At 45.2% G+C, this 143,143-nt stretch overlaps 7 protein-coding genes across 10 annotated transcripts in view; 3 read left to right on the top strand and 4 right to left on the bottom strand.

Annotated features, from left to right (window-relative positions):
• Window positions 1-5,761: 5,761 nt before the first annotated feature.
• On the bottom strand, window positions 5,762-70,574 carry si:ch73-22o12.1 (nectin-2). 2 transcript variants are annotated; one of them, XM_038994507.1, is made up of 10 exons: window positions 70,175-70,572; window positions 37,395-37,504; window positions 36,582-36,831; window positions 35,882-36,190; window positions 35,580-35,697; window positions 35,075-35,223; window positions 8,686-8,818; window positions 8,534-8,603; window positions 7,846-7,932; window positions 5,762-7,051 (listed from the first exon to the last, which is right to left on the bottom strand). In XM_038994507.1, the coding sequence occupies exons 1-10, from the start codon at window positions 70,257-70,259 to the stop codon at window positions 6,830-6,832; spliced, it is 1,533 nt and encodes a 510-aa protein (XP_038850435.1). In that variant the 5' UTR covers window positions 70,260-70,572; the 3' UTR covers window positions 5,762-6,829. The 2 variants fall into 2 exon arrangements, with proteins under 2 accessions (XP_038850435.1, XP_038850434.1); XM_038994506.1 differs by lacking the exons at window positions 5,762-7,051; window positions 7,846-7,932; window positions 8,534-8,603; window positions 8,686-8,818 and adding an exon at window positions 24,333-29,143 and having other exon boundaries at window positions 70,175-70,574.
• A 6,419-nt stretch (window positions 70,575-76,993) lies between these two features.
• g6fl (g6f-like) lies at window positions 76,994-88,732 on the top strand. Its single transcript, XM_038994508.1, has 13 exons — window positions 76,994-77,145; window positions 78,141-78,473; window positions 78,705-78,968; window positions 79,220-79,255; window positions 79,668-79,840; window positions 80,083-80,245; window positions 81,020-81,081; window positions 81,381-81,573; window positions 86,649-86,807; window positions 87,112-87,185; window positions 87,541-87,567; window positions 88,169-88,215; window positions 88,507-88,732. The coding sequence occupies exons 1-13, from the start codon at window positions 77,067-77,069 to the stop codon at window positions 88,565-88,567; spliced, it is 1,671 nt and encodes a 556-aa protein (XP_038850436.1). The 5' UTR covers window positions 76,994-77,066; the 3' UTR covers window positions 88,568-88,732.
• A 5,929-nt stretch (window positions 88,733-94,661) lies between these two features.
• On the top strand, window positions 94,662-112,344 carry abhd16a (abhydrolase domain containing 16A, phospholipase). Of its 2 annotated transcripts, XM_038994510.1 has the most exons (19): window positions 94,662-94,801; window positions 95,214-95,276; window positions 95,529-95,595; window positions 95,851-95,937; window positions 96,278-96,363; window positions 96,575-96,648; window positions 96,861-96,971; window positions 100,093-100,207; window positions 101,845-101,946; window positions 102,041-102,104; window positions 102,290-102,339; window positions 102,706-102,829; window positions 103,087-103,191; window positions 103,433-103,496; window positions 109,068-109,124; window positions 109,221-109,283; window positions 109,473-109,648; window positions 110,514-110,560; window positions 111,008-112,344. In XM_038994510.1, exons 1-19 carry the CDS (start codon window positions 94,700-94,702, stop codon window positions 111,089-111,091), a joined length of 1,641 nt encoding a protein of 546 aa, XP_038850438.1. In that variant the 5' UTR covers window positions 94,662-94,699; the 3' UTR covers window positions 111,092-112,344. The 2 variants fall into 2 exon arrangements, with proteins under 2 accessions (XP_038850438.1, XP_038850439.1); XM_038994511.1 differs by lacking the exon at window positions 103,087-103,191.
• Window positions 112,345-112,499: 155 nt separating this feature from the next.
• Window positions 112,500-128,564, bottom strand: vars1 (valyl-tRNA synthetase 1). Its single transcript, XM_038994509.1, has 30 exons — window positions 128,495-128,564; window positions 127,166-127,515; window positions 126,789-126,932; window positions 125,885-126,083; window positions 124,928-125,055; window positions 124,654-124,729; window positions 124,360-124,460; window positions 124,121-124,248; window positions 123,631-123,795; window positions 123,422-123,503; window positions 123,123-123,242; window positions 122,920-123,028; window positions 122,660-122,748; window positions 122,401-122,491; window positions 122,138-122,262; window positions 121,113-121,216; window positions 120,783-120,941; window positions 120,338-120,428; window positions 120,109-120,214; window positions 119,947-120,017; window positions 118,748-118,873; window positions 118,533-118,637; window positions 115,223-115,370; window positions 114,981-115,108; window positions 114,642-114,797; window positions 114,280-114,504; window positions 114,049-114,160; window positions 113,718-113,893; window positions 113,409-113,558; window positions 112,500-113,278 (listed from the first exon to the last, which is right to left on the bottom strand). Exons 2-30 carry the CDS (start codon window positions 127,511-127,513, stop codon window positions 113,210-113,212), a joined length of 3,831 nt encoding a protein of 1,276 aa, XP_038850437.1. The 5' UTR covers window positions 127,514-127,515; window positions 128,495-128,564; the 3' UTR covers window positions 112,500-113,209.
• A 684-nt stretch (window positions 128,565-129,248) lies between these two features.
• LOC120047190 (endonuclease domain-containing 1 protein) lies at window positions 129,249-133,416 on the bottom strand. The gene is made up of 3 exons (XM_038992720.1): window positions 132,899-133,416; window positions 131,519-132,292; window positions 129,249-129,800 (listed from the first exon to the last, which is right to left on the bottom strand). Exons 1-3 carry the CDS (start codon window positions 133,217-133,219, stop codon window positions 129,249-129,251), a joined length of 1,647 nt encoding a protein of 548 aa, XP_038848648.1. The 5' UTR covers window positions 133,220-133,416.
• Window positions 133,417-134,417: 1,001 nt separating this feature from the next.
• ino80e (INO80 complex subunit E) lies at window positions 134,418-137,247 on the bottom strand. 2 transcript variants are annotated; one of them, XM_038993215.1, is made up of 8 exons: window positions 137,161-137,247; window positions 136,815-136,929; window positions 136,626-136,696; window positions 136,386-136,438; window positions 136,149-136,218; window positions 135,924-136,035; window positions 135,477-135,575; window positions 134,418-135,042 (listed from the first exon to the last, which is right to left on the bottom strand). In XM_038993215.1, exons 2-8 carry the CDS (start codon window positions 136,893-136,895, stop codon window positions 134,836-134,838), a joined length of 693 nt encoding a protein of 230 aa, XP_038849143.1. In that variant the 5' UTR covers window positions 136,896-136,929; window positions 137,161-137,247; the 3' UTR covers window positions 134,418-134,835. The 2 variants fall into 2 exon arrangements, with proteins under 2 accessions (XP_038849143.1, XP_038849145.1); XM_038993217.1 differs by having other exon boundaries at window positions 136,815-136,926; window positions 137,161-137,214.
• Window positions 137,248-140,543: 3,296 nt separating this feature from the next.
• LOC120047191 (E3 ubiquitin-protein ligase TRIM38-like) overlaps window positions 140,544-143,143 on the top strand; it is a 3,734-nt gene continuing 1,134 nt past the window's right edge. Inside the window, exons 1-2 of the mRNA XM_038992721.1 lie at window positions 140,544-141,246; window positions 141,614-141,847. Of these exons, the coding sequence (XP_038848649.1) occupies window positions 141,136-141,246; window positions 141,614-141,847 (345 nt within the window). The 5' untranslated portion in view covers window positions 140,544-141,135. The remainder of the gene's footprint in view (window positions 141,247-141,613; window positions 141,848-143,143) is intronic.

The raw sequence follows: 143,143 nt of genomic DNA on the forward strand, positions 1-143,143 counted from the left end.
CTACAGTTCTACGAGCACGGTGGTTGTCTTGTTGGAGGGCCACAACAGCCCTGCGTGCCTCATTGTACATACGCACAAAACAGAGGCAAGTAATTCAGAGTGAAAGAGTTGGGGTGATGATGGGAGGGCCATGGAACAGTGCCTCTTGCACAGGACTAAAGCTCACAGATGCTCTCACAATTCTAGGCTCACATAGCAGCCCTGCAGTGGCTCTATTAAATGCACCATGTGTGTCCCATGTTGAGCTGGCCCAGTGATTATTACCAACAATGGCACTCAGTACCCAGACTAGCGCCAAGGCAAGCCACACATGCCTGGATGTCATTATGCTCAGGTAGTGGATGCTGTAGCAAATAAACACATATCTTTCTATTTCCATGAGGGGCAGAGCCATCTGAACGCTCCAAAGGATGGTACACATAATACTAAATTGTTCCATGCACCACCCCGATAATCACAGTACGTTGGAGCAGAAGAGAGTGCAAGACAAAGAATGCTGCAATGAAGCTATGCAAAAGACCACATATCAGCTGAAAATGTAACAAAGTGTAGAACGGTGTCACCAATCCAATGAGTAGGTTCATCACCAGAGAGAAGACAAAAATAACGACAAATCTGAAAAATATATATTTTCCCTGAAGCGATGTGCTGGAAAAAACAGGCAGACAGATCCATCATGTCTTGCTCCTCTTGAAATGTTGTCCTGTTCAGAAGGGGAGGTTTAGAGGGAGCATTCAGTACTGTTTTGTTACCATCAAAGCCCCATATACTTACTACCCACCACTGCGACCTGTATGCTCTTGTTGACTGATCCTCGCTACATATCCGTCGCCAAACCCACTGGCTCCAGGTCATCTATAAGTCTTTGCTAGGTAAAGCTCTGCCTTATCTCAGCTCACTGGTCACCATAGCAACACCCACCCGTAGCACGCGCTCCAGCAGGTATATTGCACTGGTTACCCCCAAAGCCAACACCTGCTTTGGCCGCCTTTCCTTCCATTTCTCTGCTGCCAATGACTGGAACGAATTGCAAACATCACTGAAGTTGGAGACTTATATCTCCCTCACTAACTTTAAGCGTCTACTGTCAGAGCTGTTTACCGATCTTTGCAGCTGTACACAGCCCATCTGTAAATAGGCCATCCAACCAACCAACTACCTACCTCATCCCCATATTTGTTTTTGTTTTTCTGCTTTTTCTCACACCAGTATTTCTACTTGCACATCCTCATCTGCACATATATCACTCCAGTGTAAATTGCTAAATTGTAATTACTTCGCCACTATTGGCCTATTTATTGCCTTACCTCCTTATTTCATTTGCACACACTGTATACAGATTTTTCTATTGTGTTATTGACTGTAATTTTTTACAAATACTTATTTTCCACCATAATTTGCAAATAAATTCATTAAAAATCCTACAATGTGATTTTCTGGATTTTTCTTTCTCATTTTGTCTGTCATAGTTGAAGTGTACCTATGATGAAAATTACAGGCCTCTCTCATCTTTTTAAGTGGGAGAACTTGCACAATTGGTGGCTGACTAAATACTTTTTTGCCCCACTGTACAACCAAAGCATGTGTGTTTAGTGAGTCCGCCAGATCAGAGGCAGTAGGGATGACCAGGGATGTTCGGTTGATAAGTGCGTGAATTTGACTATTTTCCCGTCCTGCTAAGCATTCAAAATGTAATGAGTACTTTTGGGTGTCAAGGAAAATTTATGGAATAAAAAGTAAGGAATGTAGTGAAGCAAAAGTAGTCAAAAATATATATAGTAAAGTAACTTAAGTAGTACTGTACTTTAATACTTTACACCACTGATAATGGACCCCTGGGGCTATCAGAAAATTGCTTTGAAACCATGTCATGAACAGTATACCTAACAGTATTTTGCCTAATGAACTTGATGGAAGAATAGTCAGGGGGACACTTGAAAATGTTCCAGACAGTAATTGGCCTAATGAATGTGATGGGGTTTGTGACACCTTAACTGTTACAACAAGTGGTCCAAACCTCTTGACAAGGTCACTATAGGTGACTATTGTTGGGTTAAGGTCATTAACCCCTTCCTTTGAGAGAGGCTGTCCCCAGGCTTCTCTATACCAAGTCCCTCATGTGTACACACTTCCAAACACAATACAATTCTAAGATTTTAATCTGTAACCAAATTATTGTAATAAAGTTTAGCATATTAATTAATATTAATGGTTGCTTGCTACCCAAATATTTGAACCTTAGGTATTACACTTTAGTACCTTGAGTAGAAAAGGAACATTTTCTTAAGAAAATGTGTGTGCTTGCTATAGTCTACAATAGTGAATAGGAGCAAACACGAATCTCACACACAGAGTATCCATCCATGAGTGTTCTGGTCTCCCTGCATGGACCTGTAGTAGAGACATCTACTCCAGAGGTACTTGCTTAGGTCACAACATATCGGTCACAGCTGTTTGGGCAATATGGCAGCACTCTCATGTTCTGTGGCTGGATCCCTCAATACAGGCTCTGAAAAACATTGTCACATTGGCTGCCACCCAGAGCCATAGAGACGTACAAAGATGTCATGGGGGAAAGCAAAGATAAACTCTGTGGGAAAAGTGTTGCTTCTGTTCTACTCAGGCTGTTGCCATAGTAACAGCGGAGCTTATCAACAACAGGCGGGTTTTGTTTTAGCAAAGATATTAATGGTAGCTAGCAAGCAGGCTATCAAAAGAATATTAGCTAGCTGATGAGATCAAATGGCTGATAAACGTGGTTTGGAGAAACTGGACTTTGGTGCATTAAGCATCGAGCAACAGCAGCTACTCCGACAATTTAAGGTTAGTTAGCTAGCTAACACTTTACTACTGTAACGTTAGGTAACGTCGTTAGCTTCATGAGTGCTCCTTGGCTTCTCCAACAACATTTAGTTAGCTAGTTCTATCGATATAATTAGGAATTAAAATACACTGCTCAAAAAAATAAAGGGAACACTTAAACAACACAATGTAACTCCAAGTCAATCACACTTCTGTGAAATCAAACTGTCCACTTAGGAAGCAACACTGATTGACAATAAATTTCACATGCTGTTGTGCAAATGGAATAGACAAAAGGTGGAAATTAAAGGCAATTAGCAAGACACCCTCAATAAAGGAGTGATTCTGCAGGTGGTGACCACAGACCACTTCTCTTCCTATGCTTCCTGGCTGATGTTTTGGTCACTTTTGAATGCTGGCGGTGCTCTCACTCTAGTGGTAGCATGAGACGGAGTCTTCAACCCACACAAGTGGCTCAGGTAGTGTAGCTCATCCAGGATGGCACATCAATGCGAGCTGTGGCAAGAAGGTTTGCTGTGTCTGTCAGCGTAGTGTCCAGAGCATGGAGGCGCTACCAGGAGACAGGCCAGTACATCAGGAGACGTGGGGGAGGCCGTAGGAGGGCAACAACCCAGCAGCAGGACCGCTACCTCCGCCTTTGAGCAGGAGGAGCACTGCCAGAGCCCTGCAAAATGACCTCCAGCAGGCCACAAATGTGCATGTGTCAGCATATGGTCTCACAAGGGCTCTGAGGATCTCATCTCGGTACCTAATGGCAGTCAGGCTACCTCTGGCGAGCACATGGAGGGCTGTGCGGCCCCACAAAGAAATGCCACCCCACACCATGACTGACCCACCACCAAACCGGTCATTCTGGAGGATGTTGCAGGCAGCAGAACGTTCTCCACGGCGTCTCCAGACTCTGTCACATGTGCTCATGTGCTGTGTGAACCTGCTTTCATCTGTGAAGAGCACAGGGCGCCAGTGGCGAATTTGCCAATCTTGTTCTCTGGCAAATGCCAAACGTCCTGCACGGTGTTGGGCTGTAAGCACAACCCCCACCTGTGGACGTTGGGCCCTCATACCACCCTCATGGAGTCTGTTTCTGACCGTTTGAGCAGACACATGCACATTTGTGGCCTGCTGGAGGTCATTTTGCAAGGCTCTGGCAGTACTCAAAGGCGGAGGTAGCGGTCTTGCTGCTGGGTTGTTGCCCTCCTACGGCCTCCTCCACGTCTCCTGATGTACTGGCCTGTCTCCTGGTAGCGCCTCCATGCTCTGGACACTACGCTGACAGACACAGCAAACCTTCTTGCCACAGCTCGCATTGATGTGCCATCCTGGATGAGCTGCACTACCTGAGCCACTTGTGTGGGTTGTAGACTCCGTCTCATGCTACCACTAGAGTGAGAGCACCGCCAGCATTCAAAAGTGACCAAAACATCAGCCAGGAAGCATAGGAACTGAGAAGTGGTCTGTGGTCACCACCTGCAGAATCACTCCTTTATTGAGGGTGTCTTGCTAATTGCCTTTAATTTCCACCTTTTGTCTATTCCATTTGCACAACAGCATGTGAAATTTATTGTCAATCAGTGTTGCTTCCTAAGTGGACAGTTTGATTTCACAGAAGTGTGATTGACTTGGAGTTACATTGTGTTGTTTAAGTGTTCCCTTTATTTTTTTGAGCAGTGTACAATAGGATTTATTGTTCTATCACTCACTGCATTATTTTTGCATTCATCCAGGTAATAGTTAGCTAGCAGAAATTCCTTGGGTAAAGATAGGCTCAGCAATGACAAACATCACGTGGGTTAACTTTAAATCTGCTATTGACCACCTGGCTTTTCCCAATACCATGAGGCATGGGAAAGTAGAATGGACAGTAAAGTTATTAAGAGACATTCACCATTATATTTATCCTGGGACAAGAAAAGCCAACAATGTATATTAGAGAGCACATCCAGAGGTGGAGGCCTTAATAAGCGACTTTTTAAGGTTTGATAATTGGCTGGCACTGACTGACGGTATATTTTCAGACATATTATTCTCCATCTCAATTAGGGCTCTCAAGCTCCAGACATCAATAACAAATATAATTATATTTCATATTTAGCTACAGTAATGAGGTCTAACTGGCGATTGCTTGGGTACCCGCTTCTTGTTTTTTTTTTTTACAGAGATGTATTTCTCAAAAGACCCACAGACATTCAAGCGTATGCAGCAGGTGAGTTCAATCAACAACACAAACTGACACGTACACCAATATACAGACTGGGACAGTCCTCTACTTAGAACTACCAAGAATTAACATATTTTCTCTCTTTCAGATTACTTCACCGACCAAAACCTTTGTTTGATCATTGGCTCCAAACTGCAGGGCGATCCTGCCACAGACTGAATCCTTACCGGATTGTTTGGCAGTTCAACTGTCATTGAAGTGTAAAGCTGTAACAAGCCTCTTCCTCTGCGTTCTGTACATCCTCTGTATTGACTAGTTATGTGTGAAAGTAACATGATACAAATATAAAACATTATATAAAGTGGGAATGTACTGGCACCCAGGCAGATGTTCTTACTGAGCATCATTACAACAGGTTAGTTACAGGGCTAAAGAAGGATGTTTTATACCGCTGGTTGAGAGGAAAAGATAGAGGATTTCTAGGCCTATAGGGTGGAGTGGACAGCCTCTTTACAGGAGTTCTCAGGGAAAAGTCTTAAAGGGATCATTGGAACATCCCAACTCTGACGTTAAGCCATTGAAGTTGAAATCTAAAACAGTTAAGGTTAGGGATGTCCTAAGGATTCCGGATAGCACTAACCGTTTTCTCAAGCCTCAGAGTTCCCCCTTCTGGACTCTTATGTACTTCCACTAACTTCCCAACTCTTCAGATGAAACAAAAAACATTAAGCAAGATGAGACAATGTGACCGCAGCAATACTGACCATAACTTTAGAATGATCTGGATACACAGTTTAAATGTTTAATGAATTACAAATCATCAAGTAACCAGCGCATCAGGCTTTGCTTTAAAAACATACATAGCGCAGTAAAAACTGGTAAATGCCATCTGTCACAAAGCATGACAAAATCATTCATAATTCTGTTTGATTCACATTTTATAATCTGACACGCTACAAAAATAGGCACATCTGGTTTAACAATTAAGTGATTGTATAGAGAAGACCCTGAAATTGTATAAAAACCTAGACCCTGACAATATTGGACATTTCAACAGTAGGCCTACGTAGTACATTCTGTAACCAACAGAGCGAACAGGCACAAATCATCAATGTTTAGATGCGTCAATGTTAAAAGGTAACAGAGATTTCCTTTTTATATATACAAGATTTTTGTTCAGGCAATTGATTGTCCCTCTCTTATGGCTTGTATTGTGCTCCAGGAATCCATAATTGTATCTTGGACTCAGATTACATTATGTAAAATCTTAAACATAATCCTTAGGGAGTAAAACACACAACTGACCTTACACCAGTGTCTATAGGCAACATCATCCTACTGCCTAGCTCAGAATAGTGTACTACTACTAGACTCCTGACCCCAGAGCCCATCTACATTCCACAGTATGATGGAGCTATCAATACACACTGATCTGATCCAAGGTCAGTGTTGCGTTATCCCCTAATGGTAATGGTTAGGATTCAAAGAGGGTAAGCTGGCCCTGGATCTGTGCCTATTAAACAATCTCACACACTTACTGTACACATGGAACTTTAACCACAACATGTGAGATTCAACCAACCGCGATAAAAGTTAGTGTTCTTTTATGTTGTGTCTGACTTACACAGCATTTTAACGGTAAAGCGGATCCCCCTTTTAAAAACACGATTCCCGTTATTAGAACCCAATACATACACTCACTTTAGTTCACAATGTAAAATTCTAGATTGGAGATACTGATTGAACGGCAATGACTGCAGCCATCCCACAGACACACACATCCAGTGTCCGATGTTCTTCACGTACAAACAGGTTTAGTCCCACACACACTTCCAATGTCTCCCATCTTCACACAAACATGGCCTGGGACACAAAGCTCTCTCCACGAGTCGCTCCGGCAGCAGGGGGGTGGTCCTCCTCGTTGTCATGGTAATCATTGGGCTTGTACTGGTTGGCGTACAGGGGCGGGACTTCGTTCAGCCTGGGTTCATCCCAGCCAGAAGGGGCGCCAGCGTAGCGCAACTCCTCCGCAACACGATTGTATTCCTCATCACTGCACGCATCCAGGTCCTGGTGGGAAAGATAACATCAAAAAAAGGAGAACCAATGGAGTCATCATAGTATTCTAGTGACCCTTGCATTAGTGAACAAACTGCAACCTTTTGAGAGTCTTGAACCCAGGTCTTCTAGCCCATGGGCAAACTTGCTAACCACTGCTCCAATAGGGTTAAATCACAGGGGGGAAATTGTAACTAGCTTACCAAGGCAATGGTTGCTACAGTATTACAAATACATGTTTCTATCTATAGCATGTTCAGTGTAACAGCTTCTATTCACATAGCAGCCCTCCATACCCTTCAGTTTCCTACACGTTGTCATGTTCTGGTAAATAGGGCAATCATGTTGAGTATATCACCTTCTATCCACATAGCAGCCCTCCATACCCTTCAGTTTCCTACATGTTCTCATGGTTGTGGTAAATAGGGCAATCATGTTGAGTAACTGATGAATTAATTATCAGAAGTAGATGTTAAATGATTGATTTCTTTTTGTTTCATGAATCCTTTACCAGGATGCATTATGAATGATATAGATAATGAAATAAGAGTTGGGTTGAGACACTTTATAAGCCAAAGCTACAGAGCTTAATGTATCCCGATAGTCTACAACGGCTTCCTCTCCTGGTCTCCAGTCACTCCATCTTCACTGATAGGAAAACACAGGTCAGGTAGAAGCAATATCAAGGAGGCCAGCTGGGAATTTGCTTTCACCCGTCCAGGTCTTTTTATGTCTGAAGATTGAGGAAAGGAGTCAGGAGAGAAGGACTATTGAGAGATGCACCCCATGTATGGCTGTGTTCTTACCGTGCTGGGCTCGGCATCCTGCGGAGCGTAGTACAGGTGTTCCACGGACCCGTCCTTTCTCTCCACAGGGTCTCGACTGGTGTTCAGCTGCAGATGCGCACGCACACACACAGGATTATTCTCATGTACTCTGAGTTTGGGTTAAACTAGGTCCAAGAGGCTTCTAAACAGTTCCACCCCCAAGCCATAAGACTCCTGAACATCTAGTCAAATGGCTACCCAGACTATTTGCAGTGCCCCCCCCCTCCCCCTTTACACCACTTCTACTCTCTGTTGTCATCTATGCATAGTCACTTTAATAACTAACTACATGTACATGCTACCTCAACTAATCGGTGCCCCCGCACATTGACTCTGTACCGGCACCCCCCTGTATATAGTCTCGCTATTGTTATTTTACTGCTGCTCTTTAATTACTTGTTACTTTTATCTCTTATTCTTATCCGCATTGTTGGTTAGCGGCTCGTAAGTAAGCATTTCACTGTAAGGTCTACACCTGTTGTATTCGGCGCATGTGACTAATCAAATTTGATTTTGATTTGAAAATCTATTTCAGATGGAGGGTTTTTCCAGCATAATCTTTATCATTTAACAATGTTGATAAAAACATGTTGTGGTGTTGTAAAATACAAATTGAGGGGCCATTACAACAAGTCTAAAACTGTTATGGCTGGCCAGCATCCCTCACCCTATCAGAAGAGCTGCTGGTGGTGGTCTGCTGCTTCTTAGGGGGAGGGGGTTTGTACTTGGGTGGACCACTGAGAAAGAGAGAAAGGAAGGAATCAAAACAAAGAGTAAGGATGATCACTTGAGTAATGAGTAACAGACACAAACACTCACTCTCTATTGTGCTGGTTGCGTTTTTTGCGGACCAAGACCACAACACTGCCGATAATGGCCAGCAGCAGAACCACCCCAATGAGCCCTCCTATAACACCGCTTGTAGCGGGACCCTTCACTGGCAGTCGAGTACCTGTAGAGAGAGAGGGAGAGTAGGAGAGATGAGAGAAAATAAAGTAGATGAGAGAAAGTGAGATAGGAAGGAAGACAAAAAAAATAGGAGGTAAAAGGGGATAAGTACAAAAAGGAGAGAAGAGAGAACATTAACAAGAGTAGTGATAACATTCACATGCTGGAGTAGTCCCACACGCACAGGAATAACCCTACATTACACAACATCGTTTCATTTGTGGTGAAAGGTTCTGAAAGCGGAATTCAAAATGTAATCCCCAAGTAATGAAGTAGGCCTAACTACAGTCAATGGTGTGTGTGCGTGTGTGAGACAGAGGTGCAAAGAAAGTGTGTGTGGATGAGAGGTATAGAGAAAGTGTTGACGTGTGTGTGAGAGCAACCCAAGATGCAGAGAAAGTGTGTCTGCCTTTACAGAAGGTCTACATTAGTGTAGACTACAGTCACGTGGGGAGGCAGACAATCAGACATAATGACTGTAGTACCTTCCTCTAATGAACCATGACAACAAGTACCAATACTAACAATAAGATAGGAATACATACACACACGGTGTGACCCATCCCCATATCCTCCCCATCATTGCCCAGGGGATTATGCTAATAAGGGAGTGTTAAAGGACAATGGGGAGCTCAGCTAATTGGAGGAGAGTTACACAGGGAAAGTCATTTGGTTGGCCCCTGATTGAATATTGTTAGGCTTATAATTATGACTGTGGTACTGATGACCTTATAGCAACGCTCTGTAATGTAAATAATGGAGCATCCAATGACCTTTTCACATGTAAATAGCAGTTGTTTTCAATTAGACCACAACATGTAAATAAAATAAAAACGCTTTGGTTTCCCTGTAAAACTATGAAAACTGTCCATTTTTTGTATTTATTTAACCTTTATTTAACTAGGCAAGTCAGTTAAGAACAATTTCTTGTTGTTGCATTGTCAAGAAGGAACCTGCAAGTAACAATTTAGTTGGACAGTGTATATACACTATGTGTATCCTGTACATACGACTAGTAAAACTTGAAACTTTTCCTCCCTCTCCAAAGTGATTTCCTCCCCTCATCTCCTTTTTACTGATAGGGAATAAACTAGGCTGGTGACAGCTTTATCTGGTAAGCATTCTTTATTTATTAGGGTACTTTCTTTTCAGATCAGTTCAGATAAAGGAGAGGAAGCCACTTTAGAGTATTGAGATGCAGCCGCTGTCTGAGTAACTCCAGCAGTGGTGAATAGAGATCATGCCCTCTCTATCTGTGGTGGATACCAGCCATGTCTCGCTCTAACGAAATCTCCCAGATGACCTGAGCATGCCCGCTGTGTCTCTCAGCTGGTGCCGCACTCCGCTGCCCTCCGACAAGGACAGGTTGGGCTCCGTAAATTTAGCCAAAACGGGCGTGCGTGCACACACACTGAGCAGAGTCCAGCTGGCAGGGCCAGCTTGTATACTATCCAATATCCCTGTCACTCACACCAACATTTATACACACCCACAATTCTCTGTGTTGTGCTGCATGCCCCATACCCTCCCACTCACTCACACCCCCACCCACAGATTGAGACAGAGTTTATCCACTCTTGGTGTATTCTCAAGGATTCTACCTGTATTCTCAAGGATTCTACCTGTATTCTCAATGTGAGGTATGGTCTAAAATACTGCTAGAGTTTTAAAATATAAAAAAAAAACTGCCAATACTGCCAAAGTTCTACAACACTAGAGCACTGCTGCATAAGATAGCTGGTGCATAATTAAGCAGCCTCTAGATGATTGCTGGGGGATTTTCCGGTCTGAGAGACTGGCTGATCAGCAAACAGAGTAACATCTCACTCTGCCTGCCTGCTTACCCCTCTCGGTGATACCAGTCTGCCTCTCCCAACTGGGATTAAGGTTAACATGCTTCCCCAGTCAACCATACAGGCCCATATGACTCATGTGACCTCGGGCTGGCTGACCTGGCCTAGCCGCACTATGCTGCACTTATCCCTGCCTCTCCCTTCTCCCAACCTGCTATCCTCCACTGCTGCCTTCGTTTGGGAAACGCTCGTTTATCTCTCCTTAATTTGGCAGCTCAAATCTGTAGCGTCTCCAGCTCTGCATCTTTAATCTCCTAACGAGCAGAGATAAGCCTGTTTTATTACCCTCCCTGCCCTCACACACACACACACACACGCCTGTGTGCCATCTCTGCTCCCAGAGCTATATATTTATTATACCTCAGCTATAAAAGTAATTGACCCAAACAGATTAAAGGGTCATTCATTGGCCAAACAATCCTATTGCTGCTGATCATAAAATCCACCTGTATTGTTTTTTTGTTGACTTAAGTTTGAGCATCAACGGACACACGAGACAAACACGGTTACATTGAGCCCGGATGAGGTTACAGATTAGGTCTAGACGGATTGATCAGCACTGATAGAGATAAAGATGAGGATGAAGAGAGAGCTGAAGTAATCCCATTGCTCAGTCAGGGAGAGAAGTCTAGCCCTTAGATCCTAAAGGCTTAACAGTGGTACATTACCAACATCCATTCAGCCCAACACAAACACACCTCGCTCCCTAGCGACCCTGTATCCTGGTAACCAGGCGCCGCATACATAATCACACAGATTGGAGGTGTGTGTGGGAGGGAGAGGGAGAGAAGGACAGGGGCATACAGTGATAGAGGAGAGAAGAGCGGATGAATGGGAGAGACGGGGTGATGGAGAGGAATTCAGATCACTTTGGAAACTGCCTCTTCAAGTATGCTAGTCTTATATTACTGCTGCTAATAATAAACACACTATACACAATATAACTACCAACTACAATCAACACTACTACAGTAGTACTATGTGGACTGCTGTTGCCTATAGTCTCCTGTTGTTGCCTGCCTGCCTGAGCCTGGTGCTGTACTGAAGCTGTAGTCTGTCATACAGGCCCAGTATTCATCTAGGGTGATTCCAGAGCTGGCCCCATGCATTTGTAACGGATGTGAAATGGCTAGCTAGTTAGCGGGTACGCGCTAGTAGCGTTTCAATCAGTTACGTCACTTGCTCTGAAACCTAGATATAGTGTTGCCCCTTGCTCTGCAAGGGCCGTGGCCTTTGTGGAGCGATGGGTAACGATGCTTCGTGGGCGACCGTTGTTGATGTGTGCAGAGGGTCCCTGGTTCGCGCCCGTGTCGGGGCGAGGGGACGGGTTAAAGTTATACTGTTACATTGATGCTGTTGACCCGGATCACTGGTTGCTGCGGAAAAGGAGGAGGTTGAAAGGGGGGTGAGTGTAACGGATGTGAAATGGCTAGCCAGTTAGCGGGTACGCGCTACTAGCGTTTCAATCAGTTACGTCACTTGCTCTGAAACCTAGAAGCAGTGTTGCCCCTTGCTCTGCAAGGGCCGCGGCTTTTGTGGAGCGATGGGTAACGACGCTTCGTGGGTGTCAGTTGTTGATGTGTGCAGAGGGTCCCTGGTTCGCGCCCGTGTCGGAGCGAGGGGACGGTTTAAAGTTATACTGTTACACATTTACACTGTCTGGGATTAAACGGATGTCAGGGACACCAAGCCTGTGTGTGTGTGTGTGTGTGTGTGTGAGACAGCAGAAAATACTGTGTGTATGCATACAATTGAGTGTGGGTGTGTGAGTGTTTGACGTTGATCTCCCCCTCTCTCTGCAGGGAAACAGTGTGCTCCCTGCCATGGTGCATTAAGGCACCGACAGGCACCCTGGGAGAAGGCAGGGTATCTCTCTCCCACCCTCATACCCTCTCTGACAAGGTCGAGGCTCCCCTCTCGCTGTCTCTGCGTCAATATGTACAGTGCACTTTACACTGGAACAGAGGTGGCTGGGTCCAGCCAGCATGGAGCAGGCCTGCTGCATTACCCAAATGTAGCTTTCCAGTCCAGCTGAGGTTTAATAGGGGTAGGAATAGGACTAGGCAGGCTGTAGTAGTCCAACGGCAACACACACCAACCCACAACCACACCAAATAGCTGTTCATCCCAGCAACAGAGAGAACATACACAGGTTGCAGCTGGCAGGTCCATAACAAGGCATGCACACACAAGTACATGTGCCACACACACAGTCCAGTCCGGATAACTAGGAGTTGTACTAGAAGAACCCAGGTCACCTCAGCTAGTGTGTCATAATGTGAACTGTCCCTAACCTCCGCCTCCCTCCCTGGGGCCTGGTCTGTCACCCATTGGTCTGTTTACCTGTCCTGTGACCTTCTGCCTGGGAGAACATCCACTTCATTAACTACTGGAGCACTACTCCGCCATGCACAGAGGGATCCCAGCCCAGAGCGCAGCCTCCTACTGAGAGGGGATTGAGGTGAGACAAACTAACATGTCCACTAGGGTTTCCTGTACTAACAATGTGCTGGTCTCAGGTTAGGCTGTGTTAGGTCAAAGCAATATCGAGGAGGATGCCTTGCTAGAATTCAATATCACTTATAGCTATATTTGTTCAACGTCAGTAGAGATGGAGGAAAGAGAGGAGATGACTTCAGGCTACTGAGATGTATCCTCTCGGCCACAGCAGACGGCTAATTGGGGGCCATCTCCAGTAGACTACCTCGAATAAGAGACTGATTAACAGAACGGGGATCCGTAATGGCCCCGCTTTCCAGTTGCATTCTCTCCCCCTTTCATCCGAAGCCCTTCAAGAGATTCTGCAGAGCCAGAACGGCACAGGCCCGGCTCTAGCTCTGCATTTGGATTTAAACTCTCATTAAGACAATTCTCCTCTGCCATGGTGAACTATTGGGCATAAAAACAATGGAATAGAATAAGCAATGAGGGTAAGATTTTGCATGTCGAAAAAAAGGACTTATCGTTATGTGGCGAGCTACCGTGACTAGGTTTAGTTTGTTGTTGATTTTGCAGGGTTACATTGCAAGTAACATACACATTCAATTATGCACACGTTATTTGCATGGACATCTAATGGGCCTGTGGGCATGGGTGTGGAATCACAATGCAAACCAGAACCACAGTTATATATAGTTCCTCTCACGTCTACATCTACTGTGTTCCCTGGGAGGTGTTCGAGGTTGTGGGAGCCTTGTGCTGATCATACATGGAAGTCACAGGAGGTTGGTGGCACCTTCATTGGGGAGGACAGGCTTGTGGTAATGACTGGAGCGGCAACAGTGGAATGGTATCAAACACATGGTCTCCAGTTGTTTGATGTCATTCCAATTGCTCCGTTCCGGCCATTATTATGAGCCTCCTGTGATGGAAGTCATTACCACCTACTATGGTGTTGCTATAGACGTGTGTTCTTCACAGTGTCTGTCCTTAACACCAACATTACACATAGCATACTACAAAAGCATGCACACATTTAGTGTGTTACAAAAACACAATCATACAGGATGACAGACACACACACACAATGCATGCATATGGATGCTAGTCACATTTACACATGCACACCCACCCCCGCATGTCACAGATGAAGAATATCAAACTGCTGTACATGTATCAAAAGGCATTCCCGACAATATCCTCCAGACAGACAACCCCATGAGCACATAATGATCCTTCCTACAGCATCTAACACACTGCATCAAGTCTGTCTCTCTCAGATAATCATTTGTCACAATTCATCAGAATCTCAATATACAGTTAGCTATATCATGCTCCTCCATCTCTCCCACCTCTGTGTGTGTGTGTGTGTGTGTGTGGTGTCAGAGATAGACAGTTCAATAGCAACAGCAAAGTATAAAGTGGGTGAGTGGACATAAATAAATTGCAGTGGGCGAGGAACAGAGTGTGTGAGGTAATCAATAGGTAGCAGTGAAGGACACTTGATGCAGTGTGGAACAGCAGGCCAGCCCTGCGTGAAAGACATGACACAAACACTGGTTGCACGCTATGACGACGCTCAACATGACAGTCAACACAATACAGAAAGACACACATACACAGAGTGTGCAAAACATTAGGAACACCCGCTCTTTCCATGACAGACTGACCAGCTGAATCCAGGTGAAATCTATGGTCACTTATTGATGTCACCTGTTAAATCCACTTCAAATCAGAGTAGATGAAGTGGAGGAGACAGGTTAAAAAGAAGGACTTTAAAGCCTCGAGACATTCAGAGGGTGAATGAGCAAGACAAAATAAAAAAGTGCCTTTGAACAGAGTATGGTAGTGGGTGCCAGGTGCACAGGTTTGAGTGTGTCAAACTGCAACGCTGCTGGTTGTTTTTCACATTATGATCGTTTTACTGTAGACACCAGTCAGTGTGTGTGAGTGCATGCCAGTCAATTTAAGTGTTCACCAGAGCACACTAAGTCATTGTGTGTGTTTGTGTCTACAGTAACACTACACTCCTTATTGTAAGTGCTTATGTATACACACACGTCATTGAGAGCTGTGTTGAGGGGAGTTATATCAGTGTTCCCTAAAGAGACACACTACATACCCTCAGCCTCTTATACTGGTCCACACTACACTAGCCCTTAAACACCCAGCACAGCATAGGGCTCTACATATTTAATACAGAGCTCAGAGGACAGAAGAGAGTGGAAGAAGGGAGAAGAGGATTGATTTCTTGGCAGCGTTACACCAGCCCAATCCTCCTGAAGTAGTGTGTGTGTACGCTTCTGCACAAGTGTGTGTCAGACTGCGTTAGACACGGCGAGAGGAGAGGGAACACACACACGGAGAGACAGGAGTGTGTGTGGAGAAGAAAGGTACCTGTGTAACAACACAGAGTCAGAAGGATGGAACAGAGCTGATGTGAGTGTTTTTGATCTGCTGCTAAGGGAATGGAGACTACTCATTGTGAAGGATGAGGCAGAAATAGCAGCTATTACACACCTAGATGGGCAGTGACTTCCTTTCTACTCCAACTGTCTTCGCCTGTGTCGGTATTCTGTCTGTTCTCAACATCTGACAACGCTCAACTTTATTTTGGTCTGTGTACCAGGGTTGGGGAAACTTCCATTTCAATTCAATCATTGAAAAGTTTCCATTTACTTTCTATGAGAAGTTTGCAGTTCTTGAATTTCAGTTCACTTCCTGGATTGACTGCATTGAAACTGAATTGATCCCAACCCTGCTGTGTACACAATAGCAGTCACCTGAACAGGAGCAGATACTGGCATTGTTCTCTGTGTAATCTATCAATGGCTTGTTGATGTTCAACACTTCCTGCAGGCGACACACACACGGCAATATCAGATAGATGTGTATCAGATAGATGTGTCTACTTTAGGTGACACATACCCATCTTTCTTCTAGACACAGACACACCTGTTAGACCTGTATCAGGTCCCTCTGTCTCTGCTCTACCAGCTCAACTGGAGGTGAACAACACACACCGGTCTCTGAGACACCTGTATCAGGACCATCAGTGTTTCCTGTAGATGACAGAGCTGTCGAGCAGGTGACAGAGCTGTTGAGCAAAGGGGGGCAACTCCAGTCCTCGAGGGCCTGATTGGTGTCACACTTTCTCCATCCCTAGCAAACACAGCTGATTAATCAAATTGCATTCTAAACTGAAGATCATGATTAGGTGATTATTGGAGTCAGGTGTGTTAGCTGGAGCTGGGACAAAACTGGTGCAATCAGGCCCTCAAGGACTGGAATTGCCCACCCCTGGTAGCAGGTGACAGAACTGTCTAGAAGGTGACAGAGTTGACTCTAGCAGGTGACTGAAATGTCTAGATCAACCACTTCCTCTGTGAAACACACCAGTCTGTAGACCATTAAGCAATATTAGGCTGGTTGACTTAGCATACATGCCATAGACAACAGTGTCCACTGTCACAAATGAAATGCCACCAACCCGTTTGACAGAAAGACACTCTCCCTTCACCCTCTGCTATATGACACCAAGGAATGTTCACCTGCACCGAAACCCATCATCGCATTATCTTCACTCACTCCAACTCATTTGTTCTCTTTTCAATACACAACAATAAACCTTCAGCTCTTTTCAAAAACGGCTGTCATCGTACCAGACTTCACACAGGTCCAATGCCTGAAGGAAAAGGGTGTTACTGAAAATAGAGAAAAATTTGACTGAAATATTAATTCCAAAATGTCTGTCTGATTAAAACTATGAATGAAATAAAACCATGGGGGGGTAAAGTCTTTCAGAATGAAAGAAGGTCGGACTACACATCTACAGTCTATCCATTGTATAGTGGAAGAACATCTCTAGTGACCAGTAACTTGTGTATATGCATACTGTGTGTGTGTGACATGTCTTGGCTGTGACATGCTCTCCCCACCGCCTGCAGAAGCGTTTGTATGTGTGTGTGTGTATACACGCTTGTGTGTAACATGCTTATGCTGTATGGATCATGAATATTATTCATAAAGCTGAATGTCAACATGGATGAATCATTTTGCTGTAAAATGTCACCAAACAGCAGTGTGTGTGTGTCTCGCAGCTCCACTGCTGGACGTGGTGGCAGGCTAGCTCTGACCCTGGTTGTCATCACTGTACAAAAACATTACCACAAATAGAGACAGGAGGGATGGAGTGAGGGGGGAGAGAACAGAGGAGGGTGGATAGGGGAGCCAGTGAAGGAGACAGGGGCAATAGGGGACAGGGGACACAGGGTGGACAGGACAGCCAGAGCTATAGGGGACAGGCATGGAGACTTAGCCTCAGACAGGCTATAGGCCTGGTTATTGTACAGCACCTCAGGCTGTAGAGAGCCCAGTGAAACTAGTCTCTGTGGATGTTAGTATGATGTCAGCAGAGAGTTCAACACATTACTATCAACCCACACACACACACAACTCCCTGACAAAGACACACAACTCCCTGACAAAGACACACAACTCCCTGACAAAGACACACAACTCCCTGACAAAGACACACAACTCCCTGACAAAGACACACAACTCCCTGACAAAGACACACAACTCCCTGACAAAGACACACAACTCCCTGACAAAGCTCCAGCAGCAGTTACATAAAGGAGCTTTTCTTGTTGCATTTTAAAAGCCCTCCTCCATCCCATCATGCCTGTGACCTTTAAGGTTGAGAGAGCGTAATGAGGAGTGGGGCTATACACTACAGACAGGCTCAGGGCCCATGGATGAAGGACAAGGAAGGAGGGAAGGAATGAAGCAGGGAGGGAGAGAAGGAATGATGAGGCAGTGTCATCTCTGCTCCCTCTGGCTCTTCCAGCTGTTCTCGTTTCCCCCTCTCGCTTTTTCTCCTCCATTGCTTTTCAACAGCACTCGTCTCTCACCGATCACCCTTAAAACCACTTGTGCCCCTTCTCCTTGCCTCCCTCCCATCGTTCTCTTTTCCGCTCTCTCCTCCACACAAATGACTCCGTGAAACCGGTCAACTGTTACAAAATTCCCCCTGCAGCTCAACCTGCTTAATACAATGCCTGACTCATCAAGTCAAATAGACTACCTACACATACAGAGCAGACACACACTGAATGCAAGCAGACACACACACATTGAATACAGCAGCAGCCGCGCACACACATTATAGAAAATCCTCCAACCACATAAATTGTCACACATATGTACGTGAACCACACATGCTACAAAAGGTACATCACATTACACCAGTAGCCATGCAGTGTCAAAGCCACACACTCAGGTAAACACACACAGCCCAACTTCACACTCCTACAAACACACACTACAGAAGGCAACCCAATGCATTGTTCCACAGACACACTATGAACAGTGATTGACTAGGGAAGAGGAGAACTGAGAGAGACTGATATAAAAGAGATATTACCACACCGGGACAGCAGCAGTGTAGAGGGCCCTAAGCAGGATAAACGACCACAGACAACCTGGCCACAAACGTGATAGGCTACGCACGCAGAGAATACCTCAGACACTAGACTGACCATGTAGCACAGAAACAGATATAGAAATGGAACAGCTCCATACATCACATGGCCTGTGTCCCAAATCACAACCTATTCCCTATGTAGTGCACTACATTTGACCAGAGCCCATTTCTAGTCTAAAGTAGTGCACTACATAGGGAATTTGGGACACTACATAGGGATCCATTTGGCCACATCCTTGGTGTGGGCCTATGGAGGATAAAGGACAGGAGAAAAGCTCATAGACAGACCCTGTAATACAGAGATAAATTGTAGAATAGAGGCATGGGGCTACAGATGATAGAAGACTAGAGACTCCCAGACCAGACACACACTAAAGTACAGCTAAACCAATATAGTGCTGCTACGCCCAAGGAGCCATAGGTGGTAAAAGATGAGCTCTAATATCGCTGTGTGTGTTACTAAGGTCCCAGGCTGCTCATTGCTCTCGTATGTCACACACACTGCTCTCGTGTCAGACACTCCTCTGTGCATGGACATGAATCAGGCCTCTCCATGGAGCCGACCCACAGCACCATATTTGTGCCCGTCACTGTGCACCTGTCACTGTGGCCCTGCAGTGTGTTAAGAGCAGGGCTCAGCAGACAGGTAGATACACCACACAGTTCAATACTTTCAGCTCCCCTCTGTTCTGCCCTCTAGACAACATCTGGCTTGCAACAGAGAAGCTCAATAAGTGGAAAGGGTAAGGAACTCCTTTCTACACAGAATAGATCGTGATCTGATTGGCTGCAGGCAACACTGGGGGGTTGTCAGTCTCCTGTGGTAACCAGATCAGAGAAACAAGGAGACAGATATAAGGGGAGGAAGAGAGACGGTATCTCTGAGCAGTGAGACGAGGAGCGAGGTGGGTTGTCAGATTCTCACCATCCATCTCACTTCGTTATTATGAGAGTGACAGAGGGAGAAAGGTCAAAGAAAGGAGGGACAGAATAGAAGAGGTGAGCGTGAGCAGAGAGAGAGAGATGGAGAAGACGGATGTCTGATAGAGAAAAAAAAAAGGTGTTTAGATGGAGAGACGGATGAATGGAAGAGATAATACAGAGTGTGTGTGTAGAAGTGTCAAGAGAAGTTGCCTCACACACAGACATAGCTGTGTGAAGTTGTCACAGTACTTCCCACAACCTGACTCTATTTGATGTCAGACAAAGAACAGAAATAGACTTCACACCTACAGAGAGACGAGACCACACAGTCACTGAACAAATCACTCTGGACTGCCTCAGAGAGAAGACACACAATCTCTATCCCGTGTGAGAGACGCATGTACACAGTCACAAAGACGCACTCTGAGCAGTTGATTCACTCTACACCTGACAGAGTCCAATAAAAATGTCATACGACTTATCCTGACCAACCTAGAGCCAGAGTATTTCTGTTTCTGCTCTTCTCTTGATTGGTCGGTGTGTGTGTGTGTGTGTGTGTGTGTGTGTGTGGTGAAAGCACGATTGAGAGCCTGTTGAGATGGTGAATTAAGCAGCCAGTGCATCTGATCTGCAGAGCGCCCCGAGCCAAACACACACACATCTATTCTTAAGAGCGGAGCAGGAGTAACCATTCTCATATGGATAAAGATCCGACTCAGACAGACTGTAGGTCAGTGCTGCCAGCTAACCAGGAGCCTGAAAAATTGTCATTTTATTATTCTGTGTGCTTCAGGGAGAGGTTTAGTTCCAGGTACATCACAGCATGGGAGCTTGACGTGCGCGCGCACACACTCACACGTCTCTTTCATCTGCGGCTGCCGTCTGTTTTTGCAGGTGGTGGTTGAGGTCACTGCACCACTGAGTGGGACATACAGAGAGAACACACACACTGATCTCAAAGAATCTAAACTAACACAGCTGCACTAACCCCATGCACCCCCTCTTCTAATCCTACAACCCCCGTTCCTCTCCTCACCCCAAATCAACCCACTCCCAAACCTACACTATACTGAAACCCATCCCTCTACAACCCCCCGCTTCTCCTCCACAGTCCTCCTCACCTCCTACACTATACTGAAACCCATCCCTCTACAACCCCCCGCTTCTCCTCCACAGTCCTCCCAAACACCCTTCATCACTTCCTACACTATACTGAAACCCATCCCTCTACAACCCCCCTGCTTCTCCTCCACAGTCCTCCTCCCAAACACCCTTCATCACCTCCTACACTATACTGAAACCCATCCCTCTACAACCCCCCGCTTCTCCTCCCCAGTCCTCCCAAACACCCTTCATCACTTCCTACACTATACTGAAACCCATCCCTCTACAACCCCCCTGCTTCTCCTCCACAGTCCTCCTCCCAAACACCCTTCATCACCTCCTACACTATACTGAAACCCATCCCTCTACAACCCCCCGCTTCTCCTCCACAGTCCTCCCAAACACCCTTCATCACTTCCTACACTATACTGAAACCCATCCCTCTACAACCCCCCTGCTTCTCCTCCACAGTCCTCCTCCCAAACACCCTTCATCACTTCCTACACTATACTGAAACCCATCCCTCTACAACCCCCCGCTTCTCCTCCCCAGTCCTCCCAAACACCCTTCATCACTTCCTACACTATACTGAAACCCATCCCTCTACAACCCCCCTGCTTCTCCTCCACAGTCCTCCTCCCAAACACCCTTCATCACCTCCTACACTATACTGAAACCCATCCCTCTACAACCCCCCGCTTCTCCTCCACAGTCCTCCCAAACACCCTTCATCACTTCCTACACTATACTGAAACCCATCCCTCTACAACCCCCCTGCTTCTCCTCCACAGTCCTCCTCCCAAACACCCTTCATCACTTCCTACACTATACTGAAACCCATCCCTCTACAACCCCCCTGCTTCTCCTCCACAGTCCTCCTCCCAAACACCCTTCATCACCTCCTACACTATACTGAAACCCATCCCTCTACAACCCCCCGCTTCTCCTCCACAGTCCTCCCAAACACCCTTCATCACTTCCTACACTATACTGAAACCCATCCCTCTACAACCCCCCGCTTCTCCTCCACAGTCCTCCTCACCTCCTACACTATACTGAAACCCATCCCTCTACAACCCCCCGCTTCTCCTCCACAGTCCTCCTCCCAAACACGCTCTGTCATGTGGAAGGTGCATTCAACTGGATTTACATTTATCCATCTACCCACCCTCTACTCCCACCCCAACCCTGTCAGATACCCCCTCTGCTCTGGTGGCAGTGGGCCAACCATGCACCACCCCTGGGAGCCCTGCTACCCACAATCCCCTGCTCCCTGTCTGCCGTCAGCTCAAGCCCAGTCAGCATCAGGAGAGGAAGAGTAATCTCCTTGGGACGCTAGGGGATACAGGGGCATCCCCCCCACACAAGGGGGGGGGGGGGGGGGGGGATGGGGTTGAGTGTGTGTGAGAGAGAGAGAGTGTGCGCGCGCACAAAATGTAGCTTAATAAAACTCGAAGAGTCAACATTATGACTTACTGATAGGTGAACAATACCATTTCCTGTGTCTGTTATGCTAAAGAGTAGTCTCAAGAGTTCCAGTGTGTTCTGCTTTAGTGTACTTGACATTGACACAACAACAGAGTAATAGTGTGGAATGCAGATATAATGCAGACAGTCAGGTACCCAGGCTAGGCCAGGAGAAGCCATCATTATGCAAACAGCAGGGAGTAGAAGATCAATTACAGCACATGGGAAAAGTGCTCTGTAAGATGTCAAATATTGTCATTGGTGTGCAGCACCCGGCTCATATACAGGATTTGATTAAAAAAAAAAAAAACTGCAAAAAATAAATAAACTATGAATACACAATAAATCTGTGGCTCTGGATTGGAGAAAGTCAAACAGAATCTACACAAAGCATGTGATGAGGCCAAAAGGAGTTTCCACTCACATTAAACAAGGTCAGAACCAGGCTGGCTACTCATATAGGTCATTGAAGAGATGCCCTCATGGGTCAGCCCATCAATACATCATACTGTGATTCACTCATCAGGCCAGCTATCACACTCTGGGATTGTTGAGTCAGGCCTGGAGCCTAAGGGTGAGAGGTTAAACGGCTTCTATCCATCCATCAGCAGACTAGAACAGTTTAAAGTGTGTGTTAAGGCTGTGTGTTAATCTATACACTACTGTATGGACTGGACAGTAGCTCAGACAATTAGAAGCCATGGACAGTATATACTTTGAATGCTGCAGGGTAAACAGGCGTACACGCAGATACGCGTCTACCCACTCAGATGTCCACACACGTCTCCTCACTCGAATACCACCACCACACACACGGCACCCCCCTCAGGCCATCATACCAGACACGGAAACAAACTGTCCCACTTTGCTGGTGTCTAAACACAGACATGCTGTTATAGTACACGCTGCCGTGAACAAACACAGAAACACATACGATGATTCCTAACCGAGTCCGACAGACACACAAAAACAATGTCTGCCTCATCCTCCCATCACAGGGAGCCAGAACAGGGCCACCATGACAGTGCCCCGGGCATCACTACAATATAACTACAGCGGATTGGCAATGGACTGGTACAGCACTACGTTAGAACAGGGATTGGACAACATTGAGAGCTTGGCCCCGCACTGTCAGTTTGGCTTCAAATCTAGGTTGTGGTTTTTGGTTGAACAGCCAGGTTTTGGTTTAAGGGGTCACTGCTCTTAAACTAGAGGGACGTTCAAATATTTGTGTCGAGCGCAACACAGTGTGCTTGTATTCCTCTCAGGCGTTTTAATTGATGCCACCATTTCCGTTCTGTGGTGAAAGGAAGCCTTTAGCATTCAGCCAGGAGCCGAGAGAGAGCGAGCGAGCGAGTCGCCTTTTGATTTTGCCAGCCTCAAACTCAAAGCAATTAGTGGAGCCAGATGGCTGTCTGGACTCCGAATAAATAGTTTGAGCATCGACGGAAAAACCCCATAGACGACACACACAGACCTGTGGCAATGCGTCGAGACACAGGGAAGATACGGACCTAAAGAACCAGATTGGTTCTAGCAGAGACTACAGGGCAGAAAAACATTCAAACCTTCACACAATGAATCCATTTCGACTTCATCTCTGCACTGTATTACTGTGGGGAGTGAAGGTCACACGGTTTTACAGTGATAAAATGATGGGCACATGCAAGCACGCGTCTCCTCTCACTTTTTTGACCAAACCAGTCTGGTTGAGTCAGAGGGTTCAAAGAATGCAGCCCTTGAGAGCTGGTCTAATTACTTAGTTTCAGCCAGCATGCACATTCCCCAACTGATAACAAACCCTCCCTCTATGTGGTAATACTAAAGCCTCACCACATTCCTAAGCCATTACACACTGTATCTGTACGTTTCCTTGACTCTCCCACTCTGTCCAAACTACCTGTTACCACGGCAGCGGGTTCACCTTAGTCAACCAGATGACATATGCATATCAAACAAACAGGGGGAGGGGCTTGGGTGTGTGAGTGAACACACTTCACCTCTCTCCCTCGCTACCCTTCTCCTGTTGATTCCCATAGCCTAGATACTGTACGTTATCAGCACTCTTGACAATGAACAGTTTTATCACAACCGAAACGAGACAAACAGCAAGACTCAGCACCCTCCAGGGTATGCTAACATGTTACACTAGCTAACAGAGGACATTGATAATAAATATACCCAGATACCGACATTAAATTACTATTTATATTCCTTCTATGTACATATACAGAGCAACAAGGTCATCTTTTCAAAAATCAAGAAAACTTTAATTGCAACCAAATACAAAAAAACAACAAAATAGAAAGACATGACAAATAGTGACAAATTCTAAAAGGTTTCTTTAAAAAAATAAAACAAACAAGTTCAGAGAGCGGTGAATAAAAAGCACATTTTGTGATAAGATTGTTTCGAGTGTGCACTGTACAAAATGGTGCACGGTAAAAGCACATTAAGCCTGTTTTGGCGTAGTAGTCACAGCAAAGCAGTCGATAAATAAAGCACTCCAAAAACAAATTATAAAGCACTGCAATAAGAGATAAAAAGATAAGGACTTGTAAAATAAGCATTGATACAGAAGATAATAAATCCTTCATGCTTGGCGCTGAGAAATAGAACATGTGACACCATAAATTAGTAATTCTTTATTTTTCTTTCCACTAGATACTGTATTTATATATTTATACTATGTACACGTCAGGGGGGAGCGATTGAGACGACAAGGAAGTTAAGGCTTCGATTAGTCATCAGTGTTTAGAGCCAAAGGAGGAATATGTGGATTATCAACAACAACTAAATAACAACCTAACGCTGTGTTAGCTCCAGGTCAGGAACATTACGTCAACTCTCTAAAAGCAGTTTTATTTTAAAACCTTTGTGCCAGGCAGTACAAGCGGAGGTCAAGAGAAGTAGATTCCCAGAAAGCATTTACTTAAAATAAAAAATAAATGTTGTAAAAGATTGGCCAATTGGGTATTTATTTTATGAAAGCTTTAAAAACACAGCCCTCACAGAGAGAGAGCAACAGTACAGATGATTCTCAGAAAGTGTTCTCAGAACACATGTTCCTTAAATCCCTGACAGTGGGCAAGAGGAGTGTGTGTGTGTGTGGCTCTCTCCCACTCTCTGAAGAACAGAAGGGTCTGTGAATGTTCTGACAGAGTTCGGACCACTAAGTGTTTGTGTGCGTTTGGGGAAGTGTCTCTCCTACTAGTTCCCCCTTTCTGTGTGTGTGTGTGTGTGTGTGTGAGAGAGTGTGTGAGTGAGTGAGAGTGAGATCAGGCTGCAGGGGACAGTGTACAGTAATGTTTCCTCTAACTCCCACTGCTAAGAGACAGAGGGGGCAGGAAATGGCCATTCGGGTTACACACCCTGTGGCACTGACAGATGTCCCAAAGCCTCTGAGCCACACACACAGCGCTGACTCAGAAACCACACAGATCACTGCCTCTGTGGGAGCTAGTCTATCTGATAAATAGTATGTGTGTTTATGGGTGAAGGAGCAGGTATCTTAAGTATGCTGATTGAGTTTAGTGAACCTGCCAATCCAGTTATTTCAGTTATCAACCTGGCTGAAAAACTCTGTTTTGTTTACATGCATTTCAACTATTGTTCTTGAGATGAACTAGACTCACCAGTATTTAATAGCTGAAGATGTGCATCTTATACCTTTTCATTGAAGGGTTGTCTATTCAAGCAGTTACATTCGGAGTACAGTATTATTGGCTCTGATTGAACTTTGACCTTGGCCAAACTAGGAAGTGAGTTCCACATGACACCATTGACTATACAGCAATAATTTACACTGATCAATATCCACATTTTTTCCACAGGAGTTCGACAAGAAAAATAAAGATCCGTACATATATAGTATACAGATACCTCACACCAAAATATACATACAACTTTCTCCCTTCCCTCCCTCTTCACTTCAAACTTAAGGACATTATCAATATTTCTCCAGACACACTTTATCACCTTCATACAAATATAACTCGTGGGCATATCCTGTTTTGGTGTTACACACAAGTGCAAAGATTGGAGATACGTGTTTCTTAGTGGTCATTATAAGTAGTTCACTACAGGCCTCTACGCTGACCTTTTTTAGGAGCACGTGTGTGGCTAAGTTGAAAAATGTAGGCGCACACAAAGAAATTTAGGAGCACAGTGAAAAATATTTGAGGTAATAAAGCTAGAATTCTAAATTTGTCTAGGCGCACCGGTGCTCCAAAATAAAGATTCCATGTCGCAAAGCAAAATACTTAGGCGCATATGAAAGTAAAATGGTTGCACTGTAGAGCCCTGCTCCCTGCATGTGTACTGTATCTATAATGTTTATGTAAGCCAGAGTTTCGGGCTATACTGAGGACAGACTTAGGCTATCGTGTTATCAAGTGCTGATGGTTAGGCGAGTCGCAGTGGGTCAGTATCTATCCCTTCCTCCCAGTCTCCCCCCTCTCCGTCCCTTTCTCTCCCCCACACCAAGGTCAACAGCCACCACAAGAGTTAACGTCATCCTGGAACACTGTGTGTGTAATATGTGCGTTTCTCTGTGACCCCATGACCTTTGGCTGGCCGTGACCCAGAAACAGACCCAGGCTTAATGGGCCAATCAGGCGCCTCGCCTGGTCAGGGCAGCCAAGGAAACCCCACTGATTAACCAGGGAACACGATGAATCACAGGGGAGTCATGAGATAGGAATCGTTCAGGGATTGATTCAGATCTGGGCTATTGAGGGTAGGAAACTAAGGCTCTTCAGGAAGACAGCTGGTCATAGCCTTCCAGTGGTCATCTGTTTGCCTCTAGTGATGTATAATAGTTGTACATGGTGATATTGGCTTGAACAGCCCTGTCTTGTTAGAAAGACAAATTAGTCACTAAACTATCAGGCTCCGGTCTCTCAATCATGAAGGATTATACCCAGACCTCTGCTAGTCAATATAGGTCCTATAATAGGTCATACCTATTCTGTGTATGCACAGAATCAATCAATGCATTTGACTTAATTTATATCTTAATTGGCTACAGATGCAAATATGCCATCATGTATTTGGATTTCTATATAACCTGACTAACCAACCTATGAAAGCTGAGATGTACAGTGAGCAGGGCATGACTCCACCATGGCTTTCTGAGTCAGGTCTGGCAGGAGGAAGGGGGTACAGTAAGTGGGGTGTTTGACACGTAGGGAGGGAGCCATGCAATACTCCCTCTGCTCTCCCTGTATCCCTGACCTCCACACAGCCCTGTGTAAATCACACACACACACAGGGTAGAGAGAGGTGATGGAGAAAGACTGGGGGAGGAGACGGGGAGAGAGAAAATGTCCACGTCATAACATCCAAGCGGTGGTCATTTGGTGTGCGTGGGCTAAGCTGAGCGGTGACTTCATGGCTCATTAGCAATCAAACTCTTAGGTGTCAGGAACACCACAAGAAGAGAGGGATCAAACAGAGGAGAGGGAGAACAGCCCTGCTGTTTGAGCCTTTTCTTTTTCTCCCTCTCTCAATTCATCCTAATCCCTCTCTCCCCGTCTCTCCGGAGATGAGAACAGCTGTACGGTTCCCTCTATCCATTCCCTCCCTCATATCCCTCTATCAATCCCCCTTTCATGCACTCTTCATCTAGATGACTACCCCTCCTTCAGTAAGTTGTTTATCATTTCAGAATGTCCCAAACTAAATTCTGTGCATACTTCCAATTGGTGGCACAATAGCAGAGAGAATGAGGTAGAAAGAGGAGGCCTACTGCAACATACAGACACGAGAGAGAATCTGACATTCTACTTAACCACAACTACATCGACCACTTCCGCTGCCAAAGTTCCCCTTCCCTTCCCCAGTACTGTCACGTACAGCAGAAACAAGGCTAATGTAGCCGGAACAAACGTTGTCCCACAGGAGAGAGACGAGAATAGCAGGGAGCAGATATCATCGTGACACCCCTTACATTGCTACTGTGCGTTTAGTGGAGATAAGAGTGAATATTTTCGTGAGGAGTTTCTCTAGCTAGCGAGGGAACGGCTGCATGGAGATGCCATTTTACCCACAAGTCCCTAACGCAATGTGTCTCTCTGGAGGCTTCAATCTCCAAGGTCCCTAAGCTAAGGAAAGGAGGAACACAACAGACAGAGCAGCAATGTGAGGAAGATAGTTTTAGGATTTCTTTTGTTTTGGTAGATAGATACCAAGTGATCCACTTTTCATATTGGGACCAGAGAAAAAGATTTGTCTTATCAATACACCAGTCCTCCATCTTGTTTCTGTACATTCCCTCCCTCAGCCACGTCATCCAGTTCATCTTGCTCTCTCTATGGGCTGCATTGTTGGTCGTTGTTAATATATTTCAAATGATCCAACAGAGGAGAACCAAACACCACCAACTCCTCTGGAAGGAGGACATTTTCATTCATCCTTTCCTTCTTCCATCCCGCTTTCCCTTCCTCCTCCTCTTCCTCTGCCCGTTCTTTCTACACGTACACGGCAGTCCGTGAGATGACCGACCCGTCGCGCTGAGACTCCATGTCGTCGTCAAGGTAACCGCCCATGATTCTGTCCTGGTCATGTGGTGGGCGGAGCTGCAGGATGGGCCCGCCCCTTCCAAAGTGGTCGTAACTCTCCTCGTCGTCCTCCAGTTGGTCAAACTTTCTCCGCTCCGCCTCGTCCAGCTCGCCGCTCAGCAGGATGTCCTGCGCCGTGGCAACCCCCCCCTCACCATGCCCCCCCAGGTGTAGCGGCACGTGGTGATTGGCCTTGTCAGTCAGGCCATCATGGGCGGAGCCCTCCTTGTAGACGTAGATGGGGCTGTTGTTGCCGTCCGCCCCGTTGCCCCCGGCACCAGCACCCGTCCCGTTCTTGCTCCCCTTCTTGCCGCCACCGAAGATGCGCGACTTTATGTCGTAGGAACTGGGGTTTTGGTTGCCGCGGTAACCATGCTGTTGCCGGCGGCTCCGGGTGACCAGGACGGCAATAAGGGCGGCGACGAGGAGGAGGGCCAGAAGGGAGCCAATCACAGCACCTGCCACCACGCCTGCATTGGAGGGGACCACAGAGGGTTCTGTAGGAAGGGAGGGAGGGAAGGGAGAGGAGAGAGAGAAGAGGATGAGACAGGTGGAGGAAAGCAGATTGAGAAAGAAAGCAGATGGAGGGAAAGAAAGGGGAAATAAAGAGAGGACAAGAGGGAGAGAAGAGGGGTTGGATGATGTCAGCAGTCTGCACTGTATTCCATGTGATGTGTTTTTGCATGTGGGCGTGTGCGTGCTGAGGCTCTAACAGCAGTGTTTAACGTCACTGGCATTTCCTACTCTCCCTCTGAGCTGCTCGTCCCCATTCCCTCACAAACACCCTACTAAACGTCAGAGCAACACTTCAACAAGGTCTCTGCAACATCAAGGCAACGTGCCAATGATGTCTTCTCCTAAAAAGTGTGAGGGCAGTGTGCAGGTTCTCTTTAGTCTCAGCCCCCTCACCCACAAAATAGCAGAACCACTAAGCAAAAACAAAAGACATCCTCTGGAGTCCAGAGGGCAAGAACAGGTGGAGGCCATGCAGGAGGACAGGACAGGAGGATGATAAATGGATGGAGGGATGCAGCCAGGGATGAAGGAGAAGAGGATGCGGGTGGTGGTGACTGACAGAGCAAGACAGTAGAATGACAACTCCTGCTTCAAGCTACTATAATGTACAGCAGGACAGTCAGTCTGCCCTCTCTCCCCTAGCTACTGAACACCCAATTGAGCTCCGTTGTATAAGCCCCGGACGGTGTGTGTGTTTCCCCTCAGTTTGGTCATATTGCAAGGCTCATGACTCCAGACACATCGGCTGGTGAGATTGCTAGTTATTTGCTACCACTCTCTACCTCTCTTCTCAGCCATCTCTCTCATTCTTCCTCCATCTACTACACCTTCCTTTCCTCCCTCCCTCTCATGTCCCACACACCACCTCCCTCAGCCCTCCCTCTCTCCGTTTTTCTTTCCACACACTGCTCACCTGTACACGCAGAGTACGCTTGAGTGCTAGAGCAGAGGACGCTAGAGCAGAGGACGCTAGAGCACAGGACGCTAGAGCACAGGACGGAGGACGCTAGAGCGCTAGCTCAGAGGACGCTAGAGCAGAGGACGCTAGAGCAGAGGACGCTACAGCGCTAGAGCAGAGGACGCTAGAGCAGAGGACGCTAGAGCACAGGACGCTAGAGCAGAGGACGCTACAGCGCTAGAGCAGAGGACGCTAGAGCAGAGGACGCTAGAGCAGAGGATGCTAGCGCGCTAGAGCCCAGGATGCTAGAGCGCTAGAGCCCAGGATGCTAGAGCGCTAGAGCCCAGGATGCTAGAGCGCTAGAGCACAGGAAGCTAGAGGGCTAGCGTAGAGGACGCTAGAGGGCTAGCGCAGAGGACGAGGAGCGCGAGCAGAGTGCGAGGAGCGCGAGCAGAGGACAGCAGAGCGCTAGCAGAGGACAGCAGAGCGCTAGCAGAGGACAGCAGAGCGCTAGCAGAGGACAGCAGAGCGCTAGCAGAGGACAGCAGAGCGCTAGCAGAGGACAGCAGAGCGCTAGCAGAGGACAGCAGTGTTGTGTCCCAAGGTTTCACTAAACGGCTTCCTGTAAAGGAATACTTCCTCTCCCACGGTGTTTGGCCTTTTAAACAGCATGGGACAAGCTCTCACCAGCAGGATCACACACACACCTTATGTTTTACTATCCTTGTGGGGACAAAAAATGGATTTCCATTCAAAGTCCAATTTTCCCTAACCCTTAAGCTTAAAATAGCTTTTGTCCTCGTGAGGATGTGAGAAATCTCCCCACCTGAGAATTTTCCTTACACACACACACACACACACACACACACACACACACACAGGGGAGACGCTTCTCCCAGTCTGGCAGTAAACACACTGAGCACAACACCTTGGGAAGAACGGTACACAATCCTCTCAATGAAAAATGCACTCATATCTCCCTCGCTCTCACCCCCGCAAGGTCGGCTTGCATTTTTGTGTGCAAATGTTCTCACCACGGCCTGTAGGTCCAGGTTACAGACCCGACTGTGTTCTATACTGAGTATTGACAACCCAGACAGTTTTTTCTGCGACATTGTGCATTATATGTCCATTGCGCTGCACACAATTTAAACTTAGTCTTGAATGGTGCATAGCAAGATATACCAGAGATAAGGGACTGTTAATATTGCAACCACACAACTCAAATGTCGGTTCACCAGTATGAACAAAATCACAACACGCTTTTTTTGTTTGAGCCCTCAAGGACTTTTGTCCGCTCAAGATAAATTTGTTTGCATCTGCCAACTTATTGGCTGTCCAGTATCCAGACGACCTGTCCCAGAGCTTCCTATTCAGTTCATCTCTTTCCGTAACCCGTTGAGTCCGGCAATTAAGGAGAATGCGAGAGGCTAAAATAAAGATGCTTTAAATCTAGCAGTTCTGCACCACCACTCCCTTCTGCCCAGTTCCCCTCCTCTTGCTATGGCAATCAAGCTGTTTATAACCATCCCTGTAACTGTCGCGTCTGTGGAGATGGTTTTCTAAACTAAAACTCATAAAGACCTACTTAAGAAGCAATAGGCTCTCGATCCGACATACGTTTTTTTAACTCCTGAGTAAGCTCCACTCACTGCACTGGCGCCGTCGTAGCCTTGACAACGGCATTTGTTCACCGATATCCCCTTATACTTTCAATCAGTTCATTTCTTCTTCAAGGCCTGAGGCACTTTGGTCAGTCACATTCTTGAAGGCCAAGAAACAAATGCTTAGCTTCCTAGTACATTAAAAAGATTCTTAATTACTTTTTAGAGGGTTACTGTCACAATTATTTATGTCAGACAGGCGCATGGGCCCCCCCAGAGCTCGTTGGCCCCCAGGGCTGTCCGGCCAAAAAGAAAGAAACAACCCCAGAAAGTACACTATGCATCGCTCAAGCACAAAAACCACTGGCTGAGGAAAATTATGCTTTTTATAGATTGCATCATGCACGACCATAAGCTCCAAGTAACCGCAAGTAATGAGAGAGATGGGGCGGATATAAAGCCTGCTGCCGCCCGCCTCCTAAATACATGCAGCAGCCCCTCAACGCACACACACACACCACTCAGTGGTGCATGGGCATATATTACATCACGGGAGAAGACTGATTGGTTGGTTTCTTCACAGAGAGAGAGATGGTGAGTTAGCAGCAGTACTGAATGTGACTTATTGAATGGTCTGGATCAGACCATTTATACAGGTCTCTGGTCTTGATCATGTCTTACTGAGGGGTGGAGGGATGGCAGAGGGCAGTCAGGCCTGGAGGCTGGAGAGGAACAGACTACATTAGATCTATCGCTCTTCTCTGTACGCATGGCCAGAGATAGACTGACTGACAGACCGGAGGAAAAAGGAAAGAAGGAGATGCATCCTCTGAAGGGGGGCTGACACCACTACATGGGAATATGTGAAATAGGAAGGATGCAGGTTAACTCATTAAGAGGGGCTGATTTGGACGGGAATGGGGGAATCGGAAAGGAAAAAGGTTTGTCTGAACAGGTGGGAAGGATTTTGATGTGACACCAGTGCATGGGAATATTGGAGAGACCAGCTCTGGAGACAGTGGTGATGGCAGAAACTGGGTTAGCTAACTGCGGCAGAGCAGGATCCAGTGCAGGATCAGTGGAGCTAAGCAGTGATTAAGAGAGCCGGTATTTAAGAGAAGGGGAGACCAGCTCAGCAGGATGAGAGAGAGAGATAGGGTAAGGGGGATGAGAGAGCGGTATGAGAGAGAAAGGAAGGGAGATGGAGAGAGAGAGAGAATGGGATGAGAGGGAGAGGGGTGAGAGTGGAGAGAGGAAGAATGAGACACAGGGTGAGAGGGAGATAGAGGGGAAATGGAGACTGCCTCAGTGCTGTGGGCTGGTATTTGAGAGAGAGACAGAGAGAGGGGGTCACAGAGAGGGCTAACGGCATGTCTCTCCACTGAGCACAGATCAGTACAGCTCTGTAGGAGTCTCATAGGAACACTGACAGAGGACCGGACCAGGGGCAGGGACACAACACAGACAGATCCCAGGTCAGCTCGTAACCCTGTGCAGGGCTCTCTGCATCAGTTGTCACACAGCTGGGGGCAGGACAGGAGCAGCAGCAGGACAGGAGCCTGCTCTAGCCTGGTCCAGACGCTGGCCATTTCACGGCCACGGCCAGCCCTGGTTGGACACAGCTCCACTGCATTAGCACTCCATCTGTATTCACACTACCTCTCTCTCCGTCTCAGTCTTTCTCTGTATGGGCCTGCACTCAGTTCATTCATCCTCCTTTTTACTGTCTTTCTCACTGAGGGGGAATGACAGGAGAAAAGAAGAGAAGAGGGAGATGACAGGACAAGGGAGGGGAGTAGAGCTGACATGGTAAAAATCTGTCGTTCTGCTCCTGAGCAAGACAGTTAACCCACTGTTCCCAGGGGCCGATGACGTGGATGTCGATTAAGGCAGACCCCCGCACCTCTCTGATTCAGAGGGGTTGGGTTAAATGCGGAAGTCACATTTCAGTTGAATGCATTCAGTTGTACAACTGACTAGGCATCCACCTTTCCCTATAGCAGGAGAGAGCAGATGAATGGGGAGGGAGGAAGAAGGAAAGAATTTAGGGGTGATGGACCAGAGGAGAGAGAGGGAGGACAGGAAATCATTCTGGGAGACCGGAAAGGACAGCAGAGTTTATGGGAGACAGGATGGTGAGGGGGAGGAGAGGGAGGACAGAAGAGAGGGAGTTAAGGAGAAGCAGCCAGGAGCTGAAGCAGCAGAGGCCGACTGATCCGCTCAGAGAGGAGAGAGAAAGACTACACACTCACAGCACTGTCAGCCTGCTCGCTCTCACACACACTAATCAGAGAGAAAATGGAGGGGGTGATAGTGGTAGAGAAGAAGCAGTGCCATAGATTCCCATAGGGGTTTTAAATGGCATCAGCATCCTGTTCCCCTCTCACCCCCCTCCTTATTCTAAAAGCAGTCACTTACGCTCTCTACCTTCTACCAACCCTTCCCCTTTCTCACTCTCTCCATCTCCCTCGTTCAATCACCCCTTTTTCTCCCCTCCTCCCACCCCCCAGCCCTGTACCCATACCCAGCCCTGTAAAACCCTGTGGGACTGCATGGGGATGTCCGTTATGTTCCAGAGAGATGCTAGTGGCCCGTCAGAGAGAACACATTAGTACCATGGGAAGGTGAGGGACGGAGCGGGGGAGGTGAGGGACGGAGCGGGGGAGGTAGAGGAGTGGTGGCTTTTAAAACATTCACTAGTGAATTGCCCTTTTTCTCCATTTGTCCTGCATTCCCCCGTGGCAGCACAAAACGACTTCAGGTAAAGTGCATATCAGGGGGGCGGAGAGACAGAGAGAGCAAGGTGGAACTCGTGGAGGGGATAGATGGACGGAGTGTTATTTATTTAAACTGCGCGGTCGACAGAACATCTTTCAAGTGGTGTAGTGGTTGTCTAGTCACAGTACACAACAAGGAGATAGCAAGGTTTAGTATCAGTCCAGTCCAATGCAAACCGTACACTCAAACAAACCCTGCCAGTGTGTGGAGACCTGAAACGGTCTCTGATGATGATGCAATCCATTCTACCAGTAGATGAACAGACGAGTAGAGCTCAAACATCACAGCTAGGATCCATAGGTATGAACAGAATGAGAGGATTGCATGCAAACAAGGAGGGATGGGTGATAAGGTTTCAAAGAGTAGAGGATGGATAGATGGAAAACCCAAACGGAGGAAGAGGCCCAGTAAACTGCCCCCCAACCACTAACCCCAGGGACAGAGCATGCTTCTCTCCCTGACTACAGGCAAGCATCACCACACCCTCTGTGTGTGTGTGTGTGTGTGTGTGTGTGTGACCCAGCATGCCTGCATGTGTAGTAAGTGTGTTTTCAGGTGTGTGTCCAGGTGTGTTTGTAGCATAGCATGCACATGTGTATGATTACAGTCATTTCAGGTGTGTGTGGACTCACCTCGGACCATAACAGTGACCTGGTCCTTGCCGGTGCCCAGGCGGTTCTTGACCTCACAGACGAAGGTTGTGTTGGCCTGCTCGTCCACCTTCAGCACGGTCAGCACATTTTCTTTTACCTGCACTGTGTCTGGCATCTGACCAGTCATACTGGGGGTAGAGGGAGAGGAGGAGGAGAGGGTGGAAAACATAAGTATTGGAACCTGGCCCAGATCTCCCTACTTCCAAATTACCTTTTCATACCTAGAAAAAGGTAATACAAGTAAGTGATTATGGAGGAGCCAGTTAGGACACTGCATGGCTTATTGTTTCTACTGGGGTTAAACTCCACTATGGAAAGTTACACCATTTTTCCATCATCAAGATAAGAGTCCAGTGGCTGTCGAGTTGATCATTATTATCTGTGGTTTATAGTGGCCTGTGGATAGAGTGATAATTAAAGAAGGAGAGAGAGAGAGACCGGGATACAGACTGACAAAGAGACCGGCCGACGGATAGATACTCACGTTTTCCATGTGATGGTGGTAGGGATGGGGTTGGCAGTAGCCTGACAGGTCAGAGCCACGTTGGTCCGACCCATGTACCAGTTATTATCATAGCCCACGATGGTCACCTGTGGGGGGTCTGAGAAAGAGAGGTTAATTAGTGGGACTTCCTACAGAGAGAAAATAATTATATTCGGATGCATATTCATGACAACATTAAAAAGGTCTGAGAATACGCTCTGCATGAGTAAGTGTGTGTGTGTGTGTGTGTGTGTGTGTGTGTGTGTGATACATGTGTGCACCAGTGTGTGCAGTGGCCTTACATTCGATGGCCAGTTTCATCAGGAAGCTCTCAGGCTTCCCCTGGGTTCGATGGGACACCAAACAGCTGATGTCTTTGCCATTGTCTGCTGCTGTGGGAACCAGCATGTACTGGCTGGATACCGTCACAGTGTTGTCAGCGCCCGCCGTAGTGGCGGAGGTAGCGTTGCCGTTGACAGCCGTCACCCATGCAATCTGGGCAGCAGGGCGACCGTCGGCCGACTCACAGCGGGCCACGGCAACTGGCTTGGCTCCCGCAGCGACAGTGGAGGCTATCACTGTTACCCCGGAGGCAGAGTTCCTGGGTTTGGCTGATGAAGGGAAGAGAGAGAATAATTAATGAATACCAATATTGATAAACGACTAGACCGGCGAAAACAAGACAGACCTCTCCCCCCCTCTCCATATGGCTGTTGAATGTGAGTAGAGCAATCAGGACAAGAGCTGACACCAAGCATGACAAGCAGCCGGATCAATAAACGCCCGAGGGGAGAGAGGGGAGCTGCGCCCAGGTTAGAGCAATGATTCTAACGCATTAACAGAAACACAATTGATCTGACAATACCACTTCTAATAGCAATTAAGCTGCATGGACAAGGTAGAGGTCGGAGGTGGCACGAGAGCACTTACACAGATACATAATAGAACATGGATACACACACACACAGTCTAGGGAAACAGAACACACACAGACAGTCGTACCGAGCATGACGAGGGAGGTGACGCCCTGTTCGTTGCCGCTGGGGTAGGTGGCGTATTCACAGATGTATTTCCCCTCGTCAGTCATCTTGACGTCCGAGATCTGGATGGAGGGGTTGCTGAGGGAGGGGGGTTCCGTCGTGAAGCGGACCCGCCCCTTCAGGGGAGATGTGGGGTAGCTTGCCCCAAAGGTAGGGTGGTACACGGCGATGTTGAGCCGCTCGCCCTCCTTCGGCTCATAGATCCAGGACACCTGCGTAGTAGAGTCAAGTTCATTCATTCAAATATTACACAACCTGTCAAATGGGGAAAAGGGGTCAATAAATAACAGCGACTCTTAATCTTTTCTTTGTGAACATGTATTACTATCTTTGATTTGATTTTTTTATCCTTTATTTAACTAGGCAAGTCCGTTAAGAACAAATTCTTATTTATAATAATGGTCTACCAGGGAATAGTGGCTTAACTGCCTTGTTCAGGGGCAGAACAACAGATGTTTTACCTTGTCAGCCCGCGGATTCGATCTAGCAACCTTTCGGTTACTGGCCCAATGCTCTAACCACTAGGCTACCTGCCGCCCCACTACTGTAGATAAAAGCTTTCAAATCAAATAGCATATCAGACAATCCATGTACAGTGCACGTAAACTTGGATGATCAAGGACAAAGTGTCTTAATAATCATGTAGAATTTTCTCTTGTTAATGGTCATGAATGGCCATGAGTTCCTGTATGTGTGTGTGATCATTTAGGACTTTCTTCTCATGTTGTAAAAACATATATATTTGTCTACATACGAGTTCCTGTCTGACACTGACCTGTGTGAGCTGTATCCCTCCAGGGTCTGTGAAGGCACACCTCAGGTTGACCGCCTGGCTGGGGTAGGACATCACTTCCGGTTCCACCTTCACCCGCTGAGACAACGCCCCTGGGAGGAAGAGGAGAGAACGTTAGAGCACCTTCCTGTTTTCCCCTCCCTGTTCTTTGTCAGGGGGCATGAAGGAAAGGTGAGTAGGAGAGGAAGCTTGTTGGCACTATTGGGACCAGGCCCCAGCCCCCAGTCAGCCTGATGAGGAGAGGAAGCTTGTTGGCACTATTGGGACCAGGCCCTAGTCTGTCCGATGACAGATTATAGTTCTGTGGAATCGTCTGGTACACCATTAAGACTACCTACAGTAAGCAAGTAGGTCAACGCTCCAGGAGTCTGCTAGAGGGGTGTGTGTGTGTGTGTGTGTGTGTGTGTGTGTGCGCGAGCACATGTAGTGATGAGAAAAAAGCCCAGTCTGCTCCACACAGGTCATAAATCATTTGGATTGCTTATGCTTTTCTAGAACCAGCTATTTACTCTGGGCATCCACACACACACACTGTGTACAGGGATTGGTGTGTGTTTGTGTACATGTTGTCCTACATTATCAGGACCACAACATCCTGACAAGTCACCAGAAGGTGTCTTTCGTGCATGTCTGCGTGAAAATGTAATTAACTGTATGAATGAGTGTGCATCGGTGTGTGTGTGTGTCTGGTCTACCTGTTCTACGTAAAGACAAATTATCTGCTGCGACACACCTGTCAATGTTTACCAACATTTCTCACTCTCTGCGTGTGTGTGTGTGTTCCCATATTGTGCAGCCACAGGCTTCTTAACATGATGCACACACCCACGTGATTGATACCGAAATCAATTTTAGCATCATAACTGGTTCTACTGGTTTGTCCATCCTCTCTGAGTGGAGAAACAGAAACTAGAGAAGAAGGTGGGGTGGAAAACACACCATCCCTATAGAGACACGAGTCAAAGGCCAGGACTGACGGTCTTCTCTGGTGGTGGTTATGAGCAATCCACACAGCCTACCTCTGCTACCATGGTCTTTAAACAGGAAGAGAGAGAGAGAGAAAAACGATAGCGAAAGATAACAAGCAAGGCATTTCCTAGAATTACCCACCGTCACTCCCAGCACCAACCCAATGTCAGACTCCAACCACAAAATAACCCTTCTGCAACCACATAACCTCTTTACAACCACCTGGAGACTCTGCTGCCAGGATGGAAGAGCCAGAAGCACTGGTATTCCCCTCATGAGGGGGGAAGGGTTCAGAATCTGAGTGTTCTAGCTGGATCCTGGTGCCTCTCCAGACCTTGAAGACCAGTGTGTATTGTGTCCTAGTGTAGGGGCCTACTGCTGTGTGATCTAGGTGTTTGGGAGGGATCAGGCAGCAGCCTGACTTCAATCCACCTGCAGCAGATAGACCAACTACAGATTAGCTCTGGGACCTGCTCGGCTCTAGTGAGGGAAGGAGGGAGGGCTATTGAAACCCAGGATTGCTCGTCTCCACTGGGGAGTATTAATTGAGTCAACCTTGCACGCCACAGGTCATTACACAGACCTGTATTGATGTGTGCGCGCGCACACACACACACACACTTTGTAATCCCAGGAAGGCAGGCAGGCAGGCGGGAAGTAAGGCAGGCAGAAAGCCCAGAGGGACAGGGCTGAGGAAAGCCTGCCTGCTGTCAGTCACAGACAGAGCAATAAGAGGAAAACCAACCCAGTTTAACTCTCTCCAAGATGAGAGGGGGATGAGAGGAGAGGAATGGTTTGAGACATCCAACCCCCCCAGGGATATAAAATATAACCCACTCCCTGAAATGACTAACCCCCCAGGATTGTAGACTATCATTAGAACGACAAGGGTTGACTTGATTATTTATGGTGTGTGTGCTGTGTTGCTAAGGTAAGGATGCCTTAAACAGAAAACTAATATTAAAGAGGACAAATTCAAATGAAATATATATAAAAGAGATCGAGAGAGAGGGTCGAAGTCTGGAACCAACAAGACCCTGTACATCTTCTACCCCCAAGCCATAAGACTATTTTAGAAGTTTGTTTAAATCAGCTTCTTGATATCACACCAGTCAGGTGGCTGGATTATCTTGGCAAAGGACAAATGCTCACTAACAGGGATGTAAACAAATTTGGCCACAATTTTTCAGAAATAAGCTTTGTGTGTGTAAGTAAAAATTCTGGGATCTTTTATTTTAGCTCATGAAACATGGGACCAACACTTTACATGTTGCATTTATATTTTTGTTTGTAGTTAACCAATAGCTACCCGGAGTTACTGCATTGACCTTTTGTGTGCGAACTCTTGACTCATCACTTACGCTGCTGTTACTGTTTAGTCCATCCTGTTACCTAGTCCCTTTTCTCCTTCTCTGCATTGTTGGGAAGGGCCTGTTAGTAAGAACTTCACAGTTAGTCTACACCTGTTGTTAACCAAGCATGTCACAAATAACATTTGATTTGGGTTGAAGGGTAGAGGAGAGAGGACACGGTTGAAGGGTATAGAAGAGAGGACACGGTTGAAGGGTATAGAAGAGAGGACACGGTTGAAGGGTATAGAAGAGAGGAGACGGTTGAAGGGTAGTGGAAACGGTTGAAGGGTAGTGGAAACGGTAGTGGAAACGGTTGAAGGGTAGTGGAAACGGTTGAAGGGTAGTGGAAACGGTTGAAGGGTAGAGGAAACGGTTGAAGGGTAGAGGAAACGGTTGAAGGGTAGAGGAAACAGAAGAGAAGAGACAGTTGAAGGGTAGAGGAAACAGAAGAGAAGAGACAGTTGAAGGGTAGAGGAAACAGAAGAGAAGAGACGGTTGAAGGGTAGAGGAAACAGAAGAGAGGAGACGGTTGAAGGGTAGAGGAAACAGAAGAGAGGAGACAGTTGGAGGGTAGAGGAAACAGGTGAGGAGAGACAGTTGAAGGGTAGAGGAAACAGGTGAGGAGAGACAGTTGAAGGGTAGAGGAAACAAAAGAGAAGAGACAGTTGAAGGGTAGAGGAAACAGAAGAGAAGAGACAGTTGAAGGGTAGAGGAAACAGGAGAGAAGAGACAGTTGGAGGGTAGAGGAAACAGGAGAGAAGAGACAGTTGAAGGGTAGAGGAAACAGGAGAGAAGAGACAGTTGAAGGGTAGAGGAAACAGAAGAGAAGAGACAGTTGAAGGGTAGAGGAAACAGAAGAGAAGAGACAGTTGGAGGGTAGAGGAAACAAAAGAGAAGAGACAGTTGAAGGGTAGAGGAAACAGAAGAGACAGTTGGAGGGTAGAGGAAACAGGAGAGAAGAGACAGTTGGAGGGTAGAGGAAACAGAAGAGACAGTTGGAGGGTAGAGGAAACAGGAGAGAAGAGACAGTTGAAGGGTAGAGGAAACAGAAGAGAAGAGACGGTTGAAGGGTAGAGGAAACAGAAGAGAGGAGACCGTTGGAGGGTAGAGGAAACAGAAGAGAGGAGACCGTTGGAGGGTAGAGGAAACAGAAGAGAGGAGACCGTTGAAGGGTAGAGGAAACAAAAGAGAGGAGACCGTTGAAGGGTAGAGGAAACAAAAGAGAGGAGACCGTTGAAGGGTAGAGGAAACAAAAGAGAAGAGACAGTTGAAGGGTAGAGGAAACAGGAGAGAAGAGACAGTTGAAGGGTAGAGGAAACAGGAGAGAAGAGACAGTTGAAGGGTAGAGGAAACAGGAGAGAAGAGACAGTTGAAGGGTAGAGGAAACAGGAGAGAAGAGACAGTTGAAGGGTAGAGGAAACAGGAGAGAAGAGACAGTTGAAGGGTAGAGGAAACAGGAGAGAAGAGACAGTTGAAGGGTAGAGGAAACAGGAGAGAAGAGACAGTTGAAGGGTAGAGGAAACAGGAGAGAAGAGACAGTTGAAGGGTAGAGGAAACAGAAGAGAAGAGACAGTTGAAGGGTAGAGGAAACAGGAGAGAAGAGACAGTTGAAGGGTAAAGGAAACAGGAGAGAAGAGACAGTTGAAGGGTAGAGGAAACAGGAGAGAAGAGACAGTTGAAGGGTAGAGGAAACAGGAGAGAAGAGACAGTTGAAGGGTAGAGGAAACAGAAGAGAAGAGACAGTTGGAGGGTAGAGGAAACAAAAGAGAAGAGACAGTTGGAGGGTAGAGGAAACAGGAGAGAAGAGACAGTTGAAGGGTAGAGGAAACAGAAGAGAAGAGACAGTTGAAGGGTAGAGGAAACAGGAGAGAAGAGACAGTTGAAGGGTAGAGGAAACAGAAGAGAAGAGACAGTTGGAGGGTAGAGGAAACAAAAGAGAAGAGACAGTTGGAGGGTAGAGGAAACAAAAGAGAAGAGACAGTTGGAGGGTAGAGGAAACAAAAGAGAAGAGACAGTTGGAGGGTAGAGGAAACAGAAGAGAAGAGACAGTTGAAGGGTAGAGGAAACAGAAGAGACAGTTGGAGGGTAGAGGAAACAGGAGAGAAGAGACAGTTGAAGGGTAGAGGAAACAGGAGAGAAGAGACAGTTGGAGGGTAGAGGAAACAGAAGAGGAGAGACAGTTGAAGGGTAGAGGAAACAGAAGAGAAGAGACAGTTGAAGGGTAGAGGAAACAGAGAAAGAGAAGGTTGGAGGGGTGGAGAGAGAGAGAGAACAGAAGCTGCGTGTCAGTCAGTGCTGCTCTACTTTACTTCAGTTTACCGCCTAAAGGACGGGTGACAACACACACACCAATACAAATACCAACACGTACACAGATTTAGCATCTAAAAGTAGCACATCAATGTTCAAGTCGGCATCCTAAGTACTGTCACCAATCATTATGTCTCTCCCTCTCTCACACCCTATGAACAGTGACACCCCTGCTATATTAACCCCTTCCTCTCGGCGCTCTGCCTGACATTTACATATTTCCCACCATGCCTTTGCTGGAGGGAAAACGGATCCGAAAAGGAGGAGAGGTGTGCCGGGAGGATGGAAGGATGAGAGGAGGAGAGACAGCTAGGAGATGTCAAAGTGAAGCAGGATGAGTGGACAGCAAGAGAGAGCGGGGATGAAAGGTTGAAAGAGAGAGAGGGTGAGAGGAATAGAGAGAGAGGGTGAGAGAGACTGACAAAGGGAGAGAGCAGGGTGAGAGTGATGAGTGAAGGAAGGGACATGAGGGAGGAATGGATAGAACAGGGTACAAGGAATGGAGGGGGAGGGAAAGAGGGAGAAGCAATAAACAAGGTTGATGAGCGACAGAGAGAAAGAGAAGAGCGGGAGACAGGAGATAGACAGGGAAAGGGAGAGAAATAAAGTAGGAGAGATGTTGAGAATGAGAGCAAGAACAGGAGAGGGAATCAGTGCATGGAGAGATGAATGACAGAAAGAAAGAGGAAAAGGGAGAGGGGGAGGTATGGAGCAGTAAAGGAGAGCAAAGGTAGACGACATACACTTGACCTTGAGAGAAAATGAGGACTGTCTCAGAATAGAGAGAGGGCAGAGAAACAGTGGGAGTATGACACACACACAGCATTTGAACAGCCATGGCTTTAAAGGGAACATACGCCTATTACCCTTCCCCTGCTTGTCTGCCTCCCTGCCTGCTTGTCTGCCTCCCCCCACGCCTGCCTAGCCCCCTCCCCGCCTGCCTAGCCCCCTCCCCGCCCGCTTACCTCCCAGTCGGTCTGTCTGCCCGCTTACCTCCCAGTCGGTCTGTCTGCCCGCTTACCTCCCAGTCGGTCTGTCTGCCCGCTTACCTCCCAGTCGGTCTGTCTGCCCGCTTACCTCCCAGTCGGTCTGTCTGCCCGCTTACCTCCCAGTCGGTCTGTCTGCCCGCTTACCTCCCAGTCGGTCTGTCTGCCCGCTTACCTCCCAGTCGGTCTGTCTGCCCGCTTACCTCCCAGTCGGTCTGTCTGCCCGCTTACCTCCCAGTCGGTCTGTCTGCCCGCTTACCTCCCAGTCGGTCTGTCTGCCCGCTTACCTCCCAGTCGGTCTGTCTGCCCGCTTACCTCCCAGTCGGTCTGTCTGCCCGCTTACCTCCCAGTCGGTCTGTCTGCCCGCTTACCTCCCTGTCGGTCTGTCTGCCCGCTTACCTCCCAGTCGGTCTGTCTGCCCGCTTACCTCCCAGTCGGTCTGTCTGCCCGCTTACCTCCCAGTCGGTCTGTCTGCCCGCTTACCTCCCAGTCGGTCTGTCTGCCCGCTTACCTCCCAGTCGGTCTGTCTGCCCGCTTACCTCCCAGTCGGTCTGTCTGCCCGCTTACCTCCCAGTCGGTCTGTCTGCCCGCTTACCTCCCAGTCGGTCTGTCTGCCCGCTTACCTCCCTGTCGGTCTGTCTGCCCGCTTACCTCCCTCCCCATCTACTTACCTCCGTGTCGGTCTCCCCGTCCGCTTACCTCCCTGCCCGCCCGCTTACCTCCCTGCCCGCCCGCTTACCTCCCTGCCCGCCCGCTTACCTCCCTGCCCGCCCGCTTACCTCCCTGCCCGCCCGCTTACCTCCATGTTGGTTTGACTGTTTACCTGCCTGCCTGCTGCTTACCTGAATCAGTGTGTGACTGAGTGAGGGAGTGAGGCTGATGGCTAATGGTTCTCTTGTCCTCTGTCTGATGGTCATTGTGATGCAGCACAGTTCATCTCCAGCCCCAAAGAGGCCAGTTATTTACAGAGTAACACCACATCCCCAGTACTCACTAGACCATTTACTGGCCAAAACAAGCATTCAGCCAACTGTCTAATGCCATACAGGCTTAATCCTCAAACAGTATTCCCTGCTGTGTGTGCTCTAGTCTCAAGTCCTGTTCAGTTGGGAGGAAACTGAAAACATTTGGAAATTGAGTGAAGCAGGGAGGTTCAACCTGCATGTGTCCAATAAGAACAAAGAGTTGTGTTTTCCACTGCTAAACATTGTGCTGTGATGTATCCTACTGAGAATGGCCTTGTACATTAGCCCCTGTGCTACCCTGTTCTCTCCAGAGCTCTGTGGTGGTCCATTTGTTCAATCCTCCTGGACCTTGATTTATTTCATTAGCTACATTATCTGCTGCACTCCCTCTGGTATTCAACCAAACACATTTAGTCTTTTATCTCCTCAGTGTGATCCTGTGGGCTGGCCAGTGGTTGGTCTCTGGGCTTGGAGCCAAATAACCTGCATCTCTGCAAGTACTCTGACTGCCATTGTGTCACTGACATCCATCCCAGATGGCACCTATTCCCGATATAGTGTGCATTTAGAGCCCTGTGGGCCATGGTCAAAAATAGCGCACTACATTGGGAATAGGGTACTATTTGGGACAAAGCCTGTGACTGGGCTAATAAAGTAGTCTAATAAGTAGTTGCTGCTGTAGGCTGTGTGGTGGCGAGGGAGAACATACATTAGCCTTTGTGCCTTCTGGTCTAGGAGAATAACAGCCTTGATACAGGCTACAGTGGTAGAATCTACAGTAACTGTGTATAATGGCGGGCATTTGCCCTCTAAACTACACACTCTTATCTCAAAGTAACAGCAGAATTGGGCTGCTGTGTAGTCGGTACAGTATCTCTACTTGAAGTGAAGCCTCAAACAAAGTGAAGGTCTGAATACATTCCGAATGCACTGTAGTGCACTACTGACCAGCGCCCCTTTACCCATATAGGGAACTACATGTGGAATAGGGTGTCATTTGAGGCACAGCCTATTTTTGTAGTGTATCTAAATGTATCCTTCCTGTGTATTGATTATCTGGTGATGTAGTGGGCTGAGAGAAGGTCAATGAGAGGATGGGCCATGTTTCACTCTCCACTTCCTCTCCTGTTGTAAGCTTGTCAAACGCCTGCCCTGCCCGTTGCTGTCCTAGCTAACGTGCTGACCAGACCGCACGCGCATGTTGATTCTGCCCACCCACACCAGACACGATCAGGACGAACTCTGAACCAACTATATTCATTTGGGGACAGGTCGAAAGCATTAACACCTGTACTGTACTGTAGACATAACTTTAGTCAACTGTTTCTTCAGCAAATTAAACATCCACAGAGACATTCATATTTCAAAAAGAGTTTGACAGTGCATGTCACAGCAAAAACCAAGCCATGAGGTCGATGGAATTGTCCATAGAGCGCCGAGACAGGACTGTGTCGAGACAGATCTGGGGAAGGGTACCAAAAAAAAATTTATAATAATTTCTGCAGCATTGAAGATCCAAGAACACAGCGGCCTCCATCATTCTCAAATGGAAGAAGTTTGGAACCAAGACTCTTCCTAGAGCTGGCTGCCTGGACCAAACGGGGGAGAAGGGTCTTGGTCAGAGAGGTGATCAAGAATCCAACGGTCACAGTGACAGAGCTCCAGAGTTCCTCCGTGGAGATGAGAGAACCTTCCACAAGGACAACCATCTCTGTAGCACTCCACCAATCAGGCCTTTCTGGTACAGTGGCCAGACGGAAGCCACTCCTCAGTAAAAAAAGGCACATGACAGCCTGCTTGGAGTTTGACAAAAGGCACCTAAATTACTCAGACCATGGGAAACAAGATTCTCTGGTATGATGAAACCAAGATTGAACTCTTTGGCCTGAATGCCAAGCATCACGTCTGGAGGAAACCTGGCACCATCCCTACGGTGAAGCATGGGTGGCAGCATCATGCGGTGGGGATGTTTTTCAGCAGCAGGGACTGGGAGACTAGTCAGGATCAAGGGAAAGATCCTTGATGAAAACCTGCTCCAGATTGCTCAGGACCTCAGTCTCGGGGGGAAGGTTCACCTTCCAACAGGACAACGACCCTAAGCACACAGCCAAGACAAAGCAGGAGAGGCTTTGGGACAAGTCTCTGAATGTCCTTGAGTGGCCCAGCCAGAGCCCCGACTTGAACCCAAACGAACATCTTCGGAAAGACCTGAAAATATCTGTGCAGCAACGCTATCCATTCAACCTGACAAAGCTTGAGAGGATCTGCAGAGAAGAATGGGAGAAACTCCCCAAATACAGATATGCCAAGCTTGTAGCATCATACCCAAGAAGACTCGAGGCTGTAATTGCTGCCAAAGGTGCTTCAACAAAGCACTGAGTAAAGAGTCTGAATACATAAATGTGATTCGTTTAAAAAAAAATATTTGCTAAAATAAAATAAAATTCTTCATCATTATGGGGTATTGTGTGTAGATTGATGAGGGGAAGAAACAATAATACATTTTAGAATAAGGCTGTAACGTAACACGTGGAAAAAGTGAAAGGGTCTGAATACTTTCTGAATGCACTGTACACACTTTTTTTTTTTTTTTTTTTTTTTTTTTTTTTAAAAGGTTGTCATCTGAGATGGATCAGATGTCGTCACCCAATGGATAAATATTTAGTCATATATAGACTATTCAGAGACCAATCCAGTAGTGAGGTTGCATGGGTTCTAAGTCAGGTGAAAGTCTCTCTCAGGGTAAAGTGACTAGGCAACAGGATAGATAATACACAGTAGCAGCAGCGTATGTGGTGTCTGTGTGGGGCATCATGTTGTGTATGTGGGCATGTGTGCTCCCCCTGTCTGTTTGCATACCAAAGCTTGTTTACATGCTTTGTATTAGAGTTTGTTCTGTAGGAAATATGTTAACATTTCCACACAAAAAGTCAAGTTTGTTACTTAATTACACAAAAACTAAAAAACATTTCAATAGTTAGTATGCCTCCAACTGAAATGCCTTCCAGCAGGATCTGACAGGGGCCTCCAGTCCCTTTACTACAGGGACCCCAGCAGGATCTGACAGGGGCCTCTAGTTCCTTTAACTGCAGAAACCCCAGAAGGAAATTACAGACTAAATGTATTACATGCTGTATCTCTGTGGATTTCCACCCTTCCCTCTCTCCTTGTCCATCTATCTCTCCCTCTATCCCCTCCTTCTCACCAGTTGTGCACATACCAGAGAGCAGAAGGTCAATTCTGGTCCAGTGAGTTTGTTTGGATGGAGTGATCGTTATAGAGGCAGACTTTGAATAAGCTCCACCCCAAATGGCACCCTATTCCCTAAATACAGTAGGGCACTACTTTTGACCAGGGCCCATAGGGCATGCATCATATGACTGAGTGCAGCCATACAGTAGCTGAATTTAATTTCAACAGTAGTGCACTAAATGTCCAGAGTAGCGTAGTCTCCTAACAAGGGGTATACCTACTAACATACAGTACTGAACATTGACATGGTTTTGTACCATTCTGTACAGTACATACTACATCATTTAAGGAGGTGCAGGCAAAGAAAAAGCCCAGTACTCAACTAAACAAAAAAAAGATTTGCATAGAAACATGCATACCCATTCAACTCAAGCGGGTGCACACACACGGCGAGGCCCAGGCAGGCTCTCGTCTCTACAGGCTGAATTATTAATTTCCTTGTGAAAAAGAGCACAGCGGTCTCCTCTTCTCATACCTCCATTAATGATAGAGAGAAACATTTACACTGGGGAGGGGGGGGGCGAAGAAAGAGCGATCGAACAATATAAAGAAAGAGAACGGATTTGTAACTCCAGAGAGACTACAGGAGGATGAAAATGTGGTTGTGTTGTGGGCTTTTGTCTGGTTGTTGGCCTGTTCAGGCCCCATAAAGACAACACATGGTTGTTTACAGAGAACACAGAGTACACTGCTCTCCTCAGCCAAATATACTGCTGCTACTGCATGACTCAGTCTCTCTGCTGTTATACTGCTACAGTCTCGATGGATGTGTGGGCCCGGGTCAAACGTAGTGCACTATAAAGGGAATAGGGTGGCATTTGGGACACATCCGACTGCTACAGTACAGTCCACCTCTCCTCTGGGACTGTCTGGCCATGACAGCTTTGTTCTATACCCACTTTATTTCAGTCCAGGTCCTCCCTCTCTCGCACACGTTATCCTTCTAGCTTTGGTCTATCCTTGTTCATCTGGTTCTGGCCTAGTCTTCTCACTCCACCTCATTCCAACCAAAACCTCCTCAAGGAGATCCTAACTAACACAAACCAGACCTCAGATCAGTGTCAGGGGAAACTTCCTGTAGTAACCCCTAAACACAGATTCGGGATCAGTTTCTCAAACTTCCCTGATCTCTTTTTAATTCTAGCCTTGTCCTACACCTCTTTAGCGAGTCTAGCAGGCTGCCAGCTTCAGCAAAAAAAACAGGCCGACATCCCTCTCAGCCCGTGTCTGTCGTCTGCCACTATCTCACCTCCTCAGCCCCAGAATAGAGTTACCATCAATTATACAGGTCTAGGATCACAGGGAGTGGCAGGTGATCAGGTAGACACACGCTACACCAGACAGGAACTTCTCCAAAAGGTTTTTAAGTTATGGACATAAATATACACAATTGCAACTTTATCAAGTGCTGGCCTTTTGTACTACTCAAAACTGTCTGCATTCTATGTGTGTGTGTGTCTCAGGAGAGACTCCATCACTCCTGAGCAGTGTAACAATGTGCCTATAACAAGGGGATATGTTTGGTTACAGTAGGTGTGAGCTTCTGATTCATCTGCTGTATAAAATCACTACTGGGGTTTAGTGAGAGATTCCATGACAACACCTCAGTTTACACCTCGTCGACAACACAAACAGCGGTGTTGCCGCACTCCCTTGTTGCCATCGGTTACGTTCAACTTTAATTCACCTTGGGACGTTTCCCAGCTGCTCTTCCTACTTTTGTTAGAGCTGTCACTCAAACCTAATTACACACGCCCATTGGTCGCCGTCGTGGCTTGAAAGGGTCCGTCCCCCAATCAAAGACACGGGAGACCAATCCAATTGCTGATACTTTTAGAGGATTCAAAGAGTGTACATCAGGAGGTAGACAACCCTGGTCCTGGAAGACAACCCTGGTCCTGGAAGACAACCCTGGTCCTGGAAGACAACCCTGGTCCTGGAAGACAACCCTGGTCCTGGAAGACATAGGCACTTCATGTTTTTGATTTAACCGACCTGGAAGACCAGGTGTCTTGAATTTAGGCAATCACTGAACAGATCAATTAGCTAAGTTGGTCAGGGCTGTGTTCAGTATAGAAAAACATAATAGAACGTTCTATTGAAGTGAAACAGTGCAGGACTGAACAACCAGTTAAACAGGGAGGAGTTGGGAGTTCAAAATGCACCGCTGCCCTTTAAATACGTCAGTCATTACTTCAAGACCCGACACACCTACCGGACGGAGAAAACCTATCTCAGAGTCCATTCAAGAACATTTTGGGAAAACGTGTCGTTCAGTAGAAACCGTTCCACAACATAGCACATATTCAAGCTAACTACACGCACCCCTGGTGTAGTGCCTAGTTGGAACAAAATCCTGGAGTACCTGCGGAACACAAGGAACAGGGTTACCTACCCCTGGTGTATGTGATATGTATAGTGCATTAAACCACAATCTGTCTGATTGGATCAGGACTCATGCATCAAACCAATGCCTGACCATATGGCTGGCTAACAGAACGCTGACTGAGGGACAGGGTAGTGAACACTTGGTCAGATATTATCAGCTGATCGACTACATCAGAACAGCTGAGGACGACTCTGGCCTAAATTAGAAAGCTAGCCTGTTGGAATGAATCACTGCTGACAAGCAAGGGAGGCGGAAGAAGAGAAGGAGAGAGAGAGAGAGAGAGAGAGACAGAGACAGACGAGAGACACAGACAATGTGAGACACACCAAGAGGCCGAGAGAGAGAGAGACGCACAAAGGGGTAGAAAGATTCTTTGTGAAGGAAGTAACAGAACAGTTCCATTGTCCTGCTGTTTCTCTCAGGTATGTTAGGACCAGCAGACAGATGGGTTCCCTCCTGCCATTGTTCCATTCTGAATAGGTGGCAGGTCACATGAAACCCAGCTAAAGTGAGAAGAGAGGGATGGAGTAAGAGAGAACACAGCCTCCCTTCCTGTATGATCATAAACTGGGTTTAAATAGGAGCTTTAGTTTACATTGTAAGAGAGAATGGTGTGAACCAACCAACAGTCATGTCCTATAGCGCTTTCAAATCAAACACCTCTACAGCACAAATAGGGAGTTGGTATATTACCTACGTCACCATGGTGACTGGCGCTGTGAACACGGTGTCCATCGTGAGCTAGCGAGTTTAAACAGTGTTGTTACTAAAGTGCTCCAAACGTTACTACATCACTGAGGGTTTATTAAAGCAACAATCATTGAGTGGACATTTACCTGCCTCTCTTTGGGCTTTGCACACTGATCTAAGGCAATGGTAGCTCTCTGAAGATCACACAGGAACAATAGTGCACACGATTACACACAGTCACACACCATCAGGCAGGAACAGTCACCCATCTACCAGTCATTACAGTTGGGAGGGGCTGCCTTTGTTGACTTGTCTATTCTGTTAAGATTAGAGTGATGGATAGAGAGATGGGAGAGGAGAGATAGGATGGGGAAATAGGACACGGTCCCTAAATAGACCCTCTCTCATGGCCCTCCCAGTCCCAGTCATGCTCTGATGCCCTACTACCACAGGACCCATAGTCATCAGACTGTAATCAGTAACACACAGACAGAGGGACAGACAATTGAGGCTCTATTGTGTTGTAGCCTAATCCACCTTTCACTGTGTCATTTCTGTTCAAAAAATGCAAAGATGCTCACCCCCCCCCCCCCAAACCAAGACCTGAAACTATTCATTCCGTTATCACAACGTGTTCTAATTTTGTTCACTAAAGGATGGGAACTCTTTTAAATTCTGACATTAGTATCAACGTTCAGTTCTGATTTGGGCCAGAGGACATCTTTATGAAAAAAAAATGCGAGGGGATTTTTTTTAATTTTTTTATCATCACACACACACACACATTGTCATCTCAAGCTATAACATACAGAGTCCAGTAGAATGGGTGGGTTAGTTCCCATCCAGTGGACTACATTCCTTACTAAGCAACACACTGGTCTTTTAGGACAATTTCCTGTTTCAGTGTTAAGTTCAAATTTTAACAGACAAAGTGCAACTGCAGAAACTTAACCCTGCCCCCAAACCGTCACCATCAAACCAAAACTGTCAGTTGTGAAAGTGAAAGTTTGTGTCTTAGTCAACAACGATCTCCTTATTTGTGTGGGTAAAAATTAACCACTGGTCTTTTAGGGGAAGTCCTGTTTCAGTGTTAAGTTCAAATTTTAACAGACAAAGTGCAACTGCAGAAACTTAACCCTGCCCCCAAACCGTCACCATCAAACCAAAACTGTCGGTCGTGAAAGTTTGTCTTACTCAGTCAACATTGTACTCTATTTGTGTGGGTAAAAATTAACCACAGTAACAGTCAACATGGAAACTAACGATGTCTTCTAGTGTGAGAACTCTTATGACTGACAGGTTAATAGATCTTCCTCCCGTCTTCCTCCCCTCTTCAGGTGTGGGATGTTGGGAATGAAAGGACACCTGGGCTGCTACCTACCTGAGGACAGAGGGCAGTGCTGCTGTGCGCTGACACACACCAAGTGCCACTTCAAACGCTAGCTGGCTAATCACACACACTAGCTAATGAGTCAGATCCTCAACGGAGAGCCAGGAATTGACTGATCCTTCCTTTGAATCTCCATCAGCCCAGGCAGGAATATTCAGATGAACAGCAGCTCTACAGAGAGAGGGAGAGGTTGAAGGTCATAGGAAACCTGGAACCAGCTTGTCTGGTGAAATTTTATCTAATAGTACGAAGGCAAAGTGGCGTTCCATATATCTGTGCTCCACATCAGCAAAGTAGCATACACACACTCACAGACCCGCACACATGCAGGCGCACACACACACACACTCACAGGCCCGCACACATGCAGGCGCACACACACACACAGGAAGGGTATAAGCTTTATCTCTGTATCCTTTAAAATTAGACTGCTTGTTTCATTTCCCATTAAGGGATTTGAGCGATGGTTAAATTCCAGCTCCTGTGATATTCCGGAGCAGTCATTCCCACCTGGCGTTCCTGGGAGCAGCGTTGATTAGGAGCGGATCTGCCACACTGATCCCAGATTTCCACCCCAGATCAGAGCCCCATCCATCAGCATAGAGGGAGGAGGTCAGAGGAACTAATTACACACGTTGCAGCTAGTCTCTCTCACACACACACACAAGCCCGGGCAATGCCCCCAGTGCTCCAGACATCAGAATGACGCGACCCCCCTCCTTTTCAGAGAGCAAGAGAAATACACATAACCTTCAATGAGTTTCTCAGGTACTGTAAGGAACCCAATACACATAACCTTCAATGAGTTTCTCAGGTACTGTAAGGAACCCAATACACATAACCTTCAATGAGTTTCTCAGGTACTGTAAGGAACCCAATACACATAACCTTCAATGAGTTTCTCAGGTACTGTAAGGAACCCAATACACATAACCTTCAGTGAGTTTCTCAGGTACTGTAAGGAACCCAATACACACTCCACACACTTCCAGCTGACTTCACTTGCAACAGCAGTCAATACTACAGTATAGTCAACAGCAGTCATTCCTCCAACACCCTGCTCCATTCAGTCAGACTGGACATAGACTGGCCCCTTGTTCAGATCACAACCCAGTTTTGCTTTCAACCTAGCCAACAGAATTAGAGGGGAATGAGAGACAGTGAGAGAAATAGATGGAGACAGAGAGAGATGCTCCAGAGTTGAGCAACAGCTGCTGAGCATCACATCTGTTCAGAGCAGAGTCATCAGCAAACAGACTGGAACAGACCCCACAGAGCACTGCCATAGGGGGAGAGAGAGAGAGAGAGAGAGGGATGATGAGAGAGCGAGAGGAGGGAAATAGCATAGATGGAGATAAAGCCACAGCAACAACCAGCTACTCTGAAATAGAACAGGAATCTAGAAGCACATGTTCTCTTCCTGCCTCTGCCTTCCTCAGCCCTTCACATCCCCCTCTCCCTTCCTTCCTCCATCGCTCGCTTCGTCATGTGAGACTGACAGAACAACAGAGGCCTGTGAGTGTGGAGATGAAAGGCTGGGGGTGGGGCGTGTGTGTGTTCTCATGAATGAATGACCCCTCTTGTCGTTCCCCCCTCACACACTGCCCTATCCTCGACACAATGGCTAAAAACATATACACCATGGGGCAGGAGGTCACACTGTGTTAGACAAGGGGGGAAATCTACAGAGTTATATATCAGGATATTATTTTTGACGTTATATCGTATTGACGGCAGTTGGCTGCACCAAGACTCCAGTATTTGTATAGCTTGTTCGCCATCTTGTTAAATAGGACGCCAAATTGTTTTCAGCATTTTTCATTTCCATGACTGATCCAAACTAATTTTCTCATGGCTCTCTCCAGCAGACATATGGTGAGAAATATGTTTGGAACATTGAATCAGCACCAAAGTATCGTGATCATATCTTATCGTGAGGTCCCTGCCAATTCCCAGCCCTACTGTGTGTGTCCTTACTGTCCCCCATCTCATGGGTGGTATTACCAAGTGAACCCCACGTGTCTTATCTCATCTTAGTGCAGGTGAAACTCATGGCCTCATCCCAGCTCCAGCAACAATACTGGGTGTACTGAGCTAGTGGCCATTACACCGTGAGGAACAGAACACAGAACTAGGAGAGGAACTCACTGTCCAGTCTTGACCGCATGCCAAATGGCACCCTATTCCTTTTATAGTGCACTACTTTTGACCAGGGCCCCCCGTGTCTATGGCCACAGACTGACAGAGGGCAGCTCTGTAGCAGGGTGCTCTACATCACTTCATTTGGCAGCAAATGAAGGGAGAGAACAGAGTAGTTTATATTGATATCTCTCCATGGCCCCTGAGCAGAGCAGAGTAGTTTATGTTGATATCTCTTCATGGTCCCTGAGCAGAGCAGACTTTACGTTCTATAGTGGGGTAAACAATTGCACTCCTTTGCGCTCTTCAGCTCTCCTCCTCCCCTCTTCTCTCTCTCCCTCGTCTCCTCCCCCTCCTCGTTTCTCATCCGCCGCCACAAATAACAATCTACCCCACACAGCAGGCCCTTCCAAAATATTTACTCAGTTCTGTTCTGAATACAAAGGCCATTCTCCCACTGCCTCTGATGTCCCTCACACACACTCTTGCATTTGCTCTCCACTAGTGATGATGGGGGGGAATCGATGCGGTTACCTATCGAGATATAATTTGACGATATATCGTACTTTGTCGTATTGACAATATTACAATATTATTTGTGCACTAGTTGTCTGTACCTGCACCAAATCTCCAGTATTTTTCCTCCATAGCTTGTTCTCCATCTTCTTTTTAAATTGGAAGCCAATTTGTTTTCAGCACCTTTATTTCCATGACTGATCAAAACTTGATTTCTCATGGCTCTCTCTTGTCCCTCTGCAGCAGACATATGGTGAGCAATATATTTGGAACATCGAATTGCAATAGATAAAGAATCTTGAGAATCGCAATACACATTGTATCGGCACCTAAGTATCGTGATAATATTTTACCTTGAGGTCTCTGGCAATTCCCAGCCCAACGCTCCACACACACGTGTTAGAATTCCTGCGTCTCTAGGCTCTCTCCTGCTGATCCCCTCCGACTGTTCTACCACTCTGTTACTGCTCTCTAACGAGGACTGCAGGTACAGTACAGTAGGCCCCCTTGGCTTGTCGTGTGTGTTGCTCACACTCGCTATCCCACACGGACACTTCAAATTTCTCAGTGTTCACACCTCCTTTGTCCTCCATCTCTTCCTGTGCAGCTTGTGCCCTCCCTTTGTCTGTCTCTCATCATCCATCTTCACCTCTCTCCTCAGCCTCTCCCTTCCTCTCCATCTTTCTTTGCCCCTCTTCACTCACCTCCCTTCTCTTTTCCCTTCCTCTCTCACTCCCTCCCTCTCTTCCCTTCCTCCCCCTCTGACAGTCTCGGTGGTTTCACAGGCAGCACCTGTGTCTCATTACCACCGCTGATGGTGTTGAAACGAGCTTCCCTTTCTCCTCTCTTCCCTATCCCTCTCTCCTCTCGTCTCCCCCTTTAGCTACTGCTAAGGCACATTTATCTCTGTGTGCTGAACAATTATCTACTTCTCGCTTTCCCATCCCTCTCTTTCTCTCCATCTCCTGTCCGTTCAGCCATGGTAGACTGAGTTCAGATGGTTTCCTAGGTGCTCTGGTGGTTGCGTTTGCGAGGTGCTCTGGTGGTTGGGTTAGCTAGGTGCTCTGGTGGTTGGGTTAGCTAGGTGGTCTGATGGTTGGGTTAGCTAGGTGGTTGGGTTAGCTAGGTGGTTGGGTTAGCTAGGTGGTTGGGTTAGCTAGGTGGTTGGGTTAGCTAGGTGGTTGGGTTAGCTAGGTGGTTGGGTTAGCTAGGTGGTCTGATGGTTGGGTTAGCTAGGTGCTCTGGTGGTTGGGTTAGCTAGGTGCTCTGATGGTTGGGTTAGCTGGTTGGGTTAGCTAGGTGGTCTGATGGTTGGGTTAGCTAGGTGGGTTAGCTAGGTGCTCTGATGGTTGGGTTAGCTAGGTGGTCTGATGGTTGGGTTAGCTAGGTGCTCTGATGGTTGGGTTAGCTAGGTGCTCTGATGGTTGGGTTAGCTAGGTGCTCTGATGGTTGGGTTAGCTAGGTGCTCTGATGGTTGGGTTAGCTAGGTGCTCTGATGGTTGGGTTAGCTAGGTGCTCTGATGGTTGGGTTAGCTAGGTGCTCTGATGGTTGGGTTAGCTAGGTGCTCTGATGGTTGGGTTAGCTAGGTGCTCTGATGGTTGGGTTAGCTAGGTGCTCTGATGGTTGGGTTAGCTAGGTGCTCTGATGGTTGGGTTAGCTAGGTGCTCTGATGGTTGGGTTAGCTAGGTGCTCTGATGGTTGGGTTAGCTAGGTGCTCTGATGGTTGGGTTAGCTAGGTGCTCTGATGGTTGGGTTAGCTAGGTGCTCTGATGGTTGGGTTAGCTAGGTGCTCTGATGGTTGGGTTAGCTAGGTGCTCTGATGGTTGGGTTAGCTAGGTGCTCTGATGGTTGGGTTAGCTAGGTGCTCTGATGGTTGGGTTAGCTAGGTGCTCTGATGGTTGGGTTAGCTAGGTGCTCTGATGGTTGGGTTAGCTAGGTGCTCTGATGGTTGGGTTAGCTAGGTGCTCTGATGGTTGGGTTAGCTAGGTGCTCTGATGGTTGGGTTAGCTAGGTGCTCTGATGGTTGGGTTAGCTAGGTGCTCTGATGGTTGGGTTAGCTAGGTGCTCTGATGGTTGGGTTAGCTAGGTGCTCTGATGGTTGGGTTAGCTAGGTGCTCTGATGGTTGGGTTAGCTAGGTGCTCTGATGGTTGGGTGCCTGAAGGAGGATGGAGCTCAAGCATCTCCATCTTTCAACACATCTCCTGGTCTGGTGGTGCATTCAGCTTCAATTATACAACAGGCCTTGTTGCTCCTCTCCCACAGACTGATTCAGATGGGATGGTACGGACAACAGAGAATGTGCAGTACATACTGAAATCTAGAGAATGGTAGATGTATCATTGTATGGGGTTTTTGTTAACTCCAGCTACATCTGCATGGTAGGACAATGCCACCCCCTTCCTCTAAACCACAACTCACACCATATACACTGAGTATACATAACATTAAGAACACCTGCTTTCTCCATGACAGACTGACCAGGTGAAAGCTATGATGTCACTTGTTAAATCCACTTCAAATCAGTGTAGATGAAGGGGAGGAGACAGGTTAAAGAAGGATTTTAACCCTTGAGACAACTGAGACATGGATTGTGTATGTGTGCCATTCAGAGGGAGAGATGAGGACAAAATATTGAAGTGCCTTTGAACGGAGTATGCTAGTAGGTTGCAGGCGCACCGGTTTGAGTGTAAAGAACTGCAACGTTGCTGGATTTTTCACTCAACAGTGTGTATCAAAAATGGCCCACCACCCAAATGACATCTAGCCAACTTGGCACAACTGTGGGAAGCATTGGAGTCAACATGGGCCAGCATCCCTGTGGAACGCTTTCGACACCTTGTAGAGTCCATGCCCCGACGAATTGAGGCTGTGGGGGGTGCAACTCAATATGAATGTTTTGTAGTGTTAGTTCACCTTCCCACGCTGTGAATATTAATTTGTTCTCATTATGTCGCTAAGCTGCGGTTGTCACATTGGACACCGCATAATTATGTCATCAACAAGGGGACGAGACATGTACAGAAAGAGGGGAGAGGAGAGGTGGATGGGAATGCACGTTCTACAATAGAAGTGTGAATCTAAGTCTCATTATTATGCTTCAGTCTCTAGAATGAGCTCCAACTCTAGATCTCTGCCTTATAAAGGCCAGTTCATACTCTAGTTACATTTGGCACTAGTATGAAATCAGATTTAGTCCTAAGAGAGGACTTGAGAAAGTGTCAATCTTAGAATACTGAAATGGAACTGAACTAACTAACTGATGACATTGACAGAACACTAAAATGACTCAACGAACGCAGGAAGCCATTTGCCAAGTCATTAGCCATGTTTAGCTTGACAGAACTGTTCAGCGTCTGTTCACATCCTGCCAGCCACCAAACCCACTCCATCCATGCATCCCTCCATATAAACCTTCTTCCATCCATCACTCCCTGTGCATGTAAATAAATATAGGCAGAGTAGGGAACAGAGCGAGAGCTAGAAAGTAGGCCAGAAATGGAGAGAAATAAGAGAACAAGAGAGGAAGACAGATAGCGAGAGGAAAGAAGAGTTGAGCTGGGAACAGGAAGGAAGATGACAGTGGTTGAGGGGAGAGATGGAGTCAGCTGGAAGGAATGAGGGGGGAGAGATAGAGAGGAAGAGAGGGAGCGAGGGAGCGAGCGAGGGAGGGAGCGTGGAAGGGACCTGACTGGTGCAGGGAAGAAAGCCAAAGGATTGAGGAAAAGGGAGGATGGCAGAGAGGAGGGTTATAGCTAGGGAGGACATCAATAATCTATGGCGGATAAAGCTATTCCGTGTTGAACGGAGGAGAGAAAGAACGAGAAAACGAGAGCGAGAATGAGAGAGATGCAAAAGTTGGTAGGTGGGGCCTTGGGTACATCTATTTAAAAGAGAAATTAAAAGACGCTTGTGTTCGTTTAGAGAGCAGGGCACCCCCCCCCCCCAACACTCCCTAGGCAATGTCTATTTAAATGTGGGTTTAAAAATCAGAGAGTGTTACAGCTCTAATCACGGCTGGCTGGCGTCACAGCACATTCCCTCTCTCGCTCTACCGTTCTCCCACGCCCAAAGCCCTCACCCGTCGCAAACATGAACACACACACCAAGCCTCCCCCTAGAGGGGCTGTTGCACGACAGAGCTGAATTCATGAAATCACTGATGGACGGAATCAACTGCGAGCGAGTGAACGTAGGGAGGAGAGGAGGAGTAGTGAGAAAGGAGAGGGAGGATTGTTTCCTATAAAAAGACACTGAAAGTTAAGGAGAAATCAGGAAATTGCCCCTAGCTGCCTACAAGGCCAGAACACCCAGGAGGGTTCCCAGTGACATGCCTGGCTCTGTACCCCCCCGTGTGTACTGAAGAGCCCATAAGTAGCTAAGAAAGCCAGTCGACTAGCATGAAGGAGATACACAACACCAACAGGAACTAAACATACACCACACACACAAACCAAAGTAGTTCTACCACCAACTAGCCACTTTCTACACATGTTCCTCCAACTTCCATCTTCCGCTCTCATCCAGAAGGCGAGGTCAGTACAGGTTCATCAAAGCTAGGACTGAGAGACTGAAAAACAGCTTCTATCTCAAGGCCACCACTGTTAAATAGTCTTCCCTAACACAGAGAGGCTGTTGCCTACCTACACAGACTGAAATCATTGGCTACTTTAATAATGCCACTAATGTTTACATATTTTACATTACTCATCTCATATGTATATACTGTATCTTAGTCTATGCCACTGACATTACGCATCAATATATTTATATATTCTTAATTCTACTCCTTTACTTAGATTTATGTGTATTAGGTATTTGTTGTGAAATTGTTAGATATTACTTGTTAGATATTGCTGCACTGTCAGAACTAGAAGCACAAGCATTTCACTACACCCGCAATAACATCTGCTAAACACGTTTATGTGGCCAATAAAATTTGATTTGAGAGAGAGGTTGACTATTGTTTGGAGCTCTGCCTTTGGAGCTGGGTAGTCAGACAGATCTGTCCATTCACACAGACACACAGGTGAGCTGGAAGGAAGGAAGAGGAGGGGAGGAGCTGGCCCGGTAGAGGAGGAGGGGAGGAGCTGGCCCGGTAGAGGAGGAGGGGAGGAGCTGGCCCGGTAGAGGAGGAGGGGAGGAGCTGGCCCGGTAGAGGAGGAGGGGAGGAGCTGGCCCGGTAGAGGAGGAGGGGAGGAGCTGGCCCGGTAGAGGAGGAGGGGAGGAGCTGGCCCGGTAGAGGAGGAGGGGAGGAGCTGGCCCGGTAGAGGAGGAGGGGAGGAGCTGGCCCGGTAGAGGAGGAGGGGAGGAGCTGGCCCGGTAGAGGAGGAGGGGAGGAGCTTGCCCGGCAAGGGGGGGGGGGGGGGGGGGGGGGGGGGGGGGCTGGCAAGGTAGCGGAGGAGGGGAGGGAGGAGGTTCTAAGGTACAGGCTGCTCTGTGACGCTCTAGTGGCCCTGGGGGAGAGGGAGAAGGGGAAACCAGGGAAGTTAAGGAAAGGAGGAACTGGGAACTTCACTAGGAACACAATGGCAGGCCTGTTTCAATAACAACAGTGTATAATTTACCCACCAATGGCTGGCTGGCCCACAGTACAACAGTAACTTGATATGAATAGAAGTAACTCACATCAAGGCAAGGCATGATGCTGTTCTTCAATTCCCCAAATCCAACCTGCTGTAGAACCCAAGCATGGTACATTTAGGGGAAATGACCTGGCTATACTTCACATCTGTGTATTGTGCTCTATAGTCCTTGTAACAGCAAAGCAGTGTCCTGAGAGTGTAATAGGAGTTCTCAGAGGATTGAGTGTGGCCACAGCATCTCTGTGGGACAGGTTAGTCCTGATAAAACCATACATCTGTTTCCCTTTCCTCTCCCTCACACAACCTCCCTCCTTCTCTAGTCAGTCTGTGATTCAGCCCACCATTGAGCTTGAGGTTCTGTGAATACTTTTTTTTTTAAGTGTGTGTGTGTTGGAGGGACAGCTGAGTGCCATTCTGCAGCCAGGGTGAGGGAGGGAGGAGGGAGAGGGCTTGAGAAGATTGTTGGGAAACGTTGCACTGTCGCAGCAACTTAACCTTCAAAAACTGCCTTCTGGGACAGGAGCCGGGGAGGGAGGGAGGGAGAAAAGGGAACATTGTTAGGAGGCAGAGAGAGACTGCAATAGAGGCAGCAATACACCATGTTGATAGGAAAGGCACCATTACAAAACAGTGAGGGAAAAGAAGCAGCAAGGAGAATAGTTTGTACTGGCAGACTTAAAGAGAAACTTCAAGGTTGATGTAGGTGAAAGAGAGGGAATAGGACAGAGGGGGGAGAGAGAGAGACGGAGAGAGAAAGAGAGGGAATAGGACAGAGGGGGGAGAGAGAGAGACGGAGAGAGAGAGAGAGCAGAGAAAGAAGGGAGCCAAAGACATTCAAATTACAACAGGAGAAACGAGGCAGTGACGACTCAAGAAAGAGAAGGAGAAAAGAGGGATGAGGGGAAGGAGGGACGGAAGGAGAGGGGGACACGGACTGTAAGACAGGAGCTTACTGAACAGACGGATCAATTACGAGGACCAAATTACAGAGAGGAGGAAGTTAAGAAGCTACTCAGAGGAAATCAACAGACAGAGATGGAGGGAGGGGGAGAGATGGGGGAGACAGAGAGAAAGAGAGAGAAGGGAAGATAGTGAGACATGGAGTAGGAGGAAGGAAGATAAGTAGGAGGCATGGAGGGAGAGGGAGACATGGAGTAGGAGGAAGGAAGATAAGGAGGCACGGAGGGAGAGTGAGACATGAAGTAGGAGGAAGGAAGATAAGTAGGAGGCATGGAGGGAGAGGGAGACATGGAGTAGGAGGAATGAAGATAAGTAGGAGGCATGGAGGGAGAGTGAGACATGAAGAAGGAGGAAGGAAGATAAGTAGGAGGCATGGAGGGAGAGTGAGACATGAAGAAAAGCAGAAAGAAAGAGGGAGGGATAGAGCTACAGGAGGTAGATTGGATTCATTAGTTAGAGGGCTGGCAGAGGGCAGAAGGATAGAGGAATAGGACTGAGTCAGAGACCCCACTGTGGCTGTGTAAGAAAGATGGGATCAGCTATAGTGTGTGTGTGTGTGTGGTGGGGGGGCTCATTCAACACAAAATTCTATTTAGATGAAGTGCCAAGACTATCTGTAGTAAACAAACACTTTGGCATACCCTGTTGACAAAACCCAGTGAGAGGAAAAGGCCAACCTGTCACTCCAGTCTCCTTTCTACCAGTCCTGGTGGCTACAATGAATCTCAAATGGGGATCATTCAGATAGGCTAGTCTTCTGTAGAAATTCAGGTTGAAAAAGGTCATCATGAGGTTTGCTTTGAGTGGCAGTTGCATAACTACACTATAATTGACCGAGGTTATATCTCAAATGGCACCTTATTCCCTATATTGTGCACACTTGACTAGGACCCATAAGGCTCTGGGTAAAATGAGTGCACTATATATGGAGGCATTTGGGATGCACCCAGAACAAGCCAAACAGAGCTGGTAAGGTTAATAGCTGTGGGCATCAGTGTGTTGTGACTAATCAGAAATGCAGTCTGCCAACAGCCATCTTCACTTTAATGTTTCTGAGATTCAAAAGAACATCAGGAAATAGAAGACTGAGCACACTAATATTTCTGTTTTATCTTGAACAATTTAAACATAACTGAATGTTCTGTTCCAGCTCCACTCTTATCTCTGATAAAATGTCCCACGCTAAATAAACTCCCACTTCACTGCCTAAATGTCTTCCCTGGCTGTAGCCCAGTAATACGGTACGTCCTCTCTCCTGCTCTAAATAACTACTTCCCACAAATCTAAAAGCGTTGGATTGGTGGAGGCATGGACTAATGGGAGTTTACACCATATTTCTTATACCAGTCATTTCCAATCAGGGAAGGGAACAAGTGCACACTTTGGGAAGAAGGAGCGATAACAGGGACATTAAATTCTTCACCATCAACAGCCCAGAGTAGAATGTGATAATGTGGTTGGGTCTTGGGAGTGTCACTGTAAACAAGGTACTGTCACAACTAAGTAAATATCCTCCCTCAGCCCTGTCTCTGTCTGTCCAGACAGGCTGGTAAGTGTGATTTTGACATGACCTTCAAAGTGAGCTGAACTGAGATGCAGAGAATAAGGCAACTGGGTGTGTAGAAGTGGAAGAGACAGGTTGTGACATCACGGATAACATACAACACACTATGAAAAAACAAAGATGTGAAAAAAAGTGAGAGAGAATGGGAGACCAAAAGTGGTGGTAACTGTCAAACTGACTTGGACACACACACACAGACCGAGAGAGAGCGAGAAAGCGAGAGAGGGGTTTGACGGAGCCGTCAGCGCGAGACCTAAATGTTTTCAATAAAACATATGGATACTGCATCATTCCCTGATCGATACAGGATCAATAACACAAACCACACTCTCCATCTGGACACATTAAGGTGACTGCTAATGACAACGGAAATGCGTGTCCGTCAAAGTGTGTAGCTAGGACAATGTCAAGACCTCTGTGTTTAGTGCCATACAGATCTGCTGAGTGCACCACAGAGGATTTTACAAATCGAGAGGGAGGAAGGTGAGAGAGGGAAAGACGAGAAAAGTGTGAGATTTGTTAAAAAGAGAGAAAGGTTAGAGATAATTGGCCCAACTCCATCAGTGATAGCTGGATGTCACTGTTAAATTGTCAGAGAGGATGATGCTAAATTACAAATGAGCAGATCCTGCCTCCCTATCCCTCTCCTCCAAATCCCCTTATATCCCTGTGCCAAGTTGCCACTGTGAGGAATTTAAAAGTATGATGTCATCCCCCACTAAAGCTGACCCCTTCATTCCAACTGTACCCACCCCTCTCAGCCCCCTTAACCAGCAGCCTAGTCCTAGCGCCTTGGTTGGTGGTTTGGGTCCAGTGGTGTAAAGTACTTAAGTAGTACTTTAAAGTAGTTTTTTGGGATATCTGTACTTTATATTTTTGACTACTTTTACTTCCCTACATTCCTTATGAAAATATTGTGCTTTTTACTCCATACTTTTGGGTGTCAGGGAAAATGTATGTTACATTTTGAATGCTTAGCAGAACAGGAAAATGGTCTAATTCACACACTTATCAAGACAACATCCCTGGTGATCCCTACTGTCTCTGATCTGGCATAAATAAGGAATTTGAAATTATTTTAACTTTAGATAATTAAAACCAAATACTTTTAGACTTACTCAAGTAGGATTTTACTGGGTGACTTTCACTTTTGTCATTTTCTATTAAGGTATCTTTACTTTTACTCAAATATGACAGTTGGGTACTTTTCCACCACTGTTTGGGTCACAGTTTCATTGGCCACAGCAGGAGTCTTGGTAACTGGTACTGTGAAACCGTTGCTGCAGTGTCATGCCATGTCTTATTCAAGGGGCTGTTACCAGACTCAGTCTCTCTCGATGGGGGTTTGACCAGTGTAGCTGGGTAATCATCTGGGACTGTGTCAAAGAGAATCTCCTACACCAAACATGGACAGCTAAACACTGCTTCTCTAAGATACTGTGTTGAGTGTACAGAGGCAGGAAGGGCGACAGAAACTGGTGTGTGTGCAAATGTGTTGCTGTGACTAAGACATTTTTGATAGAGGGATGGATGATAAGGAGCACTATCAGCATTTCAGCTGATTGATACCACATCCAGCCTTGATAACATCTACAGACGGGGGTGTGTGTGTGTGTGTGTGTGTGTGTGTGTGTGTGTGTGTTGCTCTAGTTGCAATCCAACCTGATCCCCAATGACCTCTGCAGAGCTATGTTTTTGTAAACCCTTCCACTCCCATTCATCGTAACGGCATTTGGCATTCCTTAAAAAGGGTGGGATTTCTAATTCTTCTCCCTTTGATTGGATGGGATGCCCTCCAATCTGGCAACCCTGCCAGGCAAACACAAACACTCCCAGTGGGGATCTCTGTAAGACCTCATCGTGGGCCACCATGTTTGCTCCTAGCATGCATTGGGAGCAGAGCAAAGGGGGGGGGCTGTGGATCCCACAGCACTTAAATGTGTAGTTTTTTGGGGGGGCCGAGACATTCCAGGAAAGACACCCATGATCCATACATCGTTAGTTATTTAACAACCTCTGAAACATGATGCTTTGAAAGGACGTATCAGTTTAATGAATATGTAGAGATAAAGGAGGACGTTGTCAGATGACTGTCGTAGACAATATGTAGAGATAAAGGAGGAACACCACCCCATCCTGAAGAAACCCAGCAAACCATCCCAACAGTGAAGCATGGTGGTGGCAGCATCATGCTGTGGGGATGTTTTTCAGTGGCAGGGACTGGGAGACTAGTCAGGATCGAGGGAAAGATGCAAAGTAAAGTACAGAGACACCCTTGATGAAAACCTACTCCAGAGCGCTCATGACTTCAGACTGGGGCGAAGGTTTACCTTTCAACAGGACAACAAGCCTAAGCACACAGCCAAGACAAAGCAGGTGTGGCTTCGGGACAAGTTTCTGAATGTCCTTGAGTGGCCCAGCCAGAGCCCGGACTTGATCCTGATCTAACATCTCTGGAGAGATCTGAAAATAGCTATGCAGCTACTCTCCCCATCCAACCTGATAGAGCTTGAGAGGATCTGCAGAGAGTAATGGGAAAAACTCCCCAAATATAGGTGTGCCAAGCTTGTAGTGTCATACCCAAGAAGACTCAAGGCTGTAATCACTGCCAAAGGTGCTTCAACAAAGTACTGAGTAAAGAGTCTGAATACTTATGTAAATGTGATATTTCAGTTTATTTTTTATACATTTGCAAAAATTTATAAAACCTGCTTTTGCTTTGTCATTATTGGGTATTGTGTGTAAACGATTTAATACATTTTAGAATAAGGCTATAACGTAACAAAATGTGGAAAAAGTCAATGGGTCTGAATACTTTCTGAATGCACTGTATATGTAGGCTACTGAGCTGATGCTTTAAGCACTACAATTAAAAATTAAGACACATTACTGCCTACTGCTCTTCGCAGATTCTACCATTAGGCTCCTAAAGTTCCCGGTAATAGGCGACACCAGTGGTCGGCATCCTTTTCCATTTGTAGTGCCAAGTTATCGTACCATTTCTACTGATCTGCGTGCCAGTTATGAATTCCATATAAACATTTTCATGGAACAGTTTCATGTCATTTATAATAAAGTCTACATATCTCAAAATCAATGTCAGGTAGAAAATATCCAGAAAAACTAATACCTTAAAAATTACTTTGAGAAGCTACACAGTGATGGTGAGTTAAGACAAACAGAAAAACGAACGTCTGCGACACCAAGGGCTAAAATAGATGTCGTTCCTATTTCTGACGCAGATCGCGCTGCAAGTCCTGCCTCTCCCATCTCCTCATTGGTTTATAGAAGCAGGTATCCACGTGCCATCTCCTCATTGGTTTATAGAAGCAGGTACCCACGTGCCATCTCCTCATTGGTTATACCCACGTGGGTGACAGAAAGACGAAAACTGTTTTGCCGGTAGTCGTGGTAATACAATGAAAGTTTAGATGCGATCACCATATAATTTAAACGATGAAAAAGCCTGGAAGGAGGAGAGATGACTAGAAACGATTCGGTTGGCCGTTTTATATGTGGATTAATTGTCGGAGTAGAGATCCTTGTCCATTTCAGGTAAAATAACAACTCAATGTTTATATCCCAGGACAAATTAGCTAGCAACAGCAAGCTAGCTAAACAGGACAAATGAACGTTAGCTAGCAAGTGCAAGCTAACTAGCTAAAATACCATACATGTTTAATGCTTTTTGACCTGTCCCCAAATTAATGTCATTGGTTCAGAGTTTGTTTTGATATTTTAACCTGCGTGTCGTGATCGCGTTTGGTGTGGGGGGGCAAAATACATTTATGCACGATAGCGCACGCGCGCAGCCGGTTTGGGCAAGGTGTTAGTATTACTTTCACGACTCCATTTGGCTGTAAATTAAAAACACACATTTATGTCTGAATCAACTGAGGTTTACTGGTGATGAGAGCAACTATTAATCTACGCTAAACAGGCCCTGCAGTGAGTGAGAGTGAGAGAGAGACAGGGCCAGTGATGAATCCATACTAAAAGCAGACAAAGCAAGGCTAACGAACACACACCTGACCTTTTCCCAATCCCCATGGCATTTGCAGCTCTATAGCGGAGGGGCAAGGACACCTCATTAACATAACACCTGGAGCATACAGACATTCATTGACAAGTTCACACACTCAAAAAAAGGTTGCTTTTCCAATTTGAAATAAGACTAGTCTATTTCTGCAGCGTTGTTTTGCTGTGTTTGTCTGGGAAGAAACATTGATTTAGATTATAATTGAAACATTCCTTTCTCCCATCTCTCTAAAAAAACATTCCACATTATTTTATCCGTGGAATATCACATCTTTCTCTCTTCCTCCCCCAGCATGGCCTTGAGGACAGAGCGAGGGGGAGAGGACAGAGCGAGGGGGAGAGGAGGGAGTGTGTTTGAATAAACCAATAACTAACGTCGCTCAAACAAAAACGCTGGACAGGAACATGAACGACAAGAGAACAAGGCCCCCTGTATGTACTGGGTCTGGCAGGCGGGGGAGGGAGCTCAAGTGATGGTGGGGATGGGGGGACAATCAGTTGTTCATTCAGTCCTATAAACCAACTGACCTACCAACCAATGGACTGACTCCGAAACACAATCCTCAGCCTGCACTGTCTCTGCATCATTCTAAAGAAGCCACCTGTTCCCAAATGGCTGAAGAGACCCATCAGGAGGATCTCAAGTGTCTTCACTGCTGGTCACTGCACAAAGTCAATTTGGCCTAATGTCACATTTCTCTCTTCTTCCAACAGCGTGTGACTGTAGGCTGCTCTCTCCCCTGACCCTGCCAGCCCACCAGTCGCTCTCACACGCACACCAACGCGGTTTACTCAGCCGTAAAGACGACGTAACCGCTCACAGCTGACCCCATAGCCCTATTTCAATATAAAACATCACCATGGCAATGGGGTTCAAGCCCTCCTGACCCACATAGGACCTGCACCTCGTTAGGGGGTATTACAGTGTGGTTTTTGGGCTCAAAGTGGAATCCCATTCATTCTCTCTTCATTTTCTACTACATGTCTTTTATTGATTGTTTTCATACTATAGAAACCTACCTTAATTCAAAACTAATTTAACTCACTGTTATTACACTGTAAGCTGGGTTATGAGACTATATTAAATTGAAATTGATGAGAACTGAACTAAGCCTACCTTCCTCTACTAAGCTACTGAAACTCTGTATGGTCATATCCTTAAAAACAAGATTTTCTTGGCTTAGCAGAGAACAGAAAACATTTTCCAACAACCATTCTCCCGCAAAAAAAACACACAAACAAGGCCCGAACATTGTCGTGTAAGAGGCTCTTTCAGTAAAATCAGTAAAGTGAAGAGGGAGCTGTTTACACTTGAACTGGTTAAACAAGCATTTTCCCTGATAAATATGCAGAAACCTTTTGTTTTGTTTGCAACAATTTTCCTTCCTTCCCCTTAATTGCACTAGATCTTCTGTAAAATGGATTTGGGCTGATAAAGGTCCACACCATAAATAAATCAGAAAATAAAATTTCTGGGCCGGATGATATTATTATTATTATTGTGTTATGAACAACAATGCTCCCGAGTGACGCAGCGGTCTAAGGCACCGCATCACTACAGACCCTGGGTTGATCCCGGGCTGTATCACAACCAGCCGTGATTGGGAGTCCCATAGTGCGGCGCACAAATGGACCAGCGTCGTACGGGTTAGGGTTTGGCCGGGGTAGGCCGCCATTGTAAAATAAGAATTTGTTCTTAACTGACTTGCATAGTTATATAAAGGTTATATAAAAAATATAAAGAATGAAACCAACTACAGCAGGCCTCGGCTAGGTCACTACCCTCTCTTTCTGTGGCACTAAAGTTTGCATAGACAGTGTTGACTTTTTTGTCCATGGGAAAGGAAAAAATATAGAGGTCTGAGTTAAATTGCCACTACAAATAAATTAATATAGAGATTTACATTTGTTTGGGCTAACTTGCCTGATCACTCTGCAAGTATAGGGAGAGAATCTACACATCTGAGCTCGAAGCCTACCACACCTGAATAAATTAACCTTCTGAATACAGCAAATACATTACCAACATCTTTTGATCTTCATATGCAAGTGTGACGCCAAAAGATGGCACAGTTGAAAAGTTAAATATAGCCTAATATAGCCTATTTCTTATCACCTGGGAACATGAACAGCAGTGTGCGGTGTCTTCCTTCTTATTAGCCATGTTAGCTCCCCACTGACATTACATGGGGCATATTGTTTTTAAAGACTATTAAACTGAATGTCTAGAATGAGTATTATGATGCATTTACATGACACTACAAACATTCTATGGCAGCCATGTTAGCTCAAAATCCGCTCAAACTCTAATTTAGCTTTTTTTTCTTCCATTAGTCCACTGCTGATGCAGTACCAAAATGTTTTGCAAGTCAGAGGTAAAGTAGTCAAAATATTGGACTTTCAAGAAGCACAGTGTCACCGGCCACATCATCATGCCGATGTAAATTACATCATATGATGCAAAACGCATCATCATGGTTTTGTGGCTGGTGACACTATGTCCAATATCTTAAACTTGACTGCTGACATGAAAAACACTTAGGAAAAAAATACCAAAAGATAGTTTGAGTGGATTTTCCCTTTAACATTATTTGGTGAATATTTAAACAATACTATGCAACTGAATGTCTAGAATTAGAACAATATTCTCAGTTGGTCCAACTAATTATAAACTGGGTGGTTCGAGCCCTGAATGCTGATTGGCTGAACGCCGTGGGATATCATGCTGTATACCAAGGGTATGACAAACATGTATTTTTACTGCTCTAATTATGTTGGTAACCAGTATATAATAGCAATAAACCACCTTAGGGGTTTGTGATGTATGGCCAATATACCACGGCTGCGTGCGATTGCGGTCTAGTTAGCTTATAAGGGCTGTATCCAGGCACTCCGCGTTGCGTCGTGTTAATAACAGCCCTTAGCCGTGGTATATTGGCCATACACCACATCCCTCGGGTCTTATATGGATCTGGGCACAGGTGTTTATTTAAAATACACAGGCCACAAGGACGCTATCAAGTGCGATTCTGCAGCCTCAATCACTTTATGGCGTTGGTGGCAACTAGGCTACACCCTGTTGCTGCACTGTTTACATTAAAAGCTATTTCTAACCCAATGTATGTGTTGTGAACTGGAACTAATCGAGGATGATGTGTCGGACAGAGGAAAGAAAAGGCGCAGGGGGACGTAAGGAATTGAAGGAGAAGCGTGGTCCTGGGGAAAGAGGATCAAGGACACGCAACAGCGCTAGGGTTGTATTTGGAAAAGAACAAGTGCACCTGCTGGCACCAGGAAGAAAAATATACTTCAATTGCCAACTGAACCACACCTTAGCAAAAACAACGCGTAGTCTACTTTACGCCGAAACTCATGTTACCGAGTGAGAGTGTCACTGTCAGAAAATAGTCTAGTCAAATTAGTTTAGGGACAAGTAGACTTTGTTTATTAATAATTTATTTCACAACCGTAAGAAGGAAAATGTTATCGTGAAAAAACATTTGAAGACCTAGTGTACACCTGAACGTTGATTGGATCGTAACTGAAACCTCTCCGGCAGGTAACGCAACCAAACGAACCGTGGTAAAAGTAGAAGATAACATTTAGCTTAGGCTGCTGGTGAATTTCCATGGTGGTTTTTGAAATATGTTCTTCTTACCTTGAAAAGTCAGCAACGTGACCACGCTGAACAGTCCGATGATGTTTGTGAAGTCATGCCTATTCCGAGCGTCCTCTCTCGACATGCTGTCTGTGCTGATTAAAATTAATCTTATATCGTTGGTAAAACAAAATCTCTATCCGTGTCTTTTCCCGGTTTGAACTTAATCCTGAACTAATCAGAAGTCAATAATTCAAACCGTCAGTTTTCAAACGTCCTTCACTGACTGCGCTTTTGTCGGAGCCTGTTAAAATTAATAAAAATCCTATCCAATTGGTCCAAGCGATGCGGACAAGAAACTCACAAATGTATATTGCTCTGGTAGCTAAAAAGGTGGATTGGACTACGTGCGCTCTACCAACTATTTCCACACTGCGGAGAGATCGCTATTGTGTGACTGATTGTGATGTCATAGACTATCCCTAGGCAACGTCACAGTTCCTTGAAATCAAACGATATGTGACGAAGTTTGGAAACTCCCTAAAGTATGACAATCTTTAGGAATTATACTTTTTAAAAGATTGTGTTATCCAAAACGGAAACCTTGTTGATTTCCAGCACTGACTGGACAACACAGTAAATAGGGCGCACACCTACATTTGTTGAGCCTCAAGGCGAGCACATTACTCGAGCTGTCTTGCCTGTATTTTACAAAAAATTAACTAGACAAATTCGTCAATGTACCCTCTTCAGTTTTCTACTGTATTTTTATTGGAAATGAAAAAAAATCAGATGGAGGATGCTACAAACTTCAAGTTTTGATTTAGAACAAAAATAATCTACCCGTAATGTGTTGGATAATTTATGGGAAAGTACACCCTCTCCAATATTTTACATTGATTAGGTCAATTGTAATACATGTACCATTCAATTACCTAATTCTAGGCACATTAGCCCAGCAGTGGTGGATATGAGGCAAAGGGATGATTATTGCGCCCTCTGCTGTTTGGCTCTAACGTCCCACAATCATAACACAGCCTACTAAAGTGTCACAATAAAATAAACATTGGAACAAACGTTACAATCCAATAACCACTAACATTGGTGTCACAATCAACATATTTGACGCAGATGTCACAGTCAAATAACCACTAACGAAGACCAGAGATCACAATGAGATCACAATCAAATGACCACCCTCAGGTGTGATTCTAAAGACCTTGATTAGCTCAATCAGGTGTGTTAAAACAGGGCTGGAACTAAAGCTTGCAGACCCAGATCAGATCTCGGGGTTAGTCACCCCTGCACCCACTAATCAAAAACAACATTTTCTTATTGTCCACCAAAGTAACATAGGAAAGCCATATTATCCTGCAGCTTTAAGGCTAATCTGTACGTCCATGTGTTTTACAGGCGTGCAGAGGACATTGATTCATTGTTATTACCTCCTTCTCATCCCATATTTCACTCTTTGCCCCAAACCTCTCATTGCTCATTTCCTCTCCTCTCCTCTGTCAGTCCACAATTGTCACCTCTAAATTCTCCCAATCTCTTTTCACGTTCAATACTCTGAGCCCTTCTCCTAGCCATGTAGGGAACTCATTTTTCCCCTCCCCTCATCCCTCACTCCTCTGGCCAATGTTACATCTGGATTTGGTCACTCTTCCCTCTCCTCGTATTGTCCCTCACTTTCTTTGTCCCGGCCTTGTCTTTCACTCCTCTCTCTTCTTTTTCCTCTCCGCTCCCGTCACCCAGTCCTGGGGTTGCCTGTGGGTCTGTGACTAGGATAGTGGAGTTCATAGTTGTCTGGTATTAGCTCATTGACAGCACTCATTAAACTGAGCCAGAGCTTAGAGTGATTATTTATCCATGAGGGAGGAGATCAGTACTACCATGCTCTCTCTCTCTCTCTCTCATCTCTCTCTCAATTCAATTCAAGGGCTTTATTGGCATGGGAAACATATGTTAACATTGCCAAAGCAAGTGAAGTAGATAATAAAAAATAAAAATGAACAGTAACATTACACTCACAGAAGTTCCAAAATAATAAAGACATTTCAAATGTCTGTCTCTCTCTCTCTCAGTTACTCTCTCTCCCCATCTATCTATCTATCTATCTATCTATCTATCTATCTATCTATCTATCTATCTATCTATCTATCTATCTATCTATCTATCTATCTATTCAATTCAATTCAAGGGGCTTTATTGGCATGGGAAACATGTGTTAACATTGCCAAAGCAAGTGAGGTAGATAATATACAAAAGTGAAATAAACAATAAAAATTAACAGTAAACATTAAACTCACAGAAGTCTCAAAACAATAAAGACATTACAAATGTCATGTTATGTATATATACAGTGTTGTAACAATGTACAAATGGTTAAAGTACACAAGGGAAAATAAATAAGCATAAATATGGGTTGTATTTACAATGGTGTTTGTTCTTCACTGGTTGCCCTTTTCTTGTGGCAACAGGTCACAAATCTTGCTGCTGTGATGGCACGCTGTGGAATTTCACCCAGTAGATTTTATCAAAATTGGGGTTGTTTTTGAATTCTTTGTGGATCTGTGTAATCTGAGGGAAATATGTGTCTCTAATATGGTCATACATTGGGCAGGAGGTTAGGAAGTGCAGCTCAGTTTCCACCTCATTTTGTGGGCAGTGTGCACATAGCCTGTCTTCTCTTGAGAGCCATGTCTGCCTACGGCGGCCTTTCTCAATAGCAAGGCTATGCTCACTGAGTCTGTACATAGTCAAAGCTTTCCTTAAGTTTGTGTCAGTCACAGTGGTTAGGTATTCTCCCACTGTTTACTCTCTGTTTAGGGCCAAATAGCATTCTAGTTCGCTCTGTTTTTTTGTTAATTCTTTCCAATGTGTCAAGTAATTATCTTTTTGTTTTCTCATGATTTGCTTGGGTCTAATTGTGCTGCTGTCCTGGGGCTCTTTGGGGTGTGTTTGTGTTTGTGAACAGAGCCCCAGGACCAGCTTGCTTAGGGGACTCTTCTCCAGGTTCATCTCTCTGTAGGTGATGGCTTTGTTATGGAAGGTTTGGGAATCGCTTCCTTTTAGGTGGTTGTAGAATTTAACGGCTCTTTTCTGGATTTTGATAATTAGTGGGTATCGGCCTAATTCTGCTCTGCGTGCATTATTTGGTGTTCTACGTTGTACACAGAGGATATTTTTGCAGAATTCTGCATGCAGAGTCTCAATTTGGTATTTGTCCCATTTTCTGAAATCTTGGTTGGAGAGCGGACCCCAGACCTCACAACCATAAAGGGCAATGGGTTCTATGACTGATTCAAGTATTTTTAGCCAGACCCTAATTGGTATGTTGAATTTTATGTTCCTTTTGATGGCATAGAATGCCCTTCTTGCCTTGTCTCTCAGATCGTTCACAGCTTTGTGGAAGTTACCTGTGGCGCTGATGTTTAAGCCAAGGTATGTATCGTTTTTTGTGTGCTCTAGGGCAATGGTGTCTAGATGGAATTTGTATTTGTGGTCCTGGCGACTGGACCTTTTTTGGAACACCATTACTTACTGAGTGTAACGATTCTCGTCTGGTGAAGGAGAAGAGGACCAAAGATCAGCGTGGTAAGTGTTCGTCATAATTTAATTGAAAACTGAACACTACACAAAATAACAACGAGGAGAAAACGAAACAGTTCTGCAAGGTGAACAGACACTACACAGAAAATAAACACCCACAACCAAAATGGGGAAAACAGGCTACCTAAGTATGATTCTCAATCAGAGACAACGATCGACAGCTGCCTCTGATTGAGAACCATACCAGGCCAAACACAGAAATATAACAACATAGAAAAAAGAACATAGACTACCCACCCCCACTCACGCCCTGACCAACCTAACACAAAGACATAAAAAAGGAACTAGGGTCAGAACGTGACACTGAGATTTACTGTCAGGGCCCAGGTCTGACAGAATCTGTGCAGAATATCTAGGTGCTGCTGTAGGCCCACGGTTGGTGACAGAAGCACCAGACCATCAGCAAACAGTAGACATTTGACTGTTGTTCATTTTCTTTGGTTTTCTATTTGAGATTTTTAGATTTGATAGGGAAGCTGAGAGGTCAAATATCCTGTTAAGATTTTCTACTGCCAAGTTTACACCTTCACTATTACAGTGGAACATTTTACCCAGGAAATTGTCTAAAAGGGATTGAATTTGTTGTTGCCTAATTGTTTTTTGGTAGGTTTCCAAACTGCATTCCTTCCATCTATAGTATTTCTTAATGTTATTCAGTTCCTTTGGGTTTGATGCCTCATGATTGAGTATTGCTCTGTTCAAGTAGACTGTGATTTTGCTGTGGTCTGATAGGGGTGTCAGTGGGCTGACTGTGAACGCTCTGAGAGACTCTGGGTTGAGGTCAGTGATAAAGTAGTCTACAGTACTACTGCCAAGAGATGAGCTATAGGTGTACCTACCATAGGAGTCCCCTCGAAGCCTACCATTGACTATGTACATACCCAGCGTGCGACAGAGCTGCAGGAGTTGTGACCCGTTTTTGTTGGTTATGTTGTCATAGTTGTGCCTAGGGGAGGGAATGCGGGGAGGGAATGCTGTCACCTGCAGGCAGGTGTTTGTCCCCCTGTGTGCTGAGGGTGTCAGGTTCTTGTCCGGTTCTGGCATTTAGGTCGCCACAGACTAGTACATGTCCCTGGGCCTGGAAATTATTGATTTCCCCCTCCAGGATGGAGAAGCTGTCTTCATTAAAGTATGGGGATTCTAGTGGGGGGATATAGGTAGCACACAGGAGGACATTTTTCTCTGTTAAGAAAATGTCCTTTTGAATTTCTAGCCAAATGTAAAATGTTCCTGTTTTGATTAATTTAATGGAGTGAGTTAGGTCTGCTCTATACCAAATTAGCATACCTCCTGAGTCCCTTCCCTGTTTCACACCTGGTAGTTTGGTGGATGGGACTACCAGCTCTCTGTAACCTAGAGGGCAACCAGTGGGTCCGTCTCCTCTATACCAGGTTTCTTGCAGGATGACAATGTCTGTATTACTGATTTCTTTGGTGAAGTCCGGGTTCCTGCTCTTTAGGCCAAAGGCAGATGACCTCAGGCCTTGGATATTCCAGGGTGATATAGTGAAGGCTTTGTGTTCCATAAAGTGTCCAATGTTGTTGGTCGTGTTGTTTGGCCTCAGGCCAGTAAGTGTGAGCAGAGCCTGCTGAGCATCTGGTACATGCCATTGGCTTGGGCTATTGTAAGAGTGTATCTATCTATCTATCTATCTATCTATCTATCTATCTATCTATCTATCTATCTATCTATCTATCTATCTATCTATCTATCTATCTATCTATTCAATTCAATTCAAGGGGCTTTATTGGCATGGGAAACATGTGTTAACATTGCCAAAGCAAGTGAGGTAGATAATATACAAAAGTGAAATAAACAATAAAAATTAACAGTAAACATTACACATACAGAAGTTTCAAAACAATAAAGACATTACAAATGTCATATTATATAGATACAGTGTTGTAACAATGTACAAATGGTTAAAGTACACAAGGGAAAATAAATAAGCATAAATATGGGTTGTATTTACAATGGTGTTTGTTCTTCACTGGTTGCCCTTTTCTTGTGGCAACAGGTCACAAATCTTGCTGCTGTGATGGCACAGCAGATATCTATCTATCTATCTATCTATCTATCTATCTATCTATCTATCTATCTATCTATCTATCAGTATCTCTGGTTTCTATCACTCACCCAGTCACTACTTCTCTTTCTGTTGCTACTTTCTCTTTTTTCCTGTATTTTCCAATTTCTCACACTGCCATACATCTCTCTCTTTTCCTCATTTATCTCCCCCCTCTTTCTCTCCATTGTCCCGTCTTTCTCTTTCTCCCACACCCTTCCCCTCTTCCCTCTCTCCCATGTCTCTCTCTTTCTCTCTCTCTCTCTCTCCCCTCTCTCTCTCCTTCTCTCCCCTCTCTCCCCGTCAGCTCAGTGGTAATTAAGAGTGTATCTGGTAATGGAGTAATGGAGCTCAGAGGAGCTGATAGCACCGTTAGCTTAATTAAACACATTTATGGGATGTAAAGACATTTAGCCCAGGGGTTCCACTGCTCCCACTATAACCCAAACTCTTTATCTCTCTAACTTCCTCGTTACCTCTCTCTGTCTTTCTCACTCACTTTCATTCTGTCCATCTCTTCCTCTCGGTCTCTCCCCCTTTATTGGTATTTTTCCCTTTCTCACTGTGACATATACTGTACGTGTTTGTTCCTTTTGTCATTCGCCAACCCCAGGTTTGAGGTCATCATATGGATTTTATCCCAAGTGAAGTTCTTCCCTCTCTGTTCAAGAACATACACAGTACAGTGACTGAGCTGCAGCATGAGTTTACATCATCATGTAGCCTGGTGTGTGTATGTATGTGTGTGTGTGTGTGTGTGTGTGTGTGTGTGTGTGTGTGTGTGTGTGTGTGTGTGTGTGTGTGCGTGTGCGTGTGCGTGTGTGTGAGCGTGTTGCCTGTTTGTGTTTGTGTTTGTGTTTCTGTGCTCGCCTTTTTCCCCTGTGCCAGTCCTATAAGTGTTTATCAGTCACCAACAGACTACCAGTCAGTGGACACAGTGACACTCTCTTCCTGAACACTATCAAGGTTTTGGACGGGTCGTATCCTGTTCAAACCAAAGGCACAAGGTTGGCCCCAAATTGCACCATATCCCCTATATAGTGCACTACTTTTGACCAGTCCTATTGGCCCTGGTCAAAAGTAGTGCATTAAATAGGGTATAGGATGCCAACCACATTCCCTGTTAATGACAATTATAGAATACAGAAATGTTGCTAGTAAACTGGAGATGAGAAGGGTGCTGTTGTTTGTAGTGGTGGTGGGTGCTAGTGGAGAGTGTGTTTGGGTCTGTGTGTGAGTTGACTTTACACCTGCTCGGCTGCCTCCTCTTGGACCATGGAGTTTAGATGTCTCCTCTTTGTTCTTATTTCTTCTTCGGTGGTGCTCATCACTCAATCTGACACGACCACTAAAGGTATGGTGAAATTTGAACCATTGATAGATGACATCGCACAAATTGCCTTCACTTGCAAGTATTCTCCCATACAACTGTTGTGACTGGGTTACTCACTCGTTTTGAAGCTGAAAACGAATGTGAGATTCTTCTGTCGGTGTTCAGTGGATCTTTTATAAGAAAGTATATGGAAAACATAACATTCAAAATAATCAAAGTAGTATTTTATAGCCTTTTTTTATAGCCTCATAGCCTGGTTCCTCTCTAGGTTTCTTCCTAAGTTCTGGCCTTTCTAGGGAGTTTTTCCTATCCACTGTGCGTCTACACCTGCATTGCTTGCTGTTTGGGCTTTTAGGCTGGGTTTCTGTACAGCACTTTGAGATATCAGCTGATGTAAGAAGGGCTCTATAAATACATTTGATATTTTATGAATAAGGTAGTATTTCAGTAGAGGTTTACAAATATTCCTGTCGTTTGAAGGTCAAACCAGGGATACACATCTCTAATCTGTCCAGTCTGGATGGCTCTCAACTCTCCTTGGCGTTTAATTGGTCCATTAATGCCATTGATTGAGCTTAAAGAGTCCACAACACACTGGCTCTTCCTGATCTAAATCAGTTACTGATTAAAAAGGAAGGATAAAAACCTGGGTTGCGTTCCAACTGGCTCTCTATTACCTATATAGTGCACTACTTTGGACCAGGGCTCTAAGAAATAGGGTGCCATTTGAGAGTCCTCTAGAAGCAGAGCTGAGCGTCTCTGGGTTAAGTCTGAGTGTTGATTGTGGCTCCAGCACTAGTCACCTCTTATCTCCTCAGGTCGATTCTATCAGTAGTGAGGCCAGAGCCTGATCCAACTGCAACCCCTTCTACTAGCACCTTTTAGTTTTTACAGAGCACATAGAGCTGGATAGGTGTGAGCAGCCATGGCAGAAGTTCCCCTGTAAGCCCATTGGAAGGTTAGACCTATCACTATTTCACTCACTTGTTTTTTTGTGTGTTTTTTGTCATCATCAGACCCTGACTGGAGTGATGTCGTTGTGACAATGGTTGGCAGGGAAGTTACCTTACCCTGTGTTGATTGGCCTCTCACGGGTTCTGTGAGCATTAATTGGAAGATGAAGTCTGAAAACCACTGGAAACTGGTCCTCTCGGCCAATGAGAGGCAGCAGTTCTCGGGCGCAGCCTCAAAGGCTTCCATGCGATTGGTTGACTCAAACTTTCAGGAAACTGGGGACTTTTCTCTGCTGTTCGTCCCCAAAATGGAGGACATGGGTCGCTACTCCTGTCTGATTATACAGCAACAGAAGAAACTGAGAGAGAAGATCATACTATTAGCCGTCCTCACAGGTATAGAACTGTGGTCCTACACACAAAACTACCGTTACAGGCTACCGTTACCGTATGTCCATATACATGTAATATACAGTTGTGATGGTATTGATACAAATATTATGTATAAATAATTCCCCATGCCCACTTTATTTGACACAATCAGGTCAGACTGTAGTAGCAATATCCCACATGTTTTTTATCTCTTCTATCGTTTCTCCTATTTCCTACCCCCTACATCGGTCCCAGTCTCTATCTTTCCTTCAGCCACTCTCCCTCAGTACAGCACACTGCGTCTGATGGCAGAAGTGTCCCCCGCCTCCGCCGTTTCTGAGGTAACCTGGCTGTCCCCTGGCGGGACGCCCCTACGATTGGCAAGGAGGTCAGGGGGGGGGGTTGCCAAGCTGCCCCAGATACGCCCCACTGACCGGGGGGTATACATCTGCCAGGTGTACCCAAGGGGTAACAGCAGCACCCCTATGTTCCCCTTCACTGTGGACCTCCGCGTGGATGGTGAGATATGACGGGGGGGTGGAGAGAGGGAGGAAAGGGTGTAGTGCCATAATTGGATCGGCATTGTATTGGCATTGTTATATAATTGACTAGTGTTTATATGTGCTCCCACTATATTCACTGCTCCCACACTAACCCAAATGTTTTATTTCTGTCCCTTTATCTCTCTCACTCCCTTGTTCCCTCTCTGTCGTTCTTCCTCTCTCTCCCTCTCCCTCTCCCTCTCACCCTCTCTCTCTCTCTCTTTCTAGGTATGAATGTGGCCTCGTTCACCAATATAAGCCATAGTGAGTGACGTCACTGTGTACAGTAGACTCTAGTCTAGCTAAAACACAGAGTCAGCAACCTTTGGATCAAGCAGCACAATACAAACTGACCTTACTGAGGGACCAGCTATCTCTCAGAAACATAACGACATAATCCCTGTTGCTGCTGTGCACCTCTCTCTATCTCTCTTTCTTTTCCTCTGTCTGTTCTGTTCCTCTCTCCACTGCCACTTCTGTCACTCATCCTCCTCTCTATATCTCTCAACCCCACCATCTTCCCTACATATTTCTCTCACTGTTCCCCCACCACTCTCTCGCTCTCTTCTTATCTCTCATGTTCTCTCTCTCACTTACATACCTCTCATTCTCTTCCTCTCCCCCATTCCCCCCGTTCTCTCTCTCCCTCCCCTCCCTCTCCTCTCCCCCTCCCTAGGTACTCAGATCTTTATGGCCAGTCTCACCCAGACCCCTCTCACCCTCGCCTGCCCTCCGAAGCGGGGTGACTATGTCCTGCTCTATTGGAAGCCACCAGACAGCAGAAACATCAACACCACAACCCTGGTCTACGGGTACGACCGCTGGAGGGACCGCACAGAGCAAAGCAAGGTACACCCAGAAGAGGATGTGTGTGTATGTGTTCATGCTTGCGTGCGTATGAACTGAGTTCCTCTACAGGTTTCTTCCTTCAATGGGGTTTTCCTAGCTACTGTGCTTCTGTTTCTGCCTGCTCCACAGGGTCCAGGCCGGGTTACTGTAAAAGTACCTTTATGACAACTGCTGATGTAAAAAGAGCCTTTATAAATGAATGTGATTGATTGAATGTGATTGAATGAATTTGATTGATCTAGACTCATGCCCAGCTGAGCCTGGATGGGCCATTGTCTACCCCAAAAGAGGGTTTCTTCTCCTTCCTGCTGAGCCCGGGGCTGAATGACGGAGGCCTCTACATGTGTGAGGTCTTCCTCAATGACAACGTGTTCAGCCAGAGGACCCTGCTTAGCATCCTCCAAGGTACAGAGGGGAAGAGGGAGGAGAGAGGGAGGAGTGAAGAGAGAAGAGTTATGTATTTATGTCTGATATAGAGATATCGGTATGAATAAAAACAAAGACTAAAAATACTGTCCAACTCCCACACACGCAGAAACACACACACATACTCACACACCCGTCTGTCCATTTTTGCGGTCTTGGAAGGCTTTAATAATCACTGTCCCTCTGGCACCCATTACAGCTGCTCAGACATGACCAAGCGATCTGTCACTATCACCATGCTCCACACATCTGTCACACACAATTACACACACACACATACAGCCCCACGGACCCATATATTTTTAACCTGCCTCATTATGGGTGTAATTGTGTATGATTATACCAGCCGCTCTCCCACCAGGGCTGTGGGAGGCACACATTAAACACTGTAATCACGGACAGAGACGCGTGTGTGTCTGTAGGGCTTGATTAAACCCAGATTGATCCTCATTGGGGTTCGATGAGACATGGGGCATCAGTCACCATCAGGCGACACATTAGAAGCAATTCTGTGTAATGAATATATATTATTTTGGCCCATCTCTGATTCGCATTCGCTCATCCCCCCCCCCCCCCCCCAACACCTTCTATCTCTCCTTGCCCCCCTTCTCTTTTTGTCCCCTGACTACCCCTTATTGGTACTTCCTTCACTCTCTCCTTATCCCTACCTCACATTGTCTTTCTCTTTCTTACTCCCTTGCCTTCCACTCTCTCCCCTCTCCTTCCCCCTTTCTCACTATCCCTCCATCCCAGTGAAAGCCAGACATTCTCCATCAGCCCTGGTCCTGACATGTCAGTATACAGAGCGCTCCCAGGTAGGTAACCATCCCCTGACTGGCAACATTCATCCCTCATCTCTTCACTGTCATAGTTAGCTGATGTGTGGTGAGCTTTCAGGCACAAAATGGCTCCTTGAGCACCTGGGCTGAGTTCATTAGGCACAAAACGGAAAACTGACTGAAACAGGGAAGGACAACCTGGACTTTTCCAATTAGAAACACACATTTAATTTTTTCTGTTGTAAGTTTTCTATTGCGTAGTCCCCTAATGAACACGGCCCTGGTGGATAAAGAACACGCTGTATAAACCCAATCCATCATCCTCCATCCACCAGGTGAAGCGGGTGGTGTGGAGCCACCAGAACCAGAGTCGCACGCTGAAGTGGAGCTCCTCTGGCCCGGGTCACCTCAGCACCGTGGTCCCCCTGTCCCCCACCCAGGACACGGCTGGGAACTACACCTGCACCATGCTACTGCGGAACGGACAGGCGGTCAAGGCTGTTTACACCGTCAAACTGCCCCCGAAAGGTGGAGAGAACCAAACGGTCCAACTTGGGTCTTTAGATATAGATCTAAGATCAGCTTACCCTCTCCTAATGCTAACCATAATCAGTAATGCTAAAAATGCTCAACTTTTCTCAGGTCAGTGTCAACTAACTGTACCTAGCAGGACCAACAGTAGATATATAGGCCTACATGTTTGTCCAAATAGGTCCCTTTACAATGCTTCCTTTCCTTCTTGCTATCATCTTATCCTTTCTTCCTCACACCTACCCAGTCAGTTCCAGGGGCGGTCCGGGCCGATGTGTTAGAAATGTCAGGACCGATTTCTGGTCCCAGTCCGCCCCTGGTCAGTTCCCATCAGTGATTCTCATCAGTTATTAACAGAAGGGGGAAGTATATTTAAACCACTCAGATGGAACCATTCAAACAGAGAAGTTGTAAAACCAGGAAGTTATGTAACTCATCTGTTTGTGTGTTGCCATTTGAGAGCTTTAAATATACTCTGCTCTTTAACACCATTATAGCCAACACCACTGTAATCATTATGACCAAATAGGCACTCATCCAAGTTCATGTTTACTGAACATGAACCTCCTCTATCAGTGGCCCCCAACACACGGACAAACATACCTGATTCAACTCTTTGAGGGCCTTATGATTAGTTGCCAGGTTGAATCAGGTGTGCTTGTCTGGGGCTACAAATAAAAATGTGTACTGTTGGGGGTACTAGAGGACCGGAGGTGGGAAACACTGCTCTAGATCAGTGGTTCCCAACCTTTTTCGGTTACTGTACCACCAACTGAATTCTGCTCTGCCCGGAGTACCCCTGAAGTACCCCCTCATGTGCATTTTACCAGTAAGCCTATGGTCTTAAAAGTCTTCTCAAGTACCCCCTGTTGATAGACCAAGTACCCCCAGGGGTCCTAGTACCCCTGGTTGGGAACCACTGCTCTAAATCCTAAACACACAAGACATCCCTTCCCAATAGAGAGAAGTGAACAGCAGGCTAGCTCAGCTGCTAATCCGTTAGCTATGTAAACACACCTGCCTGTGTTTATCCCTCTCTCCCTTCGCTCAAGTCCTTCAGTGCTGGATATGTGCCCACTCCATCCTCATCTCGTTATCTCCAGAGCCCTGTTGTGAGCTAACCAATCAGCCCAGAAATTGAATAGGCAGGATGAATTCTAAATTCCAATTCTAAATTCCACATAAACTTTAAATGTTCCACGATATGGTAGTGAGAATATCAAGAATTGTACACATATAGAAGACAAAGAAAGACACTGAATTCTGCGTGAGGATGTGCCAAGTATTGACTGAAGAAAACGTCCACATGACACCCAATATGGTCCCATGTCTGATCCAGCCACACACCACAGAGCATTGCTTTGAATGGGAGTCTAATTGTCTGCTTCACCTATTCTATTCTACTCCATTCTATCCTATTCTACATCCTTAACCCATTGTTAGGTTGCTTATCACAGCCAGACAGGTTGACCTGAAGTTGCTCTACAACCACTATAAAATGCTTCACAGAGCACTGACCTTGCCTGCCTGCCTGCCTGCTCGTGTGCCTGCCTGGCTGAGTGACAGACTGTTTCTGCATTCAGCAGTGCTACACTGTTGCCTTGGCAAGATGAGGAGAAGTTAGCTAGAGCAGAAATAGACTAGAACCATGGCCACTAACCATGTATTTCTGTCTGCTACACTATACGTCTGTGTCCTAAATGGCACACTACTGTTCCTAGTCTAAATTTGTGCACTATATAGGGAATAAGGCCTCTGTCTGACTTAGAGTGTTTTGGTTTACAACAGATCTCAAAGAGAGAATACAACCCCCAACACACTGATCGGTATTTTTCAAACCATTTCTCTCTCTCTCTCTCTCTCTCTCTCTCTCTCTCTCTCTCTCTCTCTCTCTCTCTCTCTCTCTCTCTCTCTCTCTCTCTCTCTCTCTCTCTCTCTCTCTCTCTCTCTCTCTCTCTCTCTCTCTCTCTCTCTCCGTCTCTCTCTCTCTCTCTCTCTCTCCGTCTCTCTCTCTCTCTCTCTCTCTCTCTCTCTCTCTCTCTCTCTCTCTCTCTCTCTCTCTGGTGCTCCACCACATACAACTTTGACAAGGATAAGAAATATGGCTTCTGTCCCAACGGAGGTAATGGGTCACTGTCATCACCACCAGACCCGCCTGGGTTCAAATAGTATTTGTCTGTCTGTCTGTGTCTTTCTCTCTCTACCTCGCTTCACACCCCCACACTTCTTCAGATGATAAGTGTAAATGGTGAGGGAGGACACCAGGACAGCTCTCTGGAATGTATTCACATTCATTGTATCTGAGGAAGCACACACAGCCACAGAATGATCTGATAGTTGAATGAATCTCCTTATGGAGATGAGCTCACGATCAATACCCCCATACATCACTGATACAGAGGAGCCATGATGATGACACACAACAAAGCAATGCTTTAACAAGAGTAATGGATATGCAAAGGGAACTGTTGCATATCCATTTAGAATGAGCTCTTGTTTGTGAGGGCTGATTGAACGTTGTATTGTGGTTTGTTGTCCCATTTACTCTCTTATTGGGATGTGGGAGAGAAGAGAGGAGGAGGGAGGTAGGGAAGGGAGAGAGCGAGATGGGAAGAAAGAATAGAGGAACAGAGGGGAGCAAAGAGGGAAAGATGGATGATAGACCCACATTAAAAAATTATATAGTATACTATGGTATAAATACTGTTGTATTACTATATTTATATACTGTAGTATTCACTGTAGTGTTTTTGCAGCCTTTATTGTAGTATTCACTGTAGGGTTTTTTAAGACATGACTGTAGTATTTACAGTTTACTATAGTATAAATACTGTAGTATTACTATATTTCAAAAACTATAGTATATACTAAAGTAATTACTGTAGTATTTTTGCAGACATTACTGTAGTATTTACTAAGTGTTTTTGTTTATTATCTTTGATTGTAATATGAATGGATAATTCAACGCTTCTGCTCTTTTCTATAACCTTTAGGGAACACAATATATAGTCTATACTTGGCATGTAGGTTTCGAATACTGTAGTATTACCATAGTAAAAAAAACGGTAGTGTTTTTGTGGATAAAATTGTAGGATTCTACACGGTATTATATAGTAAGTACTACACATGATCGAGTGATACTACAGTGTGTAGTATATTATTTGACAGTATACTACAGTTTACTTCAGAATGTTATACTAAGCACTACATGATTGAGTGGATACTACAGTGTGTCGTATAATATTCTATAGTATACCACAAAATTCTATAGTAAGCACTACAGCGTGTAGTATAGTATTCTACAGTATACTACAATATTGTCACGTTCCTGACCTATTGTTCCTTTTTCTTTTATTTATTTAGTTGGTCAGGGCGTGAGTTGGGGTGGGTTGTCTTTGTGTGTTTTGTCTAGTTTAGGGTGTGTGTTTGTTTAAGTTTTTTTTTGTATGTATGGGGTAGTGTTCAGTGTAGGTGTTTAGGAAAGTCTATGGTTGCCTGATTTTGTTCTCAATCAGAGACAGCTGTTTATGGTTGTCTCTGATTGGGAGCCATATTTAGGGCAGCCATAGGCTTTAGGTATTTGTGGGTAATTGTCTATGTTGAACGTTTGTTGCGTGTCTATGCACTTACGTTATTTAGCTTCACGGTCGTTTGTTAGTTTGTGTATAGTGTTCGTTTTCGTGTTTTTCTCTCTTCCACAATAAAGAGATGTATTTTGCACACGCTGCGCCTTGGTCCAATCTCTCTCAAGAAGACGATCGTGACAAATATTATAATGTAAGAAGTACATGATCGAGGGATACTACAGTGTGGAGTATAGTATTCTTCAGTGTATTACATTTTACTACAGCATTCTATAGTAAGGACAATAGTATTTTATAGTAAACTGTAGTAGTCTGTCATGTGGGGAAGTGTGTAGGGAAAGGAAATTAGAGGAGAGCAGAGAGGAAGGAAGGGAGGCAAGGTGCACCCAGGCCATTGAGGAGTGATGGAATTTACGCCTCACCTCGCTGCACCCAATTACCATAATTCATGCAGTGTTAAAGAAGCTGGCATTGAGAACAGAGCAGGTCAACCTGGCCTGGGGGTCAACTCCCTGCCACCACACTATTCCATTAGGGACCCCAACACACACAAACACACACACCAACACCACCCCCACCAATCAATTACACCTCACACAGCAATTCATGATTGATTCATTTGGAGCACCATGTATAAGTCATGACAGCAAGGCAAGGTGAAGGCCTGTAGAGGAAACTTCTACGAAACAAACTTATGGACGTTTTTTGGAATTTGTAACTTGATGATGTAGTACAAATGAAACATGCGTGCTATCGAATTTAGTTTTTTTATCCAGAAAGACTTGCAACCTCACAATAGAATCATCATAAATTTGCAATATATAAGTAACAGTAACATGTTAGTAATGGTCACATCGCTGGTATACAAATTAAGAGATATATATATATAAATGAAGATATACACTGGTGACATCAAAGTCTCTCTTATATTCTGGATGCTTGTGAGCAGGTAGTTGTCACTGTGGTAACTGACACCTCCCAAACAGCTCCCATGTCTCCCTGTGGCTGTTTGCATGAATGATGTCACCTCACCTCACCATGCAAACACACCAGACTACTGTAATCATATCGCGTGTGGCGCTTTGTCAGTCTACAAATGGCTAATTTGAATACCATGAGCTAATCACATGGTTATGTCATGTAATAATTCCGTGTCTCCCCTCCCAACCGTCTCTTTCATCGTTCTGTTTCATCCAGAGTACTGTATGCAGTGTGACACAGGATTTAAACTGAGTGTCTTGCCATGATAAGGAGTTAGACATATAGCAATTAGCTTCAGTGATCTTGGAGGAATTTTAACATACTCACATTGACTCATCCTCCCATCTTGTCTCTCGCTATTTCGATAGGACCTCTCTGGAGCTAAACCAGGGATCAGGCCTGCCCCCTGCTGGGAATGAGACCATACTGTTCACTAATCATTAATGTACAAGTGTTCAATTCATACAACCCTCATTAACTTATTCTCTTTCTCTCCTCTTCTCTCAGACAACACAGAGAGCACTACTTCGATCTCTCCTCCTCACCCAGAGAGCAACAGTGCCTCGATCCTTCCCTCCCTCCTCTCTGCTTTATTACTCCTGGTGCCCCTGGTTGCCGCAGTTGCTGGTGTGTTGCTATGGAGACAGAAAGACATTTCTCGCCGCGGTGAGTCTTCCGGCGTTTTCTTTTTCGACATCCCTACCTTCTTGTGTTCTCTCCATCTCTGGACTTATCAACTCCAGTGAGTGATCTGGGGCATGACATATTATGAGGTCGATGCAATGAATCTGGAAGTCTGCCTCTCACTGTGTGTGTGTGTGTGTGTGTGTGTGTGTGTGTGTGTGTGTGTGTGTGTGTGTGTGTGTGTGTGTGTGTGTGTGTGTGTGTGTGTGTGTGTGTGTGTGTGTGTGTGTGTGTGTGTGTGTGTGTGTGTGTGTGTGTGTGTGCGTGCGTGTCTGTTTCTCCACAGGTATTGAACAGTCTCTCTCCCACTACTCCGGGGAAGTGGAAAATATCTATGAGAGTCCTGAGGATGTCAGACAGGTGATGGATTCATGCCTTCTCTGTATCTCAATACTCTGATGAATCTCTGTTCTCTTCTCCCTCTCTCTCTCTCCTCCTTCTGTCTCCCCACCATTTAATTTCCTGTCTCTGGCCCTCTGTTTCTGTCTCTCTTCTTCTATCTTCGTTTTCCTTTGTTTTCACGCTTCTTCTTCTTTACCCCTCATCTAACTCCCTGCCTCTGCCTTTCTCTATGTTTCTCTACCCCTCTCTCTATTCCTTTCTCTCTCTCTCTCTCTCTCTCTCTGTCTCTCTCTGTCTCTCTCTGTCTCTCTCTCTCTCTGTCTGTCTGTCTGTGCGGTTATTGAACACTGTTTTCTCTCCTCTCTCCCTATAGACTTCTCCCCAGGGTTCAGTGTACATGGTGAGTTATTGTGTTCTGTTCTCAGCATCACAGACACAGAAGCGTTCCCCTGAGTCTGTGTGTGTGTGGGGAGGTTAGCTTGTAGTGGCCTCCCTTGCTAGTCTGTCCTCAGTGTGTGTGTGTGTGTGTGTGTGTGTGTGTGTGTGTGTGTGTGTGTGTGTGTGTGTGTGTGTGTGTGTGTGTGTGTGTGTGTGTGTGTGTGTGTGTGTTTCTCCCTCTTCTGTCAGCAGATATGACCCCCCCCTCCCATCAGTCCTGTGGTTTAGAAAAACCTGTCAGTTCTTAACTGTCAGCCTTACATAAGTGATATTAACAAATCAATCGCATCACACCCAGGAGGATGCCTTTAAATGTGCTCTCCTCTCCCTCCCTCTTGTCTCTCTCTACCTTCCAACCCTTCACCCCCTCTCTCTCCTCTCTCATTCTACAATGCCTCTGTCTTTCTCTTCTTCTCCTCCCCTTCTATCTCTTGCTGTACTATGCCCTCCCTCCCTCCCTCCCTCCCTCCCTCCCTCCCTCCCTCCCTCCCTCCCTCCCTCCCTCCCTCCCTCCCTCCACTTCTCTCTCTCTCTCTCTCCTCTTCTTCTCCTCTTCTTCTCAGGACCTGAAGCCCAGAGTGGAGGATGATGTCTATGAGGAATTGGATCGGTAAGAATTAAATAGCCCTGGGTCATGCGTGGTGTGTGTGTGTGTGCGTTTCTGTCACAATTTCCCATCTGCCCTTCACAGGTCCTTTCACCCCCATCAACTCTGAACATCACTATGACACTGTCAACCTGTCGCTGCACGTCGGTAACATAATGTCACATTATGCACTGACAGTGAAGTGTGTGTGTGTGGTTTTGGGTGCGACATGTAGCACGTCATGCATGGGTGTATACGTTTGTGTGTGTGTACCTGTATGTGTCTGTGTGGTTTAAGAGTGTGTTCTCCTTTCAGATACAAATCATGCAGCCTTCTGGAGACCTCCACATCTCAGGAGTTATCAGCAAAAGCTTGAAGCAATATTATCTCACCTCTGTTCAGTATATGGACATTTACAGTGCCTTGACTTTTTTCACATTTTGTTGTTTTACAGCCTAAATGGATTATGTTGAGATTTTATGTCACTAGCCAACACACAATACCCGATAATGTCAAAGTGGAATTATGTTTTTTGACATTTTTACAAATTAATAAAAAATGTAAAGCTGAAATGTCTTAAGTCAATAAGTATTCAACCTCTTTCTTATGGCAAGCCTAAATAAGTTCAGGAGTAAAAATTTGCTTAACAAGTCACATCATAAATTGCATGGACTCACTCTGTGTGCAATAATCGTGTTTAACATGATTTTTGAATTACTAACTCATCTCTGTACCCCACACATACAACTACTATATCTGTAAGGTCCCTCAGTCGAGCAATGAATTTCAAACACAGATTCAACCACAAAGACCAGGGATGTTTTCCTATGCCTCGCAAAGAAGAGCGCCTTTGCCTCGCAAAAAAGAGCAGGCATTGCATATCCATTTGAGGATGGTGAAGTTATTAATTACACTTTGGATGGTGTATCAATACACCCAGTCAGCTCAAAGATACAGGCGTCCTTCCTAACTCAGTTGCCGGAGAGGAAGGAAACCGCTCAGGGATTTCACTATGAGTCTAATGGTGACTTCAAAACAGTTAAATAGTTTAATGGCCGTGATAGGAGAAAACTGAGGACGGATCAACACCATTGAAGTTACTCCACAATACTAACCTAAATGACAGAGTGAAAAGAAGGAAGCCTGTACAGAATAAAAATATTCCAAAACATGCATCCTGTTTGCAATAAGGCACTAAAATAAAACTGGAAAAAATGTGGCAATAGAAATGAGCTTTAAGTCCTGAATACAAAGCGCTATGTTTGGGGGAAACACAACACATCACTGTGTACCACTCTTCATGGTGAGTATGCTTGTCATCGGCAAGGACTAGGGAGTTAAAAAAAAAAAAAAAAAAGATCTAATAGCCTCCCGAGTGGCGCAGCGGTCTAAGGCACTACATCGCAGTGCTAGAGGTGTCACTACAGATCCGGGTTGGGTCCCAGGCTGTATCGCAGCCGGCTGTGACCGCGCGACCCATGAGGCGGCGCACAATTAGCCCAGCGTCGTCCGGGTTATGGGAGGGTTTGGCCGGCCGGGATGTCCTTGTCCCATCGTGCCCTAGCGACTCCTGTGGCGTGCCGGGTGCATGCACTGTCTCCAGTTGGACGGTGTTTCCTCCAACACATTGGTGCGGCTGGCTTTCGGGTTAAGTGAACAGTATGTCAAGTAGGAGTACGGCTTGGCAGGGTCGTGTTTCTGATGACGCATGGCTCTCGACCTTCGCCTCTCCCAAGTCTGTACGGGAGTTGCAGCAATGGGACAAGACTGTAACTACCAATTGGATATCACAAAATTGTGGAGAAAATGGGTAAAAAGTACAAAAAAGTATAATATATATAAGTCGGAAGTTTACATACATTTCAACCACTCCACAAATTTCTTAACAAACTGAAGGTGTACCTGTGGATGTATTTCAAGGCCTACCTTCAAACTCAGTGCCTCTTTGCTTGACATCATGGGAAAATCAAAAGAAATCAGCCAAGACCTCAGAAAAAAATTGTAGACCTCCACAAGTCTGGTTCATCCTTGGGAGCCATTTTTAAATGCCTGAAGGTACAACGTTCATCTGTACAAACAATAGCGCGCAAGTATAAACACCATGGGACCACGCAGCCGTCATACCGCTCAGGAAGGAGACGCGTTCTGTCTCCTGGAGATTAACGTACTTTTGTGCGAAAAGTGCAAATCAATCACAGAACAACAGCAAAGGACCTTGTGAAGATGCTGGAGGAAACCGGTATAAAAGTATCTATATCCACAGTAAAACAAGTCCTATATTGACATAACCTGAAAGGCCGCTCAGCAAGGAAGAAGCCACTGCTCCAAAACCGCCATAAAAAAGCCAGACTACGGTTTGCAACTGCACATGGGGACAAAGATCGTACTTTTTTGAAGAAATGTCCTCTGGTCTGATGAAACAAAAATAAAACTGTTTGGCCATAATGACCATCATTATGTTTGAAGGAAAAAGGGGGAGGATTGCAAGCTGAAGAACACCATCCCAACCGTGAAGCACGGGGGTGGCAGCATCATGTTGTGGGGGTGCTTTGCTGCAGGAGGGACTGGTGCACTTCACAAAATAGATGGCATCATGAGGTAGAAAAATTCTGTGTATATATTGAAGCAACATCTCAAGACATCAGTCAGGAAGTTAAAGCTTGGTCGCAAAGGGGTCTTCCAAATGGACAATGACCCCAAGCATACTTCCAAAGTTGTGGCAAAATGGCTCAAGGACAACAAAGTCAAGGTATTGGAGTTGTCACGACTTCAAGTCCCCAATTACATGTTCATTATTTAACCCTCTGTTTTCCCCATTGGTTTTGTGCGTGTTTGTTTATTGTATTTCGGTCCTTTTGTGTGGGCTTGGTATAATACATGTATTTTGGTATTTTGAGTAAAGTTACTTTTATTCCCGGGGTGCTGGGCTTACCCTGGTTGGCCTGTCATGATCCCGCTATGATCCTGCTATTTTGTGGCAACAGAGGGCTCGAAAGTGCTCGGGGAGGTGTTTAGGGGTTTCCGTCAGTGCTACTACGGTGGAAAGTCCAGACCAGGTCTCCACCGTGCGCATCCCCTCTGAATATGCTGATTTGGCTCTCGCTTTCTGTAAGAAGCGAGAGCCAAGAAAAGAAGCGACTCAATTACCACCTCATCGACGGGGGGATTGTGCGATAGATCTCCTGGTAGACGCAGCACTTCCCAGGAGTCACGTGTATCCCCTGTCACAGGAGGAGACGGCGGCTATGGAAACATATGTCTCCGAATCCCTGGAGCAGGGGTACATTCGGCCCTCCACTTCACCTGCCTCCTCGACTATCTTTTTTGTGAAGAAGAAGGATGGAGGTCTGCGCCCGTGCATTGCCCATCGAGGTATCAACCAAATCCCTGTGAGGTACAACTACCCGCTGCCTCTCATAGCCAGTACAATAGAGTCAATGGCGCGCTTCTTCACAAAATTGGATCTCAGAAGCGCTTACAACCTGGTGCGTATCCGGGAGGGGGACGAGTGGAAGATGGCATTTAGTACCACCTCAGGGCACTATGAGTACCTCGTCATGCCGTACGGGTTGATGAATGCTCCGTCAGTCTTCCAGGCATTTGTAGACAAGATTTTCCAGGACCTGCACGGGCAGGGTGTAGTGGTGTATATCGACGACATTCTGATATACTCCGCTACACGCGCCGAGCATGTGTCCCTGGTGCGCAGGGTGCTTGGTCGACTGTTGGAGCATGACCTGTACGTCAAGGCTGAGAAATGTCTGTTCTTCCAATAGTCCGTCTCTTTCCTGGGGTACCGCATTTCCACTTCAGGGGTAGAGATGGAGAGTGACCGCATTTCAGCCGTGCGTAATTGGCCGACTCCCACCACAGTAAAGGAAGTGCAGCGGTTTCTAGGGTTTGCCAACTACTACCGGAGGTTTATCCAGGGCTTTGGTCAGGTAGCGGCTCCCATTACCTCACTGCTGAAGGGGGGACCGGTGCGACTGCAGTGGTCGGCTGAGGCGGACAGGGCTTTTGGTCACCTGAAGGCTCTGTTTACCTCGGCTCTCGTGCTGGCTCATCCGGATCCCCCTTTGGCGTTCATAGTGGAGGTGGACGTGTCCGAGGCTGGGATAGGAGCCGTGCACTGTCAGCACTCGGGTACGCCACCAAAGCTCCGCCCCTGTGCTTTCTTTTCGAAGAAGCTCAGCCTGGCGGAGCGAAACTATGATGTGGGGGACCGGGAGCTGTTGGCTGTTGTCAAGGCCCTGTCAAGGCCCTGAAGGCATGGAGACGTTGGCTTGAGGGAGCTAAACACCATTTTCTCATCTGGACTGTATGGCTCGAACAGCATACGCCGGGGCGTCCTCGATGTCCAGAGGGGGCGGAGGAACCTCCCGCACCTCAGACTCCTGGAGTGGACCAGCCACCACCGGCCATCGCCGATCCACTTTTCATTTTCCATTTGTTTTGTCTTTGTTTTACACACCTGGTTTCAAGTCCCCAATTACATGTTCATTATTTAACCCTCTGTTTTCCAAGAGTGTGCAAAGCTGTCATCAAAGCAACGGGTGGCTACTTTTGAAGAATCTCATATACAAAATATATTTTGATTTGTTTAATACTTTTTTGGTTTCTACATGATTCCATATGTGTTATCTCATAGTTTTGATGTATTCGCTATTATTCTACAATGTCGAAAATAGTACAAATAAATAAAAACTCTGAAATGAGTAGGTGTGTCCAAACTTTTGACTGGTACTGTATATATAAAATGGAATAGAGCTAAGCACAGGCAAAATCCTAGAGGAAAACATGTTTTCACTTCTTTCATTATGGGTTGTGTTAGATGGGTGAGAAAATTTTGGAATTCAGACTGTAACGGAAAAATGTAGAATAAGTCAAGAGGTATGAAGTTTATGGTGATATTGATCACTGGCCATAAGGATAGATCTGGGCTGGGGGAAATGTAAACCTTTACCATGGACTTTTGGTCTGTCTGTTTCAATAAACATCACCAAATAAACGGGTCAAAGGAATCTTTATTGTCTGTTATCAAACCCAATGTCATTGTCACAATTGTGTTATTGCAGCATTTATTACGACAGTAAAATTAATAATTATTTATCCTAAAACTCATGCATGGAAAGTGACAAGTTCTTCCGAGAAAGGGTTGAGATGGCGGAATTGGAAGTGTTGTTTGAAGATGAAAGCGCGTCGAGTACAGCTAGTGAGAAAGATGAGTGGACAACAGTGAAGCCCACGAATAGTACATAAACGGCTAAAATTATTGTGGAAAATTAGTCGTTGCTTGTTGGAGTACGTTTTTTAGATAAGTATGTTCACTTGGGAAACCCTTTTGAAGTCACGAGGATTGCGTTGGGAAAAGTGGATGCAGTCAAAGTAACCAGGAGTGGTATGGTGTTAAGCACGTTGTGACATCTGCTGATGTAAAAAATACTTTATAAATACATTTTATTTGATATCGTGTGTATCTAAAGAGCAAAAGGAGCGTGCATTGTTGCTTGCGAAATTATCGATGCATGAAGTGGACAGCTTTGATTTTTGGAGCAGGGCACCGGTAAAAGGTGTTATCTCTTGCGTCCCATTGGACAGTGATAATCAATATCTTCGGCAAAAAAAATCCAGGAGTAGTTAATGCATGTCGCTTGACACGTATGGAGAATTGGGAAAAAGGAGCAAATCTGTATTATTGATGTTTGATGAAGAGTTTCTACCTCCCTATGTAAAACTGGAATATATAAGATACCCCATAAGAGCGTTCGTGCAAAACCCGATGCAATGCAAGACATTTAGAAAGTTGTAGTTTGGCCACGTGTCAAGTGTTAGCAGACGGAAGGAATATGCTATAGAAGGGTCTGTGAATGTAAAATGTTGCAACTGTGGTGGAGGTCATATTTAAGAATTCCCAAAGTGCCCTGTGAGGGTGAAAAATGTTGAGGTGTCAAGGATCAGTGATGTACAGCAAATATCTTATATGGAGGCGGTGAAGAGAGTTGAAGGGGCAACAGCCCACAGTTCTGAAGAAGATATGGCGGTGGATGCACCGCAAATGTTAAACATCAAAGTGATCTGGATACACTTACTGTGAAGAAGGTGGATTGTGTAGCATTTATAGCCACATTATTAATTGTACTGCACAAGTGTCCAAGAAGCTGGAAATCATTAGATCTGTACAGCTGAGAAGACTTCATGGCAGAAGCCCTGCAAGGACTACTCTCGCCAGAAAATATGCCACCCTCACAGGATCTTTCTGAGCCTGTGTACGTAACTGATTAGAACAGAAAAGCAGGCTGATTTAGTTTAATTCAAAATGTGTTTTTGAAAGTTTGTATGGATTTATTTGTACCCCGCATTATTTCCTTTTTGGGATATTTATTATCCACCTGTACAGTAGGTGGCGGAATGCACATATAATGGTTGCGAAGGCTATTATACCAAAGAAGAAAACGCTTGGACTTTGTATGTTTGGAATTTACGTCCTGTGTCGGCTACCGGAGGAAGAATGGCCGGCTGGATGTGGTTTCGCTGCTTTTTGGGGCCTCATCTCCAGAGAGTGCACCGTTCACAGGAGGAGTCCCGACCCGAAGGAAGAGCAGGCAGGAGGGTAGGCTCACAGCAGATACCGTGCTTTTGACCGACCAGGAAGAGCTAGGAATGTAACTTTGTTCGACGCTAGCACTAGCTCTCGCTCCGGCCAGGACGTGTCAGTACGTGTTATTGAAACTGCTGTCCATCACTGACAGGGGTGACAATGTGAAAAATTAGGCATAGTTAACACATTTGGGAATGTTAAGCTAGATTCCAAGGAGAATCAAGTATAATGGCTATCTTTGCGTTGTTGCAGGTGATTATGCTAGCAAGCACGTAACCTAAGCCGCTGTTAGCTATGCTAGGTAGCTAACGTTAGCTGTACTAGTTAGGCAGGTAATCATTGCAGTTATCCAGTTAGCTGGCTTGGCTAGTCACCACTCATTTAGCAACTAGCTATTAGCTAACTACTTCCCCTTCTCTTACAGCCCCATGGATGGACTTATCAACCCAAGAGCCTGGAGAAACACACTGACAGCATCCTCGGATGGGTCAGTATATAACTAGCAAGTTACCACACGTATCTAATTGTTGATCATTAATCTGTTTTGATTAGCTACAGAACAAACTCTATTTTACTATTACATGCAGTGGCCTGCACTGTAATACACGAGCTTTGTTTTTCCATAAATTGAAGCCACAGGTAAAGACAAGTAGCACACTTGCATAGCTATACAGGTAGTCTATACATTCTCATACTTTGTGTTGAGATGTAACTGTTGTCTTGTGTGTTCTCCCTCCAGGCGTCAGCTTTGTGGTCTCTGTCATACTACAGCTCCCCTCTCCTCCTCTGCTACCTTTACAGAAAAGGTAATGTGTGTGTGTTCGTTAATGTGATATGAAAGGTAATAAAAATGACTCATGCAGTGATGCTCTTATTGGGTTTAACTATTAATACCTCCCAGCTGAAGTGTAGTAGGTAAGTATTGGTACTGGCTAGTGGTGTTATAGTTTGACGTAGGACATGTGTGCATGCTTTAGTGCAAGAAAGAGGAAGCAAATGGCTATTACTAGCCTAATTGTTTGTGTAGTGTTCGTAGCCCTAACCGTTGCTGTGTGTTTCAGGGTACATCTGCAGTAGTAAGCTGGTCCCAGTCAGTCAGTATGTGGGAACAGTAATGGTTTGTCTGCTGGGAGTCGCCTGTCTGAGAGGTGAGAACTTTACCACTCTTTTTACTGAACTTGTATTGCTCTTCCTGGATTGGTCTGGTTTGAGAAATCCTCTGTGTTCAATGCTCCCCCACCCACCCCAATAAAATATTATAGCATCTCAAACCTAATTGTAGAGAATGTATTGTCTGGTGTTCTTCATCTACTAAACAGACATTGGATTGTGTGTGACTGGGCTACAGGTAACTACGATTGCATTCCTGTGGGGGTTTACGATTTCACACACTGACTCCCTCACAAGGTGTGGGTCTATCAGGTACACTTAGTACACCCCTGAGACTCGCTGGCACTCACTGCTTCTCTCCCTTTCCCTCCCTCTCAGGTTGGGGACGGTGGAGGAACTCTGAGTATCAACAGTTCATCTCCATTCTGGAGGAAACCAGGAAGAACCACACGCCTAGCAACAAGGTAACACTGCTATGGCAACAGCTTGTCAATAGTTGGGCTGCATCTCAAATGACACCTTACTCCTCATATGGTGTGTTATGTCTAACCAGTACCCTATATGTCATTTGATATTATTCTCAGGCCTGTTTTGCTAGTGGTTGTCAATCTTGAATTCAAGAAACAAGCCACAGCTATTCTTTCTGAGCACTAATTTTGAATGTACTGTCTGTAGAAAAGGCTGGCCTGCTATGATTTTGACTTCTCTCACTGGCCGGCAGACTTCAGCTGGGAAGAAGTTAGCAATCCGTGAGTTGTGTGTGTAATTTGCGTACTGATGTGAACCTTTTACACGTGTTATTTTTACACTGTGATTGTAGTTTTTTTTGTATGAAATACACCAGGTGATACAGTAAATGTTAACAGGAGGACTGTGTCTGGGTTATGATTTGAGCGTAAGGCTCTATTTTCACTATATAACTTGATTTGTTAAATATCCCTTCTAACATCCTGTGTGGCAGGAAGCTGCTGTCCAAGGCAGGAGTGTCTCTACTGAAGCCAGAGCCCAAACTGAGAGGGGCAGCAGACAGCGTGCTCAACTCTTTACGCACTCTACCATGCCACATCATCAGGTATAGACAGACTACAATATCCACAATACACTGTACTCTACCAGGGCTTGACATTACCATTTTTAGCCACTTGTCCTTTGGACAAGTAGGACAGGGTTATTTATTAAAATGTTTAACTTGTGTGAGAACTTTTTGGAGGGAAGGGGTGGGGGGGTGACAAGTATGTAACACCATGGGCCAAAAAGGTGACTGAAAATTGTTGTATGATGTAAAATATCCTTCATTACTATACATTATCTTCTGCCATTGTGGCCTTGAGCAAGACACTTAACCCCCCACAAAGTAAAAAACTGCACTGATAGACTACTGTTTAAAACGCATGTGGTCCGTCAACCCTCCATCTGGAGAGCTACCGGGTGTGCAGGCTTTGGATCCAACCCTGCACAAATACACCAGTCAGCTTATCAAGGTCCTGTTGAGCAGCTGATTATTTTGAGCAGGGCTGGAGCGGAAGCCTGCACACCCAGTAGCTCTCCTGGAGGATGGTTTGTCCAGTCTTTATACAATGATTCCCTCGTTAAATGAACCAGGGATCAAATGGCTAAGATTGGTGAGGTAGCTAACTAAGATGTTTTATCTATTTGTAAGGTTAAAATATTCAGTGTTCAGGGAAGATCTTGACAACATTGTTACTTGTCAATTGGGCTATTCTAAGAATATATATTTGTATCTTTGTCAGAATTACATGGCCAGAATTGAATAGATGAGAATCCTAGCTAATTTTGAGGGCTTGAGACTGTTTTACAATGTGAGTATGCCGCATTTGGTTTCATCAACTGCACCTGTATCAACTGTCTCCCATTTGCGGTTATACACAAGTGCCAGTGGAAAGTTATTTTAGGACATCGGACATGACAATGACATTAATACATGCTAAGTAGTTAACAAGATAACTAGCCAAACTACACTGTTTTGAATTGGCTATCTAGTTAGTCTGTTGTATATCATTATTTTACCTGCTGCGCAAGTCTCTCCTCTGGCAACGACCCGCTGGCACACACAGGTGACGCACACTCCATGACTTTTCCAGGATTTTCATTGCTGACCAAAAATAAGCTATAAGTGGGCAAATAACTCACTAACAAGCAATGAATATCAACAAATGTGCACATGCGGCTCACTTTGATCTCAAACGCATCTCTCGACTACCTAATTGAAAGACAATTCGTGCTTGTCAATACAGGCTTTCAATAATTCTACGCCGATGCGCTCTGCATAGATTGGGAGAACAGTGTGTAATGCTACATCTGGAGGACACAGATCCAGTTCTGAATGGACTACCCTAATTTATATTGTGATTTATTTTATTTGTCAATTCGGAGAACTTAAATCTATTCTTCTTGTTCGCCAATTTCAATTATTTTATTTTTTTACTTGTCCCGATCAAGTGTGAATGTCGACCCCTGTCTGCCATGCCACTTTGTCAGGTATAAACAGACTACAAAACCCACAACACACTGTACTCTACCGTGCCACATCGTCAGGTACTAAACTAAACTAAACTACACTGAACAAAAATATAAATGCAATATTCAACGATTTCAAAGATTTTACTGAGTTAATTTATATTAGGAAATCAGTCAATTTAAATAAATTCATTAGGCCTTATCGATTTCACATGACTGGGAATACAGATATGCATCTGTTGGTTATAACTTTTTTTAAATACAAAAATAGGGGTGTGTATCAGAAAACCAGTTAGTTTTTGGTATAGCAACCATTTGCCTCATGCAGAGCGACATATCTCATTCACATGGAGTTGATCAGGCTGTTGATTGTGGCCTCTGGGATGTTGTCCCGCTCCTCTTCAATGGCTGTGCGAAGTTGCTTTATATTAGTGGGAACGGTTGTACGCGTCGATCCAGAGCATCCCAAACATGCTCAATGGGTGAGATTTCTGGTGCGTATGCGGGCCATGAAAGAACTGGGACATTTTCAGCTTCCAGGAATTGTGTACAGATCCTTGCAACATGAGGCCGTGCATTATCATGCTGAAACATGAGGTGATAGCGGTGGATGAATGGCACGATAATGGGCCTTATCTTATGCCTGGCCATACCATAACCCAGCGTTTCCCAAACTCGGTCCTCGTGACCCCAATGGGTACATGTTTTTTTTTTTCTTCCCTAACACTACACAGCTGATTCAAATAATCAAAGCTTGATGATTATTTGAATCAGCTGTGTAGTGCTAAGGCAAAAACCAAAACGTGCACCCCTTTGGGTCCCAAAGACCGATTTTGGGAAACTCTGCCATAACCCCAGCAACACCATGGGGCACTCTGTTGACATCAGCTTACACGCTTACCCACACAACGCCGTACACATGGTCTGTGGTTGTGAGGCCGGTTGGACGTACTGACAAATTCTCTCAAACAATGTTTGTGGTGGCTTTTGGTACATAAATTAACATTTTCTGGCAACCACTCTGGTGGAAGTCCCTGTAGTTGGCATGCCAATTGCACGTTCCCTCAACTTGACATCTGTGGCATTGTGTTGTGTCCTTTTTATTGTCCCCAGCTAAAGGTGCACCTGTGTAATGATCATGCTGTTTAATCAGCTTCTTGATATGCCATACCTGTTAGGTGGATGGATTATCTTGGCAAAGGAGAAATGCTCACGAACAGGGATGTAAACAAATTTGTGCACAAAATTAGAGAGATATAAGCTTTTTGTGAGTGTGGACATTTCTGGGATCTTTTATTTCAGCTCATGAAACATGGGACCAACACCTTACATGTTGCGTTTTATATTTTACATGTTACGTTTATATTTTTGTTCAGTGTAAATACATTATATTCTACCACATCGTCAGGTACTAAACTAAATGCACTATATTCTACCACACCACATCGTCAGGTACTAAACTAAATGCACTATATTCTACCACACCACATCGTCAGGTACTAAACCCTCAATAGACTACAATATACCACACTACCATGCAACATAATCAGATATCGTACTACACAGGTCATAATGTAACCAAATACTGTTTCTGTCCGTTTCTCTGCGTCACACTTACAGCAGGCAGGCTTGGTATATTTGATTGATATTACATTACTGCCTGCTAGCCCACTGATGCTACCTTTTCTCTCCCCTCCCTCTTTCTCCCTCTCTAGTTTTCTGATTGCCCACTCATTTGGTAGGAGGATTCTGTACCCTGGATCTGTATACCTACTGCAAAGAGCTATGAGACCCATGCTACAACAGGGCCAGGCTAGACTTATAGAAGAGGTGAGTCATCTCACACACACACACACACACCACAGTAGGTTCAAGTTACATTCATTTACAATAGTTAAACATGTATTCATATACAGTGCATTCAGAAAGTATTCAGACCCCCTGACTTTTTCCACATTTTGTTATGTTACAGCCTTATTAAATATGTTTTTCCTCATCAATCTACACACAATACCCCATAATGACAAAGCGAAAACAGGTTTTTAGAAATAGCTTATTTACATAAGTATTCAGACCCTTTGCTATGAGACTCGAAATTGAGCTCAGGTGCATCCTGTTTCCATTGATCATCCTTGATGTTTCTACAACTTGATTGGAGTCCATCTGTGGTAAATTCAATTAATTGAACATGATTTGGAAAGGCTATATAAGGTCCCACAGTTGACAGTGCATGTCAGAGCAAAAACCAAGCAATGAGATCGAAGGAATTGTCCGTAGAGCTCCGAGACAGGATTGTGTCGGCACAGATCTGGGAAAGGGTACCAAAACATTTCTGCAGCATTGAAGGTTCTCAAGAACACACTGGCCTCTATCGTTCTTAAATGGAAGAAGTTTAGAACCCCAGGAGAAGGGCCTTGGTCAGGGAGGTGACCAAGAAACCGATGGTCACTCTGACAGGGCTCCAGAGTTACTTTGTGGAGATGGGAGAACCTTCCAGAAGGACAACAATCTATGCAGCACTCCACCAATCAGGCATTTGTGGTAGAGTGGCCAGACGGAAGCCACTCCTCAGTAAAAGGCACATGACAGCCCACTTGGAGTTTGCCAAAAGTCACCTAAAGGACTCAGACCATGAGAAACCAGATTGAACTCTCTGGTCTGAATGCCAAGCGTCATGTCTGGAGGAGACCTGGTACCATCCCAACGGTGAAGCATGGTGGTGGCATTATCATGCTGTGGGGATGCTTTTCAGTGGCAGGGACTGGGAGACTAATCAGGATCGAGGGAAAGATGAAAGGAGAAAAGTACAGAGAGATCCTTGATGAAAACCTGCCCCAGAGCACTCAGGACCTCAGACTGGGATGATGGTTCACCTTCCAACAGGACAATGACCTTAAGCACACAGCCAAGACAACGCAGGTAGTGGCTTCGGGAAGTCTCTGAATGGCCTTGAGTGGCCCTGCCAGAGCCCAATTTGAACCTGATCGAACATCTCTGGAGAGACCTGAAAATAGCTATGTAGCACCGCTCCCCATCCAGCCTGATAGAGCTTGAGAGGATCTGCAGGGAAGAATGGGTGAAACTCTCCAAATACAGGTGTGCCAAGCTTGTAGTTTCATACCCAAGAAGACTCAAGGCTGTAATTGCTGCCAAAGGTGCTACAACAAAGTACTGAGTAAAGAGTCTGAATACTTATGTAAATGTGATATTTCAGTTTGATAACTTTTTATACATTTGCATACATTTCTAAAAACCTGTTTTTGCTTTGTCGTTATGGGGTATTATATGTAGATGGAGAGGGAAAAAACAATTGAATCCATTTTAGAATAAGGCTGTAACGTAACAAAATGTGGAAAAAGTCAATGGGTCTGAATACTTTACGAATGCACTGTACGCAACCTTTAGCTTATAGAACTGCGTAACTTGAAGTTTCTGTTTCTGTACCTCCCTCCCTCTTCTGTGTGCAGTGTGAGGGCCAGAGGAACAAACTGGTGGCGTGTGATGGGAATGAGATTGATACCATGTTTGTGGACCGCAGGAGAGAAGAAGGACTGCACGGACAGACTCTGGTAAGGACCTGCACTAGGCTCTATGAACCATCTGAACTACATTACCCATGGTTCCCTGTGAGGTCTATAGTGTTTTCTGTATGTCCTGTTGTAGGTGATCTGCTGTGAGGGGAACGCAGGCTTCTATGAGGTGGGCTGTATGAACACTCCATTGGAAGGTAAGGAACCTCTGTCTGACACTTGCACATCAAATACTTCTTTCCTACTTCCTTCCTTCCATCCTACTTACCATCCTTCCTTCCTTCGTTGTAAAGATCACTGTTCATACATGGTTGTTAACATATTCCATAACCTGTTAAATTCAAACTAGAGCAGTATAAAACTGTTTCTGTCTGTGTTGCAGGTGGATACTCAGTGCTTGGCTGGAACCACCCTGGCTTTGCAGGAAGCACGGTAAGCCTTAGTGTCCCTCGCTCTTCCCCATCACGCTTTTGTGTGAACTTACCAGCATGTTTCAATGACATTATTAGGCAAGTTTGTCTTGTGTGAAAAGTATGTTTTGTCTACATCTGTCATTCATAGAGAAGGTTGGAAGACACACAGGGTTCTGGGTTCAATTCCCACAGGGGACCAGCAAGTAAAAGTATGAAAATGTATCAGCTCACTCTGGATAAGAGCGTCCGCTAAATTACTAAAATCTTAAATGTCTGTTAGCAGCAGATTTGTTTCTGTCTCAAAATGTGCATTGACATGAAAGTAAATGTAAAAACAATGACTATTTCATTCCCCTATCCACTCCTTTATTTCTCTCTCTCGCAGGGTGTACCGTTCCCCCAGAACGAGGCCAATGCCATGGATGTAGTGATCCAGTTTGCAGTGCACAAGCTGGGCTTCCAGCTCAGTGACATAGTGGTGTATGCCTGGTCCATAGGGGGATTCACAGGTAGGGACCCTACTGGTATATGCAGTTTGTGTCTGGCTCAAGTCTGTTGTGGGAATGAGTTGACCAATTTCACCAACATATTGCAAGCACCACTTCTTTATTTCTCCCCCCTTCTCTTCATTTTCTCTCCATCTCACTCTTCTCGCTCACCCTCTCTCCGCACTCCTCCCTTCTCTCTCCTCTCATACTTCCTTCTCTCTCCCATCTCATACTTCCTTCTCTCTTTCTCTGTCTATATATTTCTCTCTGTCTCTCAGCCAGTTGGGCTGTGATGTCCTATCCAGAGATCCAAGCGCTGGTATTGGACGCCTCCTTTGATGACCTGCTGCCGCTGGCCCTCAAGGTCATGCCCGACAGCTGGAGTGAGTCTCTCGCAGGGGTCATAGGTCAAGGCGTGGAAAAGACCAGTGATGTCATATAAGCAGAAATGTATTATGTCTTTGGATAACACTTTTCCTATTATGAGATATATTCTATAAGAATATATATTAAGAAGTGAATACAGTCACTCTGGATGAGAGCATCTCCTAAAGGCCTGAGGTGTGTGTATTTGTAAGGGCTGTGTTTGGTTCAGGATCTGACAATGAAAATGGTGTGTTTCAGGGCCTCTGGTGACACACACAGTCAGGCAGTACATGAACCTCAACAGCGCAGAACAGCTCTGCAAGTAAGTGCAACACTCTTCACTCAAACGAACACTTTACACGTGTGTGTGTGACTGACACGAACATATCATACATGGAAAATATTGGGTACATTTATTTGAATTTAATCATTTTTTGACCGCATCCCATTTGATTTGAACAAAACGTTCCTTTTATGTTTACCCATGGAAGAAGTGGTCAGAAAGTGACTTTTTGGACCTGAATGCCAAAACATTCAGGAGAATGAAAGTGCTCAAAGTTGACCTATTTTGCATATCCCACCCATCAGATATCCATGTCTTCATCACTGGAAAATATAAACATTTGAGTTTGATATAAATGAAAAGCTTAAAAACAGGGTTGTCAAACTATTGTATGAATTGTAGATGTTACATTTTTTTTCAACCTTTTTTAAAGGGTAGGCAGGATGAATTTTAACTCCCCAATATAACAAGTGTGGTCAGACTTAGTAGCTTAGTTGTAGTAATGATCTGGTTACCTATAAGTACAAACGTATAGTTATGTTTTTGGGGTATTATGTTTAGACGTTATCCGGAAATAAGTTAATAAACTACCCACAATGCACTATTTCTCAACGTCATATGGAGGATCTACTCTGCTACGGAGTTCATATTCTAGTTCGGTAGCTATCTCAAGCTGGCTAACGTTAGCCACAACTCATGCTATTCAGACATTGTGAACCGTTACCACGGCTGGCTCTGGTGCTTTCTTGCCGTGGGCTAAAAACAAAAGAAAATCATACCTGCTTCCTCTAATTGTGTAGTATCTTGTCTGTTATACTTTTTATTTAAACTTTTCAGCATGTTATGTGAAGTAGGCTACAGGCGTTTTGTAACTTTTTCCACCTTGGCTTAGTGCTAGCGCACTAGCTGACTGACATGGCATCTATCTATTTTGGGTTTCGCCCTGGTGAAGCGCCCGCCTCCCCCTAGCTTTTGTAGCTAACTCAGCCTGCACTCTATTACCATCGGATGGGCCTCAATCATCAATCTGTAAGTCTCTGATTTTAATCTGTGATTGTTTTAGTTTTGCTCTAGCTGGTCTCCAGTAGTTGGGCTCTAGCTTGCCGACCATAACCATGGTGGTTGGCTAGGCTAATAGCTAGTTGGCTAAATAGCTAACGTTAGCTGTCTGGCTAGCTTGCCGGCTAACATAACTGAATATAGATCACGTTCTTTTATAACTGGTTTGATGGTGTTATGTAGTTCCAAAATGTTGGTAGCAACTGGTTTACTCGCAGTGCTAACAATGTTAGCAGGCAGATAGGGCTAACGTTAGCAGGCTAGTAGGGCTAAGAGTAATGGGGGGGTCGATAGTTTATTTACAATGTATTGTTTGGAGAATGTCGCAATTTTTTTTTGTTGTGCTAGTTGGCTGTACCTGCACAAAAACTCCAGTATTTTTCCTTCATCGCTTGTTTTCCACATTTATTTTTCAACAAGGAGACAATTACTTCTCAGCACTTTTTATTTCCATGATTGATCAAATCTCATTTTCTTATGGCTCTCTTGTTCCTCTGCAGCAGACATATGGTGAGGAATATGTTTGCGATAAAATCACACTATCGAATTGCAATACATATCATAACGGGCACCTAAGTATCATTATATAGTAGGGAATAGGCTGGCTTGCCGGGTCCTCCAAATTACTTCACACTCCGGAAAAACATTTTCCGTCATGACTTCGCAATACTGATCGGTTTTATGTAATAACTCCAAAAATAGAAAAGTGACAAGTTGAATTAAGACTTTTGATGCGCATTCTAATGCAAATCCATGTAACGTTTCCACTACCTCTACTCTTTAACGTCAATTATCAACAACCACAACAAAAAATTGGTGTAGCTTAGACCCTGTTTTTGTATTGTGTCCGCCATCGGTTCAAACACAACATGCTCTTGAATACAGGGTGGGTGTCATTTAATCATAGGAATATAATTCATAGAATGGACCTATCCCTTCAGACCACTGCAATTTAGCTGGTACACCAATCACATTTTAACTTCTAAATTACTACCACAGATGGCCCCCGGTCCACCCACTGTTGAATGTTAACTTAAATGGTCATACCTATTCTATTATCTATATTTCTATGATTTCAATAGGTTTTCTATGGAGGATTGACAGTATAATTTAAAACAGATATTCCCATTCAAATCAATGTTCTGTATGGACCTCCAAACATTTTTGTGGTACCATTTAAAAGTTGACATTTCCATTGTATTCCCATTGTAGTGCATTTATCAGCCAAAACATATATACACCCTATATTCTAGTGTTGCATGGTATACTTAAGCAATAAGGCACGAGGGGGTGTAGTATATGGCCAATATACCACGGCTAAGGGTTGTTCTTAGGCACAACGCATCGCGGAGTGCCTGGACACAGCCCTTAGCCGTGGTATATTGACCATTTGTCACAAACCCCCCCGAGGTGCCTTATTGCTATTATAAACTGGTTATCAATGTAATTAGAGCAGTAAAAATAAATGTTTTGTCATACCCGGTATCTGGTGTGATATGCCATGCCAATCAGCATTTAGGGCTCAAACCACCCAGTTCTATAATGCAACTTCGGTACTTTTTCATTTATAGAACTTGAAAAACAGTTTGGTACTAGAATTTGTTACTTTCAGTACTTCAGTCAAATCTGACTCACGGATCAAGTCTGTCTCAGCGCAGCCCATGTCGAGGCACGTCTCTCCCAAAGATGATCTATTGCCTCAGCGAACTGAATGGTGTGCTAATAGGGCTCCAATGGTACCCCCCCCCCCCCCCCCCACCCTTGCCTCGTGAATGACATCATTACTGGTTAAAGACACAGCGTGCAGTTATATCAAATAAGCTACTTCTGTGTCATCTGTAGCCCCACGAAATCAGCCAAAACAAGCTCAACTCAATGAATGCACACACTCCTATTGAATATGCATACACCTGTATTGTGTACAAAACATTAGGAACACATATTCTTTCCATGACAGACTGACCAAATGAAAATGTGATTCGCATTTAAAAAAAAAAAAAAAAAAGTTACATTTTCTTTTCCTTCAGATTTTCAAACAGTCCATTTATATTTTCCAACAGGGCTATACATTTTTTTTCTCTTTTTTTTTTTTCTCGCTTGAGTAGCCTCGTTTCACTGCCAAAAATCAAATTAAACCATCTGGTGTTCAGCGAAATAACAACACAATGTCAAATACAGGTAGCCTAGTCAAATAATTAACATCCAATCACATTACCTGTTACTCTCTCGCGGGAATTCCACTAACGGTCCGTATGTAACCAAACGTAGCTGCTGCTCATGTTGGTATCTGTACTGATGGCGCAAAAGCCATGACCGGGAGACATAGGTGTGCAAGCAGTTGCTCACGACACCACTTGGGTACACCGCAGCATCCGAAAAGGGAATGCCTGACAGCTTGAAAGACGTTTTGGACACTACAGTGAAAATGGTTACGTTTGTTAAAGCAAGGCCCCTGAACTCACGTGTTTTGTGCATTATGCAATGATATGGGCAGCGACCATGTAACGATTTTGCAACATATGCTGGTTATCAAGGGTTTTTTTTAATTGAGAGATGAGCTTAAAGTTTTCTTTACTGACCATTTTCCCTTGTTTGACCGCTTGCATGATGAGTTTCTCACACAACTGGCCTATCTGGGTGATGTTTTTTCTCGCCTGAATGATCTGAATCTAGGATTACAGGGACTCTCATACAACTAACGTGCGGGACAAAATTAAGGCTATGATTAAGAAGTTGGAGCTCTTCTCTGTCTGCATTAACAAGGACAACACACAGGTCTTTCCATCATTGTATGATTTTTTTGTTTGCAAATGAACTCAAGCTTACGGACAATGTCAAATGTGATATAGCGAAGCACCGGAGCGAACTGGGTGCGCAATTATGCAGGTACTTTCCCAAAACGGACGACACAAACAACTGGATTCGTTATCCCTTTCATGCCCTGCCTTCAGTCCACTTATCGATATCTGAACAAGAGAGCCCCATCAAAATTGCAACAAGCGGTTCTGTGAAAATGTTATCAGAAGTCACTGCCAGATTTCTGGATAGGGCTGTGCTCAGAGTATCTTGCCTTGGTAAGTCTCGCTATTAAGACACTGATGCCCTTTGCAACCCCGTACCTCTGTGAGAGTGGTTTCTCGGCCCTCACTAGCGTGAAAATGAAATACAGGCACAGACTGTGTGTGGAAAATGATTTAAGACTGAGACTCTCTCCAATACAACCAAACATTGCAGAGTTATGTGCATCCTTTCAAGCACACCCTTCTCATTAACCTGTGGTGAGTTATTCACATTTTTTGATGAACACATTTTTATGTTTATAGGTTTTATATGTAAGATGTCTAAATAAAGAGCAAAATTATTGATTATTTGTGCCCTGGTCCTTTAAGAGCTCTTTGTCACAACCCGGCTCGTGGGAATTGACGACACTCATTCTTATGTTTAGTAAATGTATTGTATAGTGTGTGTGGGGCAGGCTTACAATGATGGCAAAAAACAACATTTTGAGTGCGCTGACCCTGGTGCTAGAGGGGGTATGCAGCTGGAGGTTGAATGTTCGAAGGGGTTTGGGAACCACTGGTGTAGATGAAGGGGAGGAGACAGGTTAAAGAAGGATTTTTAAGCCTTGAGACATGGAGTGTGTATGTGTGCCATTCAGAGGGTGGATAGGAAAGACAAAAGATTATACTGCCTTTTCCACACTCAAGTTTCCCGTGTGTTTCAAGAATGGTCCACCACCCAAAGGACATCCAGCCAACTTGAATCAAGACGGGCCACATCCCTGTGGAACGATTGACACCTTAGAGTCCATGCCCTGGCGAATTGAGGCTGTTCTGAGGGGGGGGGGCCTCAATATTAGGAAGGTGTTCTCAATGTTTTGTACACTGTGTATAGACCTAGGCTACAACTTGATTTACCCGGTGCATCAATCATTCAAATAAATTACCGTTATGTGAATAGATTAGTAAAATGTATTCTATAATTGATTAATTCATCCATACATAGCCGTCTCTGAAAAATGTTACCGTAAAAACTTTCAAATCTAATGATGTTGAGCATCTTTTAAATTCAATGATTGAACAGAGCAGTCAGTAGCTGAGTTTGTGCCATTCTGTGACTGGCTAATATTCATTTTTTGGTGTTGAGAAACGTGACGGTATTTGTATTGAAGTCAATTCTGGTATCGTGACCTACTTTATTCAAGACCATGTCTCAACCGAGGGCGGGCACAACACAAAAACATCAGATGTAGGGTATAAGCTACAACGTATACAAATATGAAGAACAAAAGAGTAAGTATAAAATAGTTGGGATCTTTTCTTTTTTTTGGCTTTTAAATATCATACACTGTCATTAGTATGGTGGGATATGCAAAATAGGTCAAATGAGCACCTTTATTCTCCTGAATGTTTTGGGTTTCAGGTCCAAAAGGATACTTTCTGAGCACTTTTACAATGGGCAAATATGTATGGGAGGTCAAAAGGGGTGATGTTTACCCTATGGGAGGTTTTGTGTATTTTGTGACCCCAACACTCATGAGTTCTTCCTTAGGTACCAGGGACCAGTGCTTCTGATCAGAAGAACCAAAGATGAGATCATTACCACCATGTGAGTCACTATGAAGGCATGAATAACGAAAAGGGCCCGTTCAGATTACCTCGATTTACCAGTGCATAGCTATAGTGACTGGTTCTTGTGTTTCAGGGGTCCAGAAGACATCATGTCCAACAGAGGAAACAACCTCCTGCTCAAACTTCTGCAGTTCAGGTCGGTTCTCTGTCTCCAAGACCTCACATAGGCTGTCTATGTCTACGTACACATTGTACACTACAGACCTGATTTATCCACAACCTCACACAGACATCTAAGGTGTTGCTTTGTACCATATATACATACACTAGGAACAGAGTGTGCGCTGTGTTTCTGTTTAAACCCTTTCTGATGTCATATCTTCAGGTACCCCAAGGTGATGACGGACGATGGAGTCAGGGCCATCAGAGCATGGCTGGCAGCCTCCAACCACGTAGAAGAGGCAGCGGTGTATAGTAGCTATGAGGTGGATGATGACTGGTGTGTGTCTGTACTGCAGTCGTATAAGACAGAGAGAGACGTTTTCTTCCCCTGGAGCGTTGGTAAGACTGCTCCTCAAATGACAACACCATTACAGCTGTTTGACTTAGATTAGAATCTCCCTAGATGAACTACCTGATGATGGAATTTATTTTGGTCTTCGTCCTTTTGTCCACGGCCCCTTCCACTCCTTTCTGCCAGAGTTGGAAAAAGTACTCATACTTGAGTAAAAATAAAGATACCTTAATATAAAATGACCCAGTAAAAGTCTAAAAGTATCGGATTTTAAATAGTACTAAATTGTCATACTTGATTAAAAGTACAAAATAAATGCTATACATCAAATTCCTTATATTCATCAAACCAGACGGCACAATTTACTTTTTTTGACAGCCAGGGGCAGCTCCAACACTCAGACATCATTTACATTTAGTGAGTCCGCCAGATTGGAGGCAGTAGGGATGACCAGGGACGTTCTCTTGATAAGTGTGTGAATTGGACCTTTTTCCTGTACTGCTAAGCATTCAAATTGTAACTAGTACTTTTGTGTCTCCGGGAAAATGTATGGATTAAAAAGTACATAATTTTCTTTAGGAATGTAGTGAAGTACAGAGACTCCAAAAAACTACTTAAGTAGTACTTTACACCACTGCTCTCAGATTGTGTATCCAAATATATTTTTTAACTACGCAAGTCAGTTAAGAACAAATTCTTATTTACAATGACGGCCTCCTGTGGGGACGGGGGCTGAGATGCTATGCTTTATCTTGGCCAGTTCGCAGTTGCAAATGAGAACTTGTTGTCAACTAGCCTACCTGGTTAAATAAAAAAATTAGAACACAGACGAGACAACACTGCATAAAGAGATCTAAAACAACCTATATAAACACACGTGTGGTTTTAAGCCTTTCCTGTTTGTTTTGTCAGGTGAGGACATGACACTGGAGGGAAGACGGCAGCTGGCTCTCTTCCTGGTGAGAAACAACTTCTTTCATCTTCCATTGTTCCCCCTCTCTACAACATGACTTGCGTTCTACCCCCCTCCATCAGTGCCTTTCTTGTCTCCTTTACTTACCTGTCCTCCCTCTTTCCCTAATTGTAGTTAAGGGTAATTACCATGCTGAAGAACACTTGTGGTTTCCATAGTAACTAGGTCACCTGTGCTCTCCTTGTGACTGGTGTAATGTTTCTATTGGCTCTGTGGTTATTGAAGTAATTTACTACAGCATGATAGAAGCGTAATCAATTACTGCTAATGCTGCTACAGCGGGCTAATGCCTGTTAAGTACATCTGATTCCCTTTATATGGTGGTGAGTGGGCTTTCGTTGACATAAGACAAAACTAAATCTACAGATTTCCATTTATTGGGAATGTTCCCCCCCCATCTCCGTTTCATCACTTGTTCCCTCCCTCTTCTCAGGCACGGAAGTACATGCGGAACTTCGACTCAACTCACTGCACTCCTCTCCCCTACTCGGAATTCGCTGCCCCTTGGGGACTGTAAGAGTGATGATGGATGGAAACGAGAAGCAAAGATGCAGGCGAGACCAACCAATCAGAAGAGGTATACAGAGCATGGATTGAATCTATGGGAGGTGTTCAAAGCAGCTACACCAAGACGGTTTTAGAACGTTGCGACCCTGCACACCTGTGGGGAAAACAACCTGTGGTTACCCCATTGGCTCACAGCAAAAACTTGGCATTTTGTCTACTTGTTTTAATCAATTACAAAACTATATTTAAGAAAAGTAGATGTCTAAAGATTACTACTTAGAAAAACAATTTTGCCTCATGCCCCTTATGACAATGCTAGCGGCCGACCGACCGGAACATCAAGCTTGTCAAGACCAACGCTAAACAAACTGTACTAAACAATGCTTTCCACACGCACAGCCTACTTAGATTCTGCGTCCCCACTCCAAATAGCCTGAAGCCACAGGGCTCTATTTCCCTACGTTGGGAGCATTGCGAACAGTCGGTCGTGATTTTTGACCTGGCTACATGTACATTGAACAACACAGCAGCTTTTTGTTGTTTCTGTAGAAAATTTTAAAAAGTAGGTTATTTTCCAATGGTAGTTTTTCCAATTTGTGGGTGTGGTCTAGGGGAATTCCTTATTGCGTTAATATCAGATGACTTTTTGTTACTGTCAGCACTAACTAATTTATAAACTGGGTGGTTCCAGACTGTATACCACGGGTATGACATTTCTTTTTACTGCTCTAATTACATTAGTAACCAGTTTCTAATAGCAAAAAGGAACCTCGGGGGGGTTGTGGTATATGGCCAACGGCTGTGTCCAGGAACTCCGCGTTGAGCTTAAGAACAGCCCTTAGCCGTGGTATATTGGCCATATACCACACCCCCTCGGGCCTTATTGCTTAAATATACACTGCCGTCCTCGAACTAGATATTTAAATGCTCCCTTCCATAAAGTAAGCACTGATCTGTAGGTAATTGGATAAAAGGCTCCATTCTATTGCCCGACTACATTACTAAAATGAATAAGGAGCTCGTCTCTCCCTCCTTTCCTCCCTCTGGCTGCATTAAAAATAAATAAAAAGCATACACTTATTCTAACTACTATAAACAAATTGGCTTTGATAGCCTTAGATTAAGCCCAGACAAAGATCTACTTTTTACAGATACAGCCAGGCCATCCTCACGTTCTAAAGGTTGACTTTTTTTTGTACTATTATTTTCTTGTGGGCACTGTCATTTTGAACAAAGCTGTTAAATAAAGTGTTGGCAAAATAAGTTTTGTATTTCTTATGAAACTGCAATCTTGCATGTATAATGTTTCTGACCATAACTATCAGTTCCAGGCCCTAATTATAGACAACTAGGGCCTTGAGGTTTTCCAGTTCAGGATAAACTCCTGGACCTAATAAGCAGAATGCACAGAGATCCCAGCCTGTCTAATATAAGGTCTTTATTCACTCACTTTCCTGCAGAGAATCCTTTATGGAAAGTGGCATAGTACTGACATGAGAAATACAGTGAGCTCAATGTATTGGGACAGTGAAATTGTTTTGGCTCTGTACTCCAGCACTTTAACCCAAAGGGCAGACTGTCAGCTTTAACTTCAGGGTATTTCCATTTAGATCGGGTGAAATGTTTACAAATGACTAAGTAGTCTTTCCAGGATTTGCTGGTTTCAGAAAATGTTGTGCCCAATTAGAAATGAACAGCCTCACAGTATATATTATAATTCAGAAATGTTCACTGTTTTGACAAGAAACAGACTGACACACATTTTCTGTTTTGACTTATTGTAAATAAGAATAGAATGTTTCTAAACATTTCCCTATTACCATGATTGTGGATAATCGTGATAGTTACAGGCACAACTCCCCCATGTCTTGGGTGTATGAATGATATTTGTGCGTCTAAATTTCTCATTCAGGATTATTCGTAATTGCATCCACATTCATGTAGAAATGTTCACCCGATATGCATGAAAATACCCTAAAATGAAATCTAAGTCTGCACTTTAACCTCAGTCATTGTATCATTTCAAATCCAATGTGCTGGAGTACAGAGCCAAAACAAGTCACGGTGACAACACTTTGAGCTCACTATGATAAGAACCATATTGTAAAAGGGGACGGAGAGAGGAGCGTTACACCATTCTCTTGAAGTTGTCTATGGCTTCCATTGCTTTCTCCAGCTCCGTCTGGCTCTGACGCAGCTGGAAGAGGGTTAGAGAGCAGGATCACAGGTCACTTCACAAGCAGAGCGTCTTTACTGTGGGAATGCCCCACGTTCCAAAACTAAAACCTGAGTAATAACATTCCACCACATCCCGCCCCATTCCTTACCTTCTCAGTGTCCAGCTCCTGTACTTTAACAGGCACCTTCTCTTTGTAGTCACTCTTATCCATCTTTTCTCTCAGTTTATCCATCTGTTTCTCCAGCTCTCCCTTCTTCACAGTCAGCTTGGCCACCTCCTTCTCCAAGTCTATCAGACCCTGGGAGAGAGATTAACGAGGAGAAAAGGAAACGTAGTTGTAAAAACAGAAAAGTGTAACAATTTCACTAGGGAATAAACAGATGACTGTAGTATACACTGTTAGCCAATCACAACACAGAATAATGTGCGGTTGAAGCCCGTAAAATTGACCTCTTACTTTGAGCATGAGGTGGACGGTGCACCTGTCTGAGGCAATGGCCACAGCACAGCCCTCTGGGACGGCCCCGGTGGCTGGGACGGGCTGGATGGTCTGGGAAAGAGACAGGGTCTGGATCTGCAGACTGTACTGCTCCACCAGAGACATTGTCTCACTGTCTATACACTGGAGGTAGCCTGGGGAGGGAGGGGGTTAGGGCTATAGTAAAACAACGCTATGACAAGTGTTCTAGTCAACAAAGTAGATCATGCCAATTTTGACTAAATCATACACCCTTGCTATAACTAATTAGTAAATATAGTACAGTGCTTGTGGTCATGTATGAACTCACAATCGGCACGTGTCTTGGTCAGGTTGTAGTCGGCCCTGAGTGAACGGATGGTCCGGACCACGGTCATCACAAACTCCATCTTACGGTCCACATCCTCACTGTGCCAGCAGAACTAGAGACCACAGAGACGACGGTCAGACAACCACCTCAAACCACAGTCAACAAAAACACATGCCCTGTGGTTTATTATACAGTGTACTCAGTGTATCAATATAAAGTTCTCTCCCTCACCTCTTCAGTCTCAGGGTAGGGCATGACATGGATACTAGGGTGGCCATCCTGGGGTCGTCGCCGTGGCAACCTCTGGTAGAGCTCCTCGCCCACGAAGGGCATGATGGGAGCTAGGAGGCGCAGGCCGGTCTCCAGGCAGGTGAATAGAGTCTGTCTGCAGACTACAGCCTGGCTCTGAGACCCACTGTCTTCTTCCGCCCTGGAGAACACTGGCTTCACACTCTCCTAGAGGGGTGGGGGAGGGAGGTAGAGAAGGGACGAGGATGGAGGTTGGGAGCAGGAAGTTAAGGAGTGGTAATATATTAATCCCACACACACACACCACTCACAGGCAGACAGAGACAAGGCAAACAGACTCTCACCAGATAGACGTCACAGAGCTCGTAGAGCCAGAAATTGTAGATGGCTGTGGTGATAGCTGGGAAGTCGTAGGCCTGGAACCCTGCATTACACAGACCCACAGCAGTACACAAACGGGACAGAATCCACCGGTCTGACACACTCTCCTCCCCACACAGCTAACAGGAGGAGAATTGGACATTTTACAGAGATATAAACCTAAATACCATATCATACAAAGACCTGTTTTCACTCTAACAAATTAAGAGCATTTTCTCAAAGCAACTTTATTTTCCTTAATTTACATGGGCATGACACTGCAGTACACACACACAATGAATAGGCCTAGGTAGAGATGTCACCTGGGCTTTCTCTGAAGGAACAAAGTTGTCTCCCAGCGTCCTCATGGCAAACTTCACAGCATTCCACAGCTTGTTACAGAAGTGACGGTAACCAAGGATACGATTCACATCCATGTTAATGTCCCTGCCTGAGAGAGTTAGGGGGAGAGAGGAAAAAGAAAGGGTTGTGTTGGTGTGTACATGGCATGCCAGCCATAACATGACACAGCCACATCACCAGATGGCAGTAGTGAGCGATGTACCTTGGCTGGTGTAGGCACACAGGGCGAAGCGGAGGGCATCTGTGCCACACTCTGGGATACCAGTGGGGTAGTCCGACTTCTGTCCCTGCTTGGCCTTCTCAACCTCTACTGGGTCCAGATTACTGTCCTGCAGCTGGGCATACAGACCCTGCACACACACACACACACACAGAGTCAGCAGAGACATCTCTCTGTGTCCTGGTGCTTCGTTCTAGGCCCTTAACCACACTTGCAGTGCTGCATGACAACAAATGCATGACACTTGATTCAAAGCAGCAAGAGACACTGTTGGTTCCTCAATCCACTTGATATAGTAAGAGTATGTACTGCCAGAGCCCTGTATAGCAGTGGTCACCAACCGGTCGAGCACCAAACATTTCTGTAGAAAAGATAAAGGCTTGCGCTCCTTTAAAAAGAATGGTGTTGCGCTGTTGGCGGTAGGTGCACTTGATTCAGAAGCACTGCGCACCGGGTAGGCAAAGTATTCCCATTTTGAACCATTTCATTTGTCTGAAAAGACACACTCCGCCTACCCGGCAGACCGGGAGCGTGCCTACTGCACTGTCCATTCGGAGAAGTAGATCCGACTGGGGAAAATCGTTTCTAGATCACTGACATCATGATTTGACCTCTTCTTTTCTCTTCTTCGGTTGTCTTGAAAGCACCATGACCATCAGATTGATGCAGGTACCAGTCCAGTAAAAATAAAAAGTGAATTATTTGCAAATTCTCAATTTATGCTCAGTTGTGCCTCGCAAGTACTGCACAAACTGATCTATTTTGTTATCAAAGCGTGAGTTTTTGTATAATATGGTCTGAGAAGAACTGGCAAGCCAGGCATATAGCCAATATGCTGTGATAATGTTTTAGGCCTACTGCACAAACCTCATTCCTACAGAATTGTTTTTAGGTAAAATGTTTTTTTAAATGTTGAAAGAAATTTAAAAATAGCGGTAGATATTGGCTTGCTTTTTGACTCCGAAAGTGACCTTGACTCAGAAAATTTTGGTGGCCACTGCTCTAGAGGGCTGACTCAGCTCTAGACTTGAGCGATATACCGTTTATACTGTATACCGGGGTATTTCAGCTGGGGGGGGTGTGTGCTTCGTCACTGCTTTTAACCTTTTCTCAATAGGGGGGCGCCATTTCGACTTTGTAAAAAATCGTTCCCAAATTAAACTGCCTCGTACTCAATTCTTGCTCGTACAATATGCATATTATTATTACTATTGGATAGAAAACACTCTCTAGTTTCTAAAACCGTTTGAATTATATCTGTGAGTAAAACAGAACTCATTTTGCAGCAAACTTCCTGTCAGGAAGTGAGAAATCTGAAATCGGGGGCTCTGTTCCAGGGTCAGTTTATTAATTTGCATGTAATCTATGGGTCTACATGCACTGCATACGCCTTCCCCTAGATGTCAGTAAGCAGTGAGAATTGGAATGGGGTGTCTAGGTAGATCTGAGGCCGAACAAGAGCTCTTGGAACCGGGGGTGCAGTCTTTTCAACGTTCGTCATGGCGCGAGACAGACCTCAGGATTGCATTCTGAAAAGCTGTCGTTATAGGCGTTAGATATATCCGGCTCTGATTTTATTCGATATATGTGTTAAAAACATCATAAACTAGTTATATTAAACCGACTTATATCAGTTTATATCAGTTTATTGCGATTTTCGGCATTTTCTTTGTTATGCGTTATGGTGAGTTGGACACTTCTGTGCCGCATGGCCAGCTTTGTTAGCTAAATCGACAGATGAAGACGACATTCTACAACCGAACAACGATTATTCTGGAAAAAGGACACCTTGTACAAGATTCTGATGGAAGCTCATCAAATAGTAAGAACTATTTATGATGTTAATTCGTAATTCTGTCGAAAATGTTAAACTATTATTCCGCCATTAATTTCGGCGCGGTCTCGCTTTAACGCACGCTGTATGTCGTAGTAACGTTAATTTTAAAAATCTAACAGCGGTTGCATTAAGAACTAATGTATCTTTAATTTGCTGTCCAACCTGTATTTTTTAGTCAAGTTTATGATTAGTTATTGATTAGATTAGGTGCCTCTCCCAAGATTTCTCCCGACATTTTGTTTGCAGTTTGGCTACTATTCACATTGTATAACCACGATTTGTGCCGCTAAATATGCACATTTTCAAACAAACCATATATGTATTGTGTAATATGATGTTATAGGACTGTCATCTGAAGAAGTTTGAGAAGGTTAGTGAAAAAATTAATATCTTTTGCTGGTTTATTCGCTATCGCTAACGTTATGTTGAATGAATGGGGCTGTGTGGTAGGCTATTGTAGTAAGCTAATATAATGCTATATTGTGTTTTCGCTGTAAAACACTTAAAAAATCTGAAATATTGGCTGGATTTACAAGATGTTTGTCTTTAATTTGCTGTACACCGTGTATTTTTCATAAATGTTTTATGATGAGTATTTAGGTATTTCATGTTGGTTTCTGTAGTTATTCTAGCTGCTTTGGTGAGAGTTGTGATGGTGGCTGCAATGTAAAACTATGATTTATACCTGAAATATGCACATTTTTCTAACAAAACATATGCTATACAATAAATCTGTTATAGGACTGTCATCTGATGAAGTTGTTTCTTGGTTAGTGACTATTTATATCTTTATTTGGTCGAATTTGTGATAGCTACCTATGCAGTAAAAAAATGGTGAAAAAAAAAAAGTTGGGTCTTTTGCTATCGTGGTTAGCTAATAGAAATACATAGTGTTTTCCCTGTAAAACATTTTAAAAATCAGAAATGATGGCTGGATTCACAAGATGTGTATCTTTCATCTGGTGTCTTGGACTTGTGATTTCATGATATTTAGATGCTAGTATTTACTTGTGGCGCTATGCTAGGCTATGCTAGTCAGCTTTTTTACTGATGAGGGTGCTCCCGGATCCGGGATGAGTACCAAGTAGAATTAACTAGAAGTTGAGTATATAAGAAACCTAAGATGTGTCAAATAAATTATATCCAGCTCAGGGCTCCAGCTATGCATTTGGTTTGCTAACTTGCTAGCTAAGTGGCTAGATCAAGCTTCTTGGTTACATTCAATCCGTTCCTGGATCAAGATCCATGTTGCCTAAATTGTTTTGTGCCCCTTGTGTGCATTTCCGGTAATACTGTATACCCTTGTATGGTACAGAAACGGTATGACGGTAAGAAAATGTGGATACATCCAAACCCTACCCTACTAGCAACAAATAAATGGCCTCAATAAAGCCTGGAATAGCTGCTTAATAAAGCAGACAGTACACCACCCCCCATGGGAACATGGTGTGTTACCTCCAGAGAGATGCCTGTGATGACATCCAGAGGGTCGATGACGTTACCCAGAGATTTGCTCATCTTCCTCCCGTGGGCGTCTCTCACCACCGCATGGAGGTACACCTAGTATCAAACACAGCCATTACCATTACTATACAGGCTGTCCCCACTATAATTAATGACATGCTAAACCGGTCAGAGGCAGCAGGTGATTACTTCCAAATGAGCCCCACCTCTTTGAAGGGCAGCTTGCCAGTGAGTTTGAGGCCCATCATCACCATGCGGGCCACCCAGAAGAACAGGATGTCATGACCTGTCTCCAGCAGGCTGCCTGGATAGAACACACTCAGGTCCTGGGTCTGAACAGAGAGAGGAAAACCTGTATTACACACCCAGGTCCTGGGTCTGAACAGAGAGAGGAAAACCTGTATTACACACCCAGGTCCTGGGTCTGAACAGAGAGAGGAAAACCTGTATTACACACTCAGGTCCTGGGTCTGAACAGAGAGAGGAAAACCTGTATTACACACTCAGGTCCTGGGTCTGAACAGAGAGAGGAAAACCTGTATTACACACTCAGGTCCTGGGTCTGAACAGAGAGAGGAAAACCTGTATTACACACCCAGGTCCTGGGTCTGAACAGAGAGGAAAACCTGTATTACACACCCAGGTCCTGGGTCTGAACAGAGAGGAAAACCTGTATTACACACCCAGGTCCTGGGTCTGAACAGAGAGGAAAACCTGTATTACACACTCAGGTCCTGGGTCTGAACAGAGAGAGGAAAACCTGTATTACACACTCAGGTCCTGGGTCTGAACAGAGAAAGGAAAACCTGTATTACACACTCAGGTCCTGGGTCTGAACAGAGAGAGGAAAACCTGTATTACACACCCAGGTCCTGGGTCTGAACAGAGAGAGGAAAACCTGTATTACACACTCAGGTCCTGGGTCTGAACAGAGAGAGGAAAACCTGTATTACACACTCAGGTCCTGGGTCTGAACAGAGAGAGGAAAACCTGTATTACACACTCAGGTCCTGGGTCTGAACAGAGAGAGGAAAACCTGTATTACACACTCAGGTCCTGGGTCTGAACAGAGAGAGGAAAACCTGTATTACACACTCAGGTCCTGGGTCTGAACAGAGAGAGGAAAACCTGTATTACACACTCAGGTCCTGGGTCTGAACAGAGAGGAAAACCTGTATTACACACCCAGGTCCTGGGTCTGAACAGAGAGGAAAACATGTATTACACACAGAGGGTATCACACACTCAGCTCTAGACACACCTTACCCACACATTCAATATCATCAATACAGGAACTATGGAAAGCATATTTTAACAACTTTAATACACTCACACTTACCACAGACCACACACACACACGCAGCCTCAGACAGACAGACACGCACACACACCCCCACAGCCTCACCTCATTGGGCCAGCCGAAGATGGAGAAGGGGAAAATACCAGAGGAGAACCATGTATCCAGTACATCCTCATCTGTAACACAGGAAGTGAACAAAAATTACTGGGCAATGGGCAGAATACTCCATTACACTGTAAATGATCATCATTTGAGAGAAGATCTTACCCTGTCTGAGGGTGATCTTGTCAGTGGAGACATTGAAGCGCTTGGCAGCTTTATCTCTGGCCTCCTCCTCTGTTCTCCCACTCACCCAGTAATGACCATCCATGTCCTGGAGGACGGGAGGGAGGAAGAAGGGAGAAGGGAGCCAGAGAGATGGGACATGGGTTGTTTGGACAGGTGTGACTTAAATGACACAGAGAAAATCAGAGAGAAAGGAAGAAACGGATATCACCTCTCCTGGTGTGACTGAAGGGTCGGTCACGGTGACAAAGTAGGCTGGGATCCTGTGACCCCACCACAGCTGACGAGAGATACACCAGTCCCTGGGAGGAAGGGAGAATGAGAGGGATGAGTTCAAGTGAATATGTGAGGAAAGAGAGAGTGAGGAAACCTGAGCACAACTGGTGACAGATGAAACACTAAAGAAGAAAAGGGGTTTGGTGCTGGAGTAGAGGTGCTCACTGTTTTTAACTAGAGATCTAACCAGGATCTGTAATACACTTGATTTCTATAATGGAGAGTGTGGCGTGTCACCTTCTAATACGTAGAGAGATGGAGCACATTAAAGAGTAGAACGGGAAGGACAGCGAGGAATGAGAATGACTGACAGAATGACTGATGACAAAAGAGAGGTATAGAGGGAAGAGGAAAACAGAACGGAGATGGAGGTGACCTACCTGATGTTGTCCAACCAGTTGAACCAGGTCTTATGGTGGTGGTCTGGGATGATTTTGAGTCTTCCCTCCCGGACCGAGTCAGCTGCCTGCTTCCCCATGTCAGCACAGTCCACATACCACTGAGGCTTCAGCAGGGGCTCCACTATGTCCTTAGAACGACTGGGGAGGAGAAACACACTCACATTCAATACTAACACACTCACACATCCAATCCAGAATGTTCTCACTAACATGTTCACACAGACGTGACCACATTTCGCACACTGATGCACGCGAAACTGAAAAAAATATGTCCTTCTGTGCTCGTAATGTGGACTGATCGTAACGCACCTGCAGACAGGCACCACCATGGGGTTGTCTTTGGTCTCCTTGAAATGGCCTCTGTCCTTCAGAGCCTGCAGCACAGCCTTCCTCGCTTCGAAACGTTTCATACCCTGAGAAAGAGAGACGAGAGAGAGGAGGTAGGCAGAGAAAAACAGAGGAAGTTCCCAAACAGTTACCACACAGAACAACAAGGAGGAAAAGGAAGAAGAAGAGTGACAACACACCACAACTACTAGACAGCATGATGACAAGATCCAGGCGAAGAAGTCGTGCGAGCGTATCCTCACCAGGCGAAGAAGTCGTGCGAGCGTACCGTACCAGGCGAAGAAGTCGTGCGAGCGTACCGTACCAGGCGAAGAAGTCGTGCGAGCGTACCGTACCAGGCGAAGAAGTCGTGCGAGCGTACCGTACCAGGCGAAGAAGTCGTGCGAGCGTACCGTACCAGGCGAAGAAGTCGTGCGAGCGTACCGTACCAGGCGAAGAAGTCGTGCGAGCGTACCGTACCAGGCGAAGAAGTCGTGCGAGCGTACCGTACCAGGCGAAGAAGTCGTGCGAGCGTACCGTACCAGGCGAAGAAGTCGTGCGAGCGTACCGTACCAGGCGAAGAAGTCGTGCGAGCGTACCGTACCAGGCGAAGAAGTCGTGCGAGCGTACCGTACCAGGCGAAGAAGTCGTGCGAGCGTACCGTACCAGGCGAAGAAGTCGTGCGAGCGTACCGTACCAGGCGAAGAAGTCGTGCGAGCGTACCGTACCAGGCGAAGAAGTCGTGCGAGCGTACCGTACCAGGCGAAGAAGTAGTGCGAGTGTACTGTACCAGGTAAAGAAGTAGTACGAGTGTACTGTACCAGGTAAAGAAGTAGTGCGAGTGTACTGTACCAGGTAAAGAAGTAGTGCGTGTGTACTGTACCAGGTAAAGAAGTAGTGCGAGTGTACCGTACCAGGTAAAGAAGTAGTGCGAGTGTACTGTACCAGGTGAAGAAGTAGTGCGAGTGTACCGTACCAGGTAAAGAAGTAGTGCGTGTGTACTGTACCAGGAATGGAGCCGGCACGTTGATGAGCAGGCCGTTCTCATCCAGGATGTTGATGAAGGCCAGGTTGTGTCTGTTTCCAACCTCATAATCATTATGGTCATGGGCTGGGGTGATCTTCACAGCACCTGGTGGAGAGAGACAGAAGGGGGAGAGAGAGACAAGGTTCCGTACAGCTCAACAATACAAACTAACAGTATCCCACTATTCCTTAGACCACCAGATTACTACAGGACAGCCACATGGCCACACAGCATGGTTAGTACCCGTTCCAAAGTTGACGTCCACAAACTCATCAAACACGATGGGCATCTTCCTGTCACAGAAGGGATGAAGCACCCTCTTCCCTTTAAGGTGCTGAGAGACACAGATAAACCAAAGCCTGTTAGTTCTCAATTAGAATGCCACAAACATTCATCAAAACAACATTTAAATGTCAAGAAAGTATAACCTTTCATGGATTTTCCCAAAGAATGTCTGTATTGGAAGGTTGGCAGGGTGTGTGTGTGTGTGGGTTGTAGAGACCTGGTATCTGGGGTCGGCAGGATGAACGGCCACAGCAGAATCTCCCAGCATGGTCTCTATACGAGTGGTCGCCACAATCACCTCCTCATCTAACAGTGAGAGAGGGAGACATTTAATAAGAGAAGACAGAAATAGAGGGAGGGAGAAAAAAATGGAAGGGAGAGATCAATTAACATAATTGACAGAAACACTCAAGATAAAGCCGTGTCCCTGTACCTCCCCAGCCCAAAACGACTCTCCCCTTTCTCTCCATGTCTTACCTGATCCCTCTATCTTGTAGGAGAAGGAGACCAGTACTCCAAACTCCACCTTGTCCTTGTATCCAGGCACGGGCAGCAGAGTCCTGCCAGTCAGCTCCTTCTTATCCACCTGGACAACACAGCATCATGGGAGTGTTCATTATAGTATGCAACAGAATGGACATTTCAAAAACGGTTTAAAACATTTCACAACAGAATAATACCTCAATATCCGAGATGGCAGAGTTGAGGGTGCAGGACCAGTTGACCAGCCTCTTGCTCCTGTAGATCACGCCGTCCTCATGCAGACGAATGAACGCCTCCTGGACTGCATAGGACAGTTTCTAGAGAGGGAGTCACAATAGTTTAGTGTTGGGAACATTACAACGTTAGTAAAGGCTCAGTCTAGACATAGTACTTTATGTATTAGACTAATAAAGCTCTCATGAGTTGTCCATGAATACACAGTAAAAGGTGACAGGTAATGTAAAGTGTAATGTAATGCAAATGATAGTAAACTCACAGGGTCCATGGTGAAGCAGGCTCTGTCCCAGTCCAGAGAGGAACCCAGCTTCTTCAGCTGGTGGTAAATACGGTCTCCCTTCCTACAACACAGCGCAGGGAGGAAGAAAGAGGGTGAGGGAGGAAGAAAGAGGAACTCTAGCTCTTACTTTCTCTTCTATTGTTGTTCTTTCTTTTGAAACCCTCTCTCCTTCCTCTCCCTCTACTCACTCGTTCTTCCACTTCCAGACCTCCTGGATGAACTGGTCTCTCCCCAAGTCGTGACGGCTCATGCCCCTCTCCCTCATCAGTTTTTTCTCCACCACCACCTGGGTGGCGATACCCGCGTGGTCACAGCCTGGGTTCCACAGGGTCGTCTCGCCACGCATACGGTGCCTGGGGAGAGGGAGGAAACAGGAAATGCACCATCATACTGCGATAAGGACAAAACTAGATTACAGAACTACAGAATGTTGAGAATGGGACAAGACATGAATGTTGAGACAGGTGAAGAGAAAAGTGGGACACGTAGAGTCATAACAGCAACAGAGAAAGCAAGACAGCGAGACAGAGATGGCTAGAGAGAGAATGAGAGAGAAAGTGTGAGAGGTTGGTAGAAAGAAGAAAGATAATAGAGAGTGAGATTGGTGAAAGGATGTGAAAATAAACCGCTAGAAAGGGAGAGAGCAGGTTGGTGTAATCAGATAGAGAATCCCATTACCATCTGGTCAGACAGTCCTGGATGGCGTTGGTTAGGGCATGGCCTAAGTGAAGAGATCCCGTCACATTGGGCGGAGGGATACACATCATGAACACTCCACGGGGATTCGGCTCACTGATACTCTTCCTCTGAAGAATATAAGAACATCATAATAGCTTGATTATGACCTCAGCCATGGGCTGGTTAAATGTCACATTTCATAAACAAGCATAAACTATGAAATACATAAAGAGTCTCACCCCGTACTCAGGCTTGAAGTATCCCTGCTTCTCCCACCAGGAGTACCAGGCTGCCTCCACGTACTGAGGACTGTACGAATCTGGCAGGGGGCTCAGGACGTCTGACACAGGGAGAGATAGGAGTTTAATACGCACCACACACACACACACACACACACACACACACACACACACACACACACACACACACACACACACACACGAGTATAATAGAGAGAGTGGTGGATTATACATGGTTAATAACAGAGATCCTATTCAATTATTCAAATTCCTAATTCTATGGTTAATAAGCACCTTTTTTCTCTCCAGGAGGGGTGGGGACGTCGTATGAGATCACTCCCAGGTCCTTCTTCTCTGGTTTGGCCTTTTTCTGGAGAGAGACCAGAATGAGACTGATGAGACCTATTGGCAAGACACCTACTGAATGACCTTATCTAGGCTGTAAAAACTGTAAAGGGAGTATACTTTAAGGATCATCATCTTGTTGGGTTCCAGTTGATCCACACAGCAATGGTCTTTGCAACAGGGAAAATGAGAAATGAAACCAGCCACCTGTCCATCTTCATACCTCTGTCGGGGGTGCCAGTTTCTTTTCTTGCTTTTTCTTCTCCTCCATCTCCTTCTTCTTTTGGAACTTCTCCAGCTTCTCTCTGTTTTTAGCCTCCTTCTTCAGCTGAGCTTCTGTCTTTGGTTTGCCTGAGAGAGAGAACACACTTCTGAGAATAACATACACACTCAAACAAATTCAAGCTGACACAAACACACAAAGGAGTCAACTCATGATGCTATGTATCCAGAAAATATTCCTCCGATGTAACTAACTGATAAGATGTCAAATGTAGTGAAAACAAACGGATTTGCCATTCAGCTTGACAAGAAGACACCGTTGGTCTTCAGGATAATAAAGTTATTCTTCAATCTAAAGCTGATCTCACACAAAGAAACTTGAGCAGAATTTCTGTTGTATTTGCAGGTTGCAAATGTCATCATCTCAAGCAACTTTGCAGATATACGAGTCAACTCACAATTATTATAATTGTTTTATTGTATGCAATATACAATCAAATTGAAGGTACTTGTCATTTTATTGATTCCATATTGTTTGCAAATTCTTAAAAGCTGCAACGTAACTTTTTGGGCGACCCAACCAAATTTACATAGAAACGTGTGTTATAGATCTGCCATTCTCATTGAAAGCATGTCTAAGAAGCAGCAGATCTGGTCTACTTTCAATATTTCTATGCTTCCCGTTATCAAGTTTAGTTTTCGCGTCTTTTATACACCAGATTCAAACAGCTGAAAATACAATATTTTTGGTCATGGAAAATATATATTTCACAGTGGTTTAGATGGTACAGTGATTCTCTACACTATATTTGCTTGTTATGTTGTATAAACTGAAATTAGGCGCACTATTAGAATTTTAGCAACCAGGAAATGGGGGAGCAATTTCTGCATAGTGCATCTTTAACACATACTACCAGACGAGTTACTCACAGTCAAAGACATGGCCTAAGCCTCTTACCATTGGCAGCGTTGGCATCAGCAGTTGGATTAGCGTTAGCAGCAGGAACAGGAGCAGCGCTGGGTTTGGGTGTGACGGGCACCATCTTCTCACACAGAGAGATTTGTCCCAGGACCTTGACAAACTGAGGCTGGTTGACACAGGTCAGAAACCACCTGGTCACGTTCGTCAGGGCTTTCCTGTTGGATGGCTCCAAGGCCTAGTATGACATAATAATAAGAATGGTATTGGAGTTCAAACAATGTGAAACAGGAAGATCTTACATTGGATGTTGCATGCAATTTCAGTCGAGTTGCTTTGTGTATCAGCAAAGTTGCTTGAGATGTCACTTGCAATCTGCAACAGAAATTGCATACGGATTGCTTCGTGTGACATCAGCTTTACAGTACAACTGGGGTGTATTCATTATGCCGATTCTGTTGCTAAATGTTTTGCAAAGAAAACTGTTTACTCCAAATGGAAAACGTTTTATCAACAAAAACAATAGTTTTTATAGGACAAATGCAGGTAGGCCCCCCATTTTGTTCTGCGTGCTCCATTTAGTTCTTAAACAGGTTCTGTTGCAATTTGTTCATTTAACTAGGCAAGTCAGTTAAGAACAAATTCTTATTTACAATGATGGCCTACCAGGGGGACAGTGCCCTGTCCTGTTCAGGGACAGAATGACAGATGTTTACAATGTCAGCTCAGGGATTTGATCCAGCAACCTTTCAGTTACTGGCACAACGCTCTAACCACTAGGCTACCTGCCACCCCTCCCTAATGAATACACCCCAGCACTCACTTACCAGACAGTCTGTTAACAGAAGACAAATACTTTCACTTCTTCCTAACTTTAAAGAATAAGGTAGAGTATACACAAATAAGATAAAAAGATAAATGTTAATATAAAGACTTGGCTCACGTATTTGAAGGGCAGGAGTGCTGCGGTTGCCACAGCGATGTCGGCCAGAGTGAGGCTGTCTCCCACCAGGAATGTTCTAGGCTCCAGGTTCTTATCTAGAACGTTTAGCACGCGCATCATCTCAGCATGAGAACTCTGCTGAAGCTGCATGGACTCATCAGAATCAGAAAAAACGATTGGTAATCAACATTGTTAACACAGGAATTTGTCTTGGGCTATGTTATATTCCAGATTAGTGTTCCCTCCCCTTGCTCTGTCATTGTTCAATCACTCCCATAGTCCAATTCATTTGAAATTAAGCTAATATACACCATTATACTCCTATTTGTGTTTGTGACTGCATGGGTTGCTGCCAGTAGTGAGACCCTCTCCCTCACCTTCTTATCCACTCCCATCACCCCCAGCAGTGGGAACACCACAGCACAGGACACAGGAGTCAGCTCATTGTCTGCAAAGCTGAGCCACTGCCACACCTGGCTCTCCTGTTTAGCATTCGACCCTATCCTCTTCCCCTGAGAGGCTAGGTACCATGCAACAGCACTGGCCCCAGAGAGCACCTCACCTCCCCCAGAGCCCAGCACCAGGCTGGGGCGAGAGCACAGGGCCAGGGAGGCAGGAGGGTCCTCTATGAGTGTGCAGGGCCGAGAGGGGCAGAACTCTGCAGCAACCAGGGCCATGAGGCTCCTGAAGTCGTCAGGGTGGGGGGAGACGTAGAGCGAAGCCATCCCTAGGAGAGGGGGGAGAATGACTGAGATTGGCGTGTCATATAACGCTTCCATGGTGTCATTAAATAGTACAGATATGTATTTGGATGCAAACCACTTCACAAGTCATCCAATCTCAGCTAAAACTAGCTTGCTAGCAGGTTAGCTACATAACAGTAGGCAGTACCGTTACTGTTTTGGACATGTTTGTTTATGCTAACTTAAGTTATGCTACACTAAGGTGACATCTCTTAAGTAACAAACGCTAAAGTTAGCTACAAATCTGGGAAGTAAACAGAGACAGCTCCACAAACAGAGACGTGCACAGATAGCTATGCAACGATTCATGCGCTATTTTCTAGTGCAACTAACCTGACAAACTGAAAAGACATGCTAACCATTAGCGGACTAAACTCCACTCCATGGTGAGTTTAGTCGGCGAGCTAATCATCAGCTTTGGCAAGCTGTAACTTAAAAAAGGGACAATATGTAGTTGCTATATCCATTGTAAATAAATTATATATACCCATTCATTCTTGAAAAAATATAACATAGCTAAATGCCTTATAAGCTTCGTTCAATGGTCGTACACCATCATAACCCAAAATATAAACTTGTTTTACTCCAATGTTTGTAAACAAAATAACGTTAGCTAAGTGTAAACAACCACTGTTTAGTCTCAAAAAATAGTTTAAACTATCAGGTTGATATCATGAACGGTCAGTCCTTGCATCGGGGGCGGCTGGTAGCCTGCTGGTTAGAGCGTTGGGACAGTAACCGAAAGGTTGCTGGATCGAATCCCTGAGCCGACAAGGTAAAAATCTATCGTTCTGAACTGACTTGCCTAGTTACATTTAAAAAATCCATAGCTCCATCTATGAATTTGAGAGTTACATTTCACCAGCCTCATCTTCACCTGCCTTACACCATGAATTATGTACACAAACTTTTGATATAATACATCATTTTAAACTAAATGGCACTTGAAAAAGTTATCCATACCGTTGAATGAAGAAGAAAGGGACGTCAACTCATGAGTTCCGGATAAGCAGCGTATTACAGTAGTCGGCCGTCTGATGCAATGTGGCGCACATGTTTGGTTCGAAGGACCTTTGAACAGATTCATTTCCGCCACATCAAGGCGGCCTGTAAGAATGCCTTTTCCAAATTGACCATGACATTTGTCCAGACTCTCACTCAGATCAATTATTGCAGTGTTATGAATGTGCAAATTAAAATGATCCAGCTTCAAGGCAAAATATATTGATAGACAAATGAATGAATCACAAATAAATAAATTGCACTAGTCTGAGTGGATGTGATCAATCAATTATCCGTTTTAATCAAGCAAGCATATAGTTCATAAAGTAACATCAATTCTAACACCTATTACCATATGAACTCACACAGTAAAAGCATGTTTCCCCAAAATAATACCATATTGTAATTGATCAAATGGCCATGGGGCTACCCTGCTTCACTTTCTGACACATATACCATTCATCTCAGCTTTAGTCTTTTGGGATCCTGCTTCTTTACAACTAAGAAGTAGTAGAAGTAGAAGTCATCTACTTTAGGGAGCAAAAAAATATGAAAATGCATTGTGTGCCTAACTATGGGTTTATGTTAGACAGCTTAGCTAGAGGCATTGGCATTGCGGTGTACCCATCAATTCTCTCTTGCTATCTGGTGCATATTTACATACTTTTTAAGAACAAGATATACAATTTTCAAGGTTTGCAAAAAATCTGCAATGTTATTGATGAACATTCTCTGTAGACCTAAACCATCCACCGTTCTGGTCCTGCCCAAAGGCCTCCATCACATTCTCCACAACCGTTTCCGCACTCCCTACTACCAGCCCTCCTGCCAAACTCACTATGTTCCCCACCCCATTCCCACACCTCCACGCCAGCTTCCCCATTCCCCCACCCACTGCCTTCACCTGCCCTCCCATCTCAGACACCACCGACCCCACATACCCCCCACCCTGCTCCCACGCCTGGTCCCCAACCACCCTGGACACCCACCAGGCGTTGTCAAAGATCCTCCCGAATATGCCCACCCCATCCCAGGCCAGGGTGCCCACCCCTGTGACCCCGTCCTGGCAGCTGGTGAACAGGGAGCCAACGAGAGGGGCTGTAATGCAGTACAGAGTGGACAAGCACATCTCCCCCACTCCAAGTATCAGGCCTGTGACTGAGCCGACTCCAGACACCAGGTCAGACGCCATGTTGTAGAACACAGAGAGGATGTCGCCTGGCAGGGCAGACAGGACCCCCAGGTCCTCCTGTAGGACAAAGGCCACCTAGACGAGGAGAGGAGATATGTTCTGTTACAAGATATTGTCTGTCATAACAGAAACTTATTTTTGTGATCAGAAATATAAAAGGATATACACTGCTCAAAAAAATAAAGGGAACACTAAAATAACACATCCTAGATCTGAATGAATGAAATATTCTTATTAAATACTTTTTTCTTTACATAGTTGAATGTGCTGACAACAAAATCACACAAAAATTATCAATGGAAATCAAATTTATCAACCCATGGAGGTCTGGATTTGGAGTCACACTCAAAATTAAAGTGGAAAACCACACTACAGGCTGATCCAACTTTGATGTAATGTCCTTAAAACAAGTCAAAATGAGGCTCAGTAGTGTGTGTGGCCTCCACGTGCCTGTATGACCTCCCTACAACGCCTGGGCATGCTCCTGATGAGGTGGCGGATGGTCTCCTGAGGGATCTCCTCCCAGACCTGGACTAAAGCATCCGCCAACTCCTGGACAGTCTGTGGTGCAACGTGGCGTTGGTGGATGGAGCGAGACATGATGTCCCAGATGTGCTCAATTGGATTCAGGTCTGGGGAACGGGCAGGCCAGTCCATAGCATCAATGCCTTCCTCTTGCAGGAACTGCTGACACACTCCAGCCACATGAGGTCTAGCATTGTCTTGCATTAGGAGGAACCCAGGGCCAACCGCACCAGCATATGGTCTCACAAGGGGTCTGAGGATCTCATCTCGGTACCTAATGGCAGTCAGGCTACCTCTGGCGAGCACATGGAGGGCTGTGCGGCCCCCCAAAGAAATGCCACCCCACACCATGACTGACCCACCGCCAAACCGGTCATGCTGGAGGATGTTGCAGGCAGCAGAACGTTCTCCACGGCGTCTCCAGACTCTGTCACGTCTGTCACATGTGCTCATGTGCTCAGTGTGAACCTGCTTTCATCTGTGAAGAGCACAGGGCGCCAGTGGCGAATTTGCCAATCTTGGTGTTCTCTGGCAAATGCCAAACGTCCTGCACGGTGTTGGGCTGTAAGCACAACCCCCACCTGTGGACGTCGGGCCCTCATACCACCCTCATGGAGTCTGTTTCTGACCGTTTGAGCAGACACATGCACATTTGTGGCCTGCTGGAGGTCATTTTGCAGGGCTCTGGCAGTGCTCCTCCTTGCACAAAGGCGGAGGTAGCGGTCCTGCTGCTGGGTTGTTGCCCTCCTACGGCCTCCTCCACGTCTCCTGATGTACTGGCCTGTCTCCTGGTAGCGCCTCCATGCTCTGGACACTACGCTGACAGACACAGCAAACCTTCTTGCCACAGCTCGCATTGATGTGCCATCCTGGATGAGCTGCACTACCTGAGCCACTTGTGTGGGTTGTAGACTCCGTCTCATGCTACCACTAGAGTGAAAGCACCGCCAGCATTCAAAAGTGACCAAAACATCAGCCAGGAAGCATAGGAACTGAGAAGTGGTCTGTGGTCACCACCTGCAGAACCACTCCTTTATTGGGGGTGTCTTGCTAATTGCCTATAATTTCCACCTTTTGTCTATTCCATTTGCACAACAGCATGTGAAATGTATTGTCAATCAGTGTTGCTTCCTAAGTGGACAGTTTGATTTCACAGAAGTGTGATTGACTTGGAGTTACATTGTGTTGTTTAAGTGTTCCCTTTATTTTTTTGAGCAGTGTATATAGGATATGGAACCATCACAGTATTGTATTCCATCAGTAATCACCTGTCCAGGGATCCCAATGAGGGTGGAGACTACAGGGCGTAGAGGGGCCATGAGCAGGGAGACAGAGGAGGTGATGATATACACCAGAGGGTTGCCGGACGACTCTGTGTCCGACTCAGAGGCCAGTGTCTCGTTGTCCTCTGAGGGAGGGATGAGAGGTTCTGTGTCAGCAGGTAGTGCCTCTAGGCTTCGATCAGTAGTCTCATCTAGTGTTTCCTCAATGGCGTCTGGCCTTGCGACTGCTTTCTGCTTTTCTACGACTCCGACCATCGCATCACTGAGCAGTATCACTATGTCTCCCTCCGTGTCCCCATCTGCTTCCCCGCAACCCTCTGAAAATAGATCTGTCACTCCAATCATGTGTTCCAGCTCCTTAACACTCACCACCCTCTCCACTCCACCCGTCTCTCTCACTACCCCCACACTGAACCCACTCTGTCCCTCTGGGCCAGCACAGCACACTGCAGACCACTGCACCCCAGCCTCACACCCCCCATCCCCACCCTCCTCCATCCCGGGCCCCAGCCTGAGCCCTGTGGCCCCTGTCAGGACGTAGAGCTGGCCCCCTGTGGAGCCACACTGGGGCAGAACGCTGCTCTGGATCAGCTCTGTGACCAGGGAGTCCCACTGGTGAAGGGGAGAGTCAGAGTGAGCTTGGGGTTTACCCCCCGCCACATCCCCTCGGAGCAGGGCTGGGATCATCACCAGGGGGGGACTCTGGGACCCTTCGTCCTCTTTCTCCTCCCCTCTGGCATCCTCTTCCTCCTTCTCTGTCTAGGAGATAGGTTTGGAATCATGAGTCAAAGTCCACATATTGAATCACGATTGCAGTTAGTATCAACATCATGATAAATGAATGCTAGGCCTTTATTTGGGTAAAGCCTACTGTACATTACAGTACATTTAGTATCAATGCAGTTTGTAAATAGAGTAGGATTGACGAGGACGTCTTTTACTCAGGTGTCATGGCAGAAATAATATGCCATGCAGACCATTCCAGTCTTGTGAGCGTTAGGGAGCTTGTCTACTGACAGACATCTGAGTCAAATATCAAACTGTTGTTCACATTCATCTTTCAGTTCACTCTGACTTGTTTTAACAAGTTCAGGTTTGCATGGAATGTTGATATCAAGAGTAAGTTGACTGCCTCTACAGGACAAGAGTTTCGTTTCACTTGAACAAGTTTCATATCGGAAAAACATTATTGTAAAACAACTGGAGGAAAAGAGTGGTATACAGTTGGTTTGATCATGTCCGCTGTAACTTGTGTGATTGTGTTGAGAATGTACACTAAACTGTACAAGGTAGTGCTTACGCAGTCCATGCATGACAATGATTCCACTGTTACCACATAATAGAAATAAAATAATCCTCCCTTACCCTCTCCTCCTTTCCTCCTCTCTCCCCCCATCCTTGGCTGAGATGAAACGCAGAGTAAACAGCTGCGTCACAGGTCGGGTGGTAGAGCGTGGCAAACAACTGTCCCCCTGGCAGCCTGTGACAGATGGGGGTCAGGAGGGCCCCCCCGCCCAGAGGGGGGGTCTGTCTGTAGAAGCTCTGTCTGCAGAGGGAGAAGCCTGGGTCTGGTTCTGATAGTGCCGTGACTGGTAGAGACAGCTCCAGAGTCAGAGTCAGCCCCAGCAAGATCCAGCCTGCAGTACTGACACTGACACCAGCAGGACACCACCGCAGTAGCAGCATGGTGAGCTCAGCAAACCCACACACTCACAGAGAGAGAGGCTGGTAAATAATCCAGAGGTTTGTGCTGTATCTACGCAGATGGGAAAGGATAATGGCCGATAGCTAGGGTTGACAGCCAGGGAATCTCTGGTATGTCGTTCTTTTATCCCTTTCTCAATCTTTCCCTTCTTTTTTCTCTTCTACCCCATCAGCGTCTCCACCCATGCCTTTCTCCTTGGACTGTGTGTGCTGTGCTGTCTGTGTCTGGGCACAGTCTTGCTTAACACTCTGCTTCTCCCTCCCTCACTGACAAGCTCACTCTTCCTCCCTCCCTCACACATTCTCCCTCTAGCTACACTGCTACCTGGCTTTCCCTCCCTCCTTACTTCCTTTCATAGCTCTTTTTGGTTACACCTTTACCTCACATTACTGTTAGGTACACACACACCAGACCCACACCTAGTAACCGGTTCGTATTACCTGTAAGTCTGCATTCCCAAACAATGTTTCCACAAGGTTTGGCTGTCTGATTGACAGCTCAATGGTTCATTTTCTCTGTTACAACACACACCTCTCAGAAAGTGCTGACTCCTCTGTGTATGTAGCCGAGTGCTTAAGCATGCACTATTAGGGTGCACAGTGAAACCTCAGCAGAATATCTTACAGCAGTGGCCTAGTGTTGAATATTACACAGTAGATCTATCCACCACCAAGGTTCCAAAATAGATCTTATTGACTGAATTACAGTTTCTCTGCTATAAAGACAAAATTATTTTGGATTTTGTGTTTCAGCCGCCACTTGGTTTGGTAAAGCTGAGGGAAATTGGGAAATGTATCCACTCTCAAATTCATAGAGGGAGTCATCCAATCCGATCCATCGCAACCTCTGTGAGATGACAAGAGAGGAAAGACGAGAGCATAATAATTAAGCTCTTCACCTGTGACCTTTGTCAGCGAGAAGTCAGAGCTCAGGGATGACATAGGAGTTTCCCACTAGTTATTACGAGTTTAAGGGGGCATTTAAGTGGATTTTTCCCAGTCGTAAGTGGTAAATACCACCTTCCCACTTGGTTATGAATGCAGCATGAAATGCTTTTGTCTCCAGGCACAGCCAATAGAAACAGTTGTTTTGAGTAAAGGCACAGTACTGCATGTCTGTGCAGCACATACTGTACACTATACTACCAGTCCATTAGGCTTTCAACAACAACTACCACAGTCATCTGAAATGTTACCACTTTAATGCAATTTAATTTTGAAAAGTCATTGGTAGAAAACATAACATCTCCATTATCTCCAACAGAAAATTTATTATTTGACAGTTTCCTATAAAAAGGTAGGTGCTACATGTATGCAGTCCTGTAGCTGTCCATGCCTTCAATACCATTTCTTCCATGACTTGTATAACAGTAGAAGGCAGTAAAATTACATTAAAGGAGTCAATTAGTGACATTATTATGACAGGTCACATTGTTTAGAGAGAGATATTGTTACAGTAACCTGAAGGTCCACTGGGGGGAGCTTGGCTAAGCATTTGACAGTGGGAGGGGTTGAATCCACACACACTCACATTGTGCTTTTACACACTCTTTCTAACAATCCTTTACACACACACACACACACACACCACACACACTTCACTCGTTGGGGATATCGATGACAAGGTCAGCCTCTTCTCCTTCCCCCCTGTCGTCGTCTCCTCTGTCTGAGTCTCCGTCACTCTCTCCCTCCTCCTCCGCGGCGTCTCCACTCAGCATCTGCCTGGGCACCCAGTTGAACGAGGCGCTGGATGTGGGAGGGGCAGTCGGGCCCGCTGGGTAGTTGGCTGCTAGAGGGGCCACCACCTAAGGGGAAGGAGGTAAAAGGAATAAGGTAGATGGAATGAGAGATGCAATGGAGAAAGAGAGGAGTAGATGACTTGGACTGCATCCCAAATGGCACCCTATTTCCTTTATAGTGCACTACTTTTGACCAGAGCCCTCTGGGGTAGGAATAGGGTTCCATCTGGGATGTAGTTAGTCTACTGAGGAAAAACAACCCTTTAAATGAATGGTCAGGAATTGAAAATGAAGAGTCCATGATATTATGGCAGTATGTGACTTCATTGACGATGTCCAAATGTTATGGACCTTCCTATAGCTAACTGTAGGCCTGCACCTAACCTGCTATATGTAGTGCAGTTATACTGTAGAAACACCCTCTGCTAGACCCTAACTCAATACCCTACATGCCACATGTCTGTTCCCTCATCTGTGATCTCCTCCTCCTCCCCTCTCACCTTCCCCGATGTCTCTTTCTTGTGTTTGGGCGCCTTTGTCTTTCTCTCTTTCTTCATTCTCTCAGCTGGTGGAGCCAAATACTCTGGTGGGAAGGGCAACTGCCCGCCACACACACACACAGGCCCCATGTGTCAATTTAACACACGCATACAAACAAACAAAAATGCAAACACATATACGAACAGAAAACACACACACACACACATACCGTGACAATTTCCAAAACAAACATACACACACATTGTAGGTACAAATACAGCCCAAAAAAATAAAACATGATAGACAACAAAAGATAAACGGAAAACATATAATAAAACAATATTAATAATGCCCCAAATCAAAACAGTGATTATCTTCGGTAATGAGAAAACGATAATGGCAACAATCAATGATGTTATAGTTATTGATTGTATAGATTCAGTGAGGGGAAGGCGATTATAACTCACTGTGTTGAGATAGGGGGTACTGCCGGACGACTGGAGAGAGTTCACTCCAGAACGAGAGAGGAGAGAGAGATGGGAGGATGAAGGAAGGCCTACGCCAGGGCTACTTCTTCTCCTAAGAGAGTTCACAAGAGTTGAATAAATAGTGAGACAGTGAGAGAGAATGGCAAAGATGGAAAGAGTGCAATTTGAAATATTGTCTGTGTTGCTGGCATGCCGCATCCTCACTTCTTTCCTCCGTCTCTCTCCCTGGTGCCCTCTCCTTCACTGTTCTCAGAAGAGGCTGTGGCATCAGAATCTGAAACACAGCATGACAATCAGACTGTACATCAACATACTGACATGATCCATACTAAAAATACTCTACAGCAAGGCAGGTAAATGCATGATCAGTATTGGGTGAGCTATGGATAAGAACAGATATTGTGGAGAATGAAACATTGAGACTTGGTGCTTTAGTCCTACCTGAGGAGTCCTCGTCCACCCGCTCGTATTGTAACAGTCGGTCCAACAGAAAACTGCATGAGAAGAGAAGCCAAGGAACGACCAGTTTTAACTTTGAACATGCTTGTACAGTATGTGTACACATTCAACAGGTGTGTATTTCTTAGTAGCACATCGTAGTAAAAGGTTTTGCTACAGTGTGACAAATAAATACACCCCATCTGTCCAAACTAAACAAACTTTGTAGATTCACCCAACCACCTTTTATCTCTGGACACTTTGAGCAACTTCCTCTGGGATCTTCTGAGCTCTTCCTGAAAACACTCCTGCTCCTAGACGGAGACAAGTAACGAAATACAACAGTTTAACTCTGTAAATTACAGTTCCTTGGCTAATAGGTGTTAAAATAATAACACGTCATTGACAATTGGATGAAAAATTAAGACTCACATAAACCAGGAATTTCAATTTGCGTTTGAGATTTTTGTATTTCTGCTTGTAGTCCACCTCCATATCGGCTTGACCGTTCATTTCTGACGCTGTGGTTGAATCGTCAGTGGACCTGCTATACAGGTAGGGTAATTGTTAGTGTCGTGGTTATGTTAACTATAGCTAACAGCGGCTTGTTGGCTAGCTCACTGCTAGCCGTTCCAGTACATTATCGTAGTTTTTTTAAGCATTTAGCTGGAAGCAGAAGAATAGCAATGGAAAACGCTTGAAAGTAGGATAATAAGGAGACGAAACCATGTAATTATAAAGTTAAATAGCTTGAATTAATATGAAAAATCCTTCATACCTCTCGTTTGAATGAATATGTGCGACGTGTTCTTTGTTTACGTCTGTTATTCTTCTTCTTTAGGATTTGGTTGTCAGTTCGCATATACCGCCACCTACTGTACTGGCGTGTGAGGCCATTCACGGCCTACCTACATTACATTCTTGAGTCTACTTCCGCGTGTGTGTGTGTGTGTGTGTGTGTGTGTGTGTGTGTGTGTGTGCCATTCTTCTTCTTTAAATTTGTATTGGCGGATCGCAACCAACTGAAAAGTGCATACACTGCCACCTACCGTACTGGATTGTGATTCTGGTCAAATCAAATTGTATTAGTCACATGCGCCGAATACAACAGGTGTAGACTTTACAGTGAAATGCTTACTTACGAGCCCCTAACCAACAATGCAGTTTAAAAAAAATACGGATAAGAATAAGAAATAAGAGTAACAAAGTAATTAAAGAGCAGCAGTAAAATAACAATTGCGAGACTATATACAGGGGGTACCAATACAGAGTCAATGTGCGGGGCACCGGTTAGTTGAGGTAATATGTACATGTAGGTAGAGTTATTAAAGTGACTATGCATAGATGACAACAGAGAGTAGAAGTGGTGTAAGGGGGGGGGGGGGGGGGGGCACTGCAAATAGTCTGGGTAGCCATTTGACTAGATGTTCAGGAGTCTTATGGCTTGTGGGTAGAAGCTGTTTAGAAGCCTCTTGGACCTAGACTTGGCGCTCCAGTACCACTTGCCGTGAGGTAGCAGAGAGAAAAGTCTATGACTAGTGTGGCTGGAGTCTTTGACAATTTGTCACAACCTCCCTATTCATGGATTTGTCTTTTCAACCCTTGTATTTCCGCCTACTGGAGTGTGAATTCATTACACTTTGTGATGTAAAAGGGAAGAGAAAAGGACAGGGAAAAGGGAAGAAACCCTACCAACTAACCCTACAGTGGCACCCATTAAAACCTCACCTCACCACTAGTTGGTTGTCATTTTCAAGCTCTTGAAAGTGACATTTGAAACAGTGGGCGGGGCCAGACATAGAGCCAGAATGAAGGAAAATAATCTAACCCCTGCAGCGGTCACATAAATCAAATACATAAACGAGGGATCTAGGCTATTTTATGGAGTGTGAGACCTATTCATACCCATGAACAATAGGCCTTATCAACTAATGATTATGACCCAAACAAGATGACCTTGAATACAGAAATATATGGGATACAAAAGCAGCCGCATTTCCTATAGAGAATTGTTCTGTTGCATATTACAACAAGTGAATCATGTTCAGTGTGTGCACCTCTGCATGTGAGTAATATTCATAATAATGCATTGTGCTAGTTTTCTGTATTCTGTCCACCCACAGTACTGGAGTAGACTACAGTGGTTTGGTTTATGGCGCTGAAGGTGCAGCTTGCTCACTTCAGCAGAGCACACAGCAGTCACATCGTCAGGACCCAGGACAATGAATTATAGATGAGGAACATTCCAGAGATGAGTAATGCTACCTCTGCACACACACAGCCAACCAGCCAGGCTGTGTGTGTGTGCATGTGTGCATGTGTGTGTGTGTATTAGAATGGGAGAGAGGTAGAGGGAGAGAGGAAGGCAAGGAGAAAGGGTGTGTGTGTGGGGGGGGGGGGGGGGGGGGGGGGGGGTCAGTGTGTGTGTTTGTCTCTGAGGGGGAGAATATTGCGAGAGAAAATGCTGACTGCTTGCTTTTATACCAGTGCTCCCCCACTCTTCTTTAAATGTTTTAATTTCACCTTTATTTAACCATGTAGGTCAGTTGAGAACAAGTTCTCATTTACAACTGCGACCTGGCCAAGATAAAGCAAAGCAGTGCGACACAAACAACAACACAGAGTTACACACGGAATAGACAAATGTACAGTCAATAACACAATAGGAAAAGAAATCTACATACAGTGTGTGCAAATGAGGTAAGATTAGGGAGGTAAGGCAATAAATAGGCCGTAGTGTCGAAGTAATTACAATTTAGCAATTGATGAATGTGCAAGTAGAGATACTGGGGTGCAAAGGAGCAAAAAAAAAATAATAACAATATGGGATGAGGTAGTTGGATGGGATATTTACAAATGGGCTATGTACAGATGCAGTGATCTGTGAGCTGCTCTGACAGCTGATGCTTAAAGTTAGTGAGGGAGATACGAGTCTCTAGCTTCAGTGATTTTTGCAATTCGTTCCAGTCATTGGCAGCAGAAAACTGGAAGGTAAGGCGGCCAAATGAGGAATAGGCTTTGGGGGTGACCAGTGAAATAAACCTGCTGGAGCGAGCGGGTTGGTGCTACTATGGTGACCAGTGAGCTGAGATAAGGCGGAGCTTTACCTAGCAAAGAATTATAGATGACCTGGAGCCAGTGGGTTTGGCGACGAATATGAAGCGAGGGCCAGCCAACGAGAGCACACAGATCGCAGTGGTGGGTAGTATATAGGGCTTTGGTGACAAAACAGATGGCACTGTGATAGACTGCAGCCAATTTGCTGAGTAGAGTGTTGGAGGCTATTTTATAAATGACATCGCCGAAATAAAGGATCGTAGGATAGTCAGTTTTATGAGGGTATGTTTGGCAGCATGAGTGAAGGATGCTTTGTTGCGAAATAGTCATAATCTTTATGTCAGGAAGAGAAGGAAGAACAGATGGAAACTGACCTCAGTTTGCCCTAGATCTACCAATATTTATGTTCAGTTTTAACACCAACATTTTATTGTTTAGTTGTCATACTGCCCTCTCCAGATGCCCTAGTGACGATAGTACTAAACCAACATCGGCCTACCAAAATAAATACACAACCTCTCTCTCCTATCCCTTCCAGGCAAACCCCTCCCTATGAAAAACGATATCCCCCTACATCCCCGACCCACTGCCTGATTCTATCCCCTGACCGATTCCCTCTTTTGTTTCCAGAACAGCAGACAGAAATAGAATCTTCTCCACCGTGCAATGCCATAAATCGCTGCTGCCTGCCTGCTTGCCTGTCCATCCTGGCCAGCAGCTGTGGCTCCTTCCCTCCCTCCCAACCCCCTCCCTCCCTCCCCCCCCTCCCTCCCTGCCCCCCTCCCTCTGTTTCTCCTCAGTGTTAATGGACCCTAGTCTTCAGCCAAGCTGCGTGTGGAGAGAGAGGGAGAAGGCTGCTGTCGGTTGGTATTTGATGGTGACCCTTGTCTCTTTAATTGGTTCTAGATAAATCTCCATCTGACTGGTTGGATGTATGTATGACACTCATTCTCTCTTCATGCTAATTGTTTTGATGACCTCAGAGAGGGTATCTCTTCCTATTGGTTTCTCTCTCCATATCTGCTCTCTGTCTATCTGTCTCTCTCTGTGTCTCTGTCGATCTGTGTCTCTCTCTGTCTATCTGTCTCTCTCTGTGTGTTTCTCTCTGTCTATCTGTCTCTCTCTCTGTGTATCTCTCTGTCTATCTCTCTCTAATTTATAATTTTCTCTTTCCATGTCCTTCAATTCTCTGTCACTGTCCCTCCCTCTTTCATCTTTACTCTCTCCCTCTCTTTTATTACACCAAGAGTACCTCGTTTGCTTTCCAGTCTCGTTAGGAGAAATTGGAATGTACAAAAATCACATAAAAGACACCAACAACAATTGCAATAAAAGCCTTCTCCTTGACCATAAGGTAAGCTGCACAGTTTATCATTTCACCCTTGGGTTTGTCTAAAGGGAAGTCAGCCAAAAGAAAGTTAAATTAATTATGAAAGAGATTATGTTTGGGAAAAGGCTCTCCCATAAAATCTAATAGGCTATATCGATGGGACATTTTTAAAGTACATTTTCAATGGCACAACAATATCATGTTCAATAAATAAATGACTTCTAAACTCATAGGAAAAACTATTATCTAAATGCATGCATGCTGAACGTACTCTTTTGTTAAATAACTTAAGTCACTATTCTGTCACTATTTAACATTGTTTCTCTGTCTGTTTTTCCATTCTCTCCTCTCCCCTCATGTTTGTCTATGTGCGTGTTACAGGAGAAGCTGATCCAGGCTATTAAAAGAATAAAGCATGAGGTAGACGAGTGCTGGGAGGCAGAGAGAGAGACGTACATATGGTCTGTTGGTGTAGAGGTACGGTACTGGCTGCCAATGCGTCATTTACCACTGTCATTTACTTTTCATTATTTATTAATTTGATTATTTCATTCAATCCTGAATATGATCATCTGTGAATGTATTAGTGTGTCAGTAATATTACAAGCATTTTGACTGATAGTGGTGAGAAATGTGTATCTAACAACATTATGATAAGTATTTTGTAGTATTTACATATTTAGCATTAAAATGAACATACTGTAATTGATGCGTGTTGGCTAAAGCTGAAAAATCTGTCTCTCCCAACCAGGATAGTATCCTTCTACTACCCACTATATAGTAACAAAATATAGTAAAACCTACTACACAAATAGTCAAGTCTGTCTCTCTGTCTATCTCTCAGAGATGTTTTGATAATCTGGAACGGGAGGTCCGAGCTGAGTTCCAGAACCTCCATCGCTTCCTGGACGAAGAGGAGACCATGGACATGGAGCGACTGAAGAAGGAGAAAGAGAAGAGGGTGAAGCTGCTTAGGGAGAGAGAGAAGAAGATCGCCATGCAGGGAAGAGATCTAGAGAGAGGCATTGCCACGCTAAACAACAAACTGGCCGAGGAGGATAGTCCCAAACTGCTCAAAGTGAGTGAGTTAGGGTGTTCAGGCTATTGTTCTAGCACTGCACCTCTACACTGTAAAAAGAGGGATGGCACTGTTGTTTATCTGTATTGCTTTTTCTAAATGGTATGATCCAAAATTAAGCTTTGGTTCTGTCACGTTCATCTTACAAGGAAGACCAAGGTGCAGCGTGGTATACGTACATTCTTCTTTAATTAAAGAATGAACACTGAACAAACTAACCAAACAACAAAACGAACCGTGAAGCTAATATGAATAGTGCAGACAGGCAACTAAACATAGAACAAGAACCCACAAACACCAAAGGGAAATGGCTACCTAAATATGTTCCCCAATCAGAGACAACGATAAACAGCTGCCTCTGATTGGGAACCATATCAGGCCACCATGAACATACAAATACCTAGACCTACAAATCCCTAGACATACAAAAACCCTAGACAATACAAAACCCCTAGACAATACAAAACCCCTAGACACTACAAAAACTAGCGTATCCACCCTAGTCACACCCTGACCTAACCAAAATATAAAGAAAACAAAGATATCTCAGGTCAGGGCGTGACAGGTTCGTTCAACATGTTCTATTCAATTTGCCTGAAATCAAATAACACATTTGACAGATCAATGTGATTTTTAAAAATTGAATGAAAGCTTCTAAATTGCTTTCAACACCCCATGCGCATCAATGTTGCATAGTGGTGGGAGCAATGTAGCAGTGGCAGCCTATCAGAATTGTTGGAGGCATGGCCTATTGGGGGCGTGGCATTCTGTTTGTTATTGTTGGCCACCCGTGAGAGTGAGGTAATTCCAGGTAATGTGTTCTGTTTTTTTAATGATTATATATTTGCTGCCAGCACTGAAACTTAAATGATATCTGTTAAGAACTGTGATACTAAAGTGCATGGAAAGGCTTTTATTGATGAGATGGTCACCATTTGGTTACAATATCGTAACCAGTTAATGTGGAAATATTATGTAAAGAAAGTGTTTGGAGTCATTATTTCATGTTATAGAACCAATTTAATATCTTGATTAACAGGAAATGTATTTAATTAGCTTATAACCCAATCGAAGAAATTTGGATAGGTAATTCCAGAGTGAAAAATCTACAACATGAAAAAATGTCTTCTACTGTACATACACTGAGTGTACAAAACATTAAGAACACCATGTCCATGTCTCAGTTTTCTCAAGGCTTAAAAATCTCTTCTCCCCTTCATCTACACTGATTGAAGTAGATTTAACACGTGACATCAATAAGGGATCGTAGCTTTCAGCTGGTCAGTCTATGTCATG

This window comes from Salvelinus namaycush, chromosome 5 (genome assembly GCF_016432855.1).
Source record: "Salvelinus namaycush isolate Seneca chromosome 5, SaNama_1.0, whole genome shotgun sequence".
Lineage (NCBI taxonomy): Eukaryota > Metazoa > Chordata > Actinopteri > Salmoniformes > Salmonidae > Salvelinus > Salvelinus namaycush.

Coding starts and splice junctions, on each gene's coding strand:
- g6fl (XM_038994508.1), top strand. CDS start 77,067: ATGGAGTTTAGATGTCTCCTCTTTGTTCTTATTTCTTCTTCGGTGGTG. Junction 78,474..78,704: donor ACTATTAGCCGTCCTCACAG/GTATAGAACTGT, acceptor CATCGGTCCCAG/TCTCTATCTTTCCTTCAGCC. Junction 79,841..80,082: donor ACCGCACAGAGCAAAGCAAG/GTACACCCAGAA, acceptor TGATTGATCTAG/ACTCATGCCCAGCTGAGCCT.
- si:ch73-22o12.1 (XM_038994506.1), bottom strand. CDS start 70,259: ATGTCGAGAGAGGACGCTCGGAATAGGCATGACTTCACAAACATCATC. Junction 35,698..35,881: donor GATGAAACTGGCCATCGAAT/GTAAGGCCACTG, acceptor TCTCTTTCTCAG/ACCCCCCACAGGTGACCATC. Junction 29,144..35,074: donor GGTCACTGTTATGGTCCGAG/GTGAGTCCACAC, acceptor CCCTTCCTACAG/AACCCTCTGTGGTCCCCTCC.
- ino80e (XM_038993215.1), bottom strand. CDS start 136,895: ATGAACGGTCAAGCCGATATGGAGGTGGACTACAAGCAGAAATACAAA. Junction 135,576..135,923: donor GTACCCCCTATCTCAACACA/GTGAGTTATAAT, acceptor TGTGGCGGGCAG/TTGCCCTTCCCACCAGAGTA. Junction 135,043..135,476: donor AGAAAGAGACATCGGGGAAG/GTGAGAGGGGAG, acceptor CCTTCCCCTTAG/GTGGTGGCCCCTCTAGCAGC.
- abhd16a (XM_038994510.1), top strand. CDS start 94,700: ATGGCCGGCTGGATGTGGTTTCGCTGCTTTTTGGGGCCTCATCTCCAG. Junction 95,938..96,277: donor GGGAGTCGCCTGTCTGAGAG/GTGAGAACTTTA, acceptor CCTCCCTCTCAG/GTTGGGGACGGTGGAGGAAC. Junction 96,972..100,092: donor CTACCATGCCACATCATCAG/GTATAGACAGAC, acceptor CTCCCTCTCTAG/TTTTCTGATTGCCCACTCAT.
- LOC120047190 (XM_038992720.1), bottom strand. CDS start 133,219: ATGCTGCTACTGCGGTGGTGTCCTGCTGGTGTCAGTGTCAGTACTGCA. Junction 132,293..132,898: donor GAGGAGGAAAGGAGGAGAGG/GTAAGGGAGGAT, acceptor CCTATCTCCTAG/ACAGAGAAGGAGGAAGAGGA. Junction 129,801..131,518: donor TCATTGGGATCCCTGGACAG/GTGATTACTGAT, acceptor CTCCTCGTCTAG/GTGGCCTTTGTCCTACAGGA.
- vars1 (XM_038994509.1), bottom strand. CDS start 127,513: ATGGCTTCGCTCTACGTCTCCCCCCACCCTGACGACTTCAGGAGCCTC. Junction 124,461..124,653: donor CCCTCCTGGAGAGAAAAAAG/GTGCTTATTAAC, acceptor TCCCTGTGTCAG/ACGTCCTGAGCCCCCTGCCA. Junction 124,249..124,359: donor ACTTCAAGCCTGAGTACGGG/GTGAGACTCTTT, acceptor TATATTCTTCAG/AGGAAGAGTATCAGTGAGCC.